The sequence below is a fragment of the Mytilus californianus genome, unplaced genomic scaffold (genome assembly GCF_021869535.1).
Source record: "Mytilus californianus isolate M0D057914Y unplaced genomic scaffold, xbMytCali1.0.p SCAF_10, whole genome shotgun sequence".
Taxonomy (NCBI): Eukaryota; Metazoa; Mollusca; class Bivalvia; order Mytilida; family Mytilidae; genus Mytilus; species Mytilus californianus.
Genome location: NW_026262582.1, coordinates 78,423,685 through 78,567,863, shown reverse-complemented (window position 1 = coordinate 78,567,863; position 144,179 = coordinate 78,423,685). Strand labels below are relative to the sequence as shown.

Sequence of the window (144,179 nt, the reverse complement as noted above, 5' to 3'; positions counted from 1 at the left end):
TGGTTTACAGTACTTGTGTCGCTGGGTTGCTAGCTGTCTCACATTTCTTTTTATCAAATAATTGATATGTATATTATAGAGAATAATATTGATAACAATTTGAGCTAATGGTCTCTACAAACTTACTTACCCATCGTTACAAACTTTTCATTAATTTCTCGAGATCCTCTGGATTCGGATGCCTCCGTGGTTTCGGATGGTGATACCTGATGTGTCTTTTGTCATTTGTTTTGTTGTACTGTTGTATTTCTGTAACACCAATGTATACGTATCCAAACCTCCTTTTATTCATATTAAAATGCCTGCCTCGTGCGAGGAAGGTCTTTTAATTGCTTCAATTCTATGTCCAGTCAGTCCAAAGAGGTTACACATTGAAATTGCTGCTTTTTCGCTTAGCACCAATCGGCAGACCTGGGCAGATTGTGCTACGCTACATCTAGATTGTAAGATCTCCCGAGGTGTCCCGAATGCTCTTAGCATCTGTCAATTAGTAGAAAGAGCAAAGACTTGCCGGCTTGGAGTCAGTATATAGATAACAAATAGTTTAGTAGAGTATGATGGATGAGATTGTCACCTCGAGTAAAAAGTATTGTCAATCGTAGTGATGCCGAGAGAAAAATAATTTAGAGCTATATTTGTACTAGTGGAATATTATATAAATAACACATAGCTGAGAGGGTGATAGAGCAGATTGTTACCCCGAGAAAACATATTGTAAACCGGGGCGAAGCTAAGGTTGACAATGTCTTTTCGAGGGGTAACCATCTGCTCTATCACCCTCTCGGGTAGATGTTATTTGATTTATTAGACTGACTGTCCTGTTATTATTGCCTTTTAACATTTGGTTTTATTTTATTTGTTTTGATATTTTATTCATAAGTTTATACGTGATAGTAACTTTAAAAAAAGATTACCAGATGTTCAATGTGTTATGTGTAGAATGTTATCTTTATCTTAGTATAAAAAAGAAAATAACCAAAAGAAAAACAGAAAAACAGAAAAAAACAAAACAAAACAATACAAACAAAACAAAACAATTCTAGGCGTTTTAACACGAGTTTAATTAAATGAATGGTCCAGTAACGGTGATATGTTTTCCTACAGACTGTAACATAGGAACTAGGATGTTAAAATTGATATTGATCAGCCTGTCGATAAAGTGCAAAGTTCGTTTAATTTCAAATAATAATTTAGACCAATCCTAATTATATACATTGTGCATGTAGTATTTGCCGATTGACGCTAAGAAGCCATTCATCAATCAATAAACGGTTTGCTGTAGTTAATAGAACAGAAAATACCAACGGGGATCGTCTCATTTTTTGTACTCTTTAATTGTTCAGGTAATTTTTCTCTATTCCTGAAATTTTGTTTGCAAATTATTCTTTATATTTTATATCTTAGCACCCTTAATTATCTATTCGTTATATTCCAGAACCCCATACTCCTCTATTCTATATTTTGTTTGCCTTTTACTATGTACGTTTTGCCGATTATTCTCTATCCCTTGAACCTAATCCGGAACCTCATATTAGATAAATGTCAAATAATCTCCTGTGCAGAAATGATCTTGAAAGGGGTAAGATTCAGTATTCATTTGGAATGATAGAGGTATAAGTAGAGAATCTTACGTTCTTAGGAACTTGAAATACAAAGTTAACACATTAATATCTTTTAGAATGACTGAATTATGTAATGTTATATCAGATCAACTTTTTGGAAATACAAATACGAAACAAATAGATAAAACAAAAGGTCCGGTTGCAAATGCATTTTACTGTTATTATGATACAGTTATAACAATATATAAATCGATTTGTAATTTATAAACGTTCTTTTTGTTATACGTTAAGTGGTCTTCAAATTTGGTAGTCGGGTTTACCCAAAGGGGAGTAATTTTCTAAAGTGAAAGTGAAAGTAGAATGTAAACAAGTCAATTCATTCTACAAGGTGAGATAACACGCTTCATTTTGATAATAATACTTGCTTGTTTGGGAAATTATAAACCTCTGTTTGGAAAGGATCGCGGTTGACATGAAAATTTACAACTTCCACGGTATAATGTTTTCGACTAATGTCAAAATCTAGAACAAAGTAATTACATGTATACATACATGTAACAACATTTGACACTTTTTTTAAGCCCTGCAATTTAGCAAAATATTTTCAATAACGATATGAATTATATACAGAGGCATTTGTCTCTGACCGTTATATGCAGTCTGTATGTACTGTATACCACCATGAGGGCGTAAGCCCGATTATATGTATCTCATTTACACCAATAGATTATGGTTAATGCAAAAGATAGATTGCAATTATTGAGGAGGTGGTGTTCTAGTGTATTGACTTTGTGTAATTGAAAAGCTTGTTAAATGGAGGGTTTCAATTACAAAATAGCAACATTTAATGACATCGTGGTTTAAACAGGCTTGATTATTTTTAACAGAAATATAATGATCAATTAATTGTTTATATAACAAGTGCCTGTGATTACATATACACATCTCATGTCCTTAGAATTGATGCATGGTGTGGACAAAGTTATAAACATATATAATATTTTTTGTCACTGATAACGTTGATTATTTGGTTACACGCCGACATCCCATTAGTCCGACAGTTCACTAGTCCGACGGCCCATTGGTCCGACAACCCATTGGTCCGACAGCCAAATAATCCGACAACCCATTGCTCCGACAGCCCAATAATCCGACAACCCATTGGTCCGACACTTAGAAATAATTATTGCCCGGTATCAGGGTTAAAAAAATATGTCTCAGACTGTCTGTACTATAACGTATATGTTATTACATATGTACAGAAATAATTCCGTATATATTATATAGGTAGTTCTAATACTTTTTATATACATGTATAGTTACTTAATTCATAATCTGTAGATACGTACTTACAATTTGTGTATAGAGGTATATTATTCAATTTGTGTATTTTCGCGCCTTTTCGTATATACAGCAGGCATGGGGTAATGCAAATTTGTAATTGTAATGCATGGTAATGCATTACATTTTCCCAGGTAATTGCATGTAATGTGTAATGCAGCAATTTTTGCATTACATGTAATTGTAATTTAATGCATACTTTCGCAAAAAGTTGTGTAATTTCATACATTACATTGCATTACATGGCATTACTTTTTTCACATACTATATATCTTTAACAGATTGTTGGAGATTTAGCTAATGTCTTGATTAACTAAGAACATAATCATTTAAAAATTGATTTTCTATTTCCTATTTATTTATCACACTTTAAATAAATCACTAGAGGGAACTTAGAGATTAAGCCTTGCCCCAGGTAGAACTTGAAAAAAATTGGTATAAATACTAGAATACTGGAATGACCAAATTACAATTCTAAATGAATAACACAACACTGTATATCAGATTGAGTTCTTTTTTTATTTCATTTTATTTCATACATTTTCCTGCATAAAAAGATTGATATTTGAAAAACATTACTGTAAAAGTGTTCCATTGTTGTCAAAAGATCAATGAAAACCTTGTCATGATTAAATAACAGATAATTGAACATTGTCATAAAACACTAATTAGTTTGATTTACAATCAATCTTTTCGCCATGTTGGCACTTGATCATAAATTAAGCTCTATGTTTATTATATAATTAGGAAAGAAATTCTTAGTAAATATTTTGATTGAAATTAAAAAACCAATGTATATTTATAAAAGTAAAGTAAACATTAAGTTAAAATAAGTATCAAACTTCATCTCTGTAATATCTTTTCAGAGAAAACACAGGATGTATACCTTGAAACATAAAATGTGCATGAAGGATAAAACCTTCGAAACCCTTATGATGTTAAAATGTAATAGTCGTATTGAATAGACTTTTTACATGTATATCTAAATTCAATACACGCTTTGGAGATTCCGTATATCGTCAGGTTATCGGAATTCCAATGGGGACTAACTGTGCACCACTTATTGCGGACCTTTTTTTGTATTGCTATGAGTTACAATTTATGACAAAAATCAGCAAAGACCCATCGAAACAACATCTGATACACAAATTTAATAATACTTTTAGATATTTGGATGATATTTTGGCTCTCAATAATGACGACTTCAGTATGTATACTAAAGAAATTTATCCTGTTGAACTTACTTTAAATAAAGCTAATACTAACAATGACCACTGCCCTTTCCTCGATCTTGATATCTATATCATTAATGGAAAGCTTAATACTAAAATATATGATAAAAGAGATGATTTTTCATTTCCTATCGTTAATTATCCTTTTTTAGATGGTGACGTTCCCTTGTCACCATCTTACGGTGTTTATATATCTCAACTTGTACGATTCGCTCGTGTATGTAACAATGTTTTAGATTTTAACGAGAGAAATTTATGTATTACTGAAAAATTATTACACCAGGGTTTTCGATATCACAAACTAGTCAAAACATTTACTAAATTTTATCATCGGTATAAGGACATCATTCGTAAATATAGCTCAACATGCAGACTTCTTATACGTTCAGGTATTTCACATCCATTTTTTTATGGAAATATTCTTTATAAAGCACAAAAATGTCAGTATTCACCTCTGAAGCTAACAAAACCTTTAAATAGACTTATTAAGAAGGGATATAGTTACGATACTGTTGTCAGGTCATTAAAGATTGCATATTTTGGCGTTAATATTGATTCACTTATAGGGTCTTTGCATCGGCACTAAACACAATTATTTAAAAACCAGTTGTTGGCATGACACGGGTTATGTTCTTCTCATATATGTTATGATGGTATGATACTTAACCCCTAACGGGAAGGATTGTGCCTGATATTCATATGATGAAGACATAATCTTTCAATCAGTTTAATTGAAGTCTGGAGCTGGCATGTCAGTTAACTGCTAGTAGTCTGTTGTTATTCATGTATTATTGTCATTTTGTTTTTTTTTCTTTGGTTACATCTTCTGACATCAGACTCGGACTTCTCTTGAACTGAATTTTAATGTGCGTATTGTTATGCGTTTACTTTTCTACATTGGCTAGAGGTATAGGGAGAGGGTTGAGATCTCATAAACATGCTTAACCCCGCCGCATTTTTGCGCCTGTCCCAAGTCAGGAGCCTCTAGCCTTTGTTAGTCTTGTATTATTTTTAATTTTAGTTTCTTGTGTACAATTTGGAGTTTAGTATGGCGTTCATTATCACTGAACTAGTATATATATTTGTTTAGGGGCCAGCTGAAGGACGCCTCCGGGTGCGGGAATTTATCGCTGCATTGAAGACCTGTTGGTGACCTTCTGCTGTTGTCTGTTCTATGGTCGGGTTGTTGTCTCTTTGACACATTCTCCATTTCCATTCTCAATTTTATGGAACAGTTACTGCATATGCTAGAATTTTTTGTGACTTCATGTTGTTTTTTTAAAATGTTTGATTTTTCTTTTCATTTGATAATGAAATTTACAAATGTAATGTGTAATTCAATGCATTACTTTGCAAAAGCAATTGTAATTAAATGCATTACTTTGATAAATGCATGTGATTGTAATTGTAATTTAATGCAGGGTTTTGTCAAAGTAATTGTAATATAATGCATTACATTGCAATGTAATTCGCCCAATGCCTGATATACAGAAATCGTTTATTTACGGAATTGAAAAAAAACCGGATATACAGAACTATTTCCGTATGAATAGACTTGTGTATACAGAATTATGAAGTGAAATTCTTTGCATACGCATATACAGACTATACAGAATTTTAATAACGTAATATATATGTGCAGAATTCGAATTACGTTATACAGGGAATTATTTAATCAGATTCTCATCAAACTATTTTCAACAAATTAGGCGGGGCTCAGAATATGATTTGCTTTATAAAATACCGAATCTATTCTGTATATTGAATATTGTATGGCTCCAATATGACCAAATCCGACCCGCCACCTTAGATATTAGGTGGGCGACTCTGCGTCTCATTTAAAACAACCTACGACTTTTTAAAAAAATCATAAATTTGCTAAACGGTGAGGCAAACTGATGCATTTTTTTAACGCGCCCTAAGGGCGGTATTCTACTGGGACTCCGTATTGTGATGCATTAACATACACTGTACATTTAACAGGATATTGTCAATTATAGTACTGTAGTATCTGTTTTCTTCAATATTCGCATTTTAGATAAACATTCAGCATCACACGCTTCTTTAAGATACATTGACGCCAATTTACTCAAAATTAAAAACAAAATCTATACATTGTTTTTGTACTGTTATGAATCACAGTTTATGACCAAACTCAGTAAAAACCCGTCTAAATTGCATTTAGTTGATAAATTCAACAACACTTACAGTTATCTTGATGATATTTTTTCGTTAAATAATCAAGAATTTTCTCAATATACTGCGAAATTTACCCAAAGGAACTTACTTTAAATAAATCAAATTTAAACGGTAACAACTCACTGTCCTTTCCTAGATTTAGATATTTCGGTTTTACAAGGGAAACTCCACACTAAAATTTACGACAAAAGGAACGATTTTTCGTTCCCTATTGTTAATTTTCCCTTTTTGGATGGTGATGTTCCTTTGGCACCATCTTACGGTGTTTATATTTCACAACTCGTTCGCTATGCCCGTGTCTGGTGTGACGTTTTTGATTTTAACGAACGTAATCTATGTATTACTGGTAAATTATTAAGGCAGGATTTCGTTACCACAAATTACTTAAAACCTTTACTAAATTCTTCCACAGATATAAAATTTGGTTTTGAAGTTTGGTTGTACCTGTAGAAAACTTATTTCAAACGGGATTGCACATCCTCATTTTTACGGCAATATTGTTTATTGTTTACCGTGCCCGGAAATTTAGAAACGATCCTGGTAAACTTATCGATCCTTAAATACACTTATGCTAAAAGTTTACCAATTCAACACTGTAATAAGATCATTAAATATTGTTTTTATTGGTACTAATATTGATTTTGTTATCAGTAAATTAAAAGCAAACTTAATATTATTGTTATATACATATACACATTCATGGATCTACAATCTGTCGATACCTCTATCTTGGCATTGCACAAGGTCATGTTTTTCTCTGACTGTTTATGACGTCTTTACACTAAATCCATTGGATGTTTGATGTGAACAGATTGATAATTTAGTCTTAGATGCATGATTTTTTTTAATAGTTGTTAGTGGCTTTGAACTAGCTGTCAGTAACTGCGAGTACTCTCAGATCTGTACTTAGTGTCTTTTTGTTGTTTGGATGAACAAGTACCCGGCCACATCCATTTGTATTTGTAGTATTTATATGTTTATCCATCTGATGAGTTAAGCCTCTTTCAACTGATTTTTATAGTTCGTTCTTATGTTGTACTGTTACACCACTGTCCCAGGTTAGGGGGAGGGTTGGGATCCCGCTAACATGTTTAACCCCGCCACATTCTCTATGTATGTGCCTGTCCCAAGTCAGGAGCCTGTAATTCAGTGGTTGTCGTTTGTTTATGTGTTACATATTTGTTATTCGTTCAGTTTTTGTACATAAATTAGGCCGTTAGTTTTCTCGTTTGAATTGTTTTACATTATCATTTCGGGGCATTTTATAGCTGACTGTGCGGTATGGGCTTTGCTCATTGTTGAAGGCCGTACGGTGACCTGTAGTTTGTTAATTTCTGTGTCATTTGGTCTCTTGTGGAAAGTAGTCTCATTGGCAATCATACCACATCTTCATTTTTATATTAGTGTTATGCACAGTCAGTTTGCCTCAACAACTTTCTTGACTTAACCAATGAATGGTAGACAAACCAAGCGTTAGTCCAGGAGAAGGGAAACCATTTGACAAAAACACACGCGCGACAAGAACTTAGATAGATATTTTTTAATTAGTTAGTATTGGCTTTGAACTAGCTGTCAGTAACTGCAAGTACTCTGAGAACTGTACTTTGTGTTTTTGTTGTTGTTAGGGATGTATAAATACCCTGCCACGTCGGGTCTGTATTTTTGTTAGATGTTTTTCTGCTTTGTGTCTATTTTATGAATTAAGCCCTTTTCAACTGATCTATATAGTTTGTTCTTATGTTGTACTGTTGCACCACTGTCCCAAGTTTGGGGAAGGTTGGCGCCTTCAAACATGTTTAACCCCGCCACATTCTTCATGTACATGTCTGCCATATTTGTTTTTCGTAAATTGTTTGTTATAAATTAAATCGTTAGTTTTCTCAATTGAATTGTTTCATATTTTTCATGTCAGGACCTTTTTAAGTCGACTATATGGTATGGGTTTTTCTCATTGTTGAAGGCTGTACGGTTGCCTATAATTGCTTACATCCACTTCATTTGAACTTTGGTGGCTAGTTGTCTCATTGGCAAGCATACCGCATCTCCTTGTTTTTATATTACACAAGAACAAACAATAGACACTTAAAACTAGTTAAACCAACGTATAGATATTGAACTCCATTAGATTTTGTTTTATTATGATTGTTTTTCACCAAAATTTACGTAAAATTGAAAAAGAACTCCATTGTGATACAAACAGCCATGCGTTAAGAATTATGACCCGTGGTTTTCTGACCTAAGTGGTTGTAGAGGCTCTGTTTACGTGTTTTCATTAAAAGAATATACGCTGAGTTTACTAGGGTCCGATGCATGGTTTCTTTCAAGAGTCTATTTTGTTTCCAATGAAAAAAGTTTTAAATAGTTAAAAGTTTTAAATAGTTAGCAGAAGCAAACTGTTTTCAAATTATTTCAAGAAAATAATATTATTTTAGAAACAGTACTTATTCAACGGGTACACAGCGTTCAAATTAAACACTTTTTGGGGGGTTTTATTTATGAATCAAATATTTTTTATACAAATCAAAAAAGTATGGCGTTCATTATCCATTTATCACTGAACTAGTATATATATTTGTTTAGGGGCCAGCTGAAGGACGCCTCCGGGTGCGGGAATTTCTCGCTGCATTGAAGACCTGTTGGTGGCCTTCTGCTGTTGTCTGTTCTGTGGTCGGGTTGTTGTCTCTTTGACACATTCCCCATTTCCATTCTCAATTTTAATTAAGACATAAACATGCCCCCCTCACAAACAGATATGGTCGGTGCCTTAAAGTATGTACATTTTCAGTTAAATTGAAATTTACAACTCAAAAAGGCCCTAATTGATACCAAATGCCCATAGTCAAAGTTGTATTATTTCCCATTTTCGGAATGCACAGCATAGATTTCTCTCTTAAATTTAATCGGGAGTTAAACTGAATAACAACACGTATTGTGAAAAAGACTAATTTAATTAATTCAAACAGCACAGAATGATAATGGACACCCAAACGCCGAAATATAAAGACAAATAAAATACCCGGACCCGTAAAAAAAGGGGGGCCGAGAATAAGGACTCAGCAGTTGAAATAAGCATTTATATCAACTCCAAGGCACTGAGACAAATATCCCGCATGAAGAATAATAGGAATCTTAACTGACAACTACAAATATTATCGAGAATGGAGTTGATCTTTTGGAGAAAATTTACCCATACACTTATAACAGATGCATTACCGGAATAATGAGCTGTCGGAATATTGGGATGTCGGAATAATGGGCTGTCGGAATAATGGGATGTCGGAGTAGTGGGCTGCCAGAATAATGGGATGTCGGAATAATGGTTGTCGGACTAACAGGATGTCACCGATTATTTGGAGCTATATTTGCACTTTAGTCTAGTGGAATATGATAAATTATCGCCCTTCCCTTTGCCTATATATCACCCTGCTCAATGGCTCCGTAATTCTCGTATTACAACTTTGAGCCGTGAGCAGAACTTATCAGTGACGCAATACTGTTTGAGGAAAAGTTATCAGTTATGTACGAGAAGACGTTATCAAGATAATGCACGCCTCGTGCACACGTACATTTAATCCGAATTGAATTCAAATCGAATGCTAATCGAATTCGCTAATCGCGTTCTAACACTCTTCTTTTTTTAATTCGAATCGAATTCGAATTGGCTAATTCGCATTATCCAATTCGCATTAGAAATGCGTTTTCGTTAATGCGAATTAGTTAATTCGCGTCAATTCGAATTAACCTATGGTATGGACACTTTCTACATTGCAATTCGAATTACCCGAACAAGTGCTTGGACGGACAAATTAAAAGAATATCATCACTATTTCTTGATTCTTTAAAATTGAAAACAAACGTAACACTAATAATTCGTGTCCGCGAAAATATCATAGGTGTAAACTATGATGACGTCAATTTTTTTTTCGTTTAACAATGATTTGTGCAAAATAACAGGAAAAAAATGTTCTTGCAAAAAATAGGAAAAATCTATCCCTGTTGTTGAAATGAGAAGGAACAATAATTCCGATAAATGCCATATCAGATCAGGAGAGCAAGTTTGGAGATGTTATTGGCTCTAAAATGGTTGTTTTGTTTTAAATTATAATTAATTAATTAATAATTTTGAATTAAAAGTTAACGTCGTTCGGACAGTAAAGCGAGTTTGACGGGCATTGCAATTCGTATTAAAATTTACGTTCGGACGTAAAACTGTTCGAATACGAATTAAACTAATTCGAATTAATTATTGCGAATCGAATTCGAATTACGTGTGAACGCAGCATTACTTTTGTTAAGCGTATAACTGTCTAAGAATGGAAAAAGATTAGAAATAGCACGATAAACAGACTATTGGGATTTCTGTGTATAAATATCATAAATATCAATGTGTAGAAAACCCGATAATCTACACACTAATTTTTCATTTATTCATTTTTTTTTTTTGTTAAATGGTTGCGTTTTATGTTGTAATTTAGGATAGTGTATTATGACGAAAAGAATGGTATCTATAGCAACAGACATTACCTCTAGATTGACTTTAAACGATGGAGTATGTATGCCAATGTTTGGTCTTGGTATGTATGAAGCATCTTCTGGGAGCGGAGGAGTGGCAGAAAAAGCAGTCGAGTACGCCTTATCGAAAGGATATCAACTAATAGATACCGCAGAATTTTATGGGTTGGTATATAATCATTATTCATTGATAATTTCCTTGATATTTGGCACCACTCATTCATCTTTTGTGGCGGGATCTTTAAACAAAACATTTATAAACATCTAGAAAAAAAATCGTTTCATTATTACTTTAAGGTGGAAAATCAGATAAAATATAGTGTGTTTCTATTTGAAAACAAACCCAAAGAAAAGAAACAAAATCTAAGTAAAATGTTTTCTCCGGAAGAAAAGCGATGGTTCCATATCAAAAATAATTATAGCGTGAAATGTTCGAATTTTACCTTGCATTCGAATATATGATCAAAATTATTCTATTACACATTTTGATAGATATGTTGTAAATTCTTTAGTTAACAGAGGGGCTTCGGTGGCCGAATGTTCTAAGTGATTGAACTACTGTTTCGATCACTAGCCTGTCAACTTTGAGGTTGTGAGTTCGAATCCCGCGCATGGTAGGTGCGGTCGACTCCGATCTTTAAAATCGATTAGGATTGTCAGTTTTCTTACCGAAGGTTTGTGGTTCTCTCCAGCCACTCCGGCTTCCTCCACCAATAAAAACTGAATGTCACGAAATAGCACAATAGGCGTTAAACACCAATCAATCAAATTGTTTACAGTCTTATCCTTATGATTATTAAGTTAATATATACAGGATCGAATAATAAAAGCCTGAGGGATAAACAATCTGAAATGCAAAATGTAGAATTTAAATGTAATGATATTTGGTATGGCTAATAGATGAATTGGGCAAACTCGAGGCTTTTCCAATTCGGATCGAAATCGAATTCAATTAAGTTAAGGGAACAACCATTTACATTCAAGGGTAGGGGGTTATGCTGTTTTATATGGGCTTGAAAAGATGTACACATTTTTTTTAACTACAATCAAACCTACATATTGATTTTCTTATTAAGTCGGAAACAGGCTGTTATTTTTCAAGCTAAGAAATTAAAAGGTGTGTGTTTTCCAATAAGATCACGGACAGTAAATAAAGCTAGTATATACTGGTAAATTTGTTTTAATAAATTTTTTTATAGAATTTTCACAAATTATTTTTAATGGTATGCATAAAGGTAGATATACATAATACAGAAATCCATTAATTGTATTGAATATCTTGCAAGCTTCGGGTTTACAAAGGGTGGATGCATGGACCGAAAAAAAGAGAGGGCGTAAAACGAACTATCTCGGAATTGAAGTATTGCTTTTGATAAGGGTTGATATATTATAAAATATCATGATTACCGAATATACAGAAATTTATTTCCCCATATATCACTAACAGTCACTATCATTCAAAAACAACTTCGAATGTGATGTGTGATGGTCTGGATTGGGTTTACAGAATAGAAAATAATGGAACAAAAGTGCAAAGACAAAAAATAAAGAAAAGATAAAAAGGGAAAACAAGAATAGAGACTAGAAAATAATGGGGTGCTAAAATATAAAGAATGGAGAATAATGGACAAAATAAACAAATAATAGATATAAAAGGGTAAAAAAAAAATAAAAAGTAAACGAGAGACCACCCCATCAAGACTCTCATTTGTTTTACAGAATCACATGTACAGTACGCAGCACAAAGATTGACCTCTACGTTAATTTGGATTTATTTTATTTTAGGAATGAAGCCGATGTCGGAATGGGTATAAAGAAATCCGGATTAAATCGAGAAGATATATTTGTTGTCACCAAGTTGTGGGATAATGGATTCAGTCGGTGTAAGAAAATATTTAACCAAAGCTTAAAAATGTAAGATATGCGTTACTTTACGAAGTACTTTGTTCCTATATTTTTGAAGCCAACATTATTCAAGTGGGAGAAACACAAATCTATTATACATTGTACTTATATACCGATGATCATTTATATCGAATTTCAAAACTTGCAAGTATGAACAAAAGGAGATGTGGGATGTACGTCAATTGAGCAGTAACCTTAGAAAACATGCTAAAAAGTCTTATCCCCGGCTTAGTTTATTTTTAGGATTTTGATTGGTAAAAGCACATCGTTACAAAACCCATAGCCCCTGGGTGTTGCTAACCCACATACCCGGACTTGCTATCCATTACTCCGGGGGACGTCACGCGCGTTTCCTTAGTTCCATGGTTCTTTTTTGAGAAATATAGAATTCTGTAGATTATTCATGATGTCTGTAATTAAATATTAAATCCACTAACGATTTTATCTTATTTTGTCGATCATTTGCACTCATTTTAGTAAATGCATCACTTGGCTGCCACATTGTCTATGAATGGGACTACTGACATAGCTATGCAATTGACCCACGTTGACGTCACATCGTCTATGATGTAACTCTCACAACATTGAGCGCCAAATTCGACCCATTCCAATTTCTCTGTCTCCGTATTAAAAACGTCTTATATTTGACTACCTGTAGGGTTCTACCAAAGGTAGTACCCTACACCCCGTAAAAGATATGTCAAATTCACAAATTTCGATAAAAGATTTTTAGAAAATGAAAAATCAATAAGCAAATGGTTTGGTAAAGACCCTTGCACATGGAACTTTCATTACGGGCATCTTGTTTAATGCGCCCACTATCACCACCAGGCCGTAGTTGACTGTATATTCATACTTTCCACAAAGCAAAACAAACTCCTTAGTAAGTTTTCGTACTTATCTATTCCTAGATTTTACAGAAACCTTTAATTATGTGGATTTTTTCCTAATGTTCACGTACAAACATTATTCGTAGATTACATGGATTAGTAACTTTGCATATATCAGTCTAATTTGTAAGAGCAATTCTTTTTTTACACTTGACAATAGTATACATACTACCACACTGAAATATATATATACTATTAAGCTTTTTAAAGTTGCCACCAATCTCACTTTTGCCTTAAACTTTTGAAATGAGCTTCATGCAAGCATGTTGCAAAACGTTTATGAACTTCAACGATGATTTTATATTGAAATGTCTTCTAATGAAAATGTCAAAAAAGTTAAAACATTGTATAACTTTAGACACTAGAAGCACGCGAATGTCTTGAAAAAAATCAAAATGCATTTTATATGCAAATTGCATACTTGTCATTGCAAACTAATTTTAACAGTTTTATATGTTGTGCTGTTACACCGATGTCCCAGGCTAGGGAGAGTATTGAGCGCTCACACACATGTTTATCTCTGGTTGATACATTGTAGTTGTCTCATTGGCAATCGTACCACATCTCTTCATTTTTGTAATAAACCCTCAACTTTCCATTTGCACCTTTCCAAAGTTAGGAGCCTGTAATTCAGTGGTTGTCGGTTTTTGTTTTACGTTTATTGTTTTGTCAAAAAACAGGTTGTGGTTTTTTCGTTTGAAATTTTCAATCTTTGTGATGTCGGAGCCTTTTATAGCTGTCAATACCATATGGAGTTTGCTTAATGTTGAGGACCGTTCAATTACCTATAAGTTCTTAAGTCCGCTTCAATTTTATACGACCGCAAAAAATTTTGCGGTCGTATATTGGTATCACGTCGTCGGCATCGTCGTCGTCGTCCGCGTCGTCTGAAGACATTTGGTTTCCGGACGATAACTTTAGTAATTAGTAAATAGAAATCTATGAAATTTAAACACAGGGTTGTCTCATTGGCAACAAACCACATCTCCTTCTTTAATTTTTAACCGGATTTTCGAAAGAAAAATCGGTTATTGATTTTGGGGTGTACGGCGGGCGTTCGGGCGGACGGGCGGGCGGGCGGGCGTCTGCCAAACAGTGTCCGTTCATTAACATGAAAACCCTTAAACGAAATCTTTTCAAATTTAGATATGTTGTTTCATGTGACTAAATAAAGGTCAAGTTCAATTTTCACGATTTTAGCTGTTCTTGTTGTTGAGTTTTAGACCTTTCAGTAGCAAAATTTATTTTTATTATATGAAAGTGAGTTATTTCCCTTTGAGCAGAAATTAATAATTAATTTCTTTGTCATTTGGTCTCTTGTTAGATTTTTTTTTTAATTTTGAGGCCTGTCTTCAAATTGGTTCACATTTAGGTCCATAGGGTCCAGAATACAACTTTTTTTATTTAAAACAAATTGAATTCTTGGTGTTCTTTGATATGCTGAATCTAAGTGGTATTTAGATTTTTGATTATAATTTGAAAATAGATATAATATCATAAAATTAACTAATTTTAGAGAACTATTTTTGCTGTTTATATCACTGGTTCATGGAAATAAGGTTGAGTTATTTCCCTTTGAACAGAAATGGTTAAGTATATATGGATTTTGGTCTATTAATGATTGTCTCTGTTCAATTCATTTTAGTCATTAGTTGTCAAAAATTTCTTTATAACTATTTTTTTTTAAGTCATGCGTGTTATGAAGGTAGATGTCACAGTTGTTATGTGGTATTTTATTTTTGTTGTGTGTGTGTTAATGTTCAATTTTTACTTGATCCTGTTTTGGGGTTCAGATTTGCAAAAATCGTTTTCATTATTAATTAGATAATAATCTATTTTAAATATTCAATCCAAATTCAGAGCTGTTTTAAGCTTAAATGTTGTGTCCATACTTGCTGAACTGTTCAGGAAAATCCGGTTTGCTGTCACTCTGACAGCCTCTTGTTCTAAGCTGAACTGGGTAGAACTTCGAAAAAGCCTTCCGTCTTGCCTCCTGTCCGTCTATCAGTCCGGCAAATCAAATTTCCACATTTTTGTCTTAGTGCTTGAAGATATTTATTTGATATTTAGTATATAGTTTAATTATGACTAGTTACAGATTATGTTTGAATTTTGTTTCGCTCTGATTATTTTGTGCAGAGAAGTGGTCCTTGAAAATGCATGCAAGTAATCGGTTTTCCGCACTTTTATTATAAAAAGGGGTACCTATTGTTCAGAAAGTACAAAATTTACAAGAGCAATGGGTTAGTAATCACCTGTTGTATCAATGCTTTTAAAGAGTTCACGTGAAACAGAATTGTAATCTCTGCGACTGAAAAGTTTAGAACATACTTAGGAAAACTGATTTTGTCAATCATGTCCCTTAACCTGGGCCTGTCTCATGCATTTATTGTATAGGCTTGATTTACAGTACGTAGATCTGTATCTGATACATTCACCTAGTAGTGGTCAAGTAGTGGAAACATACAAAGCCATGCTGGAGTTAAAACAGAAAGACCTTGTCAGGTAACGGATATCATGAATTGTTATAGCAACTCGTGACACAGAGTTCATTTTAAACAATATCGTTTATTCATTTTTGAATTTAGTTATTAAACACGAGGCAGTGATAAGGAATTTGTTAAATTTGAATAGATGGAAGATGAGACAGCAATACGTGGAATCGTAAGTTCCACGTACATGATAGGAAAATCATATGGTCAACCCGTTTTTTTTATATTTTTCTCAGGCAAGTTTTTCAAGTTAAATAGGCAGGTTCAGCAAAGAAAGTCGACCATGACTATGGTAGAAATGTCGACTGCTATAAGAGAACGAAGATACGTTGAACTAGTGAAGAAAGTTGTCTTACAAAAGGTCACTACAGGATCATTTAAATAATTAATGCAAGGATTCTATACAGGAGAAATATACCTTAACGTGGCATGGGTGTAGGCGTGAAACTACTAATTTTTGTGGTTATTGATTTTCAAACGTATTTGCTAATTTTTGGTAAATTAATGCACAAGAGGGAAAATATTTCAACCTATATTATATTGCTATAAAAAAAAGCAGATATTTCACACCATAAACTTTCAATACATGTACCCATACAGAACTTCAAATGCGAACTTTGTCAACGTACATAGGATCCCACTATTCATGAGACAATGTAATATTCAATTATTACATTAATGACTTAGTTTCCAATTATAGAATTAATATTTGAATCAAAGGCAGAACAAACTCTGTTCGCTCTCAATGCAAATCTGGAAAAAAAAATGAAAACGCAAATCTTAAGGTACATAAGAATTTTTGTTCATTTTCATATCTCATAAACTGCACAATGTACAGCCTGTTTTGTATAAGCAGGAACTAAAGTTTGTCCTACTTTTCTATTCTCCATTGAGTGAAAAAGTTATGAATTTGAAATCAATGCCGGCAATTTAAAAACTTCTTTTTTATTCAGTTTATCTTTTGCATTTACAGATCAGTAGGTGTTTCTAACTTTGGGGTTCAACATTTGGAGGGTCTAGAATCTGCTGGGCTTCCAACACCATCAGTGAACCAGATTGAACTGCATCCATGGCAACAGAAACCGGAAATAGTAAAATACTGTCGAGAGAAAGGAATTACTGTGATGGGATATTCTCCTCTGGTTAAAGGAAAAAGATTTGATGATCCTACTCTTGTGAAAATTGCAAACAAGTATGGGTTGTTTTTATTTTGTAATTTAGTTCCAACATAAGTTGCATAAAATATCAATAGGTCAAAAGCAACCATCTAAAGTGGTTTACAGATGTTGTCAGCATGCCACTTAAAACTAGATGTCCAAAACTATTGAATATGCAAATATCACAGCTATTATATATGAAACTTCTAAGAGGTTGATTGTCAATGACGACCAGTAAATTAATAAATATTTAAGAACTTGAAGAAGATTGGAATTTAAATTTGCTTTGCAAGCAGTTAGGGGGCAACAAAGTACACATCCATGCTTGATATGATTAGGATGTTCTTAGAGAAAATGAGATAAAACGTAATCGAATAGTGCTGTCATGCAACCTTTAGCTCAGCATATTTGTCAGTGAAAAAATGTTTACGGGATGTGAAAGGTATTTCAAGGAAAGACAGATAGCACTATGATGAACAAAAACTGTAAGAAAATAAGTATTTACCGATGTTCCAAATTTCAATATGAGACTCTATAGAGAATACTAGCCACAAAAAATGAAAATGAGGGAATCGCATCAACACACAATGGTGCACACTTATTTCAACATTTCCTCATTTACTAGTTGTACACGTCATTTGCTCATGACAACTATAAAGCTTATAGCCGTATAGCGAGTCGTTGTGTTTCTTTTCTGTGTTGTGATTTAAATACTGTTGTTTGTCTTTTGTTCGTTTTTTGCCATGGCATTGTCGGTTTATTTTTGACTTATAAGTTTGAATGTCCCTTTGGTACAATGTATCTTTCGTTTCTCTCTTTCATGAAAAAAGAAAAAGGATAAAATGATTTCATCTGTGATAGGTACAAGAAATCACCAGCACAAATCCTTATTAGATGGAGTATACAACATGGGTTTATTACCATACCAAAATCTGGAAAACTGAACCGAATAGATTATAATATGGAAGTATTTGATTGGGCTATAGCGGATGACGATATGACTGTCTTGGTAAGTATATGTGTTTCAAAATATACTTAATTTACGAAAAAATTAATTTCTACGAAAAGGTTTAAAAATGGATTGTAAAATGGAAACTAATTTGACTGAAACATCTCTTTTGAAGTTTCAAACTCTATGATACACATGGGAACTTAAAACCGATATTATGGGTAGTATAGCCAAGGTATCGTGATAAAAAGAAAAAAAACTGCACAAAATCATGCAATTATTTTTTTCAGAATCTTGTCATGCTGTATTTTTCTTTTCAAGATACTTCAATGTGTATATCATTAAACATATATACCTACACATCAACAAGATTTCACAAACACTAATTTATTTAGCTCCACAAGGATAACTTAGAGAATAGAAATATTGTCACTCTTGCTTATCCTCCGACCGGCAGTGAAACCTTACTAAAGTGGGATTCCCATTTGGAAGTGCGGGATGTACAAGTATGCATCCACGTCCGGTCATAATGGGGACATTTAATCCGATTACATTGTGTAAAGAGAGCAACACGCTCTCTACACGTTTAGAATCCTTGCAACAACTCTTTGATGGGCCCGTAGGTGACCTGTTGCAAAGCAAAATGTGTGTCCTTCTCCATTATACCCTCATTTTCCAGTGGCAGTCCGAATCCCCCCCCCCCCCCCCCCGGACCTTCATCACAGACGGCTTATATTACCTATTGTATGTATTGTTAATTTGTTTTCGTCCTGAGCATGCATGAAATATTTGCCACTTGACGTTAAGCAACCAACAATCAATCAATCAATCTATATGGTAAAGAAAAGAAAATGTGCACATGTTTAATGTTTAATGTATAATGCTTAGCACACATGGTATTGTTGATAAAAATACAGCATTGTTCATCTTTTTGCAAAGTTACAGCTTTAACAACACTGGTCTTAGCAACAAAACATCGAAGACTACATTTTCAAACTCATGATTTTCTCATCAACCGCACATGTGTCAACTTTGTAAATTGATATTGATCGATTAACTCACCATTGATACCAGGATTAAAATTGTATACGCCAGACGCACGTTTCGTCTACAAAAGACTCGTCAGTCACGCTCGAATCAAAAAATATAAAGAGACCAAATAAAGTAGGAAATTGAAGAGCATTGTGGACCCAACACACAGTCTGTATTCCAATTGATACCTATCAGACCGATTTGTTATTGTATGCCTTTGAAGCAGATTTCATACATTGTACATACAATTGAGAATGGAAATGGGGAATGTGTCAAAGAGACCCGACCAAAGAGCAGAAAATAGCCCAAGGCCACCAATGGGTCTTCAACACGACGAGAAAATTCGCACCCGGAGGCGGCCTTCAGCTGGCCCCGAAACAAAAATGTGTACTAGTTCAGCGAAAATTGACGTCACACTAAACTCCAAAACATTCAAATGACATAAAAATGAACAAAAAACATACATTACTTTGTAGCTCACCTGGCCCGAAGAGCCAAGTGAGCTTTTCTCATCACTTGGCGTCTGTCGTCCGTCATCGTCCGTCGTCGTCCGTCGTCAATAACTTTACAAAAATCTTCTCCTCTGAAACTACTGGGCGAAATTTAACCAAACTTAGCATCAGTTTAGAAATGCGTCCGATGACCCCGCCTGCCAACCAAGATGGCCAACATGGCTAAAAATAGAACCTAGGAGTAAAATGCAAGTTTTACCTTTTATTTTGAAAACCGTTAGAAATAGACAAAATCTGACGAGGCAAACATGTTCAGCAGATTGAGCTCTACCAATTGTCCTTATACGTCAATACTGCCAGACAACTTCTTATAGGAGTTATTGCCCCTAAATGACAAATTTTACCATTTTTTTTCATTTTTGCCTTTTATCTTGAAAATTATATTAGATAGATAGAAACTTATATACATGTAAGCAAAAATGAACAGCAAGACAAGATCTACAATTAAGACAATTCGGAGGAAAACGTCCAAAACATTTTATTGGAGTTATTGCCCTTTAATGAAGATTTTTACCATGTTTTGTCTTATACGATAAACATTATGATAGATAAATAGACATTTTAAATCACAAAGATTATCAGCAAGGCAAGATCTACTAACAAGTCAAATTTTGCCGATATAGTTAGTAGACTGGTACTCTTTATAGGAGTTATTGCCTTTAAATGAGGATTTGTTTACCCTCTTTTGTGTTTTGAGCAAGATAGAGAGAAACTAAACAGACTGAAGGATCAGTAATATAAGATCAACAAAACAGAGATTTTTGTTATGAATTATATTCTCGTCTACAAAGTTGGAGAGTTTCCTTTTTTAAATATGCACATTGACCAAGGTGAGCGATACAGGCTCTTTAGAGCCTCCAGTTTATGAACAAAAACAAAAAGAATGCACGCGTTGTCGTGCTACTGTAAGCATGCTCCACGCGGAATTCAAAGTATCAGAGACAGAAAGTAAGTGCCTGATTAATCCGGAAGACGCACACACGAAATAGTTCACTAATACGATGTTTTTCAACCCATGTTTTCCCGGTATATTCGAGACACTTTCCCCGTCGTCTCACTCGGACTCGCTTCGTTTGGAGTCATCTGATTCTTTTACATTTGATATCTTGGTTTACATATTTAAAGTGGATTTACGAGTGTTTGTCATCATTTAACAATATGTACCGACAAAATTGTCAAAGAGAAAAAACTGTCCAATGAATACTAGTACTAAACTCTCCAACAACAGAACATAAACATGATGAACTGCATCTCGTATATAAATAACAACAATTTACCCTTTCAGAATCTAATGCCATCTGTGTCATTTTTCCAAAAGACTACACCAAAACGTTGTGATTGGTTAATACCTGTTTGGAACAATAAACATTCATTGACGAAATTTTAATTTCATTGCACCTTCAGATCCATAAACAACGAATAAAAAAAAGCCTCAGCATGCCATATTTACGAAATGTGAATTTATTTGTTTCCAATTTATTTTACAGAATAGTTTCCCAGACAATTCATGTACGTGGAATCCTTGTAAAATGCCTTGGACAGACTGATTAAGATGATATTATTGACATGATATTGTTTAAAAACCTTTGTTAGTTAATAGTTAAACATGTATAACTCGTTATGTTGAGTTGATAATTAAAAAATTACTTTTTGAATATTCCAAGCATCAGTTTGGGTGTCACATGTTGCAGATGATCTGCCTTCCATTCCGGAGCACCTGAGATCTACCCCCGATTTTGGTTGGGTTCTTTTTGCTCAATCTTTACTTTTTTATGTGGTGTTTCGTCTACTGTTGTTTGTCGTTTTTCGTTTTATGCCATAGTGTCGTCAGTTTGTTTTCGACTTAAGGGTTTGAATGTATCTTTCGACTCTTTTTTGGGGAAAACAAGCGTATTCATCCAATATATTAATTAAGAGTTCATTGAAATCGAAATGCAAATCACGGCTTTCTGCACAACAACGATATTGTCACTTTCAAGAGCTGCACATATAAAACATATTCCAGCAAAATAACAAATTTCAATTTCATGCTGAACCGGTATTCAAAGAAATAACTTATCTCTTAACCATGATAGATTTGTCATTTCGGGGCCTTTTAAAGCTGACTCTGCGGTATGGGTTTTACTCATTAATGAAGGCAGTATGGCGACCTATGATCACACCACATCTTATTTTTATATTCATTTCCAATCTTCGAACCGCGATAGGATAATAAGCCTTAATCAGCAGATTTTTTTTTTTGCAATTTTTTAAGATCTTGATATTACGTATAAAAGGTAACAATAACATTCAGAATTTTAACCATATGTATCAAAATGATAACAGCGATAAATTACAAATCTATGGGACCGACGCTCTCACTTCTACATGTTCTACATACTGTATAAAATGAAGTCTGCGCTAAATTATATAATATAGGAACGACACGTTCTCTTTACTGTAAATCTGCATACTGTATTTAAATAGTTAAGTGCTAAATGATATATATACCTAACCAACACATTTTTTTCTACATACTGTATAAACATAGGACAGCACTACTTAATACAAATATTGGACCGATGCTAGCTTTTCTTCGGACGCGTCGGATTTTTACGAGCAAGCTTACATTGTACTATTTGTAGTCTGCATGCAGACATAACACCGTACTTGGAATCATCATTCGGTATCCGAACCTACCAGTCTTTGATTTTATTCCTAAGACCATTATTTAGACTCCGAATCTACCAGTGTTTGCTTTTATTCCTGAATACCACATACAAGCTTGGCAGAAAAGCTATAAATTGCTCACTTGGATGTATTTTGAGCAAAGAAGTTAAATGTGCTTTTTTATCAGAGGCAAAGTAATCACTAATTGTGAGTACCTTCTTTAGAAAAGTTCTACTTGAATGTTGTCATTTTCTTTCACTATTTTACTAAAATCGCAATACCCCCTAGACTTACAATGTTAACTATCAACTCCGCTGGCGGCCTAGTTGAAACCATCAGGGAACTTCAATTAAGTTTCGTTGTAATAAGTATTCCAGAGGTTGTTTGAAAACTATATCTATCGAACTCAGTCTTTTTGGGTCTTATAATTTTTTCACCACAACAAAAGTAGCAAAGGAACATCTGCTATTAACAAGAAAAGCACAATGTATCTTCTGCGAAGGTTTAATGTAAACTTTGTCCTTTGTTGGTGGACGTTCTGAGTTTTCGATCCGCACCCGAAGGTTCTTACACTTATTAAAGACATCCATAAGTACATACAGATCAAGTTCGGTTTTAGTAAATTTTCAGCATTAATTTAAAAGAGGATTTTGAAAATTAAATTACAAAAGGATATCACGATCATGTATGTGGACGAGTCGAAACAAAAGAAAACTCTAATATTATATTGTTATGAGATATATGCAAAGTTTTGGTTCATTCAGTAAAGTGGTTACCAAGAGGAAATCCGACGGCACGAACACTGATGGCAAAAACTCACATTATCTTCGGCCAAGTGAAATAATAAAATCAGAACAGCATTGAATGATAGTTTTATCAGACAAAAAAATCCTCTTCACAATAGTAGACATACTGTATTAATTGCGGTCAGTGCTGAATTATATATTAATATATTTAGAATAGACACTGTCCTATCACTAATCAGTTCAATTTAGATTTCACAAAAAAAAAAAAAAATGAAGACCACTGACAACTTGTTTGTACTTAAATTTTTATACGACCGCAAAAAAAAATGTGTGGTCGTATATTGGTATGACGTTGGCGTCGTCGTCCGGCGTCGTCGTCGTCGTCCGAAGACACATTAGTTTTCGCACTCTTAACTTTTGTTTTAGTGAATGGATCTCTATGAAATTGTATTGCAAGGTATCATACTACAAAGGGAATGCTGGGATTTAGTTTGGGCGTGATGAATCATAAGGGGGTTCAAAAAAATGGGGGGGGGGATATGTTTTTCCTTTTTATTTTCTTTAAAATTTTCCATTTAAAGTTGGTTATGTTTTATTTAAGGAATAATTGTAATATTTTTTCTGTCTATGAAGAAATGACATAAAAAATGTGGTGCACACTGAATAACCTGCGTAGCGGGTTATTTTAAAGTGTGCACCACATTTTTTATGTTATTTCGAATAGGCAGAAAAAATATTACAGTCATTTCTTATAATTTAATTCTAAATTTCATTTTAAACCGGAGTAAACCATAAAAAACGTTGATGACGTCACGGTCACATGACAAAATTATGTCTATGAGCTGATAAACAAATCAACGTCAACCAATCAGAAGACGCGTTACATCCAAAATTAAATTATTTATAGATAAAAGCAAATAATAATGATATGGTTTGATTTCATCAAAAATTGAAATATTGGGGTTCTTTGATATGCTGAATCTAACCGTGCATTTAGATTCTTAATTTTTGGTCCCGTTTTCAAATTGGTCTACATTAAGGTCCAAAGGGTCCAAAATTAAACTAAGTTTGATTTTAACAAAAATTGAATTCTTGGGGTTCTTTGATATGCTGAATCTAACCATGTATGTATTTAGATTTTGAATATTGGACCATAATAGGTAAAATAAAAACATTTAAGTTCTTAGACCACATTCATTCTGTGTCAGAAACCTATGCTGTGTCAAATATTTAATCACAATCCAAATTCATAGATGTATCAAGATGGAATGTTGTTTCCATACTTGCCCCAACTGTTCAGTGTTCGACCTCTGCGGTCGTATCAAGCTGCGCCCAGCGGAGCATTTTATTCATAAATAAAGATATATAACTTGGTTAGAAACAGATGTGTACATACTGCACTGACTTGCACAAATATTTTGGTTCAGTGTGGCGTAAAACTTTACTTTTTATCGTCAGGTGGAAGAAGGATGGATTATGTGATTAAATGCATGTATTCGATGAAAAAGTCCATACTTAAAAAAAAAAGAACTATGTTACTGATTACCTTGATGAAAATTGAAGAAGAATTCTGCGGAATTCTTTGAAAACTTTGAGGCGAACCCTATTTAACCGTAAACCGTTTTATGAATAGCAACTCATTGTTAATTAAAAAGAGTAAGACGTTCTTGGTTGAAAGACACACAAAATACAATATCAAGTAACAAGAACATTATCATACAAGTGAGAGATTTAGCTAGCTATAAAACCAGGTTTAATCCACCATTTTCTAAATACGAAAATGCCTGTACCAAGTCAGGAATATGACATTTGTTATCCATTCGATGTGTTTGAACTTTAGATTTCGTCATTTGTTTAGGGACTTTCCGTTTAGAATTCCTCGGGGTTCGGTATTTTTGTTATTTTACTATGCGAAATAGAGCAACTTGCTCGAACAAAATAGGATCTATTTGCCATTTGCTGAACCACTTTAACAAACTGCATCAAAGTTATTACATTGACAGTAATATAGGTAGTATGAAAGAACTGCAATTTTATTTACCTGTTCCTTTATTATTTTTTTGTTCCTTCTAATCTTACATAAAATTTTTAAATTTTGTATATAGATATGTAGAGATCGTACAACAATGAACCGGCTAGAAACATTAACAAAGTACGCATTAAACGATATTAAATTTTGAATTTATAATTTTTTCTCACCTTGGTAGCATCATTTAGAATATCAACCGTATATGACGTACCCATTTCTTAACTCGTACGATATTCAAGAGCTTGTAGCTGCTACTCAAACTTTGTAAACCGATGTCTGTGCTTATAAATAATGATGTACATTGGAACGTACCAAGACCTAGTATTCGGTGTCTGCAAAACAATACACAATGGGACTGAGAGATATATTATAGCATGAATAGGTGCTGACTTTATGTTTCATTTTATTCACTTTACATGATTCCCTTTATTTGTCTTTGTACTTTTGATAGTATGACTCTTTCTGGGGTTCCTATTTCGTGCATAAAGATTTCGGGTTTTAGGCTTCGAACGTTCCTGATGCGGGTGGAAACAGAGGTGCAAAATATGATAATTATGGTGACCGCATTTATCTCAGCGTAAAAAAGGATACAACATATACAGCTACGTCTGTGTCATATCTTGATAAGCATCTATACATTGACAATGAAAGTTTGTTGGAAAGGGATCTCTACCATAATTGTTTAATGAATAATAATGAATGCAATTTCATATAATAACTAGATAGTAGATATGAACCTAGAATCACTTGACATGCAGGCCGTCACACAACAGCGATAGGACCATCACACTTCATCTTGAGCATCGCACTTAAGTATACCTATCGCATCTCTGAGACTTACAAACCTACTAACTTATCATATCCATTCCATGGAAAAACTGACCAACTACATGCTTTCCATACACAGGAACCTGATGTTCAGTGGTTGTCCTTTGTTGATGTAGTTCATTAGTGTTTCTCGTTTCTCGTTTTTTATATAGATTAGACCGTTGGGTTTCCCGTTTGAATGGTTTTACACTAGTCATTTTTTGAGCTCTTTATAGCTTGCTATTCGGTGTGAGCCAAGGTTCCGTGTTGAAGACCGAACTTTGACCTATAATGGTTTACTTTTACAAATTGTGACTTGGATGGAGAGTTGTCTCATTTGGACTCATATCACATCTTCTTATATAAACTGACCAATTGCATATATTCCCTGCATGTTTTTCATATTCATTTTATCAGGATCGTGATTCCAGTACACTCATATGTGAAAAAAGGAGTATTAGTATCTACATATTAGGTCTTTGTACAGTGATCTAAGTTCTCATAAACCTCAAATTCATGAAACAACTACTTTACTGTGATGCTTTCGATAGATTTACAATTTTGGTGCAAGGTGATTCGCAGGAAATATCAATCGGTGTCTGACCTTTTTTATTACACATTTTGACATCAACATTGTTTTGGAGTAACAGTTCTACTGTCTCTACGTGTCCTGCTTCACATGCCACATACAACGGAGACTCCCCATACCTGTTACACTGACTGAGAGATATCTGCATTGTTCAACAATAACAGATTTACTGTGTTTGTTTGTCCTACTTCACATGCTACAAATAGAGGTACCTCCTACTTCTATCATATAGGAATACATCAGCCTTGTACTGCATACGTAGTAACAGATTAACGATATCAGTATGTCTTTCGTTAAAGGCAACAAACAATGGGGACTTTCGATAACTGTTACATTGAAAAACATCAGCATTGTAATTTAGCAATAGTTTTACTGTATCAAAATGTCCTCTTTTACATGCAACATACAATATTGATTATTGTTAAACTGAGAGATATCAAAATTGTTCAACAGTAACAGTTCCGCTGTCTCTCTGTGTCCTCTTTCACATGCCACGTACAGTGGAGACCTTCTATAACTATCATGTTTGGATACATCAGCATTGTTCTTTAATAAGAAATTAACTACTTCTGAATGTCCTCTTTCAGATGCTTTAAATAAAGGTGATTTACCTTCTACGGCAGCCCTATTCACATTACATTGAATAGTAACAGTTAGAAATTGAACGAAATCGTAGAAACCACCTGATGCTGAATCCATTAAAGGTGTTGTATATCCATGATGACTTCTGTTATCAAGAATCCTTAATATTTGTTTAGCTTCAACACTTTTTTTTTAAAAATAGGCGAGTAATCTATCAATAAATGACTGATATATTATTGTGCATTATGTATTGTACTTGTAGTAACACAATGCCGTAAGTCACTTAACAATCTTCCGAAATAGTCTTCCTGTGTGTCTTCCGATATTATTATACAATCGTCATTGGATTTAACATCTGTAATTATTTCAAGCAGGAAATGGTAACGAATGAATATAGGAAGTGAAAGTTTTATGAAACATTCTGTAAGGTTCTTGCCACAGATTACAACTGCCGTTTCATTGATTTTGTCATGTATCATTTTATACACATTACCTGTTCGTTTTATATAGGTCCCATCTAATGTAGTCAAGCTTTTCTTGACCACTCTACTAAAGAGGCTTTGGGAGATTTGTTGTTATTTTCTATCACACTGGTTATACAGCTTAGGGAGATTTGTTTTTATTTGATAGCGTGCTTGTAATACAGCCCTGTGAGATTTGTCGTTATTTTCTATCATGCTGGTTATACGTGCTTTGTAATTTGTTGTTACTTTCCAGATACCTTTTGCTTATATACTACATTGAGATTTAAACGAGACATTTAATGCTTAGAAAAACGTAGAAAAAAGTCCTACTCATGTTCATATGCCAATCAGCGGTTATGAATATTTGTGTCCTTTACGTATTTTAGTATTCATTAATTTGGTACATTTTAAAAGATCTTAAACTTTAAGCTAATTCCATTTCCAAGTTTGTTAACTTTGGACACTGCGCTAGACATATTGTTAACAAAATGTTTCCATTGTTGAAGATAGTAAATTAGTATCTCTAATACTAATCCTTTTATTTGTTTAGCTTTGTTTCATTTCGTTTGGTATATTTTTGTATCAATAAATATACCCGCATTTCTTATGAGACTATTCTTTGTGAGATGAAACCTTTGGGATTATAATTTTAATTGATTTTCGCCGACTAAGTTATACGACGCCATCCCAATTCAAAAAAGGTGTAAATTGTTTAATTTAAATGATTTTTTAAATTTAATAATCGGCTAAATAACCATCAATCATGTAACAAGACCAACAAAAACTGTCCCCTCACAAACATATTTGCTAAAAAAACATCATTTTTATAATGATACTTTCCAAATAATAGAAGTGAACACTGAGTGGGACACTAAAATGAGACAAATAGAGAAAACTTTTGGATCCACCAGCTCCATACTTTAGAACCTGATGTGCTTTATGAAAGAATTAAGAAAAACTAATTATATAGCATCATCCTTTATATCTCTGCTCAATAGGGCGTTGCCAACTTCAACCACAATTTGAACTGTGTTACAACTCTTGATTCTACTGACGAGAAAAAGGTAACACTAGGCCACGAAGGCAGTCTAGGTGGTCGATTTGTCTTGAGCGATGGACACAGTGCATGCGATGTTGTCATGATATCCTAATAGCATGAATTCGAATTCCGTCGAGGGAAGAACAAACATTTGCTTTCTCAAATTTGTAGATTGAACATTGCTGTTGCTATTTCTTTACCTATGTCAATTATAAAATTCTACAATTATACCAGGTTAAATCTCAATGTGCTATTCAATTGAAATTTTAGTTAGTCTTTTCAGTCTCTACTGTAGATACCTTACCTACGTCATTTTTAAAATTTAGAATTGTACAAACGCTGCTGTGTTCGGTTTTAACCGTATAAGTTCAAGATCGTTATAGGTAAATAACAATAGATTGATATGATTCATTTTACATCATAATCCTGCTGATGAAGGATATATGTTAACCGAAATATTTATAGATAACGTTTAATGTTTTTTTTTTGTTTTTTTTTGTTTTTTTGTTTTGTACACGTTTTTATATAAATATATCATTCTATTATATTCACATGTTTTAATGTTTCGACATTGTATGTTGGTCGAAACGAATTAAAAGATAACAAAGCAGGTATAATAATTTCACATTATTCTTTTTAATTTTGAATTAAACTTTCATTCTGTTTTAAACTAATCTTTTTACAAACCAAACAATTTGTCAAAAGAAACTAATCGTTTCATAATATCTGACAAAATGGTGCTTCGTTTTCAAAATAATTTCTTTGATTCCTTCTCAACGCATTTTCGGTCATTCTTGGTTTAAATTTGTTTTCAGTTTTCTTTATTTGCTCCAGTAATTCTTTTTCCTTATTCTTACACTCTGATTTAAGTTTTTTGTTTGCTTCTTCGAGTTGTTTTTGTAGATTTTTTTTTGTCTATCTCCGATTCTATATTCTTCGATTCTAGGGCATTTTTTAATTCAAGAACAATTTCTTTTTCTTTCTCTAGTTTTTTCGCGTATTTATCTTGTATTTGTTTTGTTTTTGCTTCTGTTTCTTCTTTCATTTGCTCTTCCTTTGCCTCCTTATCATCTCGCATCCTCTTTTGTAGTGCATCTTCTACTTCTTCGTACATTTCGTTTGTATAACAAGATCCGCCATTTTTCTCGCACATCGACTCTACCATTTTAAAAAAGGAATCAACTTGCTCTGATTGAGATTGTCCAACCGCTTCATTGTTAAACGCAAGGAATCTATCCCCACACTTACCAAGTATTGTTTTAAGATAATCCGGAACAGTTTTAACGTGTTGATAAATCGATATATTTGATTTCGAAAGATCATCCTTTCTAGTGAAAAGTACAATCATATAGCAAAGAACACCTACACCAAAGTGATCAACATAATGTTTGACTGTATCTTCTTCTACCTGCGTAAATCGACCGACACTAACAACAAGGACCATTGCGTGAAGGCCAGGTGATGTCATTGCAATACATCTTGTTATCTCCTTAGTAACAGTTTCATTCATTCAAATAAACCGGGTGTATCAACTATAACTATGTTTTTCCCTTCCCGTTTAGAATCTCCGAGTTCACAATGTTCCGTTACTGAAGAACCACTAGGTTTTGACAGAAAACGATTGCGACCCAAAAGACTATTTCCTGTTGCACTTTTCCCGTGTCCTGTTCGTCCAATAAGTACTATTCGTATTTCATTATCTTCTGCCCTGACTGTCGAACCTACAAAAAGATGAAATGTATTTCATATTTTTAGCATATTGCATTACATGTATATTATAATTTAAAAATAGTTAAACATCCTATTTGCGGAATAATTTTTTTTGGGGGAGAGGGGATCCAGGATTATATAAGACAGGTTTTACCTGTGAAAGAGGACAAAGTCCACATACATAACTAATGTAACACTAATTTTACAGTTACATTATTTTGACTCTTATCATGCTTATTACAAAGGCCTTCAGGTTTTTTACATTTTACATTTAACAAAAAATCCCTTTCATTATTAGTATTTAATAACATTTGAAATATCCTTCATTTTTGTCTTTGTGACATTGGGTTGTACAATAAATTAATCGTTTAACCAAATGGTAAAAAAGAAAACTAGTTCCAAGGATATTTTCTGTTCAAAAGAGCTTTAGATACTGAAACGTATCCGATGTTGACTTAGCTGTTAGAAATTTTATTCATGATGTCCTCTTTAATGCAATAAAGAGAAGGCTATCTTCAAATTTTTCAGATAATGTTCTTTTCTCCGTTTTTCAGAATTATTATAATTAAAAATATAATAATTTATACCTTAAACGACAAAGATGCAAAGTGGGCTTATTATTACTTAGTAATCTTCCTGTATCCTTGATACAAAAATCTGTCTGCTTCATGACGTGAGTTACTTTCTTGACAGGACCATTCCCGATTAAATTTTGTCAAAAGTCTGATAGATAGATAGTTTATTTCTCATTAAACCATACAAGTACAAAGGTTACACAGAAGTTCAAAATATGTCTATAAAATATTAGATGTGATTACATAAAAGGTATATATATATTAAAAAAAATAAACAAATACATAAATAAAAATAGTTAAATAAATAAAAATATAAGAATACAAAACAGATAGATAAACATGTTTAAAGAAATAGTTTTAGTGTTTAATATGTTGAAATTATAGTTGAGAAGAATGAGATATTTAACTGTTGATAAGCTGTTTGAGTGTCTTTGGGTTTTTTGAGTTAGACAGTGTCTTGAATTTAAAAAAAAAATTATGTCTGCTTATTAGTTCGTTTGGTATCAATATTTTCCATTCATCTTCTAAAGCTAGGCAAACAAAAATACAGTGATATTCGTCTCCTATATCTCCATTCTGGCATATAGAACACTTTCTTGCACTTCTGTCAATATGATACCGTCTCCCCTTTTCTATTGATATCAGATATTGTTTATGAAGCGTCCAAATTCATCCCTTTCCAGCCGAATTTGTCCGGATTATCCCGTTCTCAATACGATTCTAATCCGATTTGTAATTTTCACATAGTAAAAAACGACAGAATCTGTCCTGACATCTTTCTGATTCTACCGAATGGGATCCGACAAAGATCAGACAGTGAGCAGACACTGAACCGACGTTAAGCAAAGATATCCGTTAGAAAACTGTCGCCATATTCGTGATCATCAGGCACTGTCGGAACATAATCATTACACAGTTTGATGTACCGCATTGCAAACGGCTTTGTCAAGACTCAGTCGTATTGTGTTCATTTATCGTCGGGACTCTGACGTGGGTATCATGGTCGAATTCCGTATAAATACCGGGACTGATCCGACCGTGTAAGGGCTGTATAGCCAGTAAATGTCGTTAAAAACTTCCATTTGTTGTTGAATGGTTTCGGTAAAGACGGTTCGCATTCGACTAGATATGGATGCTATCTTGACTCAATCGGCAGCAAACAGCAATGACAATTTTCTCCAGATCATGCCTGTTTCAAGAACATTGTTGTTATTTAATTCGATACAGCAGAATCTGTCGCGACATAGTCACGATTGTAATCCGAAATTGGATGAGTTTCCAAGGATGTTACCGGACGCACCTTACTGTCGAGGGCGCTTGGCCGAGCTCTTCGGACCATTCCAATCTCTATGAATATGTTACAATCGTATACGACTGCGCTCAGACAATGATAGGACATTCCACATCATTGAGGATAGTGTTCCGACTTTTTCACTTTTCGTGTCTTAGCGCTGTCTGGTCTCAAACGGGGGTCATAATCGGCACTGTGTGGTTGCCACATAATTCAAGATTACCAATCTTCCGATAGACGAGTGTACCACACTATCGGTACACCACTGAGGTTGATAAATGATTAAATTATTAGTTTGCATCAGATTATTATACTAGATAGATGGATAATATTTGTTGGACAAACAGGCGGTAGAACATTCTAACTGTCGGACGGTCAAGCTACTTGCAATATAACCCTACTTTAAGAGTGGAGGTAAACTAAAATGCCAGTTATATGAATTCAAATTGATGTAGGATATTGCTCTACCATAGAAATGTCGTCCGGGTTATATAAATTAGAACACAGAATATCTAATATTGAAATATTAACATATATCTACAAAGTCATACAATTTTGAAATTACAATGTTTTGTCTGCATTATTCATGTTATTCTTAGCACTCTTAATTTGTCTACATGTGTCTTAAGTGTAATAAATTTATGTTGGAAGAGCTAATCTTAAAGTCTTTACTGTTTTATTTTTTTTTTGTTTGGGACTAACAATATTGTATATCAAACTTCCCAATCAAGTCATTCAACTCAAATGTGAAAAGGGAACATTATTTCTTTAAAATATTACTTTACTATTAATCTTCTTATTTAAAAGACAATCCGGTACATGTTTAAATATTTCTATGTAAACCTCATGTTTCATCATTGTTTTGACAGAGGGTAACTCTGTTGCTATTGTTTTCTGTACACCATTGTATTCACAAAGGTTATCGGAAAAAACTTGCTGTAAAACCTTCTTTTTTTGTATAAAATCACTGTAACAGTTCCAATACATTTTTCAACTCAAAGTTGTATTTGTTTTTCATCCAATTTTCATAAGAAGCAACTCTGTTCTTTTTTCATTTGAAAAGGTAGGTATTCATTATTTTTGAAACTTTTCAAAATTGACAAAAAACATCATGAAATAATTTAAATAATCGTTATTTGAATGTAATGGTAATGCAGATATGAATTAGAATAGGTATTACTTATGATGTAAACATTGATTGATAAGGTTATAATCAGAGTTTAAATTATAAGTAAAAAATAGTTACATTATAAGAAATAGACGTATGCAGAAAAAACTATTGTTAGTGAAATGAAGAAGTAGTATTTCAAAGGGTCAGAAGTTAAGGTTTACAAAGAAAGGGGTTATAACCAGCAAATTTGCATATGCATTGTATGATCATTGTTACTACAAATACCGATAAATTTTATTCAATTCTTCAATTAAAATAGAAATAATACTCAAAAGACTGTCCTAATTGGGTTTCGCTAATTTGTCTTGACATATAAAAATAACCATTTAAAATTCATTCATGTTTAATACAGAATACATGCAGACAATGCATGATATACGCATTCAGACTTTTTCAGTCAGATTAAAGACTGTTAAGTCATACAAATTCAAGAAAACATTGATTTTTAAGATTCTGGGGCCTTTGCAGTGTATATGTTCCAAACGGATGAGATTGCATGATAATTGACAATAGAAACCAAGTAAACTGTTAATATGCATACCTCCAAAATGTTTTGAATAACGATCTTCGACTCGTTTCTTCCTGATTTCTTCCCACATAATACCTAAAAATAACTCAGTTATTCAAGTTGCAATACACAAATCAAAACGATTTTGCTTACTATACTATATCAGGAAGCTATATACTATTTTAGCACCTGTATTGGATAAGATTTTATCTGGTGTTTTAATATATCGTTCTTTATATGTTTTAATTGTGTTTTTTTCTGTTTATGTGTTTCAGTGTTTTTTGTTTGGTATTTTTTTTCTTTTCTGTCGGACCACTAATACATATATAAATGAAACTATTTGTTACTTTACATTGCTCAAATTTCACCACTTTCTCTTTTACCATTAAACACTAGCTAATTAGTCAGCCAAATATATATTTATACGTATTTTGAAAGGTATGTAAAACTTTTCGATTTAAAACATGGAATTCAGTGCGATAAAATGACAGATATAGTTACTATTATTTAACCCAGCCACCAAGTAAGTCTTCAGAATGTAAAACTTCTTTTAAATTGATTTTATTAGTGAATTGCATTGCTTAACTTTTGTAATCCACACTGAAATGACATATACATAAGTCAGGTTTATAGCATGCAGGAGAAGCTTACCCTAGTAAACACATCCTCCATCGCGCATTTTTTGGTGTTATGCGATTACCTCAGGTATATTTATTCTTCTTTTTTGTAAACTCTAAATGGATTTACGAAATATAAACATCTGTAAGCTTACTCTACTAAACCAATGCGTATTATATTAAGTTCCCTTGAAGGTATCTCATTGGTTAGATTTTCAATATTTTATTGTTCTATACAAAATATTGAATTTATATTTGAAAATGGCGTAATTTTCCAAATATATATTCCAACTCATAAGACTAAATGTCAACGTAATGGCTTGCAAACGAAAACCGACGAAAAGAAGAAAAACAACACTCTACAAACACTACATAGAAAACAAAAAACCGCACAACACAAACACGGAAAGGGTTAGCAGCACCTGTGCTACATGTGTCAACATTGACAAAGTTTTACTATCGTGTATAAGGTATAGCAAAGTCATGAATCCGTTGAAAAAAATTAAAAACCTAAGATAAAGCATCAACATTGAATTTCTGAATTTAAACAAATAATATTGATTTTTCGTTTTAAAAAACCTTCACATCTGTTAACCTTAACTCTGAAGGGAATAAGTTAGAACAAAACTGACGTGTCCAAATAATGTCAGCGTTAAGTTACCTTTAGGTACTTAATTTTGATGTTTTGTTGAGATTATCTAGAATCAAAAACACATATGTTATAGTTTTCATGTTAAACAGCAAAAGAATATTGCTGGTCCTTTCGTTAACACTGACTTGCGTATGCAATTAATGACAATATTGGGACATCTTATTGTATTGTTTATTTAAATCTGACGACACTTATCCAAAATATCATTAATTGCAGAACTACTTCCTTAAAGCAGTTCAAAATCAGCAAATGTGACCTAAAGAAAGATATTCAATACCCTATGAAAATGTTTATCATATAACTGAACAATTGGTGATACTCACCTATTTGTTCATCGTGTTCCTTAGTTTTCTGGAAAAAACTATTGAATAAAAAACATTTTACTTGAAGCTGTATTTGAAATATTACTATAACAGTAAGGAGATAATCAAGTCAATCAGTAAAACTTTAACATGTTTAACGTAAAGTGGAATTAAGATGTCTATGTTGGCTCATAACAATAAAGTAGATTTACTAATTATTTCAGTTAACTTCACATTTTCAACCACAATATACAGTTATGACATGTAGCCGATAAACGGAATAATGGCATTTTTTATACTGATTTCATCTGCTCGAAAATCAGTCCGCCCTAGCGGGCTCGCTTGATATTATTGCTGATAAAGTCAGTATCAAAAAACAAAAATGCCATTATTTCATATATAGCAACCAAAATAAATTATAAATAGACAAAAAGTCAATACCGTTTGAAACGGAATATTCGATAAGTAGTTATATATATATATCTATATATAACAAGACTAAATTGAAAACAACGTTCAAACCTATGATTGCGTTGGATAAAAACCGCAATTTTTATGCGTGTGCATGCAAAACAAATTTCTTTATACATATATAAAATTTGTTTTGCATGCACACGTATAAAAGTTGCGGTTTTTATCCAACGCAATCATAGGTTTGAACGTTTTTTTCAATTTTTGTCTTTATATTGTAAAAGTTCATCTCGTTTGATGTTGTTAGCACGAGAGAAACCTTTATCAATGTCTTTTCTTTTGTAGCCTCGATGTTTGAGGTGACCGCGAAGTTCTTGCAGCCGTCTTTTTGCAGTATCGTTGGTGGAGCTAATCCGATAAATGTTTCATTCGTGCTAACAACATCAGCCGAGATGAACTTTCACAATATAAAGACAAAAAGGTCGACAAGAGGGTGCCTTTTGTGTTGACTTACCATCCCAAATTTGACAACCTATCACACCTAATCCGCGAAAATTAGAAAGAAATCGAAAAACATCCTAAACTATCCAAGATCTTTCCCGAGCCACCTGTACTAGCTTTCCGTAAAGTAAACAAGTTAACAGCTTGACCAGAAATTGACAAGAATGGCCAGTTTTCATGTCGAAGGTTTGTAGTTCGCGGCTTCCTCGACCGAAAAAAAAACTTGCCGCTAAAGTCCAAATTGCCACAATGTTCATGAAAATTTCCAATCCCAAGGATATTAGTCGTCAAAAATTGAACATAATAAACAAATAAATAGTCGACCGGTAAGTTATCATTATACACTTATGTGAAGAAAATTATACAATTATCAGCAGCCATAAAGAAAAAGAAGTGCTAGTGTCATGTATGTTCACCAGAATGATTGACCTACGTAACACAATATAAATTAGCTACATGGCAATTGGGGTATACGAAGTTAATTTGCAGACATCAGTGAATATAACTATACAAAACGCTTACTATACAGCAATAAAACATGAACGCCACCAAACTCTAGGAATAAACTCAAATGTTCTATAATAGTAAGGATTTTTTGTTCCACTACTTACAAATCAAGTCTTATAAACTCATACGTATTACATGGAAATAAGTCGTTAAGTCAAAAAGTATATCATGTAAAGAAACGGAATACAATCTACCAATTGTTTAATTCTATGACTATATTCTTTTCCAGTTATGACATATAATATTCCATAAGATGGATTGACTTTTCTAGCATATATCAATTACGCTTTTTTGACTGTGTTGGGTATTTTATGGTTACAAATGTTTTTTTTTTTTTTTCATACATTTTCTAAGTTTCTTATCTTTTCCTGTAAACCGTTTTCTAAATCTTGTAATTCTTCTTTCACTTTGAAAATTTGAATGTCTGTTTCAGTTAAACCATGTTGTACATATTCTCCGAGAACATGAGTCTGTTGACGTATTTCATCCGCTATCTTAGCACCAAGTCTTGTTTCACTCAGAAAATAGTTCTGACCTGTAAAGAAGGACAAAATATTTGATATTCAGGTAAGGCTTAAGAAGACCTGTTGCAAAAATATACTAATAACTAACTATTTGTTTAGTGTGTTGAACAACATGTTGAATGACGGTTGCTAACATATTGTTTGATGTAAGTTCCTATGATTGATGTTTTTGAAGTATACGTTGTGTTGTCTGTGATATGGATCACATCAATGTTGTTGTGATTGATATGGATCATAGCAAAATATTCTGTGTTGTATGAGACATTTTAGGTTGTGTAGGTTTTTGATGACCAACGCTGTGTCATTTATATAGTATGTGTCATGCGTGAGTTGGATCTCAGAAATATAATTTGTATTTTTTATGTCGTGAATTGTGTCTATTATATTGATCAAAATATAGTTTTGACCCTGTTTTTGAACATCACTGATGGTTGCGATGAATCTGTCCAGCTATAGTGTAATGGGAAGGTGGTTTAAACTTGCACGATATCAAACTTCTTATTCAAAATACATCGTAAAGGGTGACATGGAACGATATGCCTCCCCATGCGATTGATGCGTTCAGTGTATGACAAAAAAACCAGTTCATCTGAGGTACACATTGCGTGGGGAGTTTGAACCCTTGTTTCTAAATGATTTCTTAATTTCTAAATGGGAAATTTCACATAAGTTTATGTTATAATTTCTTTATCGAAGCAAGAAAACTGATCTAATTATACTCTCGGTGACTAGCATTCCATCAGCAGCGTTATCGACCCAGATCTTCTGTTCATTTTCATTAAAGTCCTTACAGTTTGAAAAGTTATTAATTACTAAGAAACTTAACCTTAGAGTGATTTTTATGTATACTGCATACAAGATAAAAAAATAAAACGTTTAACAAGGTTCATTTATCAGTAAAATACAAAAACAAAAATGACTACAAATGACAACGCCGACGAAGGAATGCAGCATCGCTATTCCTCGCTTCCGCTTCCACATGTCGAAGGCCTCGACAAAAAGTAAATTTTGCAAACACTATATTATAATTATTAGATACCGTTTGTTACCCATGTTTTGAGTTCTCCCAAGATTCTTGCCCTTTCGGTGTCACTCAGACTAAGATCCTTGACGAATTGGCCCATTATATGGAAACAATTTGTATATTTTTCTCTAGTCCAATTTCTAAAGTCACAATGCGCCCAGGAATTGCGTATGTCCACTCGTATCTAAACAATTGCAAAATAGTTAGTCAGTTTCATAAGGATGCCAGGAATTCCGTTTTAGGATCTGTGTTGTTTTTAATTTTTATAAATGGCCTTCCTTTATCTAATCCTAATCATACCACCGATTTATTTGCTGATGATAGCACCATATCAGTCATTGGACAAAACAAAAGTTGCATCAGTCAAAAACTTAATACGGTTTTACAAGATATCTTTTGCTGGTGTGATGACAATAAAATGGCTGTAAATGTATCTAAAACGAAAGCTATATGTATTAGCTCTAAACAGAAGCTTTCTGTTACATCAGATGAAAACATTAATCTTGCCATAAATGGACAACAAATCAAAGAAAGTACATGTGAAAAGGTTATAGGTATTTTTATTGATGCATCTCTATCTTGGTCTTCTCATATTGATCATGTAATAAAAAAGTCAACTCTTCTTTAAGTTGACTAAAAAGGATAAAGAATACTTAAATCACAAAGTTAGAGAACTGTTTTATAACGCTTACTTTTTTCCTCATTTAGATTATTGTTTTTCAATATGGGGAAACTGAAACAACTTTCTATTAGATAGTTTACTAAAACTGCAAAAGAGGGCAGCAAGAATAATTTTAGACGAACATGCTTACATCAAACTTCAAGCGAATTATTATACGAATGTAACATTGTGCCGATTACACAAAGAATACATTATCATAAATCATTACTAATGTATAAAGCAAAGAATGGTTTAGCTCCAGAATATTTGTCAAGTCTTTTATCAGCTTCCGAAACCAAAAATACAATACGAGATTTTCATTTCAGATAATATTATAATTCCAAAACCAAATACAGAGTTGTATAAGTCTATAGTTTCTCGTACAGTGGACCAAAAGTTTGGAATGCTCTTCCTAATACAACTAAAAATCAAACACAGTATCAGAATTTAAACATAACTACAAATATATGTATTTTAAAAATTACCATGATATTTGTACTGTAATGCCATATAATAATTGTTTATTGAATTTAAATTGCATCTTTATTTATCATTATTATTGAATTTGTATTGTTTATTTTTGATGTAATTATTATTGTATTTAGAGATCTTTATTAAAAATTGGTGCAATCCAAATGAAAGCGGGACGAAAGATACCAGAGGGACAGTCAAACTCATAGATCGAAAACAAACTGACAACGCCATGGCCAAAAATAAAAAGACAAATAGACAAATAAAAGTACAGATGACACAACATAGAAAACTAAAGCCTAGCAACACGGACCCCACCAAAAACTGGGGGGGATCTCAGGTGCTCCGGAAGGGTAGGCAAATCCTGCTCCACATGTGGCACCCGTCGTGTTGCTAAGTTACTCTCTCTAGATAAAGATTTTTTGTTAATTTCCATTACCATTACACATATTTTGATATATTAAAATATATACTATGGATTATATGGTTATGCTCCTTGGATCTAGTTCAGATGCAAGTACTATCAAAGGACTCGAAGAGTCATGCAATTAGTCGACTATTAAACTATCTCGAAAACTCATACCTTAGCAGCATCAATCTGTACACTCGGAGGAACGGTAACTGATGTTGATTACAATATATTGAAAACAATTAGCTCACAGCTTATCTATTACTAGTTCATTAAGTCATCTCGAAAATAATACTAAATATATTAAAATGTTTACCTTGTCAGCATCAGTCTGCACAGTTTGTGGAAACGAACTGATGTTAATGACCATGCTAAGCAGAGCAGACGAGTCACATGACTCATCAATTGCCGAGTAATGAGCCATATGAGGCTTTAGGAACAACTTTGACAAATCCACATGGCTTGTTACTTTATAATTATATCTCTGGTAATCTCCTTTCCATGCGTTGTTAATCTTTTTCTTCGGTACTTTCCTGTTGTCGTTTATTGATTCATAATTAAGAAAATATTTGTTTGTTCCCGGGTATTTCTTTAGATATGTATGATAATCCTGTGTATCAATGGAGTCGCTAAATACCAATGATTTGTACAAATTAATTATAACAGGATCCACATATTTTCTCAGCAGAGGAGAAATAATCGTATGCAGACATATCCCAATAATCAGCCACCTTTTCTTTTCGTTATTCAAATCTCCTGGGGGACCTGGAATTAAATCAATGTATGAGAGGTTGAGCACATGAAATGGACAAAATCTAAATGAATCATAGTAAATATATATATATATATATATATATATATATACAAGTCTAAATTGAAAACAACGTTCAAACCTATGATTGCGTTGGATAAAAACCGCAATTTTTATACGTGTGCATGCAAAACAAATTTCTTGTTAGAGGGGTCCATATACACCACAAACAACATTTTCCAAAAGACCAAAAAAGTAAAAAAGTATATTTTAACAAAACGCAATTGACTTACAGGTCGAACAACAAATGTTCTTAAACCCTGCTGACTGCCATTGGCGATTGCCAAATAAACGTATCACAAGGTGTAATAAATGAATCTTAATTATAAATTTAATACCAAACAGAAAACAATAAACTTGCGGCAAAGATGGTATACCGCAAACAAAGGTGCAAAGATTTTTGTACACCATATCCGGATTTCGACAATAAATGTCTCTTCAGTGATGTTAGGAATCGAAACGGTATTTGGAAGGCCATATAATTTACCTCAATATAGAATAGACTCTTGAGTCAAAATAGGATGAACGGATCATATAAACCCGAAGGCAAATATAATACAAGCCCAACCGAAAAATATATAAAAGTCTAAATTGAAAACAACGTATATATATACATATGTGCTGTATTTAGACCACTCTACCAAGAAATCTGTTTTGCATGTACACGTATAAAAATTGCTGTTTTTGTCAAACGCACTTATAGGTTTGAACGTTATGTTCAATTTAGACTTGTTTATATTTTTTCGTTTGGGCTTGTATTATATTTGTCTTCGGGTTTATATGATCCGTTCATCCTATTTCGACTCTTTTAAGATTCAAGATTCTATCCTAAATTGAGGTAAATTATATGGCCTTCCAAATACCGTTTCGATCCCTAACATCACTGAAGAGACATTAATTGTCGAAATCCGGATATGGTGTACACATTTTTGCACCTCATGTTTGCTGTATTCCATCTTTTCCGCAAGTTTATTGAACTCTGTTTGGTAATAAATTAATAATAAGATCCATTTTGTTACATCTGGTGGTCCGTTTATTTGGCAATCGACAATGGCAGTCAGCAGGGTTTAAGAACATCAGTTGTTCCACCTGTTAGTCAAATGCGTTTTGTTAAAATATACTTTTTTACTGTTATGGTCTTTTGGAAAATGTTCTTTGTGCTGTATTTAGACCCTTCTACCAAGAAATTTGTTTTGCATGCACACATATAAAAATTGCGGTTTTTATCCAACGCAATTATAGGTTTGAACGTTGTTTTCAATTTAGACTTGTATATATTTATACTATCCTCTGGCCTTCCATTACAAACAATCGTACTTGTCCTTGTAATATCTTTTTTAAAAAAGAACAACTTATTGGTATAATAGACTGGTATCTTATCAAAGTAAAGCAAACTAGGGCACACAAAAAATATAATATGTTTACCATTCTACATTAACAAATATGAAATTGATCGCCTTAATGGTTACGTGGCAGCGTACTTGCTTTGAATGAGCCTGGTAGGTTATTTACCCTCCAAAAACTTTAATATTATATGATTTGTAAAACAAATACTAGTAACAATATCTAGTTACTTGTATGGAGAGATTATGGAAATATCACACAATCTAAATGGAACGATTTTACGTAAACTTGCAGGTAATTATAATCTAAATCTTCAAAAATATAAACAATAATTGCATCAACTGTATCCTTGACTGATTTAAAGTTGGAATTATTCAAAATGTTTTGTAAGCAGTTATAAATTGACATGTTAAAGCTATGCACACGTTTGCAACCATACATTTTGGACTAAGTAAACCAACTCATTGCTTCCTTACCCAATTTCTTGTGATCGTGATTAAGATGCCAAGCTAGATCAAACGCAACAATTAAAATCGTTATATGCTATTTTTTTCTCTTAAACATGCGGCACTGTCGATTAAACAGGAAAGACTGATCAGAATGTGTTAAGCGAGGATACAAGTCTTTCCATTCATTATTTTCTTGTTTACTAGCACTTTAAAAATCCAGTGCTTTGTGTCGTTCCGATACAATGAATACTCATATAAGATAAACTCTTTCTCATGCAGAATTGCATGTTTTATTTGCAATGCAAATCAATTATCATAATGCAAATAGGTCTGCATGCTTAACAATAAGATTGCACGTGTTGTTCAAAATCTATTGGGTACCTGTAATCATTGGAACTTTATTCTGATCGTCTTGTATCTGTAAACCAGGTGTTGTTATCAGTTTTAATGGACTAATTGTAGCTTGCGCGTTCATTCTGTTATGTTTAATATAACATTGATTTCTTTTCGTTTAAACATTTATCTTTGGTAGATATATTCTGTCCTTCCTAATATTAAACAAGAACTGCAAATATAATAATACATACACAAGCTATAATTTCAATCCCAACAATTATCATATTATACATATTTGATATATATATCGTGTCTGGGCTTCCAAATCTCTTCTTCAGAACTTTTGTTTGCTAAAACGAGTTTGGTGAATTGCTTTCATGTCAATTTGTGTTTAGTTTTATTGTTTGGTAATTTAACTGGTTTATTTTGTTTTCGTTATCCGCTGTTGTTTTTTCCGTTTTTTCCGTCCTTTTTTGTTCATTTTACATATCGTTTAACATTAACTGCACTGTATTAACGTTAAATTGTTTTTTTTTTCACATTTTAAAAGGTTGGGACTTTTTATAACGTGCGTACAAAACTACAAGCCTGGTATCTATAATGAGTCTTTTTAGCTACTGCTAATTGAAACTGAGAAACAGACTGACTCAAAACGTAAAACATGAAATTGAAGTCAATGCCAAGTCGATCATCGCAGAAAGACATTTTTATGTTATGATTAATCAATACTTATTCTTTTCTTGGTGGCAAGGTGCTATTGTGGTAGGTCAAGATAATGTGATGAGTATATTGGAATTTAAAGTTAATTAGATAACCTCAATATTGATATGTGTGTGTCCGTCTCGTACATACATATCTATCATTATTACTTAAAGATGTTACTTTCTGAGATGTAAGCACCTTTACAGCTTTAACAGTAATCATAATATGAACTGTGCAATAAAGGTGCCTAGAATTACAAAATGTGGAACTTTTAAAACGAGAAAACCAACGGCTTGTGACGCAACAAAACAAAACGAAATACAAACATGGCAATCAAAATATTTACAATTGATGACTTGCACTGGTTAACATGGTGAATGCATTGTAAGATCTGTTCATATCAGCAGTTTATTGCATTGTCTAAAAATCTACTGAACAGAATTAGATTGACTGAAGGCTTATTGTTTGAACAATACTGAATTTTCCGCAGTAAATATATCTGAATATTGATGTCCAATTACAAGCTCGCGCTACATGATCTCAATATTGATCTCCCCGATTGCACGTATGCTAGTTCCCAATTCAAATATACAAGATATATTTCGACTGGCCATGTTATTACTGGTGAACTAAACATTGTTAATAACTCTTCTCTGCAAAATATCGTGATCCTTTTCTTATCAATTGTAAACATATTGTCCGAATTCAGATGAATCGGTCGAGGATCATTCCATGCAATTTGATAACACGAGAAAGAAGACGCAGATACTTTTCGGATGGATAACGGCTATGGGGTCGTCGATACAAATCTGTATAAAACAAAAATATGGGATCTATGAAAACACATGCTACGTTAATATTTACAGACCCAAAATGTTGCAATTACCTGTCCTATCTCAATGACATGTGTGCTGTTGTCCCCGCAGTTAAAGCCCCGAACAACGTCGTTTTATGTGTAAATCACATAAACTGCTTCATAAACGAATTAGTTGCTGACAATGTACTTGGAAACTCAACATTTACCACTAGGACATTTACCGAGGTAGAAATTCTAGACAATCATAGGTCTGTTCTATGTTTCTTTGGAATTTCAACCAAAGATAATGTACTGGATATATCTTACTGTATAAGATACATATATATAACGAAGGTCGTTTGTAAGAGTGCATACAATCTAAAACTCTTTCATCTTGCAGTAGTATTTCAATATTCTCCTTTCTACTCTTTATACTAGTATTCCCCATTTTAAACTAAAAGACAAATTGAAAGAGTTGGTCGTAAAAATAGAATGAACAAGTATCTTGTCTTCAGGCAGGACAAATCAACCTTTGTAAAAAGTCACTTTGTGTCCAACAAAAAGTCTCTGAAACTGACATCATGAAGAAGATGCTTGATTTCGTGACATCATATTTGTAACGTTTGCGAGGAAGTAAATTTTCCAAATAAATTGGTATTACCATGGGAACCAACTGTGCTTCTCTTCTTGTCGACTTGTTCCTTTATTCATATGAGGCAGGCTGCATGCAACAGTTTCTTGTGAATAATAGAAAGAAGCTAGCATTATCCTTTAACTTCAGATGATGTCCTCTCAAAAATAAATCAAAGTTTGGTGATTGAGTTGATGCCATCTATCCGATCGAACTTCAAATGAAAGATACAACATTTACAGTTAAGACTCCTAATATCACGACTAGTTCTTAAATTGAAAATAAGGGTAGGTTGAGAAAAAAACTGTATATGAAGCAACATTTAAGCAGCGCCTACTTATGGAGAATATATTTCCAAGTTGATATTCCAGGGCGTATAGTTCCTTTTCTTTGATAGAGATTAGTTGCTGCTCACAAGGAAGCTATCAAACCAAGAGTTCCAAGTAATGAAGTTGAAATCAACCATTTTAAAATTTTATGCACGTCATAACGAGTTGGTTGACCTTTTCACAGCTGACGACGAATATGTTCCAATTGTCTTTACTACAATCCCTTCTCTTTTCCCCAAATGTGACTTACGTATTAGACTTATTGTTTGACTAGTTCTAACATGAGCAACAAGAGCAACAAGACGGGTGCCACATGCAGAGCAGGATGCACTCACCCTACCGGTCCACCTGAGATCAACTCTGTATTTTTGATGGGGTTCGTATTGCTAAGTCAATAGTTTTCTTTTTTTGCATGATTTGTTTGCCCTTTAGTCTTTTCTTTCGTTGTCAGTCTAGTTTCCACTTATTAGTTTGAATGTTCCTTTCTTTTCTGTCGCCTCTTTTGTCGTACGTCCTGTTTACATCATGCTTTTCTGATTTTTCTAGTCATATCCATGTTAGGGTCTGAACATTTTTTTTTTCATTAACTTCTATGTGATATGTTGGTGTTAATGGTGTTACAAGTTATTAAAAAAGAATTGCCCAACTAAAAATATTCAAAATTATTGTTGATCTTGCAAATCGTTTAAACACACATATTTAAGGCCCCAAATGCATTTAACATGTATACATGGAACTTTGTATTTAAATGATAGAACTCTTTTTAATTAATACAAAAAAGCTATAATCGATATGATCTTTCTGTCAACTTAAAAGTGCATAATAATTAATTAAGACATTTAAACGAATATATTTCCCTAATGCTTTGTCAAGCTTTTAGCTACACCTTTTGTCTTATATATACCCGCTGTAAAAGAAAGGCATACAGTTTTACCCTAGTCCGTTCCGTCCGTCTGTCCGTCTGTCCGTCTGTCCGTCTGTCCAGTGTGTCCCGTCTGTCCAAAGTGTCCCGTTCGTCCCGTCCGTCCGTCCGTCGCGTACGTCCACAAAAAAATCGGTTTTCGTTCTCTAACTTTATTTTGCCTCATACAAATGTTATGAAACTTATTCACAATGATTATTACCACAAAACACAGACCAAGTTCGAAATTGGATGGCGTCATTTTTACTGTTGTAGAATTATGCCACGTTATAAGCATAACATTTGCTGAATTTTTCGTTTCCGTTCTCACGCATAAGTATTCCTCACCCAATTGTTATGATACCTATTCACAATGCTTATAATCATCAAACGGTCTTAACTACATGAATCCTGCATCTGTATGTGGAAGTTGACTATTTCTGGTAGTCTGAAAATTAAAACCCAACAGTGGTCGAAGTATATTTTATGCTGACAAATTTTTGTACCTGAACGAGGTTTGAAATCACACCTTTGATACACTACAGCACCACTTGCTTAGCGCCATGTCCAGCGATCTAGACTTCTCAACCACATCCGCCAAATCAAAATATAACACTAGTAGTCGTAGTGTTACCTTGTCACGTAAGGCGAATATAGAGATAGACGTAAGACATGTGTTTTAAGCCTTTGTAGATGTTATATTATTTTTATCATACACAATGCCTTTTTATTTGTCCGCAATATCACTCAACAATTTTTGCATACCGTATGGGATAATGATTCAATTCATTATAAAGTCACTTGAAAGAAGTATATCATACAAACAAGTCTAGGTTAGTGACAACTATGTCTACCGTTGAACATATGATACAGAGTATTTTTTTTAAATATACAGTTATTGTAAATAAATTTATTATAATTTAAATGAAAGGATATAAAAATAACCTTGTGTGTATTTGTTGAATATAGTCCCACTTTTTTGTCGATTGATTCCTCCCTTGATACTCGCCGATAGTACTACAGATATATTTACTTGATAATCAATATTGATATTGCGATTAATATTAGTATAAATATAACTTCTAGATGTTTAACATACATATTTGCATTTAATATTATAACAAAAACAAATAAAGGCAACAGTAGTATACCGCTGTTCAAAAGTCATAAATCGATTGAGAGAAAACAAATCCGGGTTACAAACTAAAACCGAGGAAAACACATCAACTAATAGAACAACAACGAAACAAACATTTTCCTACTAACTGTGAATCTTTAAAATATGCATTTACTATTATTACAAATATACATAAAAGAACATCAGCATTCAATGTTATTACAAATCTACCAACTTGTACATGTTGTACTAGATGTTCAACATAAATATGTATAAATTGTGAATAGCATGACTTACATGCTTAGATGATTTTTACCATTGATTATCGCCGTTACCATGAGAGGCGAGCTTACTTAATGATTTTTTTCATATCAATATGTTTACGTTATTAGTATTAATTATATTTATCTCTGATACGATAATTAAGAAAAAAAAAAAACAAATAATAACTGCCTTACTGTATTAAAAGAAAGTATTTATAATCGAAAATAACACAAACACGTACAAAATACGAACTCCTTTTAATCTCAAAAGAACATATATCTTCCGTAATGTAACGAAAATACATTTAAATCAATCTGTCAACGTATTCATTGAACCGTTGTGTTTTGTATTCAATTGATTTGTTGAGTTAGGGAATTAACTGTCTATTCATTTCAAACAACAGAAGGGCACTTTGTTAACTTTCTTAAAATATAGTTCACAAGACGCAATTGAGAGAATACGACATTGAACTTTTAAATTTCCGAGGGCAGTTCTGAGGACGAATTTGATACCTTTAAAGGGGTACTAGCTGTCAAATTCAAGTTCACCGATTTGACTCAAACTCTGATATTTGATTTATAACCATGTAAAATATTTATCCAAATTATAAAAAGTCTGAAATCAACAATTTATAGGGCATGGGCTCGATAATATTGAGCTTCGTTTCGTGTGTATTTTAGTCTTGACACCATCTAATTAACCATCGAGTTGACCTCCGAAGACTTCCGATGTTCATATAAGCGATATCAACATAACTATAGATACAAATAGAAAGCGAACTCGTGCAATTGGATTTTTCTAGGTCTGTTTAATTTCATATTACAGATTAAAAATATATGTTAATCATCGTTTTTACCTGTATAATAATGATTTTTTGTGGATCGAATCAGTCAATCAAATGATTTACCCTTGTTTCACTTTCAATGTTGACATTCTTTTCCTTTAAATAACGAAACACGCACAATTCATGCGTTATCCATCTCTAGGTAAGGGGTTAAATTGTAGTTCACCTGAATACGGATTCAATGAGGTCGTATTATTCACTTGCGAGTGAATAATTCATCATCAATGTTTACTTAAACAGGTTTATTTACTTGTTTTGTATTCTTATATTTCTATTTATTTATTTAACTATTTTTATTTATATATTTAATTATATTTTGTATGGATGTTTTAAACTTCTCTGTAACCTTTGTTTTGCATGGTTTTATGAGAAATAAACTATCCATCTTAGCTTAATTTGACAAAATTGAACCGTAATGGCTGCTAAAGACGAATTATTATTTCACTATTTCACTTTCATTAATGATTGAACAAAAAATATCATTCTTTAGATTTTTTATATATCTCGTAGCTAGTGCCCCTTTAAAACAGGTGGCGTATTATATATTTGTATTTGAAAAATTACGTCTTTGATTGGAGCTAAATGTCGATAACAGTTCTAAAAAAACTGACGTTTATAATTGAAACCAATACAAAATAAAATAAAAAAACGGCCTTTAAAAAACAAAAAAAAAAACAAAAAACACAGAAAATTGAAGATAAAGCAAAAATACAAAAATCATTAACTAGAATGTGTGCAGGTGCTTCATAATTTGCTTTATTTACGCATATGGCGCTTCGAATTTCATATTATAAGTTATATTCAACATAGTGCTATTGATTTTTCATAATTAGTTCTATAAATATACTTGTTTTACTTCTTGTCAGTATGTAATTTAATGTTTATTTTATAAGACCCTGAAAATTAAACAATAGATGTAGAACCCATATTCTCCGCAAAAACGTTCATCTTGATCTTTGACCAATCTACATTCTATTATTGACAATTGATTACGTAATTTTCTGAAAGTTATCTTTTAAATTAACAAGTTTCGTGATTGGAAGTCTTCAGATAAACGCACACTTAATCAAAAATCGCGTATTACGAGCACCATGGGGGACACATTTTCACCGTCATTATTTATTTTGAAATATGCATTCCATTTTATATTGAATAATATGTAAATGTTTGCAATTTTCACGAAAAAAAAAAAACACAGAAGAAACAGAAATGAACTTACATCAAATAGTCTACTAGCTGTGCATCAGTAATTTTCTGGATATTTGTTTACTGTCCGAAAAGAAGCGCATGCAAATCTCTTCAAATGAACAAATGAACATTCCTAGAGGGGAAAAGATTAAATTACCCATGAAAAGAATTTACGGTTTATTTCAGTCACAACGCACATGAGCGTAGAAAAATGGAAGGCGCGAAAAAGAAAGAATTTACAATTGAAGTTTGATTAAGGGTTATTTGGAAACACAAGAAGCTTCTCTTATTCATTGAGCAGATGGATACAAAGCATTTGGGTCACTTTCAAGTAAATTATAATGACAGCTGTCCATTTGATTAAGGTGAACGGTGCATGGTATTTTTCAAGAGGTATTTTGATAGAGATATCCACATGTTGTGTAAATTTCCTCTTCTTCCCGCTTGTTTTCTGAACGAGAGGCGAAGTATACCAAAGGCACATTCAAACTCGAAATAAAACTGATAACACCATACATAAAAAAGAAAAAGACAAACAACAGTATACAAAATAACATGGAAAACCAAAGACTGAGCAATACGAACCCCTGCAAAAACTAGGGGTGATCTGATGTGCTCCGGAAGGATAAACAAACCCTGCTCATCATGTGGCACCCTCAGTGTTGTTTATATAGTACAAATATGTCTAATTCGGTAGGTCACATTTGGGGAAAATGGACGAGATTGTAGTTACGACAATGGAACATATCCGTGGTCATCTGTGAAACAGACTTTCCATAACAGTCAACTCGTAATGGCGTCCGTACTATTTACGAAGGAATGATTTCAACTTCGCCACTTGGAACTCATGGTTAAATCGTTTCCTTGTGAGCAGCTACCCTCTATTAAAGAAACATCGTATCAACTGGAAGATACTCTGTATGCAGGCGCTGCTGGAATGTTGCTACATAGAAATGGAAAGTTCACAATTGGGATGCTGAACTCATCTCTTTTGTTCTAAAGTTTTATTTCAACCGACCCTCATTTTCGATTTCTAGATGTAAGTCAAGATATGAAACAGATTTAACTGTATCTGTTGTATCCTTTATCTCAAGTTCGATGGGGTTGATGCGTTCAACAATTCACACCATTTTGAATCATATAGTAAGAGATCATCTGTACAGAGAAAAGTGATATAAGGATACTTTAACTTTTTCCCTTCTCTATAAGACGTCAGCCTTATTTGAATAAATTAATAAATCGGCAAAAAGGGGAGCACAGTTGGTTCGAAGTCAAAGTTTATTCAACTCCGTTTCTGTACAAATGACGAAAGATCAGCATATATCACAGAGTAATGATTTATAACTCCAGTCGGGCGTTTTGTCTACGCGGGACTTAGAAGTAAAGCACTTTTTCAAACTCAACTAGAAAATATAATCAATGACAACGGTGACATGCATACACCTCGTATGACATTTAACAGAAATTAAAATTATTTTGTAACTGCAACATCTTTCTAGCAAAGTGGAAAATTCTGTTTAATATACTCAAATATTTTCGCAAACTAATGCAAAATAAAGTTTAAAAATATTATGTTTAAAGAGTCCCTGAACATGGTTTCTATGTAATTAATATACAAACATATAACTAATTGACCATGAGGTATTTAACGATTAGATCATTTGAGCGAGTAGTAGACCTATACCATTCATTTAAATTGACCTGCTAATGATTAAAAAGAAATATGATCAGTGTTTGCCAAACACATTATTGTTTGTCAACTTTAAATGTAATAAAGGCCTACATTTTTTTCAACTTGTTTCGTTTGTATAGAAAAACATTAAACATTCATGTGTAATGTATGCTCTTTGACGTACACAATATTTAATTGTTGGACGTATACGACAACTATTGAGTTAGTGACTAAAAACTAAATTAAGCAGGAGGAAAACATCATTAAGTTTGATCTTGATTAAAATATGTTGTACAGACTGTAGCAGTTTTCAAATAAAGGATTAACTTAGTGACAAATTGACAGTTTAAATGTGCAGTTCTTCTGTATTGACTAAGCAATACTAACTTTGCCTTTATATTTGTTGGTGGATACTTGTTCAAATATGGTTGAAAAAAATGTTGAAACATCTTAATATTGTTCATGCAATATCGATATGTTATATTGTAGACAATCGAAAACGAGCACAGCAAATAATGACACTCATTAAAAATTTGTGTGGCAACTGATTTTTTTAGCAATTTAATGCATTATTATAGAATGCAAATATTTATAGATAGCAATGATGCAATAATTATCAATTATATGAAATTTTAGTGTTTCCATGAGAAGGTTTTATCTCAATAAAAGAAAATTCGAGGTTATTTAAGTATCTAGTGCATACATATAAAATGCAATAGAGAGCTTTGCAAGGTAAATTAAAAACAACAAAAGAGGTAGATAAATGTTCCTACTTGCATGGCCAACATGACAAGCGCCAAGTGTGATCAGGAATCTGCTTACCTTTCCAAAGAGTATGAGGTCAATCCCAATTTTCGTTCGGTTCGTGTTGATCATTTCTGAGCTTTATATGTTGTGTTTAAGTACATTGTTCTTTGTGTTTAGTCGTTTTCGTTTTTATATCAAGTCATTTTCTATTCTTTTCGGTTTATGACTTTGACTATCCCGTCTATGCCTTCCGCTTCTTTTAAAATATATTTTGATTATTAGATATGTAAAGGATAACTTACTGGACAAAAAGTAAAATAAGAAAAATACTCCGAGGAAAATTCAAAACGGAAAGTCCCTAATCAAATGGCAAAATCAAAAGCTCAAACACATCAAACGAATGCCTAACAACTGTCATATTGCTTACATGGTTCAGGCATTTCCCTGTGTAGAAAATGGTGGATTAAACCTGGTTTTATAGCTAGCTAAACCTGTCACTTGTACGACAGTCGCATAAAATTCCGTTATATTGACAACGATGTGTGAACAAAACAAACGGACATAATATGTAAAATGTCAAAAATAGGGGTACTGCAGTCAGCATTGTGTTATAATCTTAATCACTATAAAAACAAACAAAAAAATCAACAAAGAAAAACAAAAAGGCATATAGCATGTATAGACAAAGCACATTACCAGAAACGACAGACAAGAATACCAAAATTTACCATAGCACAATAACACAATGACGGGATGTATAACTACCGAGCCACGTCAAATGGATATTACCAAAAAAATAGACTTAACAGTAAAAGTATTAATATACATAGACAAATAAAAGAATAATATAACACGCTATTATATAAACAACGTCAGTACCTATAATCTATATTTTAAGACCTTCGTGCATTATTAGTGAAGTTGATACGGAATATTTATCAACAAGGTCATGGTATCTTCCGATGAACTTTTCTCAGAAAAAGGACGAAACGTTCTTTGACATACCCTTGGTTCATCAACTTTCTGCTCAGACACTGGTGACGATTTACAAAGTCTGAGTAGCAGCTGCAAGCTCTTGAATACAGAATTAGTTGGGAAATGTATATCCAATATGCAGGTGCAGTTGGTTTATTGCTACTAAGGTGGGGGAAATTGATAATTACAAAATTACAATCGTCTCGTTTGTCATAGATTCATGTACTGAGATGACCGCTGATGTCAAATTCGAGGTATATGTCTAAAAATGTGACAGAGGAAGACGTGTCTGTTGTTTCTTTAATTTCTAGTTCTAGAGGATATATTAATGGAAACCAATCAGAAAAGTTCTTGCTTTTCGACAAATGTCTGAAGGGATTCCGACTCATATGAGCATAAAAAGAGGTCGGCAAGGAGAGGCGGACAGTTCGTTCCCATAGGACTGCAAAGGTCATTAGCTAGCTTGTAATGAATGATAAATCATATTTCATCCTACAGTGTTCCAAAAAAAAGATCAAGTTTATTTAGTTTGCTAATCTTCAAATCATCCATACATGATACTGTTTGATATATTAATAGAGTATATACACAAACGATTCAAAATATGCACGTTAAATGTAGAAATTAAGGTTGTTTTGTGCTAGAATAACTTACCGATGTCCATAAAATTTTTCCTCTTCAGAATTGAATTTCTCCAGATATTGGTAAAAAAAACCGAATCTTCCTGATGACACTTTTAAATGTAAAATGTCTACAAAAGTATTATCTTATCACAAACATTGACACACTTCAGTAAATCGTTATAGCTCAATATTTAAATAAGTTGGTACAATGTAAATGATATGTGATATATTTATATCAATGCTTTTACGTAGGTTAATATGGATTATACTCCTGCATCGAGAATACGATTTTGTCTTCACTCCAGCTGGTTTAATTCTAAAATTAGTTTACTGTAGAGAGTTGAGGGATATAGTTTTCACGATTTCCTAACATCACATCAGATCAGAGGAAATGAAGTAAAATTTGACATAAAAATTGACTTGTGGCCAATGCAAATCAAGAATCAAATACACATCATAATCAACTGTCTGGGGTAAAAATAAATCAGACAGAGTGAACTTACGGAAAAAGACGATAAATACGAAGTGAGTACGGAGTCAAATAAAGGCAACAGTACTATACCGCTGCGGGTTACAAACAAAAACCGAGGGAAACACATCTACTATAAGAGGAAAACAACGAAACAACAGAAACACTGCAGTGCAACAATATCAAACGCCAACATACATAGAAACGGACTATTTGATAACAACTGCCATATTCCTGACTTGGTACAGGACATTTTAAGAAAAAAATGGTGGGTTGAACCTAATTTTATGGCTAGCAAAACCTCCCGCTTATAAAGCAATATTAAAAAAATATCGCTAAAATGACAACAGGACGTGACAGGAATATAGTACAAACAAACGCACGAACACTCAACATAAATAAACGCATAAATAAATAATATAATAGTACATTTCAACATGTAAACCGCAGAATAACAACGGACATCTTCCTTTTACAACAGCACACCACACCGCAAACAGTGATGTATTTTTGTGACGTATATATAATCTTGAAATTCATACAATTATATGAAACGAGATCCAAAATTTACAATTATTTTCACAATACTAGTCCAAATAATTATCATGAATATGACGGTCTTGAAAGGCTAACTTTTCACTTGATAAATGTTGGTTTAAAAGTCATGTATTTTCCCAGACACTTTTTAAGTACTTTTCAAACAACTGCGTTTTATAACAGTTAGCGTTTTGAAGAAACAGTTAGCATGTAATGGTGAGCCTCACCTGCAGCCTTACAAATGATTTTGATATTAGTCATAGATAGATATAAGAAGATGTGGTATGAGTGCCAATGAGACAACTCTCCGTCCAAGTCACAATGTGTAAAAGTAAACCATTATAGCTCAAAGTACGGCCTTCAACACGGAGCCTTGGCTCAAGCTTAACAGCAAGCTATACAGGGCCCCAAAAATGACCAGTGTACTAAGTAAAGACACTGATCGTATATCATTGTGCACAGGAAATCCCCAAAGCCGTCAATGTATAACTTTATCATTAAAATTAAGAATATAATATAAAGAAATGCATCGAAAAGGAAATTATTTGAAAAAAACACATGTTGATATGAGATGTTTTTCTGCCATATAAAGAAGTATAACTACCATTGATGTTCCGATATTTGTCTATGTTAAATTCGCACTTTTCAAAAAATTGGAAGAATTTATATTTGTTTTAAATAAGGATATACTTGGCATTAGTAAAGTATTATCCTGTCCAGTACTACAGACAAAATATCACATACATTTTATTGCATATAAGATAAAAACCACTCAATGGAAGTTAACCAATCAAATTGTCACCCCCTTTTTCCAGTTTAAAAGCTTTAGTAACCATGTAACCTCAAGTTTCCAAAAATATTTTATTGACACACCAAATTAAAAATAATGATTACATGTATTTGAGACACCCCAGATATATGTTTATGACTCAGACTTTTCTCCTGAAATGAAATGCTGGGTTAAATTCCTACCACTCTCAAATTCAGTTGAATATTATTGTTCGACCCTCTGTCGTATGAAGCCGGATGTGACGTTCTATTATTTGGCAGTATAACACCCAAAGGACACCTCTATATTTACAACTGTCATACTTTAAGAATTCAAGACCATGAAAAGTGTAGAATGAATATCCTTAATTTTCATGTGATCGAAAGGAAATGCATAGTTTTTGGGTAACAATACATATATTTGCTTGGTACTTTATGTGTTATGCAGAAAGAATGATAATTACGATGTGTGTACATTTACGTTCATGTGTCCTTCGTTATGTTAGCTCCTATAAATTTCTAAAAATAACATTGGTTAAAAGCGAACACGTGGGAACCGTGGATATTGAATATATGGTCAGTGGACGTGTTATAGTTTAGCTACACAATCAGTGGGCGATGTCCATTTCAAATAATTGGTAAGTAGCAGAGCTAGTAAGTTTTCTCTTATAAAAAACTCAAATTAACATACATTGTAAATCTATTTAATTATGACGGGTTCATGCTTTTAGACATAAACATGTCTGAGAGACGCTGACTTTCTCGTTGTATATTACTCATGTTCTGTTTGATGTTTTGTGAAAATTGTGATATCAAACTACGTCTAAACTTTCCATATTAAAGAAGTCGGTAAGATAAATTCGTCACATAGAGTTTTAGTGACCTTATCTGATATAAACAAGGTCAGTAAATAAACGCAACAGTAGTATATCGCTGTTCAAGTCATAAATCGATTTAGCGAAAACAAATCCGAGTCACAAACCAAAACCGAGGGAAACACATCAGCTATAAGAGGAAAACAACGGAACAACAAAAAAACTGAACTGCAACTACACATTGGGGCTCGCTCTCACCCAATATGGAATTTACTGACCCCGTAAAGATCATATTAGGGGTAAATTCAGTAAATAAACACACGGCATTACGGACCAGCCATTTGGGAGGGATGAATGGGCGGGGGTGGGGCTTTCTGTATAAAACAGATGACCTGTGCTCCACTGGTTGGTAAATAGTTTTTGATAGCTGAATCATTGAATATTGAATGCACTTATTATTTTTACTACATGGTTGAAAAGTAATGATGTCAGTGTAGGTATTTTGTGCGAATCTACAGTGTTTGTAAAAATGTCATGTGAATGGTCCAAAAATGCTGCATGTTGTTTTAGTTGTAAAAGATCGGGCTATATTAGTACTTTGATGAATGATATATGAAAGCTTCTGATTTCGTTAGGTAAAACAGGTATACATGTTATTCAAGAAGTAGTTTGCATTGAAATCAATCTGAGATTTAAACGGAATTTACCCCTATAGGGAAAATTTGCCCTCTGTGACTGTACTTGTTCATGGTCACACAATAAAACCAAAGCTCATTTTCTGTAAATATAAACATGATAAATGCAAAAGAAGCTTTTTGGAAACAATTAGTGTTGTTTCTCCTGCAAAATCTATGTTTAACTGTGACTGACAAGGAATCACTAAGTCTACTGTTGGAGTAAGAAGACGGTCTATGGGGAAAAAAATTCTGTATCCAGAATGAAAGAAACAGTAAAAATTACCCTTGAGAGTTATAGTTTAATGTAAGACATACGTATTCTCCGTATTTTACATCACATTTTGCACATTTTTCTATTTCCCTTTATAAATGGGTACCAGATTTTGATGAACAGTTAAGAATTGATGTAAACAGTTTTTTCTGATGTTTTTTGTTACACCACTTTTAGTGGAGGGTTGAATAATGAATATGATGAAAACATAATAACCCCGTAATGTTCTTTGTGCCTGTCCAAAATTAGAAAACTGCAATTCAGTGGACGTCGTTGGTTGCAGATTGTTATATTTGTTTTTCGTTTATTGTTTAGTCATAAATCAGACCATTTCTCGTTTGAATATGTTTTCATTATTTTTATGTCAGAGACTGCGATAGCTGACTATACTTTATGGATTTTACTCTTTGTTGAAGGCCATACGGTGATTCGTTGATGCTTTCTGGTGGATAGTTGCCCCATCGACAATCATACTACATCTATCTCCCTGTGTTAATAGTAAAGAGAAACATTTAAACCGGTCTTGAGAGTCTGCTACTTACGAACTGTTCCCTTTGTCCTGGTTTCACTACCACCGGTGGAGCTTCAATAATACACCATTGATGTATGATTCGGGGTAAATCAAAGGGTATTTGGTCCAGTTTTCTACTTACACCGTACAGGCAACACTATAACCGGAACCACCTAAAAGGCCATTAAGTACACTTGCACCGGCATTTACAGCATTGGCAGCCGTTCCAGCCGCTGCTATAGCAGCTGCCCAGTCTATTAAACCAGTCACTCTGGCAAATAGCCCTGAAAGTTAGAAACATCTAAAATTGTTCAAAGTAAAATATAACTGTTTTTCAAGGCATTTTGAAAATAGAACTTTGTGAACGGATTTAAATTTTATAAATCACTAGTACCTTTATGTCAACATATTCTTAACTTCAAAATAACACAGATTATATTCGATTTCACGTTAATTCATATCAACTCTGAAGATTCTTGCTATCACAAATGACTTACAATCGGCAAACCTCGGCATTTTCCGCTACCTTCCCAGCAAACACACAACATTTTAAAAACATTTTTCAAATGTCATATGGACGTCTCTCACAAAATATTTCAATAAGATATCATTTAAACATAAAAAAAATGTTTATTTTATTGTTTTTGAAATGTTTTATTTCTAACATTTAAGTAAAATGTGTTTACAACATTAACAAAATATTATTTGCTAATATCTTTTATTCATGTTCTCAAACATTGTTCTAAAATATCCCGTAGATATTTTATAATATAAAAAAATAATATTTTCTTCAATTGGTATTTTATATTTTAACAACATTTAAAGTAAATATTTTCAAAATATCCAAAAAACATTCTGCAAAAAAATGTTTTACAGAAAATATAGTTTTGCTATTTGCATAAAATGTTTTATAACGTAAAATTAAAATGTTTTACATAAAAAATCTGAAAAATATCAGCTAAATGTTTTCTATAAAATATTTTGACATACACATTATTTAATAGTCTTACTGATATTTTATTCATAACATTTTATTTAAACTTTATTCAAAACCCCACAAACAACGTTTTGTGGAATTAGCTCGTTTTTTTCAGGATAAGATATAGTACTACATGTCATCAATATCATGACAAGCAAGATACTATGGTTGAAATCCTTACTTGATATCTTGAAGATCCTTGAAGTCAGATTTTATTCCTTCTTATATTAAAATTCAAAAGAGTCAACATTAAATTAAGCAATAATGTATTAATTAACAATCACCTTTCTTTAATGTTTATTCATTTCGTTCGTGTATATTTAAGAAATTAAGAAATGAAAACTGTAACTGTACTAAGTTCAATTTTCGTATCGTTTATATGCCTTACGGAAAACCTACCTTTTCCGGAATCGACTTTTGTTTTATCACCGGAAATGATTTTGAAATTTGAATTTCGAAACGAAGACAGGATATCAACAAAGAGAGCCAAGAAAATTGTTTATTACGCGATATATACTCACTTGGTAAGAATGATTAATCTGTTAAGATGAAACTTGTGCATTCATTGTGTGTGTTCAATCATAATCGGAACCAAATTACATCTGTTTCTGGAGGTGCGGATCAAGGTTTTGAAAAAAGGGGGCCCCTGCCCAAGGCAAGCAAACGTTTGGAGTGATACTTGTAAATAGTCTATACATTTATCTTATAAGTAGTCCATAAGGGGGTCGGGGCCCCTAAATCCGCCACTGTTCAAGCAACTACGTACACCAATTATGAATTTGTTCATTGATATAAAAAAATTATAAGGATATGTGGCTTGTGTGTTTGATTGCCAATACACCTTATCGCTATTTGTCCGCCATTACTGGCCATGGACATCACAAAAGTTCCCGTAAAATGTTGACGTCATATTAGAAAATATTTGACACCACAATTAAAAGTAATACACCTTATCGCTATTTGTCCACCATTACTGGACATCACACAACTGTCACAAGTTCCCTTAAAATTTTGACATCATAAATAATATCTGATGCCACAATGGAAAAGTGATTGTTGTTTGACGTCAAAAGTTCAAGCAGGATAGATTCTCGGGTCAAGCGGGAATAGCGATAAGGTGTATTATTGTATGACGTATGCTGATGTAAAAAGTTCAAGCAGGACAGATTTCCAAATACTGAAATAGCAATAAGGTGTATGAGACAGCTATCCACCAGAATTTAAATGACTTGGATAAAAGAAATTATAGGTCAGTGTACGGCTTTTTAAACTTGAGAAAACCAATGCCATATAGTCCACTTTAAAGCCTTGACAAACAAATGTTAAATTTTTCTCAACACAATTGAAACACAACAACTAACTGCCTACATTAAATACACGTTATGAAAAAGAAATTTCACAGACTTAAACCAACAACAACTATTGCAATAAGCATGACTCAATACCTTGTTTCCGAGGCACACAAACAAGTTACAATAACACTAATATAAGCACCATTTGAATATGGAGATTTTTTTTTCTAGTAAAATCAGTGTATGTATGTATTTGCAAAACAGTAAATTAAATTTCCCTTAACAGCTTAATGAACATTACAAAGACTATGTAAGACTTCAGTACAAGCAAGATAATATAAACTGTTGCTTAAAATTATATTTATTGCTTCATACACACAATGTACATACAATGTATCTTTTATTTTTTAACAGGAGCTAAAAGAAAAGCCACAAAGGACAAGTTCAATATGCAGGTTTACAATTTGGAAGTGGCGCAGGTTCTTTGGAATGTCTACAACCTTTCAGGAGAATTTTTTTTTGAAGTAAGATTTTCATACAGAATTACTGTTATTCCATATTTAATTCAAATATTTAGCATAAACAATGCATTACATTCAAGATTAAGGGCATACAATACATTGCAATACAGAAAAGATATCTGGATATTTGAATAAATTATTTTTTTTGTGACAAAATAGAAACAAGTTGTTTATTTAAATCAATCTTTTAGTCCAACAGTGTGCTTTCATAAACAACATATTTGCTTTCCTTTACAACATATTTGCTTTTCTTTGAAGTATTTCAAATACATATAAACAAACTCATTTAATGACATCTGTGTGTTTCTCGGAAGTTAAGTTATATTATTATCATCATTGCGAAAACAATGCGTAACACTTCGATAAGTTAGTATGTGCCTATAGTATACTTCTAGGACTGTATCATATGCCCTTAGATACAAATGACAAGTTATAAACTATGTCACTCTACAGAGTTTAACACTTAAAAAGGACAATAAGATGTTTAAAGACATTATGTAGCAGGGCTTTTAAAGGCCCCTACATGATACAATGCATTTAATGAAAACTAAAAAAAAAACAAGAAAAACAACAGCCTGATTTATACAAAACAATAAAAGAAAAAAAATATGATAGACAACAATCAACGAGTATAATGAAATAAGACTCTTGACTGGACACATATCTAGTCTTAAGTTTTTTATGTGTTTTTTTTTTAATAACTAAATGAAGTTCAGCGTGGCATATTGCTCTCTTTTAACACGGTCCGCCATTTATCGTCCCCTTCCGACAGACTATCATCGTTATTTGTTTCAAAACTTTAAAGGGGAGGGGATGTATATCCTTCAGGCAACGTGAAACGTTCTATAATAAAGGAATGTGCAAGAAGTTTATATATGAATGTAAGATTAATTTTTTTTCAGAAGCATGGCACAGCAAAAAAAAGATATAAGACACTACAAGACATTCCAAGTGATTTTGAATAAGACAATTGATTGACTTTTTCAGTGTATTCTTAAATAAATCAAATATTTGATGTAAAATGGTGTTTTGCTCTCATCTGTTCAGCCAATTATCAATGATTATTGACTTAAGATGTAACCCTATTAGAAGTGTAGCGTTTTAGTTTAGAAAGAGAAGTTGTATTGAAAAATCAGAATTTGGGACACAAGTTTTAGTCAATGTAACTTGAACTTAAAAATGTGTATAATGTTTGCATAATGTCCAATGGCATATATGTCATGCATGTTCAGGTTGACATATGCATGATGTGTATAAGATAGGTAATAAAAGTTGAGAGTGAAAAACTAAACATTATACCATTGTGGTTGGAATGTGGGCTTTCTTGCACTGTCTGTCGTCTGTCCACCTATATTTGTCGGATTTTGTCCAACAAAATATTTTTTCATCACTGTTTTTCCCAAAACTGCTGATAAAGATGAGTTCATATTTAATGAGCTGCTTGATAGTGATGAACTGTGATGTGTGAACATTTTTGTATCTGGCACCTGTTTCCTGTTTACTTATACATTGTATTTCAAACTGTTGAATGTTCTCAAATTTTTCATTACTTTAATTAGTAATGCTGATGAACAGAATGACTTCATATTTGGTAAGTGGCTTGACCATGATGAGTTGTGTCTGACATTTTGGATGTGTCAAAATTTGTAGATACTTCTTGTTTTTAGAGACTTTGAATTGTGAATTTCATATGCTTAGCAAAACAACTGATTTATTCTTGTTTGTATATAGAACTAATCACTGTGTATAAATTAATTTAACTAATGATTTTTATTTAATAAAGCAGGAAACTCAATCAAAAGTACAGAAATATTTATATTGATATAATCTAGATATCAACCAAAAACATCTTCTTAAAACATTTTGAAAACATTTTTTAGGAACAGTCTCACTTGCAAGAAAACATCCAAAAAACATTTTTATAACATTATTTGATGTTCATGATGTTTTTCAAACGTTCAGAAAATATTTCTAGAAAATATTTTTTAAAAGATTATCAAAATGTTTTATACGCCATTGTTTTTCACATTATCATGATATTTCTTTACAACATTTTAATTATATTATGCAAATATTTTAGAAAAATATATTAGAAAACGTTTTAGCGATATATATTCTACCATACATTTAATGTTTTTCTCACGTTTTTTGTAATATTTTCATGACATTAGACACAACATTTTAAAAACATTTTTAAGATGTTTTTGTGTTTGCTGGGTTTCATCTTAAATCTGTCAAATGAAAAGCATTAGTGATTGTAAGAGTTGTCTTCCTTAACAAACGTAATTCAATTACAAATATTCATTTATATTACATGTCCCTCTGTAATTGTCCATAGGCTAATCAATCATATGTAAGAACTATTTTAAACTAGTAATCTTAGATCTGGATGCGCTCCCGATTTACCAAAATGAATGCGTGGAAATATGAATTTAAACAACTCCTCAAAGATAGCTGTACATTAGTGAAGATTTCGATAATATGAAGTATTTTCTTTTAAAATTAAGTCCATGTACACGTGTTTTATAATAAAAATTGACATTCAACTACATAAAACAGATTCAACTTTTTTTTCATAGTTTGAAGTATCATAAATAAAAAGTAAAATAACAAAAATACCGAACTCCAAGGAAAAATTCAAAACGGAAAGTCCTTTATCAGATAGCAAAATCAATAGCTCAAATATACCAAACGAATTAAAAACAACTGTCATATTTCTGACTTGGTACAGTCATTTCCTTATGTATAACCTGTTAAATAGCTAGTTAATTTTGTCACTATTAACAAAAGTCTATTCAACAGTAAAATGAGGAGAAAAAAACAGTTTATCAATTCAAAATTTCTAAATTTACCGGTACCTTCAATTACGGAAAAATTGACAAAAAAAATTTCAAATTTTGCTATTGTTACTGTCTGTTGGTCATAAAAAAAAATTTCTCCAAATTTAAAAGAAGGAAAGTTTAACAAAGTTAATGATTTCTAAAAAAAATCACTTAACAACAGACATGCTAAATGTTGATGTCACAGCTGCCGCCGATGATGTTATTTCAAATATCCCACCTTTAACATGTTGACCCGGTTCCAAGTTGTGTTCTGCAATTAGACAGACAGAACGACAAGCAAACATGGCGATTTAAATATACCTCCAGACTTTTTTCGGGGGCATACAAATAATTAAACACTTTAAAAAAAAGACTGCCTCAACATGCTCAATGCAAATATTGACAAAAAATTGTGTGCCCGTACATACCAGTAAGACAACATAACAGAAGGTCAACTCTCATGTTTGTGGACGTTAGGATTAAGTTTAAGTGGCATATGTTGATAACCTTTTGCTCCAGACCTGTTCTTACTATGTTGATAACCTTTTGCTCCAGACATGTCTTACTATGTTGATAACCTTTTGCTCCAGACCTGTTCTTACTATGTTGATAACCTTTTGCTCCAGACCTGTTCTTACTATGTTGATAACCTTTTGCTCCTGTTCTTATTATGTTGATAACCTTTTGCTCCAGACCTGTTCTTACTTTGTTGATAACCTTTTGCTCCAGACCTGTTCTTACTATGTTGATAACCTTTTGCTCCAGACCTGTTCTTAATATGTTGATATCCTTTTGCTCCAGACCTGTTCTTACTATGTTGATAACCTTTTGCTCCAGACCTGTTCTTACGATTTTGATAACCTATTTGATTTATCCTGCTAGATTACAAGCAAAGGTTATACGGTTAATGTGTGCAGGCGACATATATATGAATTTAATTATTATTATCAAATGAAAAGTATGGAATGGACAAAAGGACAACAGCAAGAATAAAATATTCGTACCAATAAAAGATCATGTCCAATTGTGGACTGTTGTTGATCCATACAAAATGCCCAGTAACATATGTGCAACGTTCACCATTTCAATAATAAAACTTTTTTAAATGACCAATAATTTAAGTTTTCAAGGACATGCAATTGCAAATTTCGATGTTAATAAACTGAAAATAAAATGAAAGTATAAAACCCTACCTTTCTTCACTGCACGATACATCAATATGATTGATTGGTGTTTGCTTTACGCTGCATGAGCGCAAAAAGTCTATATCGCGGCGAGAGCTAATTCGAATATTTTGTAAATTTAATACATCAAGATGAGACTGACTACCAATCGAGTTAGAGTTCAAGTTCGAATTAGAGCGATAGTTGAAATTCGAATTAAGGTTTTGAGTAAGTCAAGAATCAAGTCAAGTTCGACCCTAAGTTCGACAAGTAATATAATTTGTACTTCCCAGAGCAACTTGACAGGTGCCACTAGTGTATCAGGATCATCTTACCCGTCCGTAGCATTTCATGCATCCTAGTATTTTTTATTATTTTGTTTCACAATCTTTTATTGTCTACGTAGTGTTTTATGGAAATTATTTCTCTGTAAGTCGTCTTTCGGTATTTTGCTATGGCTTTGTCAGTTTTTCTTCGGTGAAATCTGCAAGACGACCAAGTACACCATTTAAGAGATAACTGTATCGTATTTGAAGCTTTGCGGACGTCCATCGGTAGTTTTACTGTCGCACATTTAGTTTACCTGGCGACGCGTAGCGGAGACAGGTAAACGGGTATTTGCGACAGCAAAACTAACTATGGACGTCCGCAAAGCTTCAAATACGATACAGTCATTTCTTTTATAATGCAAAACAAATTCATAATTAAATTTCAATCATGATTTCAGTATTAAATTTTCATTTCAGAAATTCTGCGAAAAGATGTTATCTTCTTTGGTCCCTAAACTAGGTGACGTCATAAGTATGCACCGAGCGTTTTCTGGCTTCTTGGCCGCTTCAGAATGTAATAATATTTGATAAAAAGAATATTTTTAGGTGCAACATGTGAGTTATTTTGCTCATTATTGTAGAAATTACATGTCAATACATTCCGCAATTCAAAATGTCGGCTTCCTTTGTTTCAGACAAGGAGATAGAGAATTTTACGCTTACTGTCATCCAATCAGAACCATTGATACAAAATAATTGCACTAGAAACAGTCTTTCCATACACAAAACACAACTAAACATTTGCTAATACTACTCCATAGTACTTCATAGTGTACTTGAGAAACGGAGAAACAAATCAATCCAAGAAAACCAAAGATTGACTTTTGAACCATAAAAAATAGGTAAAAGTCAGATGAGCCCTTCAACAGACAAGTACAGAGTACAGTCATTCCATGCACCAAATGCACAGTTGGTCTATTACTCATAATATGAAAACAAGAGCCGAAAAGATGAAATGTGTCGCCTGTTTTACTTACCATGAATGAGTGTATGTTGATATTACTTACGATAAAGTGTTATATGTATCATTTAAACTAAACATTATCAAGTATCCATGGAAATGAGGTCAAGGTCAGATAAACCAAGTCAGACATAAACATATACTTTTTAACTATTTCATACACCATAAATGACCAGTTACTCATAGTATAAAAGAAACAGACCAAACCGAAAAATTTTAATATTAATTAATGAACCATGATCTTGATGTCAAGGTCAAAGGATCCCTGACAGACAGACATGTACACATAATTATCATTCCACAGACCAAATATAGTTGACCTATTGGTTATAGTATTTAAGAAGAGGACATAACTACTTGCATGCAACACTGATCAATGAAAAAAGTGAAAATCGTCAATAATATCGAACTGGACTCCATTTTAGATCAGTCACAACATATTACAGTTTGACAAAAGTGCACACGCTGAAATGGCTCACCTGCTCTATTAACCATGATTGATTTTATGTTGACAGTTGTAAAGGTCAACGTTTACTACATGTATCACATAAACTTAACGTTGTCAATGAACCCATGAAAATGAGGACAAGGTCAGAGAAACTAAGCCTGACAGACAAGTAAACCTTGTGATCATTTCTTACTCAAATTAAAGAACCTTTCTGAGCACGCTCACATACCCACCACCCCCACATTGTCACTGGACAAACAAAATCTCACCATATTCCTAAGTTGAAAGACTCATAAAATTGAGAATGGAAATGGGGAATGTGTCAAAGAGACAACAACCCGACCATAGATCAGACAACAGCACAAGGCCACCAATGGGTCTTCAATGCAGTGAGAAACTCCCGCACCCGGAGGCGTCCTTCAGCTGGCCCCTAAACAAATATGTATACTAGTTCAGTGATAATGGACGCCATACTAAACTCCAAATTATACACAAGAAACTAAAATTAAAAATGATACAAGACTAACAAAGGCCAGAGGCTCCTGACTTGGGACAGGCGCAAAAATGCGGCGGGGTTAAACATGTTTTTTGAGATCTCAACCCTCCCCCTATACCTCTAGCCAATGTAGAAAAAACAAACGTACAACAGTACGCACAGTAAAACTCAGTTCACGAGAAGTCCGAGTCCGATGTCAGAATAGGAAACAAAAGAAAATAAACAAAATGACAATAATACATAAATAACAATAGACTACTATCAGTTACTGACATGCCAGCTCCAGACCTCAATTAAACTGATTGAAAGATTATGTCTTCATCATATGAATATCAGGCACAATCCCTCCTGTTAGATGTTTAGTATTATACCGTCATATAATATATGAGAAAAACATAACCCGTGTCATGCCAACAACTGGTTTTAGAATAAATATGTTTAATTCCGATGCAAAGACCCTATAAGTGAATCAATATTAAAGCCAAAATATGCAATCTTTAATGACCTGACAACAGTATCGTAACTATATCCCTTCTTAGTAAGTCTGTTTAAAGGTTTTGTTAGCTTTTGAGGTGAATACTGACATTTTTGTGCTTTGTAAAGAATATTACCATAAAAGATTGGATGTGAAATACCCGAACGTATAAGATGTCTGCATGTTGAGTTATATTTACGAATGATGTCCTTATACCGATGATAAAATTTAGTAAATGTTTTGACTAGTTTATGATATCGAAAACCCTGGTGTAATAATTTTTCAGTAATACATAAATTTCTTTCGCTAAAATCTAATACGTTGTTACATACACGAGCGAATCGTACAAGTTGAGATATATAAACACCATAAGATGGTGACAAGGGAACGTCACCATCTAAAAATGGATAATTAACGATAGGAAATGAAAAATCATCTCTTTTATCATAAATTTTTGTATTAAGCTTCCCGTTAATGATATAGATATCAAGATCGAGGAAAGGACAGTGGTTATTGTTAGTATTAGCTTTATTTAAAGTAAGTTCAACAGGACAAATTTCTTTAGTATACATACTGAAGTCGTCATTATTGAGAGCCAATATATCATCCAAATATCTAAAAGTATTGTTAAATTTTTCAATCAGATGTTGTTTCGATGGGTCTTTGCTGATTTAAGTCATAAATTGTAACTCATAACAATACAAAAACAGGTCCGCAATAAGTGGTGCACAGTTAGTCCCCATTGGAATTCCGACAACTTGACGATATACGGAATCTCCAAAGCGAACACAAATGTTATCAAGTAAAAATTCAAGGGCAGATATAGTATCAAAGCATGTCCAATTGACATAGCTCTTTTGTTTGTTGCTGGTGCGGGAGTTTCTCGCTGCATTGAAGACCCATTGGTGGCCTTCGGCTGTTGTCTGATCTATGGTCGGGTTGTTGTCTCTTTGACACATTCCCCATTTCCATTCTCAATTTTATCATAACTCTACAAAAGCCAACTGATAAAAATGTTCTTGTGGATATGCTCATTAACATATTATGTCCTCATAAAATACAAAGTTTCATGAAACTCTGTTGTGTGGTTTTAGAGGAGTTGCGATTACAAACTGTTGCAGTAGTATATTTAGGCCAAAATTCTAAATTCAAAGGGCATATATAACTCCTAGAAAAAAAAATCATAATTTCCTGTCCATATGCATATCTACATAGAATGTCCTTATTATCTACAAACTTTCAAGAAATTCGGTTGTGTGGTTTCAGAGGAGTTGCGATGACAAACTGTTGCTGTAGTATATATTGAGGCAAAATAGTTCAAAGGGGTGTTACTCCTAGAACAAAAATTGAATCATAATTTCCTGTCGATATGCATTATGCAGCATATCTACATAGTATGTCCTTATTATCTACAAAGTTTCATTAAATTTTGTTGTGTGGTTTCAGAGCAGTTGCGATGACAAACTGTTGCAGTAGTATATTGAGGCAAATTAGTTCAAAGGGGCATAACTCCTAGAAAAAAAAATTGAATCATAATTTCCCATGATATGCACATCTACATAGTATGTCCTTATTATCTACAAAGTTTCATGAAATTCTGTTGTGTAGTTTCAGAGGAGTTGCGATGAGGACTGACTGAATGACGGACGGACAGACATAAGATGGACAGGTCAAAAACATTATTCCCGATGCAATAAATAATGTGGGGTATAAAAATTGGTCTACATAGTATCTTAAAGACAGATTTACTCATAATAAGTGATATATTTGCGAGTTTGAATGTTCTTTGGTATTTTTAGGCTCTCTTTTTTTTACAAACCAAAAAAACATTTAAAAACCACAGTGCACATAAAAACGACAGAAACTTTGTCATATACGCCTATATAGAAGGTTTAAAAAAAAAACAGAAATAACATAAATACATAAGACACACATTTGTTTTGATGATTATGAATATTAAAATCATAAATTTTATTTATATTTCATGAAAATGCACTTTTATAATTCTGTATAATGTCTTCAACAACATCAAATGCTTCTTCAAAATCCTCCTGAAAAAGATAAAAATCAAATCTTAAAAAATTACACTGTTCTGCTATTTCATATTTTAGCTTTGAATGTTGAATTCAAAATGCATTTAAGGATGTACTTAGGTGAGGTTTAGGAATTTGTGTCAGATCTTCGGACTCCTTGGTATTCTTCCTTCAATACTGGGTAAAATATTTTGCCCCATAACACCCATTTTTCTTTTCAAATAAGACTTCAATAGCTCTGAAAAGGTCATTTACCAAAAATTAAGCAGATTCTAGATTTCTTTTCTTTCGATTTGAGACCCAAATAATACCAATGCAAATATAAGGTAAAAGTCCGAGTCAGCCTTTTCCCGCCATTTTTTAAAACTCAAATATCTTGAAAGGAAATCCATAACCTTTCAATATTTTTAGCTTATTTTGTTCCTTTACTTAATGCTCTTCTGACTTATAGTATCAATTCTAAATTCTAGATTTTTTTTAATTTCACCTAAGTACATCCTTAAGTGTGTTCATAGATATAAGAATGTGGTATGAGTGAAATGAGACAACTCTCAAGCCAAGTCATAATTTCAAAAAGTGAACCATTATAGGTCAAAGTATGGTCTTCAACACGGAGCCTTGACTCACATCGAACAGCAAGCTATAAAGGGCCCAAAAAATAGTGTAAAACCATTCAAACGGGAAAACCAAGGGTCTTATCTATAAATAAGAAATGAGCAACATTTATGAACCACATCAACTAACGACAACCACTGAATATCAGGTTCCTTACTTAGGACAGGTGCAAACAAATGCAGTGGGTTTAAACGTTTTAAAAGGTACCAACATTCACCCTTACCTGAAACAATAGTGTAACATCACTATAAAATATCAATAGAAATGGTATAACTCAATCAAAAGACATATGAAAACAAACAAGTGAATATACACTGAACGGTATTAGATCTATGACACAATGTAAATACAAAATCAATAAGGGGTGAGATAATAAACACTTTCAGAAAGTCAACCATATATCCTTGAACAAAATGCCGCCATATACATGATATAATGATGTTAACCTTGAACAAAATGCCGCCAAATAGAATACATGTTATATACACAGGTAAATGAAAATAATTTTGTTTGCTGCTTAAAATTATTTCAGACCAGGATTTCAAAAGCAATTACTTCATTATTCTTTGTTTTTCCTTGACATCGATGATTAGCTGAATATCTGTTACCATTGATTAAATATTTAGACATTAGATTTGATTTTTGATTTTTTTGCGTTTTAACACGTTTTTAGCACCGCTATGGGGCTATTTTGTGACGGCCAGTTTTTATTTGTGGAGGAAGCCGTAGTGCCTGGAGAAAACCACTGACCTTAAATAGGGAAGCTGACAGTCATAGTCAATTAAGATTGGAGTCTAGTGCACCAGTTCCAACTCACAACCTCAGTGTTGACTGGCTAGTGATTACAGTAGTTACTACTTATAACACTCGGCCACCGAGGTCCCTTTTAGACATTAGACATGTGTTAATCCACTATTGTAACTTTTTGTCATATAGCTCAACACAAGTTTCCATACTAAAACATCTATTGGTTTCAAATATTTGACTTTGAGCATTCCTGATGAAAGTGAGATCATAAAAACACTTTCTCCCTGCGTTGAAGACACATTGGTGGCCTTGGCTGTTATCTGCCATTTGGTCGGGTTGTTGTCTCTTTGGCATATTCCCCATTTCCATTCTCTGTTTTACTTTGAACCGATACAATTAATAAACTACTATTTATAGAATAACTAATTGAAAAATTCAATGAGGGAAAAATATTCAACGAGTGCATAGATACCAACCTCCTTTTGACACAATCAGCAACAATCTATCAAATTTTCAGTAATTTTGAAAACTTTTCAGTTATCATTCAAAAACGTGCATTTACCAAAAAAATTACTGACAAATGGTTGCAAAGTGATGTGCAATAACATGTTTCGTTAAACATGTTATCTGTAGTATGTATTCCATTCATTAGTTGTTCATAATTGATTTTTTTTCTTGTTTTCAATAGATATCTTGGTTGATATGTGTGTACCATTGTTTATTGGAATTTGTTTACTGGCATGTCCTTTCAATTTATATAGTTTTGTATGTTCCTTGATTTTTAGTACATCTATATCAATGACTATACTTGGGTGTTGGAAGTATTTTTTTTTAAAAGAATAGTAAAACACCATCCTACTTACATTGGTTACTCTGTCTAAACACCATCCTATTTTCTTTGGTTACTCTGTCTAAACACCATCCTACTTACATTGGTTACTCCATCTAAACACCATCCTACTTACATTGGTTACTCCATCTAAACACTATCCTACTTACATTGGTTACTCTGTCTAAACACCATCCTACTTACATTGGTTACTGTCTAAACACCATCCTATTTACATTGGTTACTCTGTCTAAACACCATCCTACTTACATTGGTTACTCCATCTAAACACCATCCTATTTACATTGGTTACTCTGTCTAAACACCATCCTACTTACATTGGTTACTCAAACTAAACAGCATCCTACTTACATTGGTTACTCCATCTAAACACCATCCTACTTACATTGGTTACTCCATCTAAACAGCATCCTATTTACATTGGTTATTCTGTTTAAACACTATCCTATTTACATTGGTTATTCCATCTAAACACCATCTTACTTACATTGGTTACTCCATCTAAACACCATCCTACTTACATTGGTTACTCCATCTAAACACTATCCTACTTACATTGGTTACTCTGTCTAAACACCATCCTACTTACATTGGTTACTCTGTCTAAACACCATCCTATTTACATTGGTTACTCTGTCTAAACACCATCCTACTTACATTGGTTACTCCATCTAAACACCATCCTATTTACATTGGTTACTCTGTCTAAACACCATCCTACTTACATTGGTTACTCAAACTAAACAGCATCCTACTTACATTGGTTACTCCATCTAAACACCATCCTACTTACATTGGTTACTCCATCTAAACAGCATCCTATTTACATTGGTTATTCTGTTTAAACACTATCCTATTTACATTGGTTATTCCATCTAAACACCATCGTACTTACATTGGTTACTCCATCTAAACACCATCCTACTTACATTGGTTACTCCTTCTAAACACTATCCTACTTACATTGGTTACTCCATCTAAACACTATCCTACTTACATTGGTTACTCCGTATTTGTTGTACCAATGGAGATAAGCTTTTGCAGCAAATTTGACCCTTGACCTTTCATAGACTGTCTCGAGGTATTCTACTATTGACTCTGAATTTGATGCTACTGTTATCGAAGCTGTGTCTTTTGGTCCAATACTGTTGGTCTTGGCTGAAACAATAAATTATTGAAGATATAAGATAAATTTTTTACTGACACATAATGTATGTACTTCTCTCATTCTTAAAAATACTTTCCTGAACAGTTGATTAATTTTTGTTTAATACCTAATTAACATGGTTTCCTATAAAAAGACAAGAACATTTGTTGTTTATTTCTGAATTGCAGTTTATTCTTTTTGTGTTTTCTTTCAAAAGACACCTTAAATTTCAGTGTACTGTGGATTCATTATTATTCGATGGATACCAATTTTCATTGATTTTGTGGGTACAGGGGAACCACGAAATTAAATGTTCAAAGAAATAATTATTTTCTTTAGGATAGTACGCAGAGCTCAGCATAATCACAAAATTAAATATCCACGGACATGCAAGTTTTCCTTAATCCACAAAAATGGTACCCACGAAAATAAATGAATCCACAGTAACTGTTTTGTCAAAAATGTTTAATGGATAAATGATGTATGTTTTCAATTATTAGCCAACACAAGAATTGAAGTACCCGGTAGCTGTTTTGACATAGATGACTTTATGATATCAAAAGACTAAAATAGTTCAATTAATTACTATATTTTAATTGAACCGGTGAAAGTAAATAATGTTTAACAAGTTTGTAAGACAGTTATCAATCATACTGTTAAAATTGTCTTTTTTACATGATATGTATTTTTTGGGACTAAATAATTTTGTGGGCTTTTATTTTGATGTTTCTCATTAGATACAATACTTTTTTTATTCTCTCATGGGTAAAACTTTTAAACTTTTAAACAGCTTGACAACTGTGAGATTAAAATAAAAATTAAAATTTGACCTATAATTGTTTATTTTCTACACATTGTGACCTGGATGAAGTGTTGTCTCATTGGCACTCATACCACATCTTCTTATATCTATATTCTTTTTCACATACCAGTCCAGATATCTATAGGGAATGGATTCCAGCTGACAGTGTTGAAAGATTTACGGAACTTTTTCTCCAGCCCCTGTGTCATCTGAGGATAAAATGTCTCTGTACTGTCACCTCGTGCTATCACTACATTACCTATACTACCAAACTGATGATTTATAAGGAAAATATATGTTCCTCTCCTCTTGAATCCATTTAACTATATACAGTGAAATCTGTTTTAACAGACCACCCAAGGGAGAGTAAAAGTGGTCTCATAAGACTGCATATAATTTGTGAATTTGGGGCCTTTTATAGCTGACTATGCGGTATGGGCTTGCACATTGTTGAAGCCGTACGGTGACCTAAAGTTGTAAATTTTTGTTTTATTTGGTCTAGTGGAGAATTGTCTCATTGGCAATCATACCACATCTTCTATTTTATGTGTCCTTCATTTTTGTTTTCTTTACTTTTTTTAGGCATTTCACTTACACTTTATATTTTGTTCTCTATTCTTTAAATTTCGGCACTATCAATCAAATAGTCAGCTTTTTTAGTTTTCTGCCCATTATACTGTATTCCCCTCTTTTTTTTTGCTATTATTCTCTTTTCTGTAAACCTAATTGTGAACTTGATACTAATTATATATAAGGATACTACATTTCCTTTGCTATCGTGCCGTCTAATGCCTTGACTCATCTGTTTCTGTAATCCTGCCCAAGACAACTTACTGTAATAAATAAAATTGTAATGTATGTTTGGTTAGTATACACCCTCATCTGTTTCTGTAATCCTGCCCAAGACAGCTTACTGTAATAGCAAAAATATAACATGAATAGTGTGTATTTCTATGTTGTGATGTTACACTATTGTTTCAGATAAGGAAGAAAGTTTGGTACCATTAAAACGTCTAATCCTGCTGGAATTGTTTGCACCTGTCCTAAGTCAGGAATCTGATGTTCAGTAGTTGTTGTTTGTTTATGTGGTTTGTAAGTGTTTCTCGTTTTAATAAGATTAGACCGTTAGTTTTGCGTTTGAATGTTTTTACACTAGTAATTTTTTGGGGCCCTTTATAGCTTGCTGTACGGTGTGAGCCAAGGCTCTGTGTTGACGACCATACCTTGACCTTTTATGGTTTACTTTTATAGATTGTGACTTGGATAGAGAGTTGTCTCATTGGCACTCATACCACATCTTCTTATATCTACACGTTTGATTAGTATACATACATGTCCAATAATTTGGAGCACCACTATATGTGAACCTAAAACTACTAAATAAAGATCCTTTTGCAATAATTTTAGACATCCTTTGATTGACCAAAAATAATTTTCTTCAACTGTTATCACATCACATTTATTCAGTCCAGAGGATGCCTTTATAAACTGTAAATTTAAAAATTGTTGTGAGGTTTTTATCATTGCAAATAATGTGACTGAGTGAGAATCACAATAATAAGAACTCACATTTTGATATCAGATACATATATTTGCACGCAGATTATCCTTAACATGTTAAAATAGCACAAATAATCTTGCATTTGTGTCCCTACTTTAAAAATCACACCAATAAATGCACTCATTAATCTCTCAATTTACAGTACATCTTTGACTTAATTAACTTGCCTCTTAGCTATATGATGGAGCTGTACAAATACATGGTCTAACTTACCTCTTAGCTATATGATGGACCTGTACAAATTTATTTGCAGGCAGTGGACAAACAGATCTTATCATCTCCCAAGGTTCCATACCAATACTTGGCCCACTACAAAAAAAAATATAAAGATATACTGTGAAAGTCCCTTAATTCATGGGTATCAATTTTCGTGGTTTGAGCAAAAGTTACATATTCGTGGGTTTTTAAATTCGTGGATTTTAGTTTTCTGAAAGAAAAAAAATCGAGTGAAGAATTGAAGCCATTAGAAACGAAGATTCTTTATAATAACCATATGTTGTTTCATAATAATTTGTGGACATTTCAAAGTAAGATGTTCATGTTCACTTACTGGGACGTCTTTAAAAACTGACAACTTTTAACAAATTTGAAATAAAATAACTGCTTTCATCTGTGATTACAAATTGTCCTGATTGAAGGAAATTTGCTAAGTAAACATTTGAATTGTTGCACACGTGTAATCAGAAGTGATGACACTAATTAACCCTTTCACTGCCACACAGATTCTATACTTTGCCAAGTCAGATTTTGGGTATTCAAAATGCAACTGTACCGCTTATGACGTCAACAATGAGAGAACGTCACGGACAGGGGCACAGATAAAGGTGTGCACAGAAGAAATGTGATTTAGGGTTTTACAACGTTTTGGTATGGAGCACAGCAGACGAAATGTCAAGTTCTACATATTTGAGGGTTCCGTAGTAATTTGAAATACTACATTATGACTTAATTTGTTTTCAAATGGAAATTTACAAATTTGAAAGACAAACATTTTTTGTGTTTGTCTCGTTGAAATTTTACATATTTCAAAAATAAATAAGTTTTATTCATATGTATATGTTGAATATTTGTAGAATAACATTGATTTTGAACATGTATACGATATATCATAAAGCCATTTAACAATCTATCATGATATTTTTGTGGGGATTCCGAAAATGAACTCAAGATCATGTCTATACGAATATCTTATTTTTTTTTGTTTTTCGTGGAGACCTTTGTTGCATATGCATGGCACAGTAAGTACTTGTCCTGCGACGATGGTTAGAACGGATGCAAACTATGCACTTTTTCTGTTTCTCTCTTGCAATTTTTTTCAATCCTTGGTGGTTGATTAGTTTATTCCAAAAGCCAAGAAAATCACAGATGTTCAAATTTTAAATAAAATGGGAGTGCAAATATTTTGAGTACTTTTCATACACTGCGATGGGGTTTTAGCACTATTGTGATTAAAAAAAGTGTAACAAAAATATGGATACACAAAGGTGATCCCTAAAATGGATTTATAAACGCAATCTCTTGGAAGTCTGGTAGAAATTTGGTGTATATAAATAAGTTAGACCTCGGATTGTACTGTGTTGACTTTTTGTAAGTGGTCTGAGGACACAGTTATCGTCCTTAGATTTTCGTTGTCTATAGTTCCTAGAGTGGACAGTGTATAACTTGCAATTTTTTTTCATACACTTTCCAAATTTATTTCTTTATATTTTATGCATGAAATATTAAGTAAGGGGATGAAATTACATGTTAAAAAAATTTGCGTGCTGAATCTTTATCATGTTAATGTTAAGTAGTGATTTGGTCCAGTCAAAAAAAGGTCTGAAGCTGTCAAACTGAAATCTAGACCCCCTTAACATAGAATTGTCAATATTTTGAGTTAGAGCTGGTAGACTTTTCTATAATGTTGATATTATTTGTCCCAATAGTAGTACACTACACTGTAAAAATCTTTTTGAGATAGAGCAGGTGCGATTTTTTTATTTAAATTTGTTGTCGAAAAGAAATGCACTACGAAATAACTGTGTTCTCGGGCCAAGTTATATTGACCCGTCAGAAATTGAATTAATAATTTCGAAAACACGATATATTTCAAAATAAGTGTTATCCATGGGGGAATATTTCAACTGAACATAGATAATACATTTTGCATGAATGTTCATGCTAATACAGTTTAATTTTACGGATCGCAAGGACGGATTTTCTCAATCTGATTAAAATTCTGATCTATATTAAATCACGTACTCATATATATGAATATAACGAACTCGGAGAACTATATTTTATTTAGATTGGGGTTTTCTTGATTTCTCTCTTTCTGTCAACATATAACTCGCCAGATATGTAAGAGCTATTTTGAAATTCTTTGATTGAAAAATATGGGGGTACCAATGTGTTTGGAGGGTTGTAATATTGATGAATCAGATATAAAATTTAATGAATGTTGGATTTCTTCCGTCCTCTTGTGTTGTAAAATAGTAGAAAATAATCAGTCTAGATCTTTAATGAAATATGCATTTTAAGTGAGGCATGCAATTCAGTTGTAAGACTATTCTTCAAAACGAAGAAAATAATGTGTTTAATCGGATTATAGGACTGTTTTATAAAATTACCGATTTTGATTTGTAGCACAAAAACGAGTGCCGTTATCCCAATTTTTATTAATTTTTATTTTCTGAAAGCACATTATGAAAGCTATCTTCTCGTTTTATCTAAAAGATCTGTCGTTTAGTTTTTTTTTCTATTCATACACACTGTTTTTTCAGGTATAATTTCTACAAAATCTAACGTTTTTGCACAACCTGCAGCTTAAAAAAAAAAAGCTCCGTGACCCTACTGTTTGTTATATTTTTGAAAAAAAACATGATAATAATAAACTACATTTGTCAAATGATGGAAAAATAAAAAAAAGTGGATAAATGCGACGCAAAGTGTTGACGGTCATTATGTTACGATACTACAGTTATGACGTCATATTTTACCATTACATCAAAGGCAGATGACGGCAACAGTGGCAAGTCTTGCCCCTGCAATCAACTTAAAACATTTTTCCTGCATTGAAACTGTTGATATACCCCTTGTCGATCCTCAATGTATTGTCCCTATTCCACTGTGACGTAACGTGCATTGTTACAGAACAGACGATATAGGCAACCGTTGCCAAGCCTAAATAAAGACCGTTGGCATTTGAAAGGAGTACAGAAAGCCTAAATATAGGCTCTGCGGCATAGTAAGGGTTAACCAGAGATCGAGTGATCAACAGATTAAAGACCATCAAAGGTGTTAATTGGGTCATAAACATGTCACTTAAAGAAAACAGCTAATTAAACATATGCTATAAATGTACCTTGAATTTTAAAATTAATTCTGATCAAAAGCAAGCTCAGCATGAAATTATTACTTTCTATATGAGAAGTATTATGATATAAAATGAACACTTCATCATAGCATATCATCACCGGAAATCTGACTTTCATCGATCAAAAATATTTTTATACATTTATAGATTGAAATTTGTACAGTTTAAAGATTAAATATATATGATAGGGTATAATTCTGCCTGCAGTTGTAGTTCATAGTGCATTTGGCGATATTCGATTTCTCTAGATTTTATGGCATGCCCGTATCCATGTAGTCAAACCATGTTTTGATTTGGACAACATTTATTATATTTCATTGGACACTTAAATTCGTGGATAAAGTCATCCACGAAAACCAAGAAAATTAGTTCCCCACGAATAAAACTACTTTCACAGTATACAAAAACGTTACCCATACATTGATTAACTCTTCTTAAGCTTGTAACCTCTACAGTCTAGATACATAGTTTATCATTTGTTACAGGAAGTAAGTTATAACAAAACTAGAGGCTCTCAAGAGCCTGTGTCGCTCACCTGTCTCTACTTGGGTTTTTGAAATCATATACAAGAAGATAAAAATCATAACAGATACTTAAATAATGATTGAGGCCAAATTTGGTTTAATATTGGCCCCATACTTTATAAATTCTGGTGGCCATCTTGAACAGTAAATCAGCAACAAAGTAGTAACACTTCATCAGCACCTCATTATAAGGAACATTTATGACATAGTAATTAGTTTCAAATTGATTGCAAGCAGTGGTTCTCTAAAAGAAGACATTTGTATGTATTTCCCACAGGGTCTTATGTTAACCTAAGTCTCCCGCTGGCGGCCATCTTGGATGATGGATCAACAACAAAGTAACAACACATGGTCAGCACTTCATAAGGAACATTCAGGCTATGTTTGATTTCATTCCATTCAGTGGTTCTCTAAAAGAAGATATTTGTATGTATTTCCTATAGGGTCCTTTGTTAAACTAAGTCCCACGTGGCATCCATCTTGGATGATGGATCGGCTAAAAAGTAACAAAACATGGTCAGCACCTCATAAGGAACATTCATGCTATGTTTGGTTTCATTCCATTCAGTTGTTCTCTAAAAGAAGACATTTGTGTGTATTTCCCATAGTCCTATGTTAAACTAAGTCCCACCCTGGCGGCCATCTTGGATAATGGATCGGCTTCAAAGTAACAACACTTGGTTAGCACCTCATAAGGAACATTCATGCTATGTTTAGTTTCATTCCATTCAGTGGTTCTCTAAAAGAACATATTTTTCTGTATTTCCCATAGAGTCCTATGTTAAACTAAGTCTCCCACTGGCGGCCATCTTGGATGATGGATCGGCTACAAAGTAACAACACTTGGTCAGCACCTCATAAGAAACATTCATGCTTTGTTTGGTTTCATTCCATTCAGTGGTTCTCTAAAAGAAGACATTTGTATGTATTTCCCATAGGGTCCTATGTTAAACTAAGTCCTCCGTTGACAGCCATCTTGGATGATGGATCGGCTACAAAGTAACAACACTTGGTCAGCACCTCATAAGGAACATTCATGCTTTGTTTGGTTTCATTCCATTCAGTGGTTCTCTAAAAGAAGACATTTGTATGTATTTCCCATAGGGTCCTATGTTAAACTAAGTCCTCCGCTGACGGCCATCTTGGATGATGGATCGGCTACAAAGTAACGACACTTGGTCAGCACCTCATAAGGAACATTCATGCTTTGTTTGGTTTCATTCCATTCAGTGGTTCTCTAAAATAAGACATTTGTATGTATTTCCCATAGGATCCTATGTTAAACTTTTTTTCTTGATGTTAGGGGATCGATACAATCTAACCTTTTTGGAAATACCCAAAATACAGTGGAGTGAGGTGTTCATGGCATCTTATATAAGGGGAGATAATCAAACCTTTTTGGTGTCATGGTATCTGTGGGCAGGAATACTCCACCTAGAGCAGAAACTATAAAGGTGTTCATGGCATCAACAGAAACATGGTCACTTTAAGTTAGGGGAGATAATCTAACCTTTTTGGCATCATGGTATCTGTTGGCAGGAATACTCCACCTAGAGTAATGACTATAGAGGTGTTCATGGCATCAAAAGATACATGGTCACTCTATATAAGGGGAGATAATCTAACCTTTTTGGTGTCATGGTATCTGTGGGCAGGAATACTCCCCCTAGAGCAGAGACTATAGAGGTGTTCAGGGCATCAAAAGATACATCGTCACTTTATATAAGGGGAGATAATCTAACCTTTTTGGTGTCATGGTATCTGTGGGCAGGAATACTCCACCTAGAGCAGATGCTATAGAGGTGTTCATGGCATCAAAAGAAACACTCTCCATCTTTCTCTGCAGTTTTCCGAGAACATCATCGTTATAAGTCAGAACAACACAGTCTGTATTCCTGAAATAGAATCGTCTTTATAAATATATTTCTGAAATAAAAACTGCATTTGTAAAAGATCATTTAAATTACAAAATATCCATAGTTTGGCTATAAATTTGATAAAATATTTAGGAATAGTTGAAAAAATATATATCAAAATGTAGAAAAAGAAGAAGCTGCCAATAAAAAACAAACAAAAAAACTGTTAAATTTTTTTGTGCATTCAAATTTTGAAATTTCTAAAACCAAATCTTGTTTTCTTGTTTTTCTTGTTCCTGATTTTCCTTGAAGATCATATTATGATGTTATGTTAGAAGATTTTAAGCTAATCATAAAATGTCCCAAATATTACTTGTATTTTTACCTTTGAAGGTATGACAGTGTTAGTAAAGCATTATAGTTCTGTAATGGACTTTCTCCTGTCAAACACGGTGCCACAGTACAGGAAATCAGGTGGTTCATGGGATATTCCTCCCTCATGGCCTCACAAAGACGAGATCCTAATCCTACAAAATATACAAATATATTAAGGTTCTGTGTTAGAATGATGCTGCACAGTACAGGAAATCAGATTGTTCATTGGATATTCCTCCCTCGTGGCCTCACAGACAAGATCATAATCCTTAAATATACAAATCTGAGTATGGTTCTGTTTGGTAATGATCCCCATGGTACAGGAATAATAATTGGATAATCTCTTTTTCTAAGAATATATAGATCTTTATAAAGTTGTGCTTGATATTTCCACAAATCACACAAAAATAAAATCATTAGGCAGTGTGATTGGTTTGGGTTGTCTCCCTTTGTCCAATTATTTTACATCATGATATATATAGTTAAATGATAATGAGAAAAAAAAAACAGTTGTGAAATATATGTTGCTGAATCATTTCATTTTTATAAGTATGGACTTCAATGTTCAAGTATATGACCATGTAGATTATGTAAAAAAAAAACCAAGTGTTTTATTTTAATGCAGATTATAATTTTACAAGCCAGTTTCAGCCAAAAAATCAATCCCAGCATTGATGAAACTTGGAAAACTGAAAAAAATTACATTTAAAGGACAAGGGGAGATAACAAAATGTTGTCGTTTCATTTACATGAGCTAAAGTAACTACATACATACAAATACCAACCTGATCCTGTTCCACCAGTCAAACTGTGCATCATAATACAACCACTGTACATGTCACATCTGTATATAATACCTACCTGATCCTGTACCACCAGTCAAACTGTGCATCATTATACAACCACTGTACATGTCACATCTGTATATAATACCTACCTGATCCTGTACCACCAGTCAAACTGTGCATCATTATACAACCACTGTACATGTCACATCTGTATATAATACCAACCTGATCCTGTTCCACCTGTTAAACTGTGCATCATTATACAACCACTGTACATGTCACATCTGTATATAATACCAACCTGATCCTGTACCACCAGTCAAACTGTGCATCATAATACAACCACTGTACAAGTCACATCTGTATATAATACCAACCTGATCCTGTTCCACCTGTTAAACTGTGCATCATAATACAACCACTGTACATGTCACATCTGTATATAATACCAACCTGATCCTGTACCACCTGTCAAACTGTGCATCATAATACAACCACTGTACATGTCACATCTGTATATAATACCTACCTGATCCTGTTCCACCAGTTAAACTGTGCATCATAATACAACCACTGTACATGTCACATCTGTAAAAAAAAAAACTTCTAGAGAAACCTGGCGGTAATTTTGACATACTGTATAGGCACCTGTTTACTTACTGTGGCAGATTTTGTTGACCTCTAAAGGTCTTTGAATTTTAAATTTAAACATTGCTTTACAGTGCAGTACTTGTTCATTGGGCTTTAAATCTGTATGAAGGCCAATTACTTATATATTTAGTTGTACTGTGTGGATGCTATCAAATTCAAAATAACCCCACATCTCCTTTTATCAATGCAAAATAAACAATAATGTGTCCATAGTACACAGATGCCCCACTCGCACTATCATTTTCTATGTTCAGTGGACCGTGAACATGTATAATAAGTTTCAAGTTGATTGGACTTCATTTTCATATAAAGCTACTTAGACCAAAAACTTTAACCAAAAACTTTCACCTGTAGCGGAACAGACGGACTAACGATCATACACACAGACTAAAACAAACATAATGCCCCTAGGTGGGGCATAAAAAGTAATTGTAAATAAAAAATACAATAATTTTTATTAATGAAAATTATGTGATCAGAATTTATAACAGTACTTTTTGAATCACATTTTCCGAAATACAAATAAAACATCATTAACATAACTATTAGTGTTACCTTTCAATTTCTTTCCTGACTTGGTTTGCAGTATCCTCTAGTATGTGATCCTCTCCACTCTTCTTCAGTCCATGGTAACCTATAAATCATTAAATAAAACATTGGTCAATCTTCCAAGGAAGAAATGTGTTGGCGATCATCCCCAAATAATATAAGCAAACATCACAAAGTCCATGTTTAGACTGGAATCATCAGATAAATAATTAAATAGCAGATGTATACTGTTTTTTGTTCTTTGGTTGAGTTGTTGTCTCTATGACACATTCCCCACTTTCCATTCTCATTTTTATTGCATGTCCTGTAGTGGAACCTGATGAAATTTGGTTGAAATCACTCCAGCAGCTTTCAGTCAGTTATTATTGAACATGTTGAATTATCATAAAAATAAGTGCAAGCAGATATTTCTGAATTTACACATACAGTAAGTTCATTTCTAATGGATATGTTCCAATTGTTGTAACCACAATATAAAAAAGAAGACGTGGTATGATTGCCATTGAGGCAACTCTCTACAAGAGACTAAATGACACAGAAATTAACAACTATAGGTCTCCGTACAGCCTTCAACAATGAGCAAAGCCCATACCGCATAGTCAGCTATAAAAGGCCCTGAAATGACAACTGTAAAACAATTCAAACAAGAAAACTAACAGCCTAATTTATAAACAAAAAATGAACGAAAAACAAATATATATGTAAGCCTCAGATCTGTGTACGGCCTCAAATCTGTGTCCTGTTCTCAAATCTGTGCCCCATCGTGACATCAATTGCTAATATATGTCCGTTAAAAAAGATACGGCTTCAAGTTTGTGTCCTATTTTCAAATTAGTTTTCAATCTTGATGTCATTCTCAAATCTATGTCCGTTATAAAAGATACGGCCTCAAATGTGTGTCCTTTTCTTAACTCTTTTTCCAGTTTGTTTCGCCATGCGCAAATTTATGCCCGTCTAATAAGTACGGCCTTATAGGATTTTTGTTTTATTAAATCTTTTCCCATAATTCAATGTTAAGTTGGGATGTGTTCTCCATGTGTGTGCTTAAAAATTTTACATGCATGTGTAATTATTGTATGATTTACATTTCATTGTAAAACTACAACATTTTCAAATTGTTTGCTTTTCTTGATCCCGTGTTTAATTGTTCTGTAGTAATTATCGTTACTTCCCTTTACTCATTACATCTTGATAACAAATACAAAATATAAGTTAATAAACAACCTGAAACAAAATGACATCTGTATACAAGCAACTAAAGATACATGTACGGCCTTCAACAATGAATTAAACTTATTCTGTATCCTATGTGGTTTTTGCTTATCATATAAATCAGTTGCTCTTTGTCCAAACATTTCCTATGGTTGCTATTTAAGTCTTGAGATTTCTTGTATATACATTTAGATTCTTGGTCATAAAAGTAAAGCGACAAAAACTTTTTTACCATTCTGTCCGAAAACAGCACCTTCAATTCGTCAACAATTTTCTTTGCTCCCCAGTTTTGATGTTCTTCTTTGGCTTTAGCAATCTGTATAATGTGAGGCATATCCGCCCAAAACGTTTCTGGATTTGGATCCTTTGAAATACCCTTTTTCCACTTACTAGATATAACGTATCCCTCATTTGGAATTGTGTCCTGCTCCGACATCAATCCTTTTTATGCAGTGACATCATATACTTGATGACGTCTTGCTATGTCTTACGTCACCACATTTCGATAAAGGACATAGATTTGAGACAAAAATGGCCATAGATTTTAGTTAATAAAGGACATAGAAGTGAGACAATAAAAGACATAGATTTGAGACAATAAAGGACAAAATTTGGAATGTATATGACTCAATATTAAAAAGGACATAGATTTGAGGCTGGACATAGATTTGAGGCTTACATATATGTATTACATCAACAAACGAAAACCACTGAATTACAGGCTTCTGACTTGGTACAGGCACATACATACAGAATGTGGCGGGATCCCAACCCTCTCCTAACCTGGGACAGTGGTGTAATAGTACAACATGAGAGCGAACTAAAAAAATCAGTTGAAATAGGCTGAACTCATCAGATGGATAAGTCCTCTTTTCCTCAAATTAGACTTATCGCAGCATTTGTACATGTATGAGCCTCACAATGGGTGCAAAATGTGGAGCAGATTTTGCTTACTCTTCAATGACACCTGAGATCCCAGGTTTTTGTTGGTGTTCGTTTGTTCAATCATAAGATGTCTTTGTTGTGTTTTTTTTTCTTTGTGTTTTGTGTATTGTCATTGGCTTGTTGCTTTGTTTACTAGTGAGTTTGAATATCCCTTTGGTATCCTTTGTCTCTATGTTATAAAAGCCTTACAAATATTCAAAATTTAACCCTGACCCTTATTCATTCACAGTCAATCACCCTGTGTCACGGTGATTTACACAACACCTTGTAAGAGTGATTCAAAAGAGGGAGATAATTCTTGCTTTGTCATTATAACAAACCTAATGCCCAATTTGTTCCTCTTCCTCTCTTTCCAGATACAATGTTTCCATCTCTGTAAAAAAATAAATATTAATGAGCCTTGACAAACTCATGAGTGGTAATGTCACTATATCCTCCCTAGAAAAATTTAAAAGGAACGAAAGGATGGTGGGCATGCATTTTGATGCATTTTGATGAATGGGTATTATACAGAGTACTGACTATTTTTTTTTTAAATGGGGGGGGGGGGGGGGCTTAATTAATGCATGAGGGTACATGTACCTCCATTATAATTTAGTATTGTTTTTGCTTTATATCATTTTGTATTCTTTTCTACAATCTACATACGTCAGGCTGTTAGTGTTCTTGTTTGAATTATTTACGTTGTCATGTTAACACTTATCAAGGCAGTTATTGGTTTTGGAAATGAAGGTATCATTTAGTCTCTGGTGGAGAGTTGTCTCATTTGCAATTGTACCACATCTTATATTTAAAGTGACTTGCTCTTTTGCCATGTTTTTATTATTGAAATAAATGTGGATAGTGTCCACATGTGGACACAGATGATGCCCCCGCTTGCATATCATATAGTTATAAAGGGACATAACTGAAGAACGGTAAAAGTGACGCTACCCAAATTTGAACTTGATCTGAGTTTTGTGGTAATAAGCATTGTGTGTAAGTCTCATAACATTTGGTTGAGGCTAACTTAAGTAGAGAACAGAAACTAAAAATTCAGCAATTTTTATATTTGTAAACACGCATAACTCTAGAACGGTTGTGTATAAGTTTTATAACATTTGGTTGAGACAAACTAAAGTTAGAGAATGGAAACGAAAAATTCAGCAATTTTTTATGTTTATAAAGGGACATAACTCAAGAATGGCAAAAGTGTCGCCACCAAATTCACTTAATCTATATTATGTAGTAATATGCATTGTGTATAAGTTTCATAACAATTGGTTGAGGCAAACTAAAGTTAGAAAACGGAAACAAAAAATTTGAACTTGATCTTAGTTTTGTGGTAATGAATATTGTGTATAGGTTTCATAATGTTTGGTTGGGGCAAACTTAAGTTACAGAATGGAAACTAAAAATTTTGCAATCTTTAGATTTATAAAGGGGCATAACTCAATAAGGGTTAAAGTGACACTAGCCAAATTCAAATTGATCATTGTTTTATCAGTGGAAGTCAAAATTAAACATTGCATTGTATAAAGCATTGATTGTAGTTGATTCAACTATAATCATGGACAAAGGAAGATAACTCCAATTTTAAAAATTACATGATATTTAGAAGAAAATAAAAATATTGCAATTTTTCCATTTATAAAGGCGCATAACTCTATAACGGTTAAAGTGATGCCACCAAAATTCAAACTTGATCTGTGTTTTGTGGTTATAAGCCTTGTGTATAAGTTTCATAACATTTGGTTGAGGCAAACTTAAGTTAGAGAACGGAAACTAAAAATTTTGCAATTTTTCCATTTATAAGGGGGCATAACTCTAGAACAGTTACAGTGACACCATCAAAATTCAAACTTGGTCTGTGTTTTGTGGTAATAGCATTGTGTATAAGTTTCATAACATTAAGTTGAGGCAAACTTAAGTTAGAGAACGGAAACTAAAAATTTTGCAATTTTTCCATAAATTTTATAAAGGGGCATAACTCTAGAACAGTTAAAGTGACGCCACGAAAATTCAAACTTGATCTGTGTTTTGTGGTAATAAGCATCGTGTATAAGTTTCATAACATTCGGTTGTTGCAAACTCAAGTTAGAGAACGGAAACCAACTTTGGGACGTACGTATGTATGTACAGACAGACAAGGGTAAAACTTAATGCCCCACCGCTACAGAGGGGGCATAAAAATTGTGATAAGAACCAGATGTCCTAAAAAAAAAACTCTATTTCAAAATTGCAATAATGATAAATCTTCCATTTGACAGTATTTGTGTTTTTTATTCAACAATCACAATAATAAATTCAAGCAACAATTATGAATTTTTAGTTCTGATTTACCTTATTTTTAGACCTTTACAAGCCTTTTGTACAACTTTTGGCTCACTATCTACATGTACAGATCTTTGCTTTCCATCAGGGTGTATAAAAGTGTGTCTGAAATTGAAAAAAAAAGACAGGTAATTATTATAATACAAAAAGAAGCATTTTTTTTTATCTGTATATAAAACTATTTAGTTTTAGCATCCTTTCCCACTCTGTAAATATTTGTAACATTGTAACTGTTAACACATATTAAAAGTTGGAGCGCTCAGATATATGAAGGAGGATCATACCTGTACAGAACATGTATAATAAAGAGTTCTCCCCATTATAAGCTTTAAAGGACTGTCGTACTCTGGTGCTATATTTTCTACCAGGGACAGTCCATGACCAGTGCTATCTTGGATGATAATCTATGAGGAATTATCGAAACACAGAACCCAGAAATTTCGGAATGACAGAGTTATCTCTCATTTCATTTATGTTATTGAAAAAGGCATATTTGCCAGTTACATTTTTTATACATTGCTTTCGCCATGAAATTTGAATATTTTGAATTGAATCAAATGTAGTCTTTTAAGGATGAATTGAATGGATTTGATTTGATTTTTGATTTTTGGTGTTTTAACTCCACTTTTAAGCACCGCTTTTGGGCTATTTTGTGGCGGCCAGTTTTTATTGGTGGAGGAAGCTGGAGTGCCCGGAGAAAACCACCGACCTTTGATAGGAAAACTGACAATCCTAGTCAATTAAGATTGGAGTCGAGTGCACCCGCACGAGCGGGGTTCGAACTCACACCCTCAGTGTTGACTGGCTAGTGATTACAGTAGTAATTACTTAGACGAATTGAATGGAAAATCAATACATTTCCCTAACGGGAAAGATTGTGCCTGATATTCATATGATGAAGACATAATCTTTCAATCAGTTTAATTGAAGTCTGGAGCTGGCATGTCAGTTAACTGCTAGTAGTCTGTTGTTATTTATGTATTATTGTCATTTTGTTTATTTTCTTTGGTTACATCTTCTGACATCAGACTCGGACTTCTCTTGAACTGAATTTTAATGTGCGTATTGTTATGCGTTTACTTTTCTACATTGGCTAGAGGTATAGGGGGGGGGTTGAGATCTCATAAACATGTTTAACCCCGCCGCATTTTTGCGCCTGTCCCAAGTCAGGAGCCTCTAGCCTTTGTTAGTCTTGTATTATTTTTAATTTTAGTTTCTTGTGTACAATTTGGAGTTTAGTATGGCGTTCATTATCACTGAACTAGTATATATATTTGTTTAGGGGCCAGCTGAAGGACGCCTCCGGGTGCGGGAATTTCTCGCTGCATTGAAGACCTGTTGGTGGCCTTCTGCTGTTGTCTGTTCTGTGGTCGGGTTGTTGTCTCTTTGACACATTCCCCATTTCCATTCTCAATTTTATGCTTCTGATATAAGAACAATTTAGGAAGAAAATGAGTGTCATTGTAAGGTATAAAGTCCCATACAATAGTTTTTATCATTTTTTACATATGTAATCATAAACCCATAGAAAACTTACATAAATCTTGTAAATATAAATATTCCAGCAGAGCTCTTGAGGTTATATTGCTGTCTCTATTGTTGATCAGATTTAATATTGGAATTTATAAAGCCATATATATAAATGATATTATCTTATAATTGCCATATGTAACTATATATTACACATTTTTTTTCATTATTCTCCAAACTGGTGAATACTAAGAAGAAAAGTCCTATCACAAAGAAAGCCTAAAAAACAGTCTAAGCAATTGAGTGCCAACAGCAGTTGACCAACCATACACTTATCATGGACTTACCAATGTCATTCCTTCAAAAAGAAATAGAAATACTAGTGTATCGGTACAACTAAATAGGACTATGACCAAAACGTTCCTCTGATTACCATTTATGGAAAGATTTACCAACAATATTTCATTGCATCATTAACAATGATTATTATTCAATCTCTTTTATCAAAAATTAAGAGCTACTCTTTGTGTGAAGGGAACTTTGATAGTGACTTGATAGATGTGATACCAGTTGAACTGGATGTCTATATAGTTTTTAATGTAAAAATAAATAATTTTATTGAACATCATTTATCAAATTCCTTAACATGCCAGATTCATTTAATATTCTGCAAAGCTGCTATAACTCCTTGGTGGTGAGTGTATATTAATGATTCTCTTTTCAGCCATTGCCTTTTAGTTAGCACATGTACATCAGTCTTTAAAGTTTATTAGTTCGGTCATGTTTATTAGTCCGGTCATGTTTATTAGTCCGGTCATGTTTATTAGTCCGGTCAGGTTTATTAGTCCGGTCATGTTTATTAGTCCGGTCATGTTTATTAGTTAGGTCATGTTTAATTATTAGTTCGGTCATGTTTATTAGTCCAGTTTTTCATATTAATATGTGTGATTAAATTAATCTTAGTATGAGTACATGCAGCAAAATAAGGAGACATGGGGTATGATCACAAATGAGACAACTATCCACCAAATATCAAATGAGACAACTATCCACCAAATATCAAATGAGACAACTATCCACCAAATATCAAATGAAGATTTTAGGGAGCTACCATTTGATTTTTATGGGGGGGGCTAGGATGAAAAATTTTGTCCTGCCTTTTTATTTTTCCCTCTATGCGGTCCTGCCTTTTTATTTTCACTCTATTCGGTCCTGCTTTTTTTTTTTAGTTTATCCTGACTTTTTTTTTACATAAATTGTCATCATGCCTTCTTTTTGTTTTGCAAATAATCTCATCCTGCCTTTTTTTTACTCAAAACTCCTGTCCTGCTTACTTATTTTTCCCTCTATGCGGTCCTGCCTTTTTATTTTTCACTCTATTCGGTCCTGCTTTTTTTTTTTAGTTTATCCTGACTTTTTTTTTACATAAATTCTCATCCTGCCTTTTTTTACTCAAAACTCCTGTCCTGCCTATTTTTTTTTAAATTTCATCCTACCAAGACATTATTGATAAAAAGCTATACACCTACATGTAGCATACATGAAAGTTACACACAGTCAACAGGTTGGGAACAAATCCTTTATCTTAGGTCCGAGACCACAATTATTTCATAGTGCATTTCTTCTAGACAATAAATGAAAATTAAAAAAATCCCACCTGCGCTTTCTCATAAAATTTTTACAGTGTGTTTTACTACTTTTGGGACAAATTATATCAAAATTATAGAAAACTTCATCGGCTCTAACTCAAAATATGGACAATTTTATGTTGAGGGGGTCTTGAAATCTTTTGACAGCTTCCGAAGTGCTAATTTTTAACCTTTTTCAGCTAGACCAAATCACTACGTACTTTACGTAAATTCATGACCCAAGTTTTTTGACAGTGTAATTTCACCCCCCTTTTTGCTATTTGAGGCATAAAACAGGGAGAAATAAATTTGGAAGGGGTATGAAAAATATTGGCAAGTAACACACTGCCAACAATAGGGACTTTATTTGTGGACAACCAAAATCAAAAGACGATAATTGTGGTCTTGGACCATATGGTGTTTATAGACATGATAGAGTCATCTATTTGTTTAGACTGGATTTAAAGCAGAATATAGCAAATCCGCATTTTCTCCTGGTGATGGCAGTGACCTGCAACATTTGATGAACTAATTGATGTACAAATGTACATGTATTTAATTTAATATGCACATGTTCAGTTTACTGCTAAAGTTACTGCATATACAATATACTGTTCATCATAATTGAAAGATGTGATGATCAGGTAAATTCAACTCAGTTATATGCCTCAATAAACAGATTTCTATTGTTAGATTTAACATAAAGTTTAAAGGTCAACTGTCCTTATTGTTGCTAATCAGGTGTTCAGATAGGTTCACAGTAGATTGCATAATCTGTCACTTTAGCACAAAACTTGGCATCCCAGTTTTTAGTGAAGTGCAATAATTGATACATAAAATGCTATATATATTAAAGCCAATATAACCAGAAAATGTCAATTTGCCATTTTCCTGCTTTAACTGCAGTCTTAACAAATATATCCCTCTATTCATGTATAAACATACTTGCCAACCTCTGACAATGAGAAATCATGTCATCACATGACATGTCAAAAAGCGTGTGACGTAGATGTGGACTTTTTAATGTGAACAATGTTCATAATTTCACATTATACAAATTATTTATTAAATTTAAGAAACAATATTCAACTGTAAACTTTTATTGTATTCAACAGTGGTCTGTTTTGCTGCTTTTAAATCAACACCATTAGGCACATATTCAAAACAACTGCCAGTTTGGTTACATTTACTTGATAAGCACACAATATATCATTGTCAAGTTCTGATCAGAATTCAGAGTGAATTTCTTTATAATTGAAAATGTTCTCTCACAGTAAGAATTGATATTTGGGTGAACTAAAATAGCTTTATCAAGCTTTGAAAGAGTGTCATAACGTTTTTTTGCCATCTAAAATGTCATCTTTAATCGCTGCCATTGCTTCCAACAAACTATATATGTTGCTATTGCCTCATCAAACTGGGTAGTTCATCAGAAGACAGCTGGTACATTTGTACTATGAGAACTGATCCAACAGTTCTGTGGTATTTCCTTCCACTATAGCCTGTGGAAATCTGTTGGCTCTATTTGAAACTGAAAAAGAAAAATATTTTATAATTTGATTACCATTTATTGTTAAAACATGTTAAATATTTTTTTTCAAATAGCTACATTGTAGTTATCCTCTCACATGTATAATTGTTATGATTGCAACATAGGGTGCACAATGCGTTACTCGTCCCCAGATCATTTAAACTCGAACTGTTTTATCTATAAATATTGAATCTTGGTACGTACATGTACACATCGTTTTCGCTTAGCAATCGCCTCTTTAGACGATGGTACAGGCCCTGAAAGCGACCTCTTTCTGTGGACATTTCCCCTAAGTGAATTTGAAAGAAAGATTGTCACAAAATCGTAAAAATCTAATCACAAACTACTTACCTTTAAGAGCCTTTCCTGTTCGTCCATCATCATGTTAGAAAAGTAAATAATATGGCGACCGAACAATTACTTCGGAACTTTTGGTATTTATTGTCAAATAATTAAAAAACCCGAGAATCGCGATATCACTAACAACCAAAAAATCAAAACAACGAAAAAGCGTGTGAAAAGCGTGTACATGCCATGTGACAAAATCCTTGCATGAAACCGTTGAAAAAGCGTCTATTACATGCAAATATCATGTCACTTGGCAACTATGTGTATAAACTAAACACCATGTAAAGCCAAAAACATTGTGCACGATGTTCCTACAACACGACGTTACACCAAAAAATGGGACGTCAAAGAGTGTTTTCTGAAATTTTGGGTGCAGGTCGTTTCGTAACCTGGTCGTTTCGTAACTAGTCGATTCGTAACTTAACTAGGTCGTTTCGTACCTGAGACGTTTTGTAACCTTATATCAATATATAATAACAATAAGAGTAGTAGGTTACGCAAAAAGTAATAAAAAGACTTAGTGATGTATGTGTATATATATATCTATATTTATTTATTAAATAATTAATTGCACATAAATTTACACTTTACAAGTACAGTTTTGCACACATGCGAATAGAACAGAAGAATTTGAATTGTCCATCATCATTTAGATGTACCCCGTCTTTATCAAAGTATTTAGTCTTCTGCCACGTGTTTTGATGTCTCCAATACTTGACACCACCCATCTTTATGTTGCTTAGTTCTTTATTTATCTTCTTTTTTTTTCTATCATAAGTTGTTTCTTTCATGTTTCTTGTTTTTAGTCTGATGATGTTGGAGCCTATAACTACAGAAGGAACACCTAAGCGCTTGACATCTTTTGCGAGTTGTACAATCTCTGATGCTGTGTGTGATGCAGATAATTTATCACAGATGTCATTCTCTCCAATCTGTATGAAAACAAAGTTGGGTTTAAATTTCTTCACTATGTGGAGATCAAAATGTCTCAATGACTGTACTTTTCTCCCGCCTACCCCGTGAAGCTTTGTTTCGACAGAACTTGATAAGTCGGATTGCGTTCTTAACATCCAATTTTCCAGTCTTCGGATGAAACTGTGACCGATCACAAGTACTTTGGGCTTATTTACTGTTAGTGACATATTTGGCGTTTATAGATGAATGAAAAAGGAGTAAAAAAAACTGCTATTATACCATTAAGTGAACACTTGTCACTTACATTTATTTAATTTAACCACGCCTAGTAATTTATCAATTTAATTCAAATTAAATTTATTCAAAATATTTCACTACTGATTGCTTTTTTGTGTAGTTATTAAACATATATCAGAAAGATTGATTGCCATTATAACTGTAAATTAATTTTTATTAATTAAATTCTTAAACTTTAGATTAATTAAATGGCTTACGTTGTGCAAGTGGTAATTGCAAGCAGTAAAAGTTATGATCACATAGCTTGAATGTTAAAACAACAATTAATTTCTCTTAGAGTAAGATAAAGTGTTTAAAAAAAAAAAAAACTGTAACTCCGCCAACGCCGGTCCCCAGCCCGGGTGAAAAAGGAGGAGGGTTATGCAATTGCATGTAAAAGTGAAAAAAAAGGAGAAAATAATTACTTTTTTCAGGTCGTGTGCCATAGGTCGTGTGCCATTAATCTACTTAATCACTTTACACCTACTGTAATTACTTTTTATTACCTGTCATTAGTTGTCATAAAACCATTAAAGCTGTCACCGAGTGTAATTACCAATTAGCCAATTAGCCAATAATTAAAAAGATTTCAGAAAATTTTAAATTAAAAATATTACGATATTGTTATTATTAGATGAACAATTTGATTATTTTTTAATAATAACTTTAACTTTTTCATTTAAACTAATTAATTTAAACTAACACTTTATAACCATATATAATTACAAAAGTTACGAAACGTCTCAGTTACAAAACAAGGTAGTTACGAATCGACCAGGTACGAAACGACCAGGTTACGAAACGACGTGCATTCGAAATTTTGACGTCGATTAATTAAATTCGCTAGTTTCATTCATTTTTTTTTTATGGGTTGATTCTGTCTCTGTTATTTTTGTGATGTATTTTTACCATGAATTACCTCAAGTTGTAGAAATCAATTAACAATGTTTACCCTTATAAATTCCCCTTAAAATGCTGTATTGTCGTAAATAATGTAGGAAGGCAAAATGGGACGGAATTATTAAATATTCAGTTTTCCATAGATAAATTAAAACATAATTTTAGAAGTACAAAACTTTAATCACAGGCTGCTAAAATTTTATGGTGCATATCATATGTCTGCATTGTAAATTTTCCATATCTTGATTCAACCCCAAAACAAATATATTCGACACTCTGCAAGTAAATCATTTTTTTTTACCCTTGATTAATTTGAAATGAATTGTACTTTTCCTTGACACACAATTTGTCGAAATACAGCCCTTCAATTATTTGAACCTCTGTTTCATGCACAAGTTTATTTTGACGAAAAGGTCTGGCTTCGCTAGTACATGAATTAGTTTCAGTACGACAGTTATAACATGAGTAGCAGGACAAGTCGCGAACTAAAACTTTTCGAGTACTTGTACTTTTAATTTGGTGAATGTACCTTATTGAAAGGGCACTTTAAACATGATCTATATCTATTTCAGGGTACTTCTGCAACATAACGAAAAATTCACCTTTAACATATAGAGGACTGTATTGTCGTCTCCAAATTGTCTTTGCAAAAGTTGTACATATCATTCGCATTCTGAATCAAAAATTTGCCTTTAGCAACAATAAATCACTAAAAGCTAAAAATGGTTATAAAATATCAAAATTTAATCTGTGTCGAATCTATGTTCCGGGTTTGTTAATATGCACTATTCTTTTTTCGACAGCCTTCAATATCTTTTTCCAAATTTAACCACACGATTTGTTTTTATTATCAGGAACATTTAATTGAAACAAATTAAGCACATGCAACGTCAGAAATAAGCGTTTTTCAGATTTTTCGACGTTTTCACCCGTTTGGACAAAATGACTACCGTTTTGTAATGTTTCGTAGCATTTTATTCCTTTCAGACACAAGCATGTAGTTAATAAAAAACAAATCTAGGCATTGTGTACTCCTCGTGTATCTAACTTTTGTTTTTATAAATTATAAATAACTTATTGAAATATCAGGTAAAAAACCCGCATTAATTGCTTTGACAAATGAAATATCAACTTGGACAAAATGACTACCGCTTGAAAAGACTGTAAAGATAGGATTTTATAGAATCTACAATATTTAAACTCACGAACAATGAGGCAAATATTTGTACTTTTGGTAGATGTTATTATTATCTTACCATTTTTTGACATTTTCTGCTATATCTACTTATAAAATACACTTTCAGTCGTTGAGTCAACGAATAACGTCGTTGGACATTATTTTTATTCCAGCTTCGTCCTGAATATGCATGAAATATTTGCCACTGGATGTTAAGCAACCAATAATAATAATAATAATCTTTATTTCAAGAGGGTATGCTCAATTAGTACAAACACTATTCTCCCTTGAGGCCCTCACACTCCACTCACAATGCATCACACAATTTCATCACAACAAAGATAAACATAAGAAAACATAATCAAAATTGATACATAATCATTTAAATAATTCCAGGATTTTCAAGTAAAAACTTAAAGCAGTTTGTTTTAAAAGTATTTATGTTTGACATGTGTCTTAGTGCTTCTGGTAGTTTATTCCATAAAGTTGGGCCAGAATATGAAAAAGATCTTCTAAATGTGTTTGTTCTTGCCTTTGGTATATTAAGTAATTGGGTAGTATTTGATCTAAGTTGCATCCCATTTTTATTTGTAACATAGGAGATTTTGTTAGACAAATATTCTGGGACAGATCCATATAAACATTTATGAACATATAAGGCCTTGTGGTAAATTACACGATCAGTAAATCGAAGCCATGATAACTTTTTAAACATTGTATTAGATGGGGTATCATAAGGAAGTTCAAGAATAATTCTAGCTGCTCGTTTTTGAAGTTTATCTAATCTATTTGTATTTTGGTCACTGGTGTTTCCCCAAATTGTACAACAGTAATCCAAAATAGGGAGAATATAACCATTAAAGTATAACTTTCGTGTTTCCAGGGGGAGGGATTTCTTTATCCTAGACAAAAGATTTAGCCTGGTACTGATTTTTGTCCAACAATCAATCAATCTTATTCCAGCTTAATATGCAGCCGCCGAGTCAAATAAAATTTGACAAAATAATGACTTAATTGTCACAAAGAACCGACACATGTCGTTGTTCTCACCAAGTTTCAGGAAGTTCAGAGAATAAGAAATAGGATCACTATACATAAGAGTTAAAGCAGTTGTTCAAAATGTAACGTTGGACATCCGTTTTTTTACATATAGCTTTGTTGTTTTAATCCTCAAATATACTAGATATTACTAAGCATATGACCAAGAGCTGTAAGAACGTTATTGGAAACTTATACTGAATTTGTTTTTATAGTGGTTAGTGTTTGCTAATATTTTTTTTTGTTTTGTGGAGGAAATGTCGAAAAGATTCTTTTTAAAATCCTATGGGTTGTAGGAACAGCGTGTGTAAAGTTAAAGGGTTTGTGGACTTTGTTCCCAACCAGCAACCTAGTCAGTCCTTTTTTTCAGTACTTGACTTGACTTGCTTGACTCTTACTATACAAATAATTGGTTTACTTGAAAACATAAAATTTTTTAATGGGTGCCGAAATAACTATTTTGGGAGACAAATTAATCAGGTCCCGATTTAACCAGGTCCCGAAATGACTAGAACTATTTTTGACATTTTGTGTACCCATCATTAACAGCTTTGTCTTGTGATGTTTTCTTCCAGAAAGCCTTTCCTATTTGGTTTCCGCATTGACCGACATGAAGAAATACCGCTGACATCGCCAGCTAAAATATTCATTGTTCATAACATTGCCGTTGTCCAGCATAACAAACTATAAATGAACACAAACCAGCAATTTGAACCGGAAGTAAAATTTTACATGAAATAAAAATAAGTCAGATTGACTCCGGTAAATTTGTTTCCGTGTTTTAGTTCTAAAATTAGACGAAAAATAAGATACATGCATCTTCGCTAGCAAAAAACTTAATTACAGGATCGTAACCTTGTCGAGCGAAAATAGGAGATGTGATATTATTGCCAATAAGACAACTATCCAGATTTCAAATGAAGCAATTCAGTATAGATCATCGTACGACAGCCCTCTGAGGACAAAACCGGCGATAATGCCACCACTATTATAGTACATTCGAATGGGTCAGTCACTCTTGTATCCACCATTTTTTAGGTAACAATAAACAATTCAACAAGTACCTTAATTTGACTATAAGACATTTAACAAGTACCTAGACTTTATATACACTGGTATAGGTGGTTATAATAGACCCCGCCATGAAAAATGAAACAACGTAACTGAGAAAAGTAACGGCTTAATTTATAACAAAACAATTTACGAAATAAAATATCATGACAGACATGAACATACGATAACCACTGAACTACAGGCTCATGACTTGGACAATGTACCAGAGTTAAACATTAAACATGTATATGTGCGATCAACCCCTTTACCTTGGACAGTGGTATTACAGCACAACATAAGAACAAACTATATAAACTCTTAAATTGTTTAATCAATTATATATATTTGATTGTTATTATGATTATAACGCTGTGTATCCCAAACTATAATCAGCATCCACTTCACCAGGTGTCTTTTTTTTTTTTTGGTTTGAATTAAGTTTTATGATAAACTTGATGAAAAAACAGTAGAAATTTGAATGCTACGGAATCATATTTAAGTAGGGACATAATAGAAATAAAATTGGCATTGAACTTTTGTTTCAAATTCGAAATTTTGACATTTCAAATCTTATTAAAACTTCGAATTTTCAACTTTTCAAATCTCGAAATTTTGACTTTAACTTGAAATTTTACCTATTGTAAATTTTGAAATTTCGGTTTTTTTGTAAGTCGAAAGTTTTGACGTTTTGAAAAGTCGAAATTTCAGCTTTATACATAAAGTAAAAATTTAGACTTTAAACTCAAAATTTCATGTATTAGAACTCGAAATTTCAACTTCTCAGTATTTATATGTTTGTGACTATTACATCACATGTGGCAGTCATTTATATCAGCAAGCGGAGACACATACACATCATAAACTTGATAAACAATTTTTTAATAATTTAATTTTGGATGTAACGCGTCGTTGTTTTGGTGAAGAATATCAGCTCATAAACATAATTTTGTCGTGTGACCGTCACGTCATCAACGTTTTTTCAAGGTTTACTCCGGTTTAAAAGGGTCCCGGTAAAGTGAGAAACGGAACAGAAACGAAACAGAGCGAAACGAAACGAAACAGGGCGAAACGAAACGAAACACAGCGAAACGAAACGAAACACGACGAAACGAAACGAAACATGTAAATTGAGAAACGAAACACTACGAAACGAAACAAAATCTGTATTTTGAGGAACGACATAAAGAAAATCTTCCTGACGAGATATGTGCATAGCCGAAGACGCCGAATATTCCATTCAACTTTGAAAAAATTACTCGTCATTTACATTGGTATCTTCGTGCTTTAGTTGCAATTAGTCAACTTGTTTTGTTAAATGTGAGGCTTAGGTGCGTCAGCTATGCTACAGAGCCTGTTCTAATATCAAGGCTTCTTGTCACGTGCAACAATGAGGGAACATTGAAATTAGAATAGCTGTTACTGGGGATCGTCTGAATATCAGCCTCAAACAAAATTGGCCATTCTTATCTTTGTGACTAGGATTTCTATGTACCGCCTACGGTAGTGGGGCATAATGTTTTCTGGTCTGTACTGCCGTCCGTCCAATACTAGGTTTATTCTGTTTGTTAAGATAGATTAAATTACAATAGAGTTGTGTTCATGTCAACTTGAAACTATACACATGTTCATTATGACATGTTCTTTTTGAAATGTATGCCAAATTAGGAATTTGAACCATAATTTGCGATTCAATGAACATGCAAATTTGATATTTTAAGCGAGTCATACTGTCCTATGGATACTTAACACATGACATGAGTAAAGTATCTTTGTTCTTACTATGCTATAATCTGGATAATGCACAACAAAGGTGTGCATTTACTACCTCAGATATACTGCACAGTTCAAAAGTACTCTTACCTTTAGGGGCGGACCCTCGATTTTGAAGGGAGTGTAATTCCATATAAAATTTAAAAAATATCACCGAGTGTACATGTAGCGAATATAAAAAGAAGATGTGATATGATTGCCAATGAGGCAACTCTCCACAAGTGACCAAATGACATAGTAATGATTAACAACTATAGGTCACCGTACGGCCTTCAACAATAAGCAAAGCCCATATCGCATAGTCAGTTATAAAAGGCCCCGAAATGACGTACAAATGTAAAACAATTCAAACGAGAAAACTAACGGCCTAATTTATATACAAAAAATGAACGAAAAACAAATATGTAACACTTCAACAATTGACAACCACTGAATTACAGGCTCCTGACTTGGGACAGGCACATTCATACAGAATGTGGCGGGGTTAAACATGTTAGCGGGATCCCAACCTCCCCCTAACCTAGGACAGTGGTGTAACAGTACAACATAAGAACGAACTATAAAAATCAGTTGAAAAAGGCTTAACTCATCAGATGGATACAAATAACATACATCTAACAAAAACAGAGTGGACGTGGCCGGGTACTTGTATATCCCAACAACAAAAAGACACGAAGTACTGATCTGAGAGTACTCGAAGTTACTGACAGCTAGTTCAAAGCCACTAACAAGTAATAAAAAAATCATGCATCTAAGACTAAATTATCGATCTGTACACATCCAACATCCAATGGATTTAATGTACAGACGTCATAAACAGTCAGAGGAAAAACACGACCTTGTGTAATGCCAAGATACAGGTATCAACAGATTGTAGATCCATGAATGTGTATATGAATTATATAGCAATAATATTTAGTTTGCTTTTAATTTACTGACAACAAAATCAATATTGATACCAATAAAACAATTTTCAATGATCTAATTACAGTGTTGCATTGGTAACCTTTTAGAATAAGTTTATTTCACGGATCGACAAGTTTACCAGGATCGTTTCTAAATTTCCGGGCACGGTAAACAACATTTCCATAAAAATTAGGATGTGCTATCCCATTTGAACTTCAAAACCAAATATTTATATCTATGGAAGAATTTAGTAAAGGTTTTAAGTAATTTGTGGTAACGAAATCCCTGGCTTAATAATTTACCAGTAATACATAGATTACGTTCGTTAAAATCAAAAACGCCACAACAGACACGGGCATAGCGAACGAGTTGTGAAATTCAAACACCATAAGATGGTGCCAATGGAACATCACCATCCAAAAAGGGAAAAATAACAATCGGGAACGAAAAATCGTCCCTTTTGTCGTAAATTTCGGCAGTATATTTAGAAAATTCTTGATTTTTTAACGAAAAAATATCATCAAGATAAAGGTAAGTGTTGTTGAATTTATCAGTTAAATGCAATTTTGACTGGTCTTTACTTAGTGTGGTCATAAACTATGATTCATAACAGTACAAAAACAAGTCTGCTATTAAAGGGGCGCAATTAGTGCCCATTGAAATACCTACAACCTGTCGATAAACTTTGTTGCCAAAACGTACATAAATATTTTCAAGGGGAAATTAACAGCTTCAATCATCTCATCCCACCTCCAGTGAGTATATCTAGCATATTAATGAATTGCAGCAAATATATTTGCATTCAGATTTACCAAACGACCATTTAATTAAATAAGAAAACTTTTGTTTGATAAGATTGTGTAGAGGTGTAGTGTAAAGAGTAGAAAAGTCAAAACTGTCAACAGAATTCAAAAGACCGTCAAAAACATCTAATTTATTTAAATCGTCCATTTTTTTTCACTCCAAAATAGACGATTTTATGCTATAACATGATATGTTTTCCACTCAAAGGGTGGGACATAAAATATTTTATATTTTGTGTACAATGTACATCAGAAATCAGTGTTTCCCAGTCAAACCAGATAATAATATTTTTTTTTGTAATATCTGCCGAAAAAGATATGTATTTTAGAATATCCAAATAAATAAAATCTGATTTGGATTATAGTTTCGTGCTCAATGGAATTAATTCCGACTATTTAGATATGTGTGCCTTTTAAGTTTTGGGATCGAATTTAATGAGGAACATATTCAAGTTTGTATGAAAGCAGGTATGGGGGATAAGCTACAGATCAATCAGATTTTGTTTAGAAGCGACATGTCTTTAAAATTGATACAGTAAAAAAAATGGAGGGAGGGGAAGTTAAAGATTTAAAAGTGTAACATTATTTTCTGTTTACATATTAATATTTTTAATTTAGGTACATCTCCACATGGGAAGGTCGACTATTCATATGTATTATATATTGATAGAAACAAGTGTCTGTGTACATCTCTCTTTGGTTCATCTTCCTAGAATTATTGGGGGAAAGAAAGACAATTAATCTATACACAATAACCAGTTTAGTTATGATTTTTCATGCATCGATTCAAAAGTACACTCAACGGAACTAAAACTGTATGAAATGTAGGTTACACGTCAATAAGACAGCAACCAAACGACAAGAACAAACTAAGGACATCTAGAAGGCAACTTATAGTATAATTTCGACAATAGATAGGTGTCTACACAATATGTCCATTTCTAATTCGTCACTATAACATATTCTAGTTTGTATTCGTTTCTTCTTTGTTTTTAAGTTTCAAAGATTTTTTATTATGGCAGTCCATGACCATGATAACATTCTTCTTCTTTCATTTTGTTGCAAATCAGGCAAGACATAATCTCGTTAAATACAAGTTCAATTCATATAAACCTTTTAAACTACTTACAACAGGTACCATCGACTTCAACTTTATGGAGATGCCGTATGTACTTCGTAACTTATCTTTTGAAAATGTGGTAGATACTATACCTAGTAACACGCGTCTGTCAAAATAAATGGCGAATAACAAAACACAATATTCGGTACCGTAAGTTTAAAAAAGAAAGTAGAACATGACGAGTCGAACATACAATATTGTATGAATAAACGGAGATAAGTGACTGTGTTCCAGTACCACTTTAGATCACAAGGTCACGATTAAAAATTGCCTCGGGTCACCAGGTCACTTTTAAGCAAACTATTCAGTTCTAAACTGATTTGATTCTCGGTTTAAACATTTTAAAGGTCACATGTACTTTCAAAAGAGACGTCAGGTCGCAACGTGGTCAATCCCCCCTTTGACGTCCCAGGTCGGACTTGACAATGTTGTAGCCACATATAGGGTGAATGCATCCAACTTGAACATTTGGATCCTACTACCTAAAGTTATGTATGGCAAAGTGTCCATACCATTTACATATTTTGGCTATGGTTATTTCACTTGGGATACGTACATGTAAGTGTTTCATTCATGAATCAAATACCTTTCTTGGCACAAACTCATAAACAATAAATGATAAAAACCTATTGCAGATTATTGCATATACAATGATATTAACAGACGTGATCGAATGAAAAGTTATACATACTAATATATCATAATATTATTAATGATAACAATGTGTGGGACTATAAAGCACAGAAAAATACAAAGCACAATAGCACTGGTATGTAATGCGTTCTTTCTAGTGCGGCAATCAGTGAAGTTAATCCCAGTGTGTAATGTGTGTTCGAATAAACCGTTAATCACACGTTCTCTTTGGATTAAACGAGATCTTTTGTATACATATATAAAAAAAAAGAAGAGACAGATCCAGAGTTTAAGGAAAGGGGGAGGCATAATTGTCCAAAAAGATAAACATACCACCAATGTTGTTTTTTTTGACGATTTTTAAGCAAACGATTAGATGATATCAATCAAAAGGGTCCTCTAAACCCACATTGATCTTCGGCTATGTCAGGACGATTTTCTATAGGTCGTTCCTCAAAATACAGATTTTGTTTCGTTTCGTTGTGTTTCGTTTCTCAATTTACATGTTTCGTTTCGTTTCGTCGTGTTTCGTTTCGTTTCGCTGTGTTTCGTTTCGTTTTGCCATGTTTCGTTTCGTTTCGCTCTGTTTCGTTTCTGTTCCGTTTCTCACTTTACCGGGACCCGGTTTAAAACGCGAAATTTTGAATTAAATTATTTAAGGAATGACTGTAATATTTTTTCTGTTTATGAAGAAATAACATCCTTAAATAAACAAAACCATTTTAAAGAGGTTATTTTAGATAGAAAATCTTTTCTTGCGGAAGTATAAATATGATATGTTTCACTTACAAATATCTACTTCAAGTCTGGATTCCAGATATGTGTATCTAGACAACCCCATTATTCAGTCACACTTCTACTAATTTACGCTATATTTCTATTCAACAGTCTAATATATAAAGACAAGGAAAAGTAGTTGTGTCATAGGAATGTCAACTTGTAAAGTGTAATCAATGTTCGAGAAAAAAGATCCAACATTTCAAAATTCTAAAACTAGAAAACTGAGGAGCTCATGAGCCGTCGTGAATATGCATGGCATATTTTGCCACTTTAATTATTTAACATTGTGTAAACAAGGCAAAGTCGTTGACTTGATTCTGGGGATACCAAATAGGACTTTTAACCCAATCATAAATCATAGGATACAAAATGTCCTTAGATCTGACGATCCTATGACAGAGTCGTGGACACGAAATAATGAAATATGGGAAAATAACATTTGTTTTTCTGTCAACACGCATTTTCCTTCCGAATTAAACTCTTTAATATTAAATGCTAGTCCATATCATTATTAAAGAAAACAAAAACTATTTCTGAATATAAATTCAGTGCCAAAATGTGTGGATAACGTTTTAGTTATTAGCATCCATGCCATCGCCTTCAAAATTGTAATAGATGCGTTTGAATACTTAAATTAAAGTTGTAATACTTTTAAAAAAAAAAGTCAATATTTCAAGATTTCAAAAGTCAAAATTTCAAATTACAGTCAAAATTTCGTGATTTGAAAAGTTAAGAACTTGAGTTAAAATCGAAATTTTTAGATTTGAAAGTCAAAAGTTCGACTTCGAAACAAATGTGCCCATTTTATTTGTTACTTTGTCCCTATATTTTTCTTATTGTTGATTGACGAACAGTTGCCTATAATTGCTTACACCCACTTCATTTGAACTTTGGTGGAATAGTTGTCTTATTGGCAATCATAGACAACCACATAACATCTCCTTATTCTTTATATTGCTATAAAGAAATATCGTGTCACTATACTACTAGTTTAACCTAGACACGTCATTTTTTGGATAGAAGAAACAAGGTAGCTGTATGCATGGGACTAATAGTTTGTATGTTTGCTTAGTTCAGACTCAAGGTTACGGAAATCGTATTACAAATATTTAAATGTAAAAAATGGAAGGGTTGAAATTCCGTGTCTTATTTGACTAACAAAAATATACCTACAAATCGCTTATGTCGGCCCAAGTATATAAATCGATCGAGAATTTAGTCAGTGGTAAACATGAATGTGACACTATGTTTTGATTTTTTCCTGAACTTAGATATTTATATGAATAGATCTTTTCAAAGCTCTGATAGGGGCAATGCAGAATATTTAACCACGTGGCTATCGCCAGAAGACTAAAATTTAAATCTATCAAGAATGTTTGAGAGCACTCAATCCTTCCTTATATAATAATAGTGCACACGACACTACATAGAAAACTAAAGACTAAGCAACACGAACTCCACCAAAAACTGGACCGGGGTGATCTCAGGTGCTCCGAAAGGGTAATATAAATATGGATATGTTAATTTGCAACTACGGTTTGTTTTCTCTTAAGATCGGAAAAAATGTCTGCTTATGTTGTAGTTTTAACTCCGATTTTTGTTTACATATTTGAAATATCAAATATATCATGTATATTGCATGAAACTAAAGAGATATATTTGGAGGGCGATGAAATATTCTTTCGAAGAATGTATATCTACCTTTAATGACTAACTATAACCCACTTCTAGTAGGTTTGAAATGTAAAATGTTCATAAAATGCTCTCTGGCCACTTGGACTGTTGTTAGTTGCTGTCTCTTTCTAATTATTAAAATTCAAAATCTATAAGCTTGTTATCTAATCGTCACACAAAACAGTTGTAGTAGTTACCTGTTTAACTAATTATACATCTTCCAGTTGACAATAACGTTGTTTTTCAGATATGACAGCATTTATAAATAAGAATCAATGATATTCCACAAATTAAAATCCTACAGGATGTACAAAACTAACACATTATTCACTGTCATTTCGTAATCATAATTATCAAGGGACATTACTCAGTCCTACGGAATAGAGATACATGACAGTCAACTCCTCAGCCACTCTCACTTTCACAGATCTTGATATTATACGTTTACTAACTACTTTTAATTGTAATGTTTTGAGACGCAGTTAATTGCAAAACTTGATTATGTCTTTGTTTTATAAAATTAGTCATGAAGTTTCCTCAATTGAATTCTTTCATATTTTTGATAACGGGGCCTTTAATAACATACTATACGCGGTATTGTTTTTTTTTTTCTCATTGCTGAAGGCCGTACGGTTCCGTGTGTGTTTCGATACTCTATTGATACTCTGTCTTCATGTTGCTAATATTTCAGGGTTTTTATCTGTTTGTATTTTCTTTTCGCGTAATGTATGCTGTCTACTATTTAAACATGATTGCATTTTTAATTCAGTTTAAATTTTAAAGTAAACAAAATATTTCCGTAATTTTCATGAAACTGTAAATAATCTGAGGATCCTGCAAGTATCATTAGTAAAAACAAGTCGTTAACATGTCAAAATTGTTTCTAAGAAGATTTTTAATTGTTTTAAGTAATGTCAATGCCTGACATGATGCTTTTTCAGCAAGATGAGCTAGTAGGTAAACTTCTGTGTTATTTTTTTATAAGTTCTTCCTTCGAAAATGTCTTCTCCAAAGCCTGGTAAAAGTAAAAAAAAATATTAATGAATATATCTTGTATATTGTATGCAACTGAAGAGATATATTTGGAAGGCGTTTATTCTACAGCAAAATTTATAGCTTTCATTAACGTTAATGGTAAAAAGTAACTCACTTCTAGTAGGTATAAGTTGTAAAATGTCTATAACAAGTTCTATGGTTTCTTGTGTCGTTGGTTGCTGTCTCTTTGAAACTTGTAAATTCATAATCTTAAATATTGTTATAATTGCCACACAAAACAGTTGCACTTGTTACCTGTTTAACAAATCACACATCTTCCAATTGACAATACCAATGTTTTTCAGATACGACAGCATTTATAAGTAAGAATCAATGCTATTTCTTAAATTAAAATCCTACAGGATGTACAAAAGTAACACATTATTCAGTGTCATTTCGTAAGCATAATTATCAAGGGACATAACTCAGTCCTACGGAATTGAGATGCATGCCAGTCACCTCCTCAGCCACTCTCACTTTTACAGATCTTGATGGTATCTGTCGACTAACAACTTTTAATTTTTTTGTTATAAATTAAGTCGCTAGTTTTCTCTATTGAATTCTTTCATATTTTTCATGTTGGGGCCTTTTATAACATACTATACGTGTCTTTTTCTTGTTGTTGAAGGCCGTACGGTTGCGTGTGTGTTTCGATACTCTATTGATACTCTAACTTGTCTTACTGTTGCTGATACATGTAGCTCAGTTTTGTTTATCTGTTTTAAACGCGATAAAATATCTAAATGTGATTGCATTTTCAATTTTAATTAAAACTGTTTGAATTTTAAAGTAAAAAATGTTTCCGTTCTTTTTTCTCACAATATCATTGTTTATGATGGTCTAAATGGGGTTTCAAGAATAGTAAATAAAGTATAGAGAATACTGGGCGCCAAAATATAACGTGTAGAAAAGAATGGGGAGCTCAAATGTAAAGAACAAAAAATAACGGGGTTCTACAATATAAAATATAGAGAATATATATATAGAGATGAATTGGGTGCTAACATACAGAGAACAGAAAACAACTTGGTGCTACAATACAAAGTAAAGAGAATAGAGATGAATTGGGTGATAACATACAGAGAACAGAGAACAACTTGGTGCTACAATACAAAATATAGAGAATAGAGATGAATTGGGTGCTAACATACAGAGAACAGAGAACCGCTAGGTGCTACAATACAAAGTATAGAGAATAGAGATGAATTGGGTTCTAACATACAGAGAACAGTAAACAACTTGGTACTACAATACAAAGTATAGAAAATAATGAAACAAAATCTATCAAAAGAAAAATATACCATGAAATATTTAAGGATACACAAATGACGACATCCAGACCCTCGTTTCTCGTCGAATGTTGCAACATTGGCGTGACAGATTTTGTTCTTTAATTCTAATTACAATTATACAGCCCACCACTAGTAGGTGTATGAGTCAAAAGTTATTTATTAGTTTCTAGTCTATTTTCGTGTCGTTGGTCAAGAATGGTCTTCTCAATTATATTAAATATTTCCGGCGGACACAACTGTTATACAAAGGTCAAAGCAATTCGCTGTTATACAATGGTACTACATTCAATGGACAATACAGCAACGATAACATGTTTTGGCATATTCTAGTGAGAGAGAAATTTTATTTCATAAATAACACCAAATGACATGTACAAACTAAAGGATATTCATATGTTATTCAAGATACTTTCTTTATAATAACTATCAACGGACACTACTCATTTCACCTTGGAAACATCGAAGTCAATCCTTGCTAACGTTTGGTATAAAGATGTTGGCCAACATAATGCCCTAATGTAGCTTTATCTAGAAAATGGACAAAAACGCAAGCAATTGAAAAAAATACTTAATTTAGACGCAATCATTTGGATTAGAGGTCGACTGCCAATTTCGGTCTTTGTTGACCATTTTTAGATAACTACTTTTGTCAATCTACTATAGACAGTGTTTGTATTTGCGCAAATTCTAAAAATTTTATCAAGATTAAGGGAGGGGGGGGGGTACTGACTATCCTTTCGGGTATAACTGTGCTGACAGCACTTGCCAAATCATACCCTGTTCTAACCAGAAAACATTGAAAACATACCCTGTTCTAAACAGAAATATTGAACAACATACCCTGTTCTAGATACGCTCAGAAAATGTATACCCTGTTCTAGACACGCTCAGAAAATGTATACCTTGTTCTAGACAGAGACCTATATTTAAATGCAAACCGTCATTAAGAGCAGGAAAAACATTATAAAAAACAAACAATGATGACAAATATATTAAATTGTTAAATACAACAATGACAAAGTCAAAAAAATATTATTTGCAGAAAACTGAAGTGAGTTATAAATGTTGGATTGATTTTTCTGTATTCAAAATTCAAATTTGTTCATAGACCCTACTTCAAAACTGTTTTATCAGGGATTTTTGAATAGTAATAATTTGAAAACAAAATAAAATCATATACATGTAGATAATTCCACTAGTATGAGAGATGAATGCACATTGTGAAAATTGTAAAAGCACGTTCTTTACTGTAATGATTTTAGTTATTTAAGGAATGATAGAATATCGCTGTCAAATCACTGATACACGAATCCCAATCTAATCTTTTTGAAATCCCAACTTTTATAACCGAAGTCAGATTTAAAAAAGTGAAATTGGAATTTTTATTTTAGTATGATCGCACTAAACCCCCGGACTTAAACATAAATATATAGAGTCATGGAAGAGGCAGACATTGGTGAGCGACTAAAACTAAATATAACAATCCAATTAGACATAGGAACAGACAGACGCTCAATCGTAACTACTCGGCTATTCTCGCTACGCAGTACAATAACTTATTCTTCGTGCAACCAGAAAGGCCGAGTAGTTCCGATTGGAACAATCTGAATCGGCATGGCAGCTGGTCCCGACCAGTTCAAGCAGGGACAGTCTATACTAACGTTAGTATAGAATGTCCCTGGTACAAGTTAAAACAAAATAGAAATACGATAGTTTGGCATATTGATAAACTGTTAAAGATGACAGTTGTTAAAATATGCACCGGTAATGATCCCGTTCTAGACCGTATAAAATAGATGCTGTGCTAGACCCGGGTTCTTGGCAGTATCTTAAACAGTTAAATAAGCGATCCTGTTCTAGACAAATACTTTGTTTAAAAAAAGACCCTGTTCTCACCAGCAGGGCATGAAAAAGCGACCCTGTTCTAACCAGCGGGACATGAAAAAGGGACCCTGTTCTAACCAGCAGGGCATGAAAAAGCGACCCTGTGTTGCGGCATACTCGTACCACTAAAAATATAGGAAGTAACACCCCCGGGGATACGTCACCTCGATATGTTACTGTCTTGTCGACGAGTATCCATCTCTTTCACAGCCTAATCATATTGTAAAAAAAATGTTTTACAAAATAATTCAATTAGAAAGTTAAAAAGTAGCTTTTATTTCACGCCAAAAAATTGAGACGAGTGCCACGGCAAAAATCGTAAAAATATACGTTCAGTGTCAAGACATGTTTTCCCATCCAGACTGGCTCTGTATTGTGACGTAACAGTACCCTAACGTCATAGTTTAGGCTTACAACAAGTGTTACGAACAGAAAAATCGACTTTTAATTGTAGCCAACAAAAGACACAAATAATTCAATTAGAATGTTAAAAAGTAGCTTTCATTTCACGCAAGAAAATGAGACGAGTGCCACGGCGAAATCGTAAAAATATACGTTCAGTGTCAATTAAGGCATGTTTTCCCATCCAGACTGGTTCTGTATTATGACGTAACAGTACCCTAACGTAGTTAACAAAAGACACAAATCAATAATAAAATTAAACAAGATTTATAATAAATCAAATCAAATCAAACTTTTATTGCCATATAAACCAACTTATACGATTTGTGACAAAAACAACATTAACATAATGACAAGAAAAAAGCATGTATAATCATATTAAACAAACTAATGAAAATAGTTCAAAATTCAATTATGAGTCCCCTATCCTTAGTGCCAATGACTTTTTAATAAAGGAACCTATGCTTTCTACCTGTTTTTGTGTTGATGGGCAAAGAATATTTATCATTTTTTCATTTTCATTGAGGCTATCAAAATTTTCTATACTTTTAGCCTTTGTTAATTTTTCAATAAAAACTGGTCTAATGGAAGCGTTTTTCCTGCAATATAAAAGAAAATGTTTTTCATCCTCAATTGTATTGCAGGACTGACACAACCTGTTTTCCCTAGGTATTTTTAGGTGTCTCCCTTTTTCTATTAAAAAATTATGATCACTTAATCTTAATTTAGTGATATTACGTCTATTTTCAAATATATTAGAGTTCAGATATGTTTCTATTTTATTACTTTGTTTTAATGTTTTATATAATAGAAGTTTTCTGCTATTATCTATTTTCTCAAATTTATGTTTATATAATTTTTCATAATGATTAAGGAGTTTAACTTTTAATTCAGTTTTAAGTGTTTTTATTTGGTTTAGATTCTTACACTCCTCAATATGTTTAAAATCTACATTTGCTTCCTTTGCAATGTTTTTTTATATACGTCAACCATGTGTAACATCCTGCTGAGTCTAGATTCTTTGATAGAGTGAAAGCCTCATACAATAAGGGATTTATACAATTATTTAGAAGTCTTGTGGGAAAAATTTCATTTCACGCAAGAAAACATTTCTACACATCCCCCCCCCCCCCCTTGGTTCCGCCTATGAAGTCCAATCTTTTATCTTTTCTTTATCTGGAAATCTCGGGAATCCACACAGAATATTACGTCCAATAGGTCACAATCTAATATGATGTAGTTTGTAAATAAAAAGTGTCAATCCAAATGCTGAGAATGTTGATGTCTATCGATGTCCAAGTCTATGTCTATGTCTAACTTAAGGTTCATCATAACAAATGGACAAATATGGCCGTATTCACACCTCAAAAACTACTCTGAGTACAGACTCACCTGTGCAGTTTGGAAAGTTTTAATGTCTGGCATCCACTAGATATATAAGATTTAAATGCATTTTGTGTTTCAGAAAGATAAAATCATTTCTGGATTTTGATGGGCATTTTTTTCCGTTCGTGCAGAAGGTGTAAAAATAAACAAACACCTGAATTACATTTGATACTGTCCACTTAGTTACACCTTTAACTCACATATAGTTGTGTAGATATCTATTGTCCATGCCAATCAAGGACAATCAACACAACAATCAACACAATACAAAACAGTTGTTACCCGAGAGGGAGCATCTCGAAGTCGTATCCCAACTTAGTTTATTTTTACACCTTCTGCAGGAACGAAAAAAAAAATGCCCATTAAAATCCAAAAAAGATTTAATCTTTCTGAAATACAAAATATATTTAACTTTTATATATATATATATCTTGTGGATGCCAGGCCTTAAAACTTTTTTTACTGCACAGGTAAGTCTTGCTTTTCTCATCACTTAGCGTCCATCTTCAATAACTTTTATGAAAATGTACTCTGTTTTATTGGACCTATAAATGAAAACCAATTCAAACTATTTGCATTGCTACTAGATAATGACAAACAAAGTTTCTGCAATCTCTTTGCTATTAAAGTCAAAATCTCTTATGTTTACTGCAAACTTATGGAAACCACAAGGAAAAGGTTGAAGTTTCTGGCAAACTTTTGGCAATCGTAAATATTCTGTTTAAGTTTCCTGCAAATTTTGGCAATCAAAATTAGTCTGGTAAAGTTTGCGGCAAACTTTTGGCAAGCAATAAGAATTAGTTTAAGTTTACTGCAAACTTTCCGCAAACAAATATGCAATTTAAAAGTTTCCTGCAATGTTCTGGCAAACATTTGATTTCTGGCAAGCTTGCCGCAAAAAGCTGCAATGTTTGCCGGAAGGTTGCTGCTAGCGGCAAACACCTGCAAACATCAAATTTTTTTTCTTGCAAACAAATTGCAAGCTTGCGGCTGACTTGCCGCAAACTTGCGGCAAACAATTCTGTTTCTTAAGGAAGGTTCAATATTGAACTACTTCTTGCGTATAGCAAACATGCCAAAAATATCTATTGATGAAGAATTTAAATATAAAATAAGATATATCAATATAATTTATTATACAAGAATAATATTCATTTTGAATTAAATTAAAGTAAAAGCATCTTAAGATGACCATCCAAAGCTTTATCTGCCGAAACACTAAAAAAATATAGGGTCCTATCAGGCAATGTAGGATGCGTTGTTTTATGGGTGTTTTATGATAACAAAATGAGTGTTTGTCAAGATCTCGGTGCTTGTGCAGTGCATTATTGTATCTTAAGATGAGTGTTTGTCAAGATCTCGGTGTTTGTGGGGCATTATTGTATCTCAAGATGAGTGACTGTCACGATCTTGGTGCTTGTGGTGCATTATTGTTTCCCAAGATGAGTGACTATCAAGATCTCGGTGCTTGTGGTGCATCATTGTTTCTCAAGATGAGTGACCGTCAAGATCTCGGTGCTTGTGGTGCATTATTGTATCTCATGATGAGTGACTGTCAAGATAAAAAAAAAATGAAATGGTATTACTAGTAGCTTATTGTGAGATCTTCAAACTATGATTGATTGATTGATTGATTGGTGTTGAACGCCACTTTCAACACTCTTGTGCTATTTCGTGGAAGTCAGTTTTTATTGGTGGAGGAAGCCGGAGTGCCCGGAGAGAACCACAACCTTCAGTAGGAAAACTGACAATCCTAGTCAATTAAGATTGGAGTCGAGTGCACCTGCCCCGTGTGGGATTTGAACTCACAGCCTCCGTGTTGACTGGCTAGTGATACAGTAGTTCGACTACTTTTTTCTTTTGATAAAATTTTATTCAAATATATACGTTAAAAAATTCACTTAAACCACTTGGCCACCGAGGCCCCCTCTTCAAAGTATGATTTAGGATTAAAATTCATTCTATAGCCCTTAATTTCAGAATCTTTTTTGGATTCTGCAGGACAAATTTCAACTACTACAATAAAAATAATTGAACTTAATGGTTTTCAACCAATTTATGAAAGGTTTTAGAAGTCCGAATTTTGTAAGCGTTTCACTCATATCAAACTATTTATTTTCTTATTTCAATTTAAAGAAGGATTTGTGACAATTTGGAAATGTTGCACTCAAAAGTGTCTTTTTTTTGTAGATGTCTTACCAATAAACCCATGTCTGAAATAAACATGAAGGGTAAAAAGAATAAACGTGCCTGTGGTGGTTCAAGCTTGATTGATGTAATAAGGGGTGAGTACTGAAAATTATACCATTGTTTTTCCACATTAAAAATTGTGTGAGATTTTGTCACCATTTCTTTTAAATGTGCTCTAGCATCTTTGTCTACCCAAATGTATAGGTTTTTTTTTATTAAAAATATTTTTTTTATCATATCTGAACTCAAGTTTAAAAAGAGCACAGAGATTATTTGTTCACATATTACAGTAGTGTTCTTAATTTGAGCTGCTATAGAATATTAACCAAGCTATGATAAAGATACATGTATTATAATATGTTTTTCTGTTGTAGATGCTATAGTTACAAGTCACGAATGTGCAACAGAGACAACAATATGGAACGAGTGCGCAAGATACCTAAAATATGCTCCTAAAATATCTGGGAATGTGTCTAGAAAAAAGACTAAAATTATAAATAAAATTAAGTATTTAGTTTGTGTTTGTTTGAAATTGTAAGATGGATATATGTGAGCAACTTGTAATATAATTACCGTTATATGTCACAGACATATATACTTTGTGTATGAACAATATAAGTATAACAAGATCCTGTCTATAAAGGAAAATGAAGGTACACAAATTTATGCCAACTGACATTAAAATAAAGTTTAAGATAATCTATGTCTGTTTATGTTTATAAGTTGTGCCTGTTCATCTTGTCAAGTATTATTATAAACACCAGATTCAGAAGTGTGTGGTCTCCTTACCAGTATTACCAAAACAAAGGAAATTACTTATTTTCCACTAAATTATAAAATGTAGAGAAATATAAAAAGGAAAATATTCCAACAGGCAGAAATCTCCAAAATAATGAACTCTGCAACAGACTACATGTATTTCAACCACCGACACATGACTTCTCCCACTTAGTACATATAGTTTTGCGAAAGTTTTATTGCACTTAAAATGGCATTGATGGATATAATAAGGGGTAATGATTTCAGTTGTTGACAGACCTCAATTAAATAAATGTTCAAAAAATTCAAATCCTATTCTCAAGAATGACCACATTTCGAGTTTCAACTTACATTAACCCTAAAAGATTTAACCTGGACCAAAACCCCACCAATTTTCAACATACACTGACCACAGTTCAAACAACATTCGACAGGTTTTCAGCATACACTGACCACAGTTCAACCAGCATTCGACAGATTTTCAGCATACACTGACCACACTTCAATCAGCATTAAACCTGATTTCAACATACACTGACCACAGTTCAACCAGCATTCGACCTGATTTCAACATACACTGACCACAGTTCAACCAGCACTCGACCTGATTTCAACATACACTGACCACAGTTCAACCAGAATTCGACCTGATTTCAACATACACTGACCACAGTTCAATCAGCACTCGACCTGATTTCAACATAGTTACACTGACCACAGTTCAATCAACACTCGACCTGATTTCAACATAGTTACACTGACCACAGTTCAACCAACACTCGACCTGATTTCAACATAGTTACACTGACTACAGTTCAACCAACACTCGACCTGAATTCAACATACACTGACCACAGTTCAACCAGCATTCAACGTTGAAAGTTAACGTTGAATCAACGTTATGTTTTCAACGTCATATCAATTTTCAATCCAACACTACTTTTCAACATTGATTCAACATTGAAATCTGACGTTTATTCAATGTTGAATCAACGTTGTTGTGCCTGCTGGGTAGTTTTCTCGATTGAATTATTTCATATTTTTTATGTTGGGGCCTTTTGTTTAACATACTGTTCGGTATGGGTTTTTCTCATTGTTGAAGGCCGGGCTGTACGGCCTTCGGATCGTACAGTTGCCTATATTTGATAAACATCAAACGCCTTTGGACTTGGGTTGATAAATGTGTCATTGGCAATCATACCAGACCTCCTTATTTTTATATTAGGGATATTTGCAAATAAAAAAAAATAACAACTCAGTTTTGTTGAACATGGAGTCAAGGGTTTCGTTATTACACATTATGTTGTACTTAATTCTTCATAAATATGAAGATTTTGGTTTAAAGTTTGGTTGTACCTGTGAATAAAAAAAAGAAGATGTGGTACAAATGTATTATTGACAATGATAAAACTCTCCACAAGAGACCAAATGACATGTGAGTTAACAACTATTGGTCATCGCAAGGCCCCCAACAATGAGCAAAACCCATACCGCATATTCAGCTATGACAAATGTTAAAAATTCAAACGAGAAAACTAATGACCTGATTTATATACAAAACAATGAACAAAAATAAATATGGTATACAGCAATCGATACAAAACAGAAAACATCTAACGAAAACACAGATCGGACGTGGCAGAGTATTCATATATACACCACCACAACAAACAAGACATTAAGTACAGATTTGAGAGTACTCACAGTTAATGACTTTTTTTGATAAAAAAAAAATCACGAATCTAAGACTAGAACAGTGAAAGTGAAAGTACAAGTCTCATTAAGAACGGCATATCACATTTTTATATTTACGGTGATGGTGTTTTTAGAGCCAGTAGACATAGATGCGATTCATGTAAACTTACTTATCCTTTGAATACACTTATTCTTAAGGATCAATTTAACACCGTAGTAAGATCTTTCAATGTTGTTTTTGTTAAATTATTAAAACATATTAACTAATATGTATTGCTATGCAATTATGAAAACTTATGTTCCTTCATCTTGTCGACACTATTTACTTATATGTTGGCATTGCAAAAGGTCGTGCTTTTCTCGGATTGTTTATAACGTCTTTACACTAAATCCGTTTTATGTGACTGACTAATACTGTATTCAGGTACACACATGTAAAGTTTTTCTTTGAACAGAATAAATATGTTAGTCTAGTAAACTGGAGATTAACATAGTTTCCATTCTTTATAACAAATGCATTTCAGAGGGTCTAGATTGGGTTTACAGAATGGAGTATATTGGTCCAAAAGCACAGAAAAATGGAACTAAAAAAAATAGGGAAAACTTGACCAAATAATACATAATTTAGAAAAATAGGCCCAAAAGTAAAGAAAAGAAAATAACGGGCTTCTAAAATATAAATATAAAGAACAAAGAGAAAAATGGACAATAGAGATAAAGAATAGAGAAACATAAGAAAACAAAACGAAGAATAGAGAAAAATGGGTAAAATAAACAAAGAATAGAGAAAATGGCATACAAAAAGAAAAGAAAAAACCAACAGAAATGAAGAGTCCTCTATCCAGACCATCACTAAAGGGTCCCCTCCAGCCATACACGTCTCCAGTAGGCGACATCAAAGAAAATATTTAGTCGTTCTTCGATGTTGTTCTTTTTTATTTTGTTGTTTGTTTGCTGTGAAAATGACGTTTACACCAAACGTTTTTGTTCATATTCACACACCTCTTTTTGTATTTGTGACACAGAATTTATGTCAACTAAATCCTTCACATAAATAAGTCAGGCCTGGTGATTTCACTATCACAAATTTCTAAAAACCTTTCAAAAAACTTGTTGATCCTTTCCAAAAGCTTGTTGATCCTTTCCAAAAACTTGTTGATCCTTTCCAAAAACTTGTTGATCCTTTCCAAAAGCTTGCTGTACCTTTCCAAAAACTTGTTGATCCTTTCCAAAAAACTTGTTGATCCTTTCCAAAAACTTGTTGATCCTTTCCAAAATCTTATTGATCCTTTGAAAAAACTTGTTTCAATGACTTTGATAGCAGTCAAATGACATATACATCATTGAACATCATTGCACAGAAATTTTGTAACGTAAAATTCAAATTCAAACTTGTTGAAAAGTATAAACTATAATTCTTTAAAAAAAGACACATTCCTACCACCCATGCAGCCAATATAATCACTTAACATAAATCTGCATGTTGTATTACTGATGTTATCCAGTTTTATTTCCGATATTTCAAATTTATAGTTTTTCAACAGAAGGGATTTTTTTTTTTTTTTTTTTTTTTTTTTTTGTTAATATGTAATATAAACAAGATTACGTCTAGTAATTTATATTACTGGATTTCTTTTTCAACCAAATACTGTGGTCATTTATTATGAAAACTCTAGAACTAAACATTGTACAGCTATGTTTTCGTAAGTTCTTCATGCACCGATTGTTATTTTCACCATCGGAACAAGATCAAAATTAAGTACGACAATTTTAGTGTGTTAGTTCTTAGGTCCAATGTGAAGACCTTCCAACAAATATCAGGCCGAAACACAACCAGTGAAAGAGCTGTGGCGTACTTTATGATATGGTTATTCCCTAGCTTATCAAGATATCCTGTTCAATTACTCCGTCTTTTTTGTGTATTCATCTATTCGTTACCCTATTCTATACTCGAGAGTTTAACATAGTACAAGGCATATTAACATAGCTATAATGAAACAAAATAAAACAGCTGCTATTATTTTTAATATATTGTTCATCTTGAAATTGTTTAACCCCGATAGCTTCTATATAGGGCGTCCATGGCTAGACCCTCTGCCTCGGTAATTACAAGAGTCAAGCTACACCCACTGCTTATAAACGGTTATGAAGGTAACGCTGAAGTAAGATTATTGAATATCAGTAATACAATTTATTCTATTACGTTAGTATTAATACATTAAATCATAACAAAACAAGAATGTGTCCATAGCACACGGATGCCCCACTCGCACTATCATTTTCTATGTTCAATGGACTGTGAAATTGGGGTCAAAACTCTAATTTGGCATTAAAATTAGAAAGATCATATCATAGGGAACATCTGTACTAAGTTTTAAGTTGATTGGACTTCAACTTTATCAAAAACTACCTTGATCAAAAACTTTAACCTGAACCTTGACCAAAAACTTTAACCTGAACCTTGACCAAAAACTTTAACCTGAAGTGGATGGACGGACGGACGGACGGACGAACGGACGAACGGACGCACAGACCGAAAAACACAATGCCCCTAGGTGGGGCATACATATGTAATGCTATACAGTTATGAATACTTATGGTCCAGCATCCTGTTGATGCGTATAGTTTTGCACAGCACTAGGTCGACTTTTTCTCCGACTTTTTTTTTCTTTTTAGTACGGGAAAACATGTATTGGTTGTGATTAGCTTTGAACTAGCTGTGATTAACTCCGAAAATTCTTAGATAGTAATGTCTTCAGATTTTTTGTAAGTGGTTCTTATGTTGTGGTTGGCAGCATTGTCCAAGGTTATTGTGTGTGGGGAAGGTTTGGACATGTTTAACAACGCCATACTCTATATATATGTGTTGCACAAGCCCGGAACCTATAACACAGTAGTTCTTTATTCAGAGCGATTATATTGATGAATACAAAGGAAATGGGAAAGGTTTATTGTCACTACATGTTATGCTGGAACATGGACAAACGGGGTTTTGCTTGAATTTGAATCAATTACGGATCAATTAGTGGCAAGCTCTTATACACGGAGCGTGCATAATATCACCCTAAAAATGTCCCACCTATAGCCCAATTTACATGCTAATGTATTTCCATGGCAAACCAAACCACCATTATAATTAGAATTATCTTTATATACTGCCAATATATCATTAGATGCCCATGTGTGATTTGTGTCGCTTTGAATTGCACTCCAGATAACGTTTACTATCCATGCATGCTCTATAGCTTGTGTTTTTGGTTGCTACTGTTAAATTTTACAAATGAGAAGACTTTATAGAATTAAATTAGAAAATCCAGCAACAGTGTAATATTGTGACAATAGTCCAAATGGTATTTTACGAGAATCACTTCTTTGGGTTGTTAATGATAATCAGTCTCATGGGTTTTTTACGATAATCAGTCTCATTTGTATTTAACGATAATCAGTCTCATGGGTTGTTTACGATAATCAGTCTCATGGGTTTTTTACGATAATCAGTCTCATGGTTTTTTTACGATAATCAGTCTCATTTGTATTTAACGATAATCAGTCTCATGATTTTTTTTCGATAATCAGTATCATTTGTATTTAACGATAATCAGTCTCATGGGTTGTTTACGATACTCAGTCTCATGGGTTGTTTACGATAATCAGTCTCATGGGCTTTTAACGATAATCAGTCTCATTTGTATTTTACGATATATAGTCATTTTGTCCCATGTGTTTGTATTATCATATTGCAATTAAACAGTAATTATTCCTTGGATACAGAAATACTTGAAAGAAGTTGTCCTCGAGTGCGGGAGGTCGTTAGTCCAAACCCCTGCCGTGTCAAAAGAAATATTTTAAAGTTGGTATTTGCTGATTCTCCGCTGAGCAACCCGGCATTAAGGAGTAAGCGAAAAGACTAGTCTACTCGGAGTCAGAATAATGTGTCCGGGTAAGGTGACATGCTGATAATTCAGTTTGTTTTTATTTTCTTCTTTGATTAATGTATTCTGTGAAATACTTAAATATGATTGCATTTTTATTTAAGTTTGAGAGTAAAAATGTTTTCCGTATTATTCCTGAAATTATCTTTTATAGTGCTCTTAATGGGGTTTAGCGATTAGATAATACAGAATACTGGGGAGCAAAAATATAGAGAATAGAGAAGAATGGGGAGTTAGAATATAGAGTATAGAGAATAATTGGGTGCTATGATAAAAAGAATAATGGACCAAAAACTTAGAAAAAAGAAATACGCCATGAAATATTTAAGACTTCACAAAGGAGGACACCAAGACCCTCGTTTCTGGTCGCCTGGTGCAACATTGAACAGATTTAGTGTTTTAGTTCATATTTCAACAAATATCCCACTATTAGTAGGTTTACGTCTCAAAAGTAATGTATAAGTTTCTAGTCTAGTTTAGTGACGTGAATTAACTTTAGCTTTTCAATTATTTTAAATATTAAAGACACAACTGTTATAAACAGGTCATAGCAATTCGTTGTTTTACAATGGTGTTGCATTCAATGGACAGTTCAACATAGATAAAATGTTTTGGCACCTTCCAGTGAGAAAGAATTTAATTTAATGGATAAAAACCCAATGTCATGTACAAAGATATTGCCATATTATTCAAGATACTTGAAAATTTCTTTAGGATAACTTTCAAGGGAAATTACTCTTTTTACCTTGGAAACATCTAAGCCAACCCTTGTTAACACGTTGACCAACATAATGCCTGAATGTATCTCAATCTAGATAATGGTCAAAAACGCAAACAATTGAAAAAAGATGAAAAAAAAACGCAATTTAAACGTAATAATTTTAATAAGAGATCGACGACTATTTCGGTCAGCTGACTTTGTGTAGTTCTGCCTTTGTTGACCATTTTAACTGTATCTTCTTCTGTCAATCTATTGTAAATTTCGTCATGTGGATTTAAAAAAATCAAAAAATAGGGGGTCATCAACCATCTAAGCAAACTACTGACTGCTAAAAAAGAATAGAATTTGTCCTCATAATGCATACAATTTTCACAAAGAATAATAGCAAAAATTGATCCTGCAGTACCTTTATCATAAAAAATTAAAAGAACAGTATATAATATCTTATAACGTTTAACTTAATAACTAGATGTAATATCCTAAATCACTGTATATACGAGACTAAGACACTAGATCTAAAATGCTTTGCATTTGTATAATGACAAGCATGTTTTGTTCCTTCTTTTAAAAGAAAAAAGAAAAAAAGAATATGATTTATGTTGTTTGTTGTTATTGTCTTTGAGCTAGCTTTCAGTAACTGCGAGGTCAACACTTTCTGTACTTTGTCTTTATATAGTTAGTTTTTGTGCGTTGTACCAATTGGGTGAGTCAATCTAATTTCTACTGAGATTTACATATTGTTCTTATTTTGTCCCATGTCGAGGAAGGGTTGTGCGCTTACAGATATGTTTAACCTGCCACATTATTTATGTGTATCCGCCACATTATGTTTGTATAAAAATAACAAGGTGTGGTATGAATGCCAATGAGACAACTCTCCATGTAAGAGACAAATGACACAGAAATTAACATTTATAGGTCGCTTAACGGCCTTCAACAATGAGTAAACCCCATACCACAAAGTCAGCTATAAAAGGCCCCGAAATGACAAATGTAAAACAATCAAAAAAAGAATTATGTGTCTGTTCCAAGTCTGTAATTCAGTGGTCGTCGTTGGTTGCGGTCTGTTATGTCTGATTTTCTTTTATTGTTTTGTCATAAATTAGCACGTTGTTTTTTTTTCTTTCGTTTGAATTGTTTATCATTTTGTCATGTCGGGCCTTTTATTGCTGACTACTATAGTATACGGTATTCAGTGGTTTTGCTCATTATTGAAGGCCATACGATGATCTATTCTTGCTGAAATCCACGTCATGTGAACTCTGTTAGGTAGTTGTTGGATTGGGAATCATACCACATCTCCTAGCTCTATAAGGATGAACAATAAAGAATAAAATTAGAAAGATGACAAAATAATTGCCATGACTGGTTCCTCACTAGAGAAGATAGCACAAACTTTTTTTTTATAAATTATTTTAATACCACCATCAAAACCACCGGAGTGCATATTCGTCACGGGCAAGTAAGTCAGTCCGACCTATTCTGTAATATGATTAATATTAAAAAATAAGGAGATTAGTTCAAATGTTATAGGCAACCGTACGGCCTTCAAATATGAGAAAAAAAACAATACCGTATAGACGGCTATAAAAGGCCCCCGACATGAAAAATATGAAACAATTCAATGAGGAAACTAACTGCCTAATTTATAACAAAACATTGTACGAAAAACAAATATAATAGACATGAACCAATGACAACTACTGAACTGCAGGCTCCTGACTTTGTACAGGCACGTAAAGAATGTGACGGAGTTAAACATGTTCTGTATTTTTTGCAACTAAGGCTTCCGGGACTGAAGTATATTCGCATTGTCCATGTCCAAATAACGTTCATCTGAATTTACTTTCAGTTAGTGACTTAACTTCAAAATAATTATTAACCTTTGTTTGATATCCTTTGATTTTCTTAATGGTTCTTTTTTACCCAAAGGGTGACTGGGAAATAGAAACAGTGTCTTCTCTTGGTCTTTTCCAAGCCACAGTATAACCTCTTCGAAGTAGGCGTCTGTTTGACTCTGCGGAACGGTTAGATAAGCAGCCACGTCTGGTCAGAATGGGGATGTAAAAATCCGATGCCTCGTGTAAAGAGTTGCAAAACCATATCCAATACGCCCTCATTTTTTGCGACATTCCTAATTTTAAATTTCTCGTCCTTCATTACGTTATACCCCTATTTAATACAGGACCTTCCTGTCATACATATTGCTAGTTAGGTCTCGTCGTCCTGAACATGCATGAAATATTTGTCACATGCCGTAAAGCAAACAGCAATCCATTCAATATTAGTTCTTTTTATTATTTCTGATGTACCTTCATACATTTGGGGAGTATTGCTATGTTCCTGTGACATATATACATGTAGCTATTAAAAAATAGCGGTTTAGTCCGTTAGGATAAGAAGACTTGTCTTAGCAAAGAAACATATTCTTAACTCCAATAACTTTATGATCTAATCGTTTGTCATATCGTAGAAAAATTATGAAATTATTAACTAGTATATATAATAACCCTATTGTATTGTTATTTCCACTATTACTTTTCACCAGAACATATATTGTAAACTCATGTAACCAAAAGATAGATTTCTTACGGCGAATGTGTAAAAAACTGAAAAGTATTACTTGGAAGTGAGATAATCATTCAAACAACTGTCCCACTGTTTAAAAAAGAACGAACTATATGTTTTCGTCTTGAATATGCATGAAATATTACCATTATACAAGCAACAATCATTCAAACAGTATTGACTATAACAAAAAGTGTTTAACAAATGATACTATGGGTCACCGAGCGCCCTTGGACAATGATCAAACCAATCCAATACAAGAAGCTTTACAAGGTCCCGACATGAAAACATGTAAAACTTTCAAACGGCCTGTTCAAAAATAAACAAAAAACATTATGACAGATTGCCACTAACGACAATTAGTGATCAATTTGAAAAGAAATACAGATAATACAGAATGCAACAGGGTTTAACATATTTAACATGTGGTCCGTAAGAGAGGGAGAATGGGGATGTTGTAAGACCAAATATTTATCCCTATCCAGTGCACCCTTATTTCAAGTAGCAATGCACATTGCACGTCTTTCATCCCGTTTGTTCTATCGTTTTATATTTTATAAAGGACCTGTCGTTTTACTTGTTAGTTTAATGTTCTCGTCAGATGACGACGTTTATGTTTCATTTGAAGTAACTGCAATCCCGTCCTCCTTTCCCCGAATGTAAAATCATCGAATTTCTACTTATTGGACCAACACGACGGGTGTCACATGTGGAGCATAATTTGCTTACCCCTCCTGATCACATGAGATCACCACCAGTTTGTGAAGGGGGTTCGTGTTTCTCAGTCTTTTGTGTTCTATATTGTCGTTTTTCGTTTTTCGCCATGGTGATGTCAGTTTATTTTTGATTTACAAATTAAACTCTCCCTTTGGTACCTTCCGCTTCTCATGAATATTCATGATATAAAGGCCACTAAAGGTTAAGGAGGCAATAATCAATCACAATAAATCAGAAATACAATATCATGGCCAAACTCAGTAAAAACTGTTCTAAATTTCATTTAAGTGATAAATTCAACAGCACTTACCGTTATATTGATGGTATGTTTTCGTTAAATAATCAAGCGTTCTCTTAAAAATACTGCCGAAATTTACACAAATTATCTTACTTTAAATAAAGGAAATATAAACACCAATAACCGTCCTTTCCTAGATTTAGATATTTCAATTTTTACACGAGAAACTCTACAACAATTTACGACAAAAGGGACGAATTTTCTTTCCTTATTATAATTTTTCCTTTTTTTTTTTTGGACGGTGATATTCCTTTGGCACCGTCTTACGGTGTTCATATATCCTAACACGTTCGCACTGCCCGTGTCTGTGGTAACGTTTTGAATTTTGATGAATGTAATCTATGATGTATTACTGGTAATTAGTAAGTCAGGTATTACGTTACCACAAATTACTTATAACCTTTACTAAATTCTTTCATAGATACAAATATTAGGTTTGGAAGTTTGGCTGTACCGATAGAAAACTGATTTCAAACGGGATAGCCCATCATAATTTTTACGACAATATTGTTAATCGAGCATGGAAATTTAGATACGATCCGGCTAAACTTATTTTAAAAGCTTACCATTTCAACACTGTAATTATTTTTATTGGTTTAGATATTGATTTTGTTATCCGTAAATCAAAACCAAACTATGTTTTATTGTTTTACAATGTAATTAAAATATAGAACTCGGATTTCGTTATACTACATACGAGATCTAACGATGACCCTAATCTCTTTCACTTTTGTGACCTTTTTTTACGTAATATTTGACCCCAGAAATAATTTATATCGTATGTAGTATAACGAAATCCGAGTTCTATATTTTAATTAGATTGATTGTTTTACACATATTCACATTCACGGTACTACAATCTGTCGATACCTATATTTTGGCATTGCATTGCATAAGGTCATGTTTTTCTATGACTGTTAAGGAGGCCTTCACACTTAATCCAGTATATGTTAAATGTGTACTGATTGATATTTAGTCTTCGATACATGATTTTTTTATTAGTTGTTATTGGCTTTGAACTAGCTGTCGGTTACTTTGAATACGCTCAGATCTGTAAGTTTTGTCTTTTTTGTTGTGAGGGATGTATAACTATCCTCCCACGTCCAGGTCTGCTTTGTATCGATCTGATGAATTCTGCCCTTTTCAAGTGATCTGTATAGCTTCTTCTTATGTTATACTGTTTCATCACTGTCCCAGGTTAGGGGTCATTCTATATGTGCCTGTCCTAAGTCAGGAGCCTGTAATTGAGTGGTTGTCGTTTTTTTGCTATTTCTCGTATTTGTTTTTCGTTTATTGTTTTGCATAGTTTGTTCTTGTGTTGTTCCGTTACACCATTGCCCAAGGTTAGGGAGAGGGTTGGCGCCTTGAAACATGTTTAACCCCATCACATTCTTTATGTGACTGTCCCAAGTCAGGAGCACGTAGTTGAATGATGGTCGTTGGTTAATGTCTGTCATGTTTTTTTTTATAAATTGTTTTGTTATAAAGTAGTTTTCTTTATTGAACTGTTTCATATTGTTCATGTCGGGACCTTTTATAGTCAGCTATACGATATGGGTTTTTATACGCCCGTCTTTAAAGACAGGACGTGTTATGGTTTACCGTTGTCCGTCCGTCCGTCTTTCTGTCCGTCTGTCTGTCCTTCCGTCTGTCGTCAACACTTCGGACTATAACTCAAAGGCGCTTTCATCAATTTTCATAAAACTTTAGTGAATTGTTCATACCTGAGTTATGAGATTTTGTTCTATTAAAGATGGGTGATTTTCCAGTTTTCTGACTTTAACTCAAAAACGCTTAGAGCATTTTTCATGAAACTTTGGTGACTTGTTTCATGTGTTTATATCTAATGAAATGAGCTCCCGATAATGATGATTGTGTTCTTTTGCTGTGCATGTACAGATTTTGTGTCATGGATGGATACCCCATATTCTTTGTGTTTCTATTATATTAACAGAATTTGTCTCTCGTGCTGTGTGGAGGCCTTAGAAAGTTTACCCGTGCTTTATATGTATGCTCTTCTGTATTTTTTAAAGTTATGGTGTATGTATTCTTGAGATAACTTCTCTTTTGCATGTGCTACACCATTCTCTCAATCTTAGGGCACTTTGTGTACTACAATTTTAATAAGACGCACACCACCTATTCTTTGCCCATATTCCTATCCACGGTAAATTGTTCACTTTCAAACATTTTAAGGGGGAGGGATCAATATGCCGTTATTTATACATCAGACCGTACTGGTTACCAGAGTTTTGGATACATACATTTTTGTATCATTCAAAATTATCTGTCAATATGTGTTCAACAAGGATCACCAGTCCTTCATTTTTTATCTGATACTTTAATGACTAAAATGTATTCTTTATAGGCTTATATTTACACCTATGCTTAGGAACTATTTTGTTTGAAATATGTACTACTTTCCATCATTTTTAACCGGGCCCAATTTGGTGGCGTTACATCTTACAAAGTCTATTCAAATTATTTTTTCTTAAACTTGCAGTGAGGTGAGATTTTTTTTGCTCCGTGTTGAAGACCTCACTGTGACTTTGAGTTGAAGAACAGCAATAAAAGCGCTGTTTCTTTACTTTTTGTGTGTTTTTTGAAGTGCATGTACTGATTTTGTTTAATGGATGGATACCACAAATGCTTTGTTTTTTCTATTATATGACATTGCGGAGTTATTGATCTTTATTCGTTTATTCGTTGAAAAAGCATCGACATTTTTTTTTTGGGGGGGAGGTATTTGAGTAGTGCTCAAAGTATTTCTAGTTGATCATATACATTCATTTCAAGCATAAAAACAAGACGAAAAGGCAACTGTGTATCATGCGCTCAAGGCGCAGATCTTTATTCTCATTGTTGAAGGCCATACGGTTGCCTACAACTGCTTACATTCAGTTCATTTCATCTTTGGTGGATGTGGATAGTTGTCTCATTGGCAATCATACCACATCTCCTTATTTTTATATTGAATCATTGTTTTTGTCTATAAGCATGGACACAAATGACTTGAAATATTGGAAGGTTAATCCTTCCATATCACCTGCATGGACATTAGATAAATCACAAACAAGTTCTTAGATTTTTTTTTTTACTAAATATAATATAATTTTAAAATCTTCCTTTGGCACACACAGTGTACAAGCAGAACACAGCTTCTAAGTAAAATGATATTAATTTTGTGACTCACAAACAAATAAAAATTGACAGATCATCTAATTTCATTGTTGCTTAAAATGATAATTTTATCAACTTTGAAAGCATCGAGTAAACACGCCAAATTTTTCGAATTTGATGAATGCCTTAGGTACGACAGACAACGGCTGTTTACATGTTATCCATTGTCTAATGATTTCTCTTGTTTGCTCCATCAGTCTGGTTTTATGTTGAAGTGCAATAGCCTGAAATTCTACGCCTTTCTATCCAAGTTCTCATCCAAGCTGTAGATTGTCATTTCCAATGCTGTATGACAAATTTTCAAGTACGGTTTCATCTGGAGTAGATGCCAAGACTTCTTTAGGTATACCTGTTAATTGTGAAGTAGTAATTTTGGAAACAAAATTCAAGATGATTGATCATTGTAAGAGATTCCCTACTTGAAAAAATAGGTATCGATCAGGGAAAATTAAGATCACTTATCTGTAATGTTAGTTTAGTATGAGTTGTAGTTCTATGGGTTTCAAAAGTGCTTTATATTAAATATTTTAATAACAAAATTCATAATGAATGGTTTTATCTATTCCGTTATAATGTCCTGTGATGGCAAAATGCACTGGTGTACCAAGTGTACAGTCATTTATATGCTAATACATAATGATAGAAAAACATGTATATTATTCAAAGTATACTCACTACCAGAAGGTATCTCTAATTCTCTGAAAACCTGAAAAAATGTGTTGTTGTGTTCATCATTGTTAATTTACGAAACTTCGATATAAAATTGACATAGGGCTAATAGCTTCATTTTTACTGTTTCAATTATATAGGCTTTGGTCGACCTAATTAAAGAATAACATTTGAACTACAAATATAATGGAAGAGTGACACCGTGTTGCAAATGTTGGTTATTGATTATTTATTTTACTCATCAAAGTTCACTAAGGTAAAATTAAAAAAAATTTCGAAACTGGGTTGCGATCTGAAAAAAAAGTAGTTATTTTGTCACTTTTAGGGGATTGTGTGTTGATGTCATTCATGTTTTTGTCAATGTGCTATTAATTTACTATGTTTCAAGACTCTAGTTAGGAAGATTTAGGGATAACTATATTGAAGGCATTTGACGACCAGAAGACGAATCTCAATTTTAAAATTGTTTGGTTGCTGTCTTATTGATGTATACCACACATCGTCTGTTATTAATTACGCATTCATTCTTCACATATAAATGTTAACTAAGCTGCTATTCAAATTCTCCAAACACTTAACCTCATTTAACTATTTGCTGTTTTCAGCAAACTTGCAAAATGTGAACCAACACATGTTGCAGCTGTATCATACTTACCTCACACAATTTGTGGTGATCTTCACCCACTTGAGTCAATGCATCGTTAAGAGCATGAAACGTTGAATCTTTTGCTTTTTGTTTCCATTCCCATAACGCAAACAAATTTAAATCTCCAGAGCATGGATAATTGTATTGCAACTCATCACATTTATACATTGCCATACCAAGACGAAGAAACAGTTCTTTAACGACTTACAATTTCAAACCAGACACCAGACGTCTAATGTTTTGATCCGTGGGACATTGTTCAAGTTCTAATTCTCCCATACCTAAAACATTCTTCATCATGAACATTGAACAATATGACTTTTGCATACACTGTTTTACATTGTATGCATGTTAGATTATGACTTTGATGTGCAATAATGCAAATTAAAGATATACTTATGAATTGCGATAATTGATAAACAGTTAATTAAATACAATTGTTTGAGTTACAATTGAAAAAGAAAGTACACATTATTATTTCAAATGTAAAAACGTTTCATCTAACCTGATCATTGGTATGTTACCTCAATATTTGCCTTGTTATTATTCTTATGATTGCAACCATCAAAAAGTTATTTGATAATGACACTTTTAAAACACAGAGTATTCTTAAAAAAATAATTTGAATAAAATCATATTAACAACGTATCTACAAATGCAATACAAACTCTTACCAAGACATGTCTCTGAACAAACCAAACAATAACTCTAAAAATGTTAAAAGAAAAGAGAAATTGCATTGATATTTTTTTTTGTAAAGCGTATGATGCCCTAAATTGTAATCTGAAGTGTTCGCACAATGATACAGGACCACATGAGCTAGAAAAGGTATGGTGAGACTGCATTGTTTCCAAATGGATTCGATGATCAAATATACATTTATCATTTATTATCCTTCAGAAGTGCACAAAACATTACTTTGTCAGAAATTGTTATTTATGTTCTTCAATTGTGTCTAAGGTATTTGAGTAAAGGCTTCAAACTCCATGCATGTCAAGAAAATTCAATTGCAATATCTGCTAAGATATTCTCATTTTGAGATAAAAACCTTGATATTTAAGGAGTTGGGGAGTTATTTTAAACATATGCGAGATAAATAGACAGAGAAATCCAACGAAGGTCAATTTTGCCTGAATAGCTTTGAAATTCGTACTTTCCTAGATCACCAACGGACGATTTTTAAAAATAGGTTTTACAATTTGTTTATAGGTTTCCGAAAAAGAAAACATAAGTCGTGAAATAGTTAAACGAAGAATTGTACCTTGTTAACAAATGTAAGCTCTTTTCAGCAAACCTCAGTCTTAGGTCACTAGTATAATGCTGCTTATTGTGTTGCGGACATTTCCAACCGTTACGGTAGTTTTGAGTTTCTGCTGTTAGGTTATGTTGGAAGAAAGATAAAGTAGATTTACATTTTACACCAAACTCTATTGAATAAGGGATAATTTGTTATTGATTCCAAGTCCTTTCGTCAGCAGAAATGCATAAAAACTCTGGGACAGTCTTCTTCTTTGTTGTCTCTGAATCAGTTGAAGATTCGCTATATGTGGCAGACCAGTAGAATGTAGATATTTCGATGATAGCTAGGGTAAATCTCTCTTGTACCGTAGATGCAACAGTTGCGACAATATTTTTTTGCTTGTCTTATGAACCATTTCTATAACATGCCTTTCCCCCTCTGCATAGACTATCAATTCATGGCATCTTTCAACACAAACGATGGCGCAGTCGGTGTACATATATTTGATACTCTACATTGACATAGAGATACCAAGAAATCTGTACATAAAGGCTGGAGGTATGACGTTTTCATTAAAAGCGTATGCCTATTGAGAACTGGAATCTGATTTTATTTTTGATCGTTTTGCTTGTGCTTTAACCATACAAGGCACTAAGTAAATTGTCCTATCATTTGTTACTTCTGCGTCTGCGAACATATTTGACCTTGGTTCGATTAAAATATTGAGATCAATCAGCATGTTTATTAAATAGTTCATGTAGTCTATTACATGACGGTATTCCCCCTGTCCCCATAACTTATGAAGATTTTTTTGTCAATAAATTATTCAATACATTTCTATATAAATGTTAACTAAGCTGCTATTCAAATTCTCCAAACACTTAACCTCATTTAACTATTTGCTGTTTTCAGCAAACTTGCAAAATGTGAACCAACACATGTTGCAGCTGTATCATACTTACCTCACACAATTTGTGATGATCTTCACCCACTTGAGTCAATGCATCGTTAAGAGCATGAAACGTTGAATCTTTTGCTTTTTGTTTCCATTCCCATAACGCAAACAAATTTAAATCTCCAGAGCATGGATAATTGTATTGCAACTCATCACATTTATACATTGCCATACCAAGACGAAGAAACAGTTCTTTAACGACTTACAATTTCAAACCAGACACCAGACGTCTAATGTTTTGATCCGTGGGACATTGTTCAAGTTCTAATTCTCCCATACCTAAAACATTCTTCATCATGAACATTGAACAATATGACTTTTGCATACACTGTTTTACATTGTATGCATGTTAGATTATGACTTTGATGTGCAATAATGCAAATTAAAGATATACTTATGAATTGCGATAATTGATAAACAGTTAATTAAATACAATTGTTTGAGTTACAATTGAAAAAGAAAGTACACATTATTATTTCAAATGTAAAAACGTTTCATCTAACCTGATCATTGGTATGTTACCTCAATATTTGCCTTATTATTATTCTTATGATTGCAACCATCAAAAAGTTATTTGATAATGACACTTTTAAAACACAGAGTATTCTTAAAAAAAATAATTTGAATAAAATCATATTAACAACGTATCTACAAATGCAATACAAACTCTTACCAAGACATGTCTCTGAACAAACCAAACAATAACTCTAAAAATGTTAAAAGAAAAGAGAAATTGCATTGATATTTTTTTTTGTAAAGCGTATGATGCCCTAAATTGTAATCTGAAGTGTTCGCACAATGATACAGGACCACATGAGCTAGAAAAGGTATGGTGAGACTGCATTGTTTCCAAATGGATTCGATGATCAAATATACATTTATCATTTATTATCCTTCAGAAGTGCACAAAACATTACTTTGTCAGAAATTGTTATTTATGTTCTTCAATTGTGTCTAAGGTATTTGAGTAAAGGCTTCAAACTCCATGCATGTCAAGAAAATTCAATTGCAATATCTGCTAAGATATTCTCATTTTGAGATAAAAACCTTGATATTTAAGGAGTTGGGGAGTTATTTTAAACATATGCGAGATAAATAGACAGAGAAATCCAACGAAGGTCAATTTTGCCTGAATAGCTTTGAAATTCGTACTTTCCTAGATCACCAACGGACGATTTTTAAAAATAGGTTTTACAATTTGTTTATAGGTTTCCGAAAAAGAAAACATAAGTCGTGAAATAGTTAAACGAAGAATTGTACCTTGTTAACAAATGTAAGCTCTTTTCAGCAAACCACAGTCTTAGGTCACTAGTATAATGCTGCTTATTGTGTTGCGGACATTTCCAACCGTTACGGTAGTTTTGAGTTTCTGCTGTTAGGTTATGTTGGAAGAAAGATAAAGTAGATTTACATTTTACACCAAACTCTATTGAATAAGGGATAATTTGTTATTGATTCCAAGTCCTTTCGTCAGCAGAAATGCATAAAAACTCTGGGACAGTCTTCTTCTTTGTTGTCTCTGAATCAGTTGAAGATTCGCTATATGTGGCAGACCAGTAAAATGTAGATATTTCGATGATAGCTAGGGTAAATCTCTCTTGTACCGTAGATGCAACAGTTGCGACAATATTTTTTTGCTTGTCTTATGAACCATTTCTATAACATGCCTTTCCCCCTCTGCATAGACTATCAATTCATGGCATCTTTCAACACAAACGATGGCGCAGTCGGTGTACATATATTTGATACTCTACATTGACATAGAGATACCAAGAAATCTGTACATAAAGGCTGGAGGTATGACGTTTTCATTTAAAGCGTATGCCTATTGAGAACTGGAATCTGATTTTATTTTTGATCGTTTTGCTTGTGCTTTAACCATACAAGGCACTAAGTAAATTGTCCTATCATTTGTTACTTCTGCGTCTGCGAACATATTTGACCTTGGTTCGATTAAAATATTGAGATCAATCAGCATGTTTATTAAATAGTTCATGTAGTCTATTACATGACGGTATTCCCCCTGTCCCCATAACTTATGAAGATTTTTCCGTAGAATTCCTTTATCTTATAAAGACGAATAAATATTTCTGATTTCTTTTTTTGGCAGGCCAAAACTCTTCTTCTGTTACCACATATTTTAACATTTCAACTAAATATGTTGGATCAATAACCATATACTTGCTCAAACGGCCTTCGTTGAAATGTATGTATTTACTTAGTGCATGTTGTAACTTCTGGTCATTGTTGTCCTCGGCATCTTCGAAGAAGGGTGTAATCTGAAGATGTTTTATTCCGGTATTATCTTTTTATATAGAAGTAGTAAATTTGTTTTATGCTTTTCAACTTTTGCCTATAAAACATTGTACAATAAAGGAAAAAAACGTACAATCTTAACATAGTAATTATGAGCATTGATAATATTATTTCTATTTTTTTTTAATTACAAATTTCTCCATAAATATTAAAATCGATCGTTTAAATATTTGTTTTTTTTTTAAATTTCTTAACAATGAATGAATACGAACTTATCATACAAAAAGTGGAGATAAATACTAAAAGGAAAATAAAAGATTTTTATGTCTAAGCAAAATTGAAAAACCATAGCCAAAACTGAACAAAAAATGACTAAACGACAAACATCTAATATGGCTATTTTATATTAAGTGTTTATTATTTTATTCACTTGCATTGATGAGATCATTGTGAGTGGAAATAAACAATATTCTAGGATACCCAGCTCTTGATGTCTTGCAGTAAGGTAATATAGAAATGACCCAATGCAATAAGTAGACTAAAACGTGTAAAACGTAGGATTTTCAGACTTCGCTAAGATTTGTGTCTCGTTTGTTTCGTTCAAAATGATATTTTCTTTATCAAACTAAATGAAGATGTACTGCCTCATTTTAGTAAACAACACATACAATTGATAAGAGTCTAATATTTTGTTTTTAATTAAAAAACGCGATTAAAACAAAATATACCTAGCTATTTTTGATACATCCTTGTACAATTCTTTCTCGTTTCCCCTTGTATTATTAATATAACTATAACAACGTTAAAGCAGATTATTCAATGGTTATGTGTTGTCTAAAATCTTGTCCTGCCAAGGAATCCAATCTAACAGTTTTTTAGCCAGTTGCAGATAAGCATGGTCAATTATTCTATAATCATAAAAGTAAATGAAAGCAGATATTTCTTAATTAAAAGTTTACCAATGCCTAAAATTTTTTTTTACTATAATCCCCACCAATTTTCATTCACAAATAATCACTATGTTTCACTCAGGGTCACGCACCCCCTAAGATTTATTGAAAGGAAGGAGACAACTCTTCCATCGTCATGACAAAAAGTAAATAACGAGTATACCGAACTCCGAGGAAAATTCTAAACGGAAAGTCCTTATTCAAATGGCAAAATCAAAAGCATATACACATCAAACGAATGGATAACAAGGCATGACAGAATACCTAATGCCCAATTTGTTCTTCTCCTTTTTTTCTAGATTCAATGTTTGCATCTCTGAAAAAAATACATAAACATGTGCCTGTCCATTGTAGGGAACCTCATCACTTAGTTGTATACAAAGACCTAATTAATCGAATGATTATATATTTGTAAGATATAACGAATACTTCTCGCTTTTTCCATGCCTTTATATAATCTCGAGCTCGATTGATGTCAGATTTAGATAAACAATATTATCATTGGTTGTGACTGTCTCATTAGGATTTCTCATATTTGACATTTGATTTGTATATCAGATCGTCTGTCGAATTCGTAACACTAATCGGCAACTTAGTGATTTGATATTAAAAGAATATTGTCTCTTACGGCGTTATCAGATTGGTGCTCATAACTGCACTAGCACGAATACTTTAGTAGTATGATTTGTATAATTCACCGACTCAAAGTAAAAACAGATGTACTGCTGAAAACTCACACTGTATCGATATGTTCCTGAAATTGTGTCACATCAATGTTTTATGTTCATGTTTTGTGACATTCAAATAATGAATTTGTTGAGGACAAACGAAAGCCTTAAGTCGAAGGGCTACTATAACCAGCATTGTCTTTACGAAATCATGCAAATAAGATAAACAAAAAAGCCCCAAAAACAATGCATCAATTACAATACCTCTTTAAGTTGGATTTCGCATGTCATATACAGAAGTATCAATCTCCAATAACTCATCATCCGTAAAGAAGCAATTTGTCTTTAATAAAACAACTAAAAATGAACACCTAAGACTCATGTTTCGTATCAATTTTCCGTATCACACTCCTAGCAGTACGATAGGAGATATATCTCGTCATGCGAGAAAAGGATAGCGCTTTGATAAAAAAAAAGATTTTTACACAATCTTAGTCAAAAAATGTTCTTAAACGAAGGCTCTAGTACATATTAGAAACACATCACACAAACCCATACTGCTTCATTAAGAAAACCTTAATGTACAACCACTTTTGTTTCGATACTTTATACTTTTTAACTACCTGATAAAATATTTAAAAACACTTGATTTGGTTGCAATGTTATCTTTTCCTTTGTATTCTACATACTCGAGGCTTCATGTCGTCTGCTTAAAAAGTCATCTTAAGGAAAACATTTGGTGTTTTATTTATTGCAGAATTTACAGATATTGAACATAAGATTATTTACCTTAATTTTTAAATTCAATATTTTATGCAATATGTTCCTTAATGTAAAGCCTTTTCAACGTATTCGTTTATGTCTGATGTTTAGTACAACCATTGTTATCCATTGATCTTTGGTGAAATGTTGTCTCATAGAGAATCATCCCATAAACATATTTTTGATGGTTTTTGTTTTGTATATAGAACAGCATTTTTACGCTCGGATATTTACAGTAATTTTAGACAATTCTTGCACTGTAGACGACCATAGCCTTTATGAATAACATTCAACAGTAGTGGAAACGACTTAGCACTAATAACACGAGTAAAGAAGTGAATACAAGAGATACATATTGTTATAAAGTAAATTGCATGTTAAGTATACGCGTTTTACAAAAAAAACAACAACATTGATTTCTACTCAAGCTATCGAAGCAATAAATACAGAATGAAGCAAAGCATTCCGTAACCAAAGCAGATGTATGTAGTGCGTGATGTGTCAGTATATTCATATAACTTATTAAAAGTAAAAGCATTGTTTATTGTTTAATAAAAACACAATAAAAACAAACACAAAAAGACATAATGAATTATAACAACAGTCATTACAGTTCTATGAACATCAATAATTTTAACATGTGTATCTTGAAACTGTATTTATATTTGCCACGCTTTTTAAGAATATTATATTATAACGTGCAATGTGGACAAAACTAGGGTATTAAAACAAATATGAAGCTTAAGTAATATTCGAAAGTCTTCTTCTAAATAAATACATCAAAGTTACTCAGAACATTTATACTTTTATCGAATCAACACATTATCTTGATTAAAGGTAATTGACATTAAATTTTTGACATTCTTAATTCAAAAGAAAGCAGGTGAAATAATTGTTTTATCTCTACTTGTCAATAAATTATTCAATACATTTGATTACCTTTTATTCCCAACATAAGTATACTATCAATTCTATTGGGATCGACATGCAAAATTGTAGCCTCCTCGCTAATTTCCTTATGTACTCTCAATATTCTGTTATTAGCTGCTACGTATATATAACTTTCATACATATCAAAACCATAATTGGTAGAAGAATTGGTGCACAATATTTTTCTAACGTCGGAACCTTCTAACATTGACGTCCTGACACATCCCAAACTAAATTCAACCCAGAAAAGTCGATTTCCATCTGAAAGATATCCTAAATTTCAGACAGCAGTTAAATTTGAGTTTTCAAAAATATACTGATTTAACTTTTATAATATTAAGTATTTTTTTGAACATACCACATTATATTCTACATTATCGCAAACTGTGAACAAGTTCTATAGTTTTTCGTTTATACATTCATACTACCTTAAATTGTATTTAAGGTAGTATGAATCAAATAAATTTATGATAGCTTGTTTTGCATAGAAAAAGAATGCCATTTTCTTTTTGTAATAAATTATTTATTTATATTAATAAAAAAAAAATAGGTAAAAACAAATTAAATTTCTACCCACCAACCCCCCTTTTTTAATGTGGCAGTAAACTAAATTTTTTGGTCTGAATACTAGTATACTAAAGGGGTTAGTTTTGACATTATATAATCACATGCACAAATGTTTGCATGTCAACAATTTAAAATATTATACCATAACTTTTGGAAGCTTGCTTTGACCAAATCTCTTCTATCTGTAATAGTGAAATGAAGATGGGCCTGTCTAAGAACCTTTAATACTTTTTAACTAATCACCAAAGTTTAGACTTTTATTGGGTATTCTGTTGACTGGTTTATAAAACCAGTTTATAATATTTAACAGCTGTATGTATACTATACAAGATATATTTCTGGTAAATTCAACTCAAACCAATGTATTAGATTAAATGGTTGCCTTTGACCTCAACTATTGCGTACTTCTGGTACAAATATATGAAGCATACAAAAATTCTGATGGTCTATACAAACAACAAAACATATATTTCTCGTGTGAATCTATGACCTTGTCAGTAGACCAAACTTTTGAAGTACCATATATATAAGTATATATACACCTGTATATGTGGCATAATATAAATAAAATGTTGACCTTAATGTCTATGACCTTTGTATGCAGACCAACCTTTAAAGTATCACACCATTTATATACCAATATATGGTGTTTAGTATAAATCAAGGGTTGACCTATGACCTTGTATTTAGACCAACTTTCAAATTATCAGGCTTTCTATACCAATATCAAAATTGAATAAAAATGAAAAGCCTATCAATATAAATAACATCACAGAATAAGAGTTTATGCAAGAGGGACGAAAGATACCAGAGGGACAGTCAAACTCATAGATCGAAAACAAACTGACAACGCCATGGCCAAAAATAAAAAGACAAACAGACAAATAATAGAACAGATGACACAATATAGAAAACTAAAGATCAAGCAACACGAACCCCACCAAAAACTGGGGGTGATCTCAGGTGCTCCGGAAGAGTAAGCAGATCCTGCTCCACATGTGGCACCCGTCGTGTTGCTTATGTTATTACATATCCGGTAAATAGTCTCATTCGGTAAGTCACATTCGTGAAAAGGGAAGGGTATTGTAGTTACGACATAAGAAACATATCATCTGTAAAACGGTTATTCCATAACGGTCAACCAACTCGTGATGGCGTCCGTAAAATTTACGAAGGGATGATTTCAACTTCACCATTTGGAACTCTTGGCTTAATAGCTTCCTTGTGAGCAGCAATCCTCTATCAAGGAAATCATGATAGGAAACACAAGCCCGGGAATATCGTATCAATTGGGAGATATATACTCCGTATGCAGGCGCTGCTGGAATGTTGCTACATAGAAATGGAAAGTTCACAATTGTGAAGCTGAAATCATCTCTTTTGTCGTAAAGTTTTGTTTTCAACCGACCCTCATTGTCAATTTCTAGATGTAAGTCAAGATATGAGGCAGACTTAACTGTATCTGTAGTATCCTTTATCTCTAATTCGATGGGATAGATTCGTTCAACATAGTCACCAAATTTTGTATTATTTAGTGAGAGAACATCATCTATATAGCGGAACGTAGAGTTAAAGGATATTGCTAACTTCTTATCTTTCTTCCTAAGAAGTTCCTGTATGAAGTCAGCCTCATAATAATAAAGAAACAAGTCGGCAAGAAGAGGGGCACAATTGGTTCCTATTGGAATTCCGACAGTCTGTTAAAAAACACGTCCTCCTAACGTGACAAATATGTTGTCGATCAAGAAATCAAGCATCTTGATAATGTCAGTTTCAGAGAATTTTTTGTTTGAATCAGAGTGATTCTTTACAAAGTAGGATTTATCCCTCCCCAAGACAAGATACTTGTATCTACGTTCGCCATTCTTTTTAATGAAACAAAGTAATACCAACTCTTTCAATTTGTCTTTTAGTTTGGAATGGGGAATACTTGTGTAAAGTGTAGAAAAGTCAAATGTTTTAATACTATTGCAAGATGAGAGAGTCTTAGATTGTATGTACTCTAAAAGATCTTTGGAATTTTTTAGTATCCACATCTGATTCACGCCGCCTCTAGAATAGGCAGTTTCACAATAACTTTGGAGCCCGGCTTTGATTGCTGATAAAATAGATGTTAATAATTTAGAAAGAGATTTCGTGGAGCACTTGGAAGACCCAGCAATATACCGTCGTTTGTAAGGACACTTATGTAGTTTAGGTATCCAATACAGTGATGGAAGATCCAGTTCTTCATCTTTGGTTGAAATTCCAAAGGAACACAGAACAGACCTATGATTATCCAGGATTTCCTCTTTGGTAAGTGTCGTGAGGGTATATGTTGAGTTTCCAAGTGAATTGTCAATACCTAATGCATTTATCAAGCAGTTTATGTAATGATATTTACACACAAAAACGATGTTGTTTGGGGATTTATCTGCGGAGACAACAACATATTTGTCATTGAGGTAGGACAAGTGTTTTGCAACATGTATCTCGTTGATTTCATATTACAACAATAATCTCGAGAGTATTATCTTATAGTATGTTAAAACCAAAACAAATATGAACAAGCATTCTGAGAGTATTGCATGGCAATACATAGTCCCCTACCGGTTAAAATTCATTGTACTGGAACAATATGTTAGCTTGATCTATAACTTGCCATGGTATAAATTATATAACAAATATCAGGTCAATGTCTTCAAGCATGACGAAATAAAGTGTGGAAAACTTCTTATTTAAGTGAATTTTCAGAGTCCAGAGACCATAGCTCTGCTCAAAATCATCAGAACGGAAATTAAAAATTGATCTGTAACTTGTCATGATAAACTATATACCAATTATCAAATCCATATCTTCAAGTGACGAAAAAAGTGAGGAAAACTGATTATTTGAGTGAATTTTCTAAGTCCAAGGACCACAACTCTGCACAAAATCATCAGACCGGAACAAAATTTTAACTTGATCTGTAACTTGTCATGATAAAACTATATACCATTTAGCAGATCAATATCTTCAAGCATGACGAAAACAGTGCGGAAAACTAATTTGCCAGACTGACAGACAGACGGACGCAGTGCAAACCTTCGTCAGTAAGGGACTAAAAATCCACTTCCAATCTGTTACCGTCAATATCTAGAAAAGGCCACCATTGTAAATCGTCCAAATCTTAATTTTTGTAGTCTCAATACTGAAAATTGGTAACAGACAGCTTGACAATAATAATCATAGCCCACCTACTAATAAAGTTGATCTCTGGGAAACTTAACTATATGCAACAGACAGACACAAAGGGATAGCAATATATGTCACAATGGTTGTCTTGTTTTCATTTACAAAAACTACAGTGGATGCAAATTACAGTAGCAGTCAAATTATGGGTTATCAAATCAATTGCTTACATTCACTTCATCACCATACCGTATGGGTTCTTCTCATTGTTGAATGCGGTACTGTTGCCTATAATTACTTACATTCACTTCATTGGAACTTTGATAGTTGTCTCACTTGCAATCAAACCACATCTCCTGATTTTTATATAATTAAAAATCAAACAATTGTAGATAAATCTTCTTATCCTGTGGGTCACTGACAGAAGCTTGAAATGAGATTAGAAACAATCAAATTTTTATTTCAAATACATCATAAAATAACTAGCACAAATAAAAATAAAATGAAAATGACAGGGTCTAATTCATCAGAAGTTTTATCTTGAATACATGTCCCACTTGAATCAATGAATTCCAGAGCTCTTGTGATGAAATAACAAAGCATCTCATTGAAATTATAAGAGAACTATATATTGTCAAATGAATAATGTTATATACAAAAGTGCACAACTGTTTAACACAACCCCAAATAACACCTTTATATGGCAAGTCATTTTTTACTGATTCTAACTTCAAGATATTTAATAAACTTTATAAGATAGATCTCATATAGTTTATAAGATAACTTATATGGTTTATAAAATATCTTATATAGTTTATAAGATATCTCATATCATGAGATATCTTATAAACTATATATGATATCATATAAACTATATCAGATATTTTATATAAAAAATAGAAGATATCTAAGATATCTTAGATACAAACTAGATTATATAAGATATCTTGAAGCTAGAATAAATAGTAAAACGGTTTGCCATACCTTTTAACATTTAAACCATAATAGCTAGGTAAGCTGTAATGAATAATGTAGATACGGAAATTTATAATTCATCTACTGAAAAATATCAATCCTTTAAATCCTAGTAAAAATAATGATTTTCTCTTTATGGTGTTTACAATATTTAGTTTCCTTTTCAACTTTGCAATTGGAAAAACATCTTTAATCTGTTAACAGAAACAAATAGCCTAAGTGCATGAAGTGTGTGTGCATACTACATGACTGCAGTGTTCCTGTTGCCTTTAATGAATAGTGCAACTGCTGTTTCATATTTGTGAAAGAAACAACTCTACTAACATAGGCGGTGCATACAAAATTATGATAAACAGCAAAAACCCACCGGGGCGTAGCTTCCATTAAGTCATCCAGGCAACTGTCTCATCAAACCTTTGGCCTTGAACAAGGAAGAAATATTGAGTATCAAGCCCTTTGATAGTTTGCCTCACTAGGAATAAGAGTCCACCTATGCCTCTAAACCACCACACATGATTAACAGGGTCTTGATTTTGCACTACAGTTAAAAATGTGGGTGCAATATGGGAAAAATACATTTACATGATTACCTTGGACTCCTTGAACCAATATATTTGGAGACCACTGTCATCTGGTCAATACATTGGTGATGATCGTTTTTATAGGGTGTTAATTGGTGGTCAAAGCTACTTAGTTGTAATACCCTTCATCAACCGGTACCAATTTCATATCTATGAGGGGTGTGCAGGATGGTAGCTGCTATGTTGGGATATCCTATTGTACTTATGCCGATTCGAATATCAGCTGTAGAAGGTGAGATGGACAGAACATTCCATTCTTTATATACTATCACGTTTTGCTGCTGTTGGTTGGGTACAAAGTAAGGGTTGTGTGGCTATGGAATGATGTTTTTCATCCTGCTGGCTCATCTCACAAATGTGGTAATGGCAAGTCCCAGGTTTCTTGTTTTGCTGAATTTTAGGTGTCACAGGCATGTCAAAGTTTTTTTTGTGATGAAATAACCAATCACTTTGCTGAATTGTATGTGGCAACGGCAAGTCCCAGTTTTCTTGTGATGAAATAACTAAACATTTTGCTGAATCAAATGTGGTAATGTCAAGTCCCATTTTTCTTGTGATGAAATAACCAATCATTTTGCAGAATCGTATGTGGCAACGGCAAGTCCAGGTTTTCTTGTGATGAAATAACCAATGATTTCGCTGAATTTAATGTGGCAATGGCAAGTCCCAGTTTTCTTATGATGAAATAACCAATCATTTTGCAGAATTTAATGTGACAACGGCAAGTCCCAGTTTTCTTGTGATGAAATAACTAAACATTTTGCTGAATCAAATGTGGTAATGGCAAGTCCCATTTTTCTTGTGATGAAATAACCAATCATTTTGCAGAATCTTATGTGGCAACGGCAAGTCCAGGTTTTTCTTGTGATGAAATAATTAATCATTTCGCTGAATTTAATGTGGCAATGGCAAGTCCCAGTTTTCTTGTGATGAAATAACTAAACATTTTGCTGAATCAAATGTAGTAATGGCAAGTCCCATTTTTCTAGTGATGAAATAACAAATTATTTTGTGGAATTTTATGTGGCAACGGTAAGTCCAGGTTTTCTTGTGATGAAATAACCAAGCGTCTTGCAGAATTGAATGTGGCAAAGGAAAGTCTTAGTTTTGCTGTGAAACAAAGCATCTTGCTGAAACAGATGAATAAGTCCTGAATACATTGGCAAATGCAAGTCCTAGATTTGCTGTGATGAAATAACAAAGCGTCTTGTTTAAACAGATGAATAACTCATTAGAATATTGGCAAATGCTTGACCTTGTTTGTTTTGCTGTGATGAAATAACAAAGCGTCTTGTTGAAACAGATGAAATACTCCATAGTGTATTGGCTAATCCATGTCCTAGTTTTGATGTGATAAAAAAACAAAGCGTCTTGGTGAAACAGATGAATAACTCATTAGAATATTGGCAAATGCTTGTCCTCGTTTGTTTTGCTGTGATGAAATAACAAAGCGTCTTGCTGAAACAGATGAATAACTCCATAGTATATTGGCTAATCCATGTCCTAGTTTTGATGTGATGAAATAACAAAGCGTCTTGCTGAAACAGATGAAAAACCCCATAGTATATTGGCTAATCCATGTCCTAGTTTTGATGTGATGAAATAACAAAGCGTCTTGCTGAAACAGATGAATAACTCCATAGTATATTGGCTAATCCATGTCCTAGTTTTGATGTGATGAAATATCAAAGCGTTTTGCTGAAACAGATGAATAACTCATTAGAATTTTGGCAAAAGCTTGTCCTTGTTTGTTTTGCTGTGATGAAATAACAAAGCGTCTTGCTGAAACAGATGAATAACTCCATAGTATATTGGCTTATCCATGTCCTAGTTTTGATGTGATGAAATAACAAAGCGTCTTGCTGAAACAGATGAATAACTCCATAGTATATTGTCTAATCCATGTCCTAGTTTTTGATGTGATTAAATAGCAAAGCGTCTTGCTGAAACAGATGAATAAGTCCTGAATACATTGGCAAATACAAGTCCTAGATTTGCTGTGATGAAATACCAAAGCGTCTTGCTGAAACAGATGAATAACTCATTAGAATTTTGGCAAATGCTTGTCCTTGTTTGTTTTGCTGTGATGAAATAACAAAGCGTCTTGCTGAAACAGATGAATAACTCCATAGTATATTGGC

At 33.0% G+C, this 144,179-nt stretch overlaps 3 protein-coding genes and 3 long non-coding RNA genes across 7 annotated transcripts; 2 read left to right on the top strand and 4 right to left on the bottom strand.

The window, feature by feature from the left end:
• The first annotated feature begins 1,911 nt into the window (after positions 1-1,911).
• Positions 1,912-21,394, top strand: LOC127718604 (uncharacterized oxidoreductase YtbE-like). The gene is made up of 7 exons (XM_052224679.1): positions 1,912-1,950; positions 10,810-11,011; positions 12,632-12,760; positions 16,039-16,146; positions 17,107-17,325; positions 18,152-18,299; positions 21,271-21,394. Exons 2-7 carry the CDS (start codon positions 10,821-10,823, stop codon positions 21,328-21,330), a joined length of 855 nt encoding a protein of 284 aa, XP_052080639.1. The 5' UTR covers positions 1,912-1,950; positions 10,810-10,820; the 3' UTR covers positions 21,331-21,394.
• Positions 21,395-30,194: 8,800 nt separating this feature from the next.
• On the bottom strand, positions 30,195-40,580 carry LOC127719187 (GTPase IMAP family member 8-like). The gene is made up of 6 exons (XM_052225208.1): positions 40,339-40,580; positions 38,497-38,665; positions 37,278-37,468; positions 35,536-35,563; positions 33,977-34,039; positions 30,195-30,409 (listed from the first exon to the last, which is right to left on the bottom strand). Exons 1-6 carry the CDS (start codon positions 40,444-40,446, stop codon positions 30,195-30,197), a joined length of 774 nt encoding a protein of 257 aa, XP_052081168.1. The 5' UTR covers positions 40,447-40,580.
• A 118-nt stretch (positions 40,581-40,698) lies between these two features.
• On the bottom strand, positions 40,699-53,906 carry LOC127718619 (uncharacterized). Its single transcript, XR_007989936.1, has 3 exons — positions 53,783-53,906; positions 43,008-43,191; positions 40,699-40,787 (listed from the first exon to the last, which is right to left on the bottom strand). It is a non-coding gene; the product is annotated as an uncharacterized LOC127718619 (long non-coding RNA).
• A 5,906-nt stretch (positions 53,907-59,812) lies between these two features.
• On the top strand, positions 59,813-61,613 carry LOC127718610 (uncharacterized). Its single transcript, XR_007989926.1, has 2 exons — positions 59,813-60,594; positions 61,494-61,613. It is a non-coding gene; the product is annotated as an uncharacterized LOC127718610 (long non-coding RNA).
• Positions 61,614-69,219: 7,606 nt separating this feature from the next.
• Positions 69,220-97,604, bottom strand: LOC127718590 (tubulin delta chain-like). Of its 2 annotated transcripts, none has more exons than XM_052224657.1 (12): positions 97,428-97,604; positions 87,618-87,713; positions 85,616-85,668; positions 83,145-83,223; positions 82,468-82,526; positions 81,161-81,302; positions 80,662-80,814; positions 75,254-75,349; positions 74,240-74,312; positions 73,607-73,751; positions 72,494-72,688; positions 69,220-69,336 (listed from the first exon to the last, which is right to left on the bottom strand). In XM_052224657.1, coding segments are annotated over exons 1-12 (1,188 nt in total). In that variant the 5' UTR covers positions 97,523-97,604; the 3' UTR covers positions 69,220-69,334. The 2 variants fall into 2 exon arrangements, with proteins under 2 accessions (XP_052080617.1, XP_052080616.1); XM_052224656.1 differs by having other exon boundaries at positions 72,528-72,688.
• LOC127718617 (uncharacterized) lies at positions 91,791-92,746 on the bottom strand. The gene is made up of 2 exons (XR_007989934.1): positions 92,589-92,746; positions 91,791-92,237 (listed from the first exon to the last, which is right to left on the bottom strand). It is a non-coding gene; the product is annotated as an uncharacterized LOC127718617 (long non-coding RNA).
• Positions 97,605-144,179: the final 46,575 nt, after the last annotated feature.

Excerpts from the sequence above, each read along its gene's own strand:
- LOC127718604 (XM_052224679.1), top strand. The coding sequence starts at position 10,821 with ATGACGAAAAGAATGGTATCTATAGCAACAGACATTACCTCTAGATTG. Across the intron at positions 17,326-18,151 it reads CTTGTGAAAATTGCAAACAA|GTACAAGAAATCACCAGCAC; the intron begins GTATGGGTTGTT and ends CATCTGTGATAG. Across the intron at positions 18,300-21,270 it reads ATGACGATATGACTGTCTTG|AATAGTTTCCCAGACAATTC; the intron begins GTAAGTATATGT and ends TTTATTTTACAG.
- LOC127719187 (XM_052225208.1), bottom strand. The coding sequence starts at position 40,446 with ATGGCTCATTACTCGGCAATTGATGAGTCATGTGACTCGTCTGCTCTG. Across the intron at positions 37,469-38,496 it reads CAAAACATGGGTAACAAACG|GTCAGAACTATTTTCTGAGT; the intron begins GTATCTAATAAT and ends CCTTCTTTACAG. Across the intron at positions 35,564-37,277 it reads AGATAAGAAACTTAGAAAAT|AAAACTAAGGAACACGATGA; the intron begins GTATGAAAAAAA and ends AGTTTTTTCCAG.
- LOC127718590 (XM_052224656.1), bottom strand. The coding sequence starts at position 97,522 with ATGTCAGCGGTATTTCTTCATGTCGGTCAATGCGGAAACCAAATAGGA. Across the intron at positions 85,669-87,617 it reads TGTAAAGGTCTAAAAATAAG|AGATGGAAACATTGTATCTG; the intron begins GTAAATCAGAAC and ends ATTTTTTTACAG. Across the intron at positions 74,313-75,253 it reads GTCCATCATATAGCTAAGAG|TAAGTTGTCTTGGGCAGGAT; the intron begins GTAAGTTAGACC and ends TATTTATTACAG.